The sequence below is a fragment of the Oreochromis aureus genome, linkage group 13, assembly GCF_013358895.1.
Source record: "Oreochromis aureus strain Israel breed Guangdong linkage group 13, ZZ_aureus, whole genome shotgun sequence".
Lineage (NCBI taxonomy): Eukaryota > Metazoa > Chordata > Actinopteri > Cichliformes > Cichlidae > Oreochromis > Oreochromis aureus.
The window spans coordinates 32,657,745-32,801,923 of record NC_052954.1 but is presented as its reverse complement, the minus strand read 5'-3'; the positions used below and the strand labels follow the sequence as shown (position 1 = coordinate 32,801,923).

The window sequence follows — 144,179 nt, the reverse complement described above, 5'->3', positions numbered from 1 at the left end:
GTTTAAGTCTGCGAAGGTCTTTCTAACCAACTAATCATTTTTAATCCACGTTTCCCTGAAATTAACTCACTGGGGACACAATAAAAAACCCTTATAGATCATAAAAGTCTCCACAGTATTGGCCTTTTTAGAAATCATCTTGATAATGGATCTCGAGCACAGCCTTTTCAGATTAGGGTGTGCACACAAACGCACACACTCCATCTGTAAACGGTTACCTCGGGGACTGACAAACTGAAAACTGCATAAGAAGCTGGAGTGAGCTCAGAGCAGTTTGTTAGGATTATGCAAGATAAAGCTACTGGAAAATATCAATAGACCAGATTAGTTGATTAGTTGTCATCCCTGAGGGGAAATTGGGCTGCAGCAGCATCTGTAGGTGGTAAAAGGATAAATCAGAGGCACGGAAATAGGTGAAGGGCAAATGAGGGTTTGTAACATCAAAAGAAATTTTGCACTGAAATGTTAAGTAGATGTATGTGAATAAGCACGCGTGGTCAAACAGTCATATCAATCAAATCAGCAGAGCAGAGCGCAGAGGAAATGAGAGGTATCAGCATTATGAAACGAGGCTCTACGGAGGAGGAAGCTCGGGCACTAAAGAGGTTTCGAGCTTGGCAGATTGAGTTAGAAAACTGTAGCACTGATCTTTTCATAGCACACAGCTGATTCATCCCACAAAGCAACAGGATGCAAACTTTTAATTTATTAAAACAACTCTTAAATCAATCTGTGCTTTCTGACAGCTCCCATTTTCAAGATTTAAATCTTTCAAGTAGGCAATGCTACATTCAGATTATTCAGATTATGCCATAACCCCTCTTTTATACAACTCATTAATCACCCTGCCCATGTCTGATTGGCTCCAAGTAAAACCTGTCAAGCTACAGAAGAGTGCTGGAATTGCACACTTGTTTTCTGCCAAAGATGCAGCACCACGTTTGTCTTTTCTATGATGACGCAGCATTTCAAGGGCATTATGAAAAATGGAGGTTATGTGATTGTTTTGGTTTGTCTGTGTGTTTGTTAGCAGAATTACTCAAAAAGTCATGGGCAGATTTGCATGAACAGTCAGAGTTCATGCTCAGCCCAACTCAGAGTGGTTGGCTTTTAGAGTCAGCTGGTCTGGATGCACAAGTGTTTGAAACTATTCTTTATGATTATGAGTTTTAGACATAAATTTGCAAACATTGTGACTAATTCAGATATCCTTGTGGACACAGGGATGCACTTTTGTTCTAATATTTAACACACATTTTTTATTAACTGCAGATGTTTATTGGTTCTAAATATAAATTAAAAGTTTACTTGCTTTCCCCCGGTCTCAAACTCCAAAGCACCAGGCGATTTAAATAACATATACTGTCTGTTAACAAATCCAATCACAGTGACAAATATTCTGCATTTACCTGTTTCTCACGTCAGCCATGGCAGATGTCAGGTGGATGAGGTCGGACATCATCTCACATGAAGCGCACAACAGGAGGAAGTTTGTCTCAGCTCTGTTCTCTCTGGTGTCACCACACCTCTGCACTGGCAATAACCGTGACACTAAACAAAATGAAAGATGATCACTTCCAGTTGTAGTTAGACTGTCTTTGCAGTTTATTGTGGCTTTCTTTTCTCTCAGTTACAGCTTCACTGCGGCCACAGCTTATCTGCACATTTTATGGATCACTAAAGCAAGATGTCAGCTGCTAACAGCGTTCATTGTTCTGTGGGAGACTCCGTTCCCACAACAAACCTGTTAAGTAGGACAGAGAAACTCATTCCTCAGATAGCTGCCTTCTCTCTTGATCTCTTGCTGCTGCTCCTCTGCTGTCCGATCATTTGAACAATAGCACTTGCTCCTTCGGGAGACTGCACCACGTTCCGATACAATAAGCATAATAAAGATTTTCAACCTACAGCATTTAAAAAAAAATCTTTTATAGATATTCTGATATTAATTTTTATCATGAACACGTTTGGCCAGAAATATGGTGTGGTGATGGAAGCCTCTGGAAATAAAGACTGTTCTCAGGTGCGCCTTCTTCAGGTGCTCTTGAAGTTTAGTGTTGCAGCGTCTTTGTGAAACGTCCCCTCTCTCTGCTCGGCACTGTGGCTGGATGAAAAGTCTTTGCCACCACTCTGTCTCTAATTAAATCTATTCCTGCTGCCATTTTTGTCTGTTCTCTATTGGAAAAGGAATTTGCAGTCTCAGTGGAGCCAACCTGGATAAATGGAGCTCATGTTCAGTTTGTAGCATTGTAATTGTCCCGACTAATTGTCATCGACTGCAGCTCCTTTCCAAACCACGAGCATCTTAAAGCACACCGCTTTTTTCTTCTTTGTTTAAAACTCCTCAGTTAGCTGGAAGGATTGATCAGTCGATATAAAAACTTAACGGATGAGTCATTTAATAAGCGTGCTTCCAGTTTATTGAATCTATCATTTTCTCTTTTGGAAATTTGCTTGTTTGGACTTGGGGAGTTTTAGAGACTAAATGACTGATCAGGTAAAACGTTACTTGGATTTGTAACATTGAAACCAAGAGTAAATAAGGAAAAACAATAACATAATGCTGAGAGGTCAAAGGTCGAGAAAAACTAGTATCATTAAATATTCATGTCAGAACAGGCTACTAATGCCCCCATTGCATATTGAGACTTGGTGCACTCAGATTCATGGGTCAGCAATTATTTTTTAATATATGCATAATATTGGTGTCTTTTCAAATGCTGCTGGTTGTTACGTGGTCCTCCATGTGAATGGACGATAACAGACCAACCTTATGACCGACTGGGAGGTCTAGATGGTCCCTACTGGCTCATATCCATGGAGCTGATTACTGCTAAGTGGGTGGCGCATGTGGGCGCAGACAGGACCTCGACTATTCTGGGCTTCGACCTTCGGGGTGAACAGAGGAAAAGGGCTGACAGGTGGTTTTATGATATTCCAGCTTCCTTTTCAGTAATTTTGAAGTTATTCCAGATTTTTCCACATTTGAAAGGCCTTCACTTCTCTCACCAGCTGTTTACTTGTGGATCTCTCTTTCTTTAGTTTTGGTTTGAGTGAGTGAAATGCAGCCTGAATGAGATGAGACTGGACTGTCAGGGCAGAATATTTCACTGCTCTACTTTCAAAACATCTTGAGTCACTTTAATATAATAACTTTGCTGCGTTTGACTGAATCCAAGTCTCCCAACTGTGGAATCAATTTAAGTTTTAAAGATAATGAGAGACTCGCACTAAGCCATAAATCTAAATAAACAAATAAAGAATAGACTCAAAGTCCATTGGTTGTAGACTTAATTTGGTTTTCCAAATTAAAATGGGGCTTGGTGCCAATATTGAACCCTTTGCAGCAAATCCACCTCAGTTATCAGCACCTTCTTCTTTCATTTTATAGATTAGCTCAAAAATTGATTTTAAAAAATTGCAAACTATAATTCAACCTTTTATTTCTCCTTGACTTGTGAATTGTCATTCTCTCCTGGTAGGACTTGCTTAGTCAGCTTTATGTCATCGGCAGCTTGATCAAAGTGTAGGAGTGGAACTCGGTACAAAAAAGAGGGACCATATCTGTCCTGTACTGGCTTATCTTCCTGGATTACCCAAGACACGTAGAAATACCTGAATGTTTTTCTTTTGCATCAGCACCAGGTTATATCTGTGAACTGCAAATTTCATACCCCAGCTCTAGACCTCTCAGATCTGCTGACCAGTGACTGCTTCACTGTGCCCAGTTTAAATGCCACCAGACAGTTGCAGCCTGCAGCCCTGCTGTGCGTGTTTATCTGAGCATGTTGACCTATTTCCATCTCCATCTCATGATTATGGTGTGTACCTGTGTGTCCTGCTGCCTAAATGTAATATGTGCTCTTCATCATTGAACAGATTGCCGTCCTGCTCTTTATGCAAGTAATAATATAGATTGGTTCCATGCATAGCTTAGACTGTCACAGTCTAATGCTATTGAACCTGCATTTAACACCTATTAATTCCCACCAGCCGCCTGGAGTGTTCAGAGTCAGTAAAAGGAAAAAAAGAACAGGTCAGGGCCCGAGATCAAATGAAAATTGCTGGGATTGAGTGCACTGAATTACATTAACATTTATTTTTTTCAGCTGAGGACTGTTGAGCGTGTTCAGAACCTCAAATTACTCAGTAAGACCTACTTGGAGTTCAGCCGTAGATGACCAAAAGAAGCAGTATTTTTTAGCTGTGTGGTTGGATGGAAACAGTCAACTTTCCTGGGGGGAAACAAGCTGGAGGCAGACGGGGATAAAGCTTGACCTAGTGTAAGGGGAAATCACGCATAAAGATGTTACTTGCCTCATTAGATCATGCAACATCAAGTGGAAAAGGGTGAAACTGTTCACACAGTGAGTCAACACATGTTTTCAACTCACTGAATTTGCTGACGAAATAAAATCTGAGCAGTTTCTTGGGACCCTGCAGTCACAGAGGGGCTCAGGGAGATGGACACTTTGAAATCTTGGTTTTTCATTCTTTTCCAAATCACACCACATAATATAAGTACACTGAAAGGGTTAATGTCAGAGAAATATTAGTCCCATGGCTGAAACAAAACTGTGTTGGCTGTTGGTAGAACAGGATTCCTGGAGGAGCCCTGCTCTCCTGGACGTCATTTTTAGCTGATATTATTTATTCATTTAAAATAAAATGCAGGTGTCAGTCTTCATTTTGTTGCAGCTTTTAAAAATAGTCATTACATAAATTAGAAATGTGCAGAATAGGTCCAAATCTAAGTACTAAAGACTAAGATTTAGAACATGAAGAGCCTCTAAAATAATAACAGAGGCTCTTTGAGGTAATTTCCAAAAATAGCCATTAAGTGGCTGAGCTGAAATAAACTCTGATGCAAGAGCAAATTCTTTTTCTTTTTTTTTTAGATCAACCCAAACCTCAACATGAGGACCAAATGTTTCTTACCTTTATATCAGAAGTTGGAGCCTGGGAGAAAGTGAAGGTGGAGAGACTATGTTCACCAGTATAACCAACCTGTGCACAATAATTATTGGTGCTGCCAAAAAGACTTAATTGTGGGAAGAACATTGTTGTTTCCATCCACAATGATTTATTTGGCAGTACAGCTTTGTTCTGCAGACTGGCACTGATGTCAGCTTTAATATGGTAAATGGTAAATGGCCTGCATTTGTATAGCGCTTTACTCAGTCCCTGAGGACCCCAAATATCAGTTCAGTGCAGATTTTCTGTACAACCCCAAATCACAACAGCAGTTGCCTCAAGGGGCTTTATATTGTTAGGTAAAGACTACAGACTGAGCGGCTGCAGCTAGTCTTTTGTCGAGATAACATAAACTTTGGATGCAGAGATTTAAACATTTCAAAGACCTGCATAGAGGATATTCTTCACGGCCTTAAAAGTTGCACTTGGAGTTTGAACAACACATTTATTCCATCATTTAGGGTAACCTTTTAAGTGAACGTGGGGATTCACATTTGGAAATGATTAGATTGTGCGCTTGTCTTTCTGAAGTATACTGCAATTTCCTTCTGGCTCGGGTAAACGACCAATGCTGTACATTTTACCAAAAGCTAAACTTAAAAGACAAAAATAGCTAAACCAGAGGCCTGAGGATGGCCTTTAGTTCCAAATGTTTCCAAAAATATGTGACGTGTTCTGACCGCTGACATTTCATTCAAAGTTAAAGTTTAGAGTTTCACTAATGGCTGCAAACTTGTATGAGTTTGTGACGTCTGCAGACAGTTTTGTGTTGGTGTTTCTGTCTCCTTTAACATTTCCCCTGGTCATTGACCTTTCACCATTATACGTTTGTCCTGCTTCCTGGAGTATTATGAAAACTTTTTATGGGTGAAAGCAGATGGGGAACAGAGGTCGTATGAAATGAAACAACAGTGACTGCCCTTAAGTATTGTGGTCATAATCACACAAAGGTAGCTGAGGGCTTGCAGCCAGAAATACGCAGGTAGCAAGCTGCGTGCCCAAGAATTTCAGTCTGTAGATGTGCAAAGCTGGTAGAGACATACCCTAAAAGACTGGCAGCTGTAATTGCAGCAAAAGGTGGTTCTACAAAGTATTGACTCAGGGGGCTGAATAATTACGCACACCCCACTTTGCAGTTATTTATTTGTAAAAAATGTTTGGAATCATGTATGATTTTCGTTCCACTTCTCACGTGTACACCACTTTGTATTGGTCTTTCACCTGGAATTCCAATAACATTGATTCATGTTTGTGGCTGTAATGTGACAAAATGTGGAAAAGTTCAAGGGGGCCGAATACTTTTGTGAGCCACTGTATGAGGACTAATTCATAAGTCCTTGAAGAACACTCTTCAAGGACTTATGAATGTCCTTAGGGATGTATGAAGTCCTGTGAAAATGTTATTTTTCACAGCTGTGTTGAGCAGTATCATAATGCTGTCTGGAGAAATACGTGGAGAGTAAAGAGTTTCAGAATGAGTACTACTGTAAACCTTCGCAGCTTAATGTGTTTAACTTTTAATCAGCTTTTTCTTTGTCTGTTGTTTTTGCTGTTCTTGTAATGTCACCTTCAGTGTCAAGCATCTTGGTAAAATATTCACATCTTTCAAAGAGAATCTCTTGTTAGGGTGAAAACTTTGCTCTCTCACATCTGTCATTTCTCCACTTACAAAGTTGCTAATCATTGTTTCAAGTTTAATTATTATTATGAGTAAAATGTGTGTAGCAAATTTACAGCGGCGCTGCTTTCAGACCGCTTCAGTTATATGGCATTAGCTGCCTCTACTGTGCATTTTTTTCTAATTTCCTGTATTCCGTCTCCAGTGAATTAAAAACCGCACCCACACCGAAAGCAGAGCGCTCGACTGTCAGTGTAACATATTTACATACATGACTAGACGTATCCATATCTAAATTACAATCTTGCGATCAAACCGTTGAAACTGGAGGATGGAGAGAGACTTGGAAACATTCCTGATAGCAGTGAATAAGAATAAGTCTCATATACTTGCAGAGACTCATATTTAATACCAAAGATGTCGAGATAACACAAAAAGAGCCTGGAATGGAATTTCAAATGTGTTCCCTCTGTGAGCTTTGCAGGAAAGATTTATTTTCCATCAGAATGGCACAAACGCATGAATGAATCTTCATTTACTTCATTTACTTTCAATCTGAATTCAGATGGACTTTTAAGGCGATATGAGCATTTTGGAGTATTTGACATGTGTAACTTGTTCTACCTCAGATCTGTTCACTTTTTTTCCTGAACTTTTCTCGTTGTCATTTTCACTGCATTAATATGTTTTAATATTTTCTGTCTAGTTGATTAATTTGACCGGAAAGCAGAAAAACTGAAACTATATTCAGTTCGTTTTCCCTCTCATGTACGGTTGTACATTCAGATAGTCCATATTCAGATACAACATTTTCACAGCTCCACCGGATATTAACATCAGCGTTCAGCCTGACAGAGGGTCCTCACTGACCCGGAGGACCTCCGATCCCCGGAGATGTGGAAATATTTACCAACCTCGAGTTGGTGCGTTTAATGCAGGTACATGGGTAAAAGCCACACTCTCACACTTTCCACCGAGCACTGGAGCACTTCTGGTGAATGCTGAATTTAGATACTGGGGAACCTTTTTGGAGAAGAGATCTGACTGAGGGGAGGAGGGAGGGAGAGTCGGATGAAGCCAGGGGGAAAATAGAAAGTGACGGAGGCTCTCTCTCTCTTTATCTTCTGCCCTAAAGTGCTAAGGTAGATTAACCAGTCCAGATGGACTATCTACAGTTCAGATCAGGTTCAGCCTGACAGAGCTTCACGTGGAGACCACGCTGTCCAGTGTTACCTGATTAGCACTGACAGAACGACAGATGGAAGTTTGGAGCAGTCAAACAAAGAAAGTAATCCGAGGTGCCAGCTACACATTCTCAGTACCAGGCGGGTATTGTTGGAATGAGGACAATTATTTAGGACGTGGAATACTTATTCTTTTTTTACACTTGAAGACAACTCAGAAATGTACACCTTTTAAATTATAGAACATGTTTTCAAAAAGGCCAAAAGACAGTTCACACTGTGTGTGTGTGTGTGTGTGTGTGTGTGTGTGTGTGTGTGTGTGTGTGTGTGTGTGTGTGTGTGTGTGTGTGTGTATACATGTTTAGACATCTTTGTAAGGACAAAGAATTGGCATGCTACTATACTTGTGGGGACCAACAGTCACTTGTGGGGACAAATTTCCCGTTCCCACAAGTTTTAAGGCATTTTTGAGGCTCTGTGGTTTTAGTGTCAGGGTTACAGTTAGGTCATGGTTAGGTTTTGGTGGAGGGTTAGGGTAAGCAGCTAGGAAAGCAAGCATGTCTTCATTCAGATATGAAAACGTGTGTGTGTGTGTGTGTGTGTATAAAACACAGGATGTATCATAACAGGAAAACACAAAATTCATGTGCTATGATATGGTAATTCTTTTTGTGGATTCAATTTTAGTGCAATGGTCCTGAAATCAGCTTAATGCTGTTTAAGCAGTGATGGTTAAATGTTGAGGATAAAATCAAGCTTCTGATCCTGATCAGCTGATCTGGGTTTACACTTCTAAACAAGCCCTCCTCGACCCCAGCTCGATCTGACCCAGTCAGTGGTCATCTAAGTTTTCACTGAGACCTGCTCAGTGGGTTTCTTGGGGTCTTGCTGCTAGTTGGGGAACATCTTCAGCTTTCTATGTATGCACATGAAAGTAAGTCATCTTGTGACTGTAATGGTACTTAATGAAGTGCACTTGTTGGACAAAAAGAATGTGTAAAGCACAGTATTGGTTTGACGACAAAAGTCTGAGCTACTTTTTGATCTGTAAAGCTTTACAATCTAAATTTAGATCAAAACAATTTTAAAGTTATGTTTAGAACTGCAGATCAGATTTTTGCAGTTCCACCTAAGAAGTGTTAACCTTGAGCAGCTCTTCCTTTATGATGATAGGGGCCCTTTGGGCTTAAACCTTAATCTTTAGTTCTTAAAGTTGGACCTATTGATCTGATTCAGAGCTCCGTGTTTCTGTAGTCAGATTCTACCAGAGTTCAGGCTGGAATACCAACAGGGCGGCTGCACCTTGGACTAACACCCCCAGGGGCCCAGAGTAGTCTCCTGTTTTCCAAATTTCCATGTAGAAGGTTACAGAGTTTAGATGTGGTTTCAAGGCCGTGATTATTTCATTTTATCTCGTGCTTCCACGGCGCATTTTACTAAATGAAATTTCACTTAATCCAATGAACACAAAGTAATTGCTAATTACTAGCATATACGCGGCGCTTGGAGAGAGAAACGGGGGAATCAGTAGGGACCAGCAGCTTATTTTATTTACCCCCAGGCCTCCTCGAAGGTTAATCCAGTCGTGTGTGACAACACAGTAATGAGTTTTTTCTGTTTTGTTTTGTTTTGTTTCCATAAGAAATCCTTTGTTTTACAGAACACTTCCTTCATGTGTCAGCCCCGTAAAAATGGAGGCTGCAGTGAAAATGAATGAGATGGTCTGGGATGTAAATTCTGGAGGATCAACAGTCTTAAAAGTTGCGATCTATGATTTCACGGTCAAAGTGTGCGTAGGATTACAGCTTTGGTTCAAAAACCCAAATCAAACAGCTGCTGAGAGGGGTTAAAGTTCATTGTTTGGGTTTCATTACATGGGTTTCAGGTTGGATTTGGACTTCTTCAGTGTCAGAATATTACTACCTTATATGACCTCTCGTTGTGCATGTAGAAGATTCGGTTGCTGATTGTGATGTTTGAACTCTTTTAACAACAACAGTCTGACGAGCGCACAGCTAAGATGGATGATTTATCAGAATGAGATTCTGCTGCGTCACGTGTGAACAGATGGCTGCGGTTCATTCAGTTTGTTACCGCTGAACACATTAGCGAGGTCTGTGTGAGAAAGAATACACAAGGTGCTCTGTTAGAGGACAATAACTGGTGAGGAAGGGACTGCAAGATGCAGATTGCTGAGTCTGTTCAGTGCGTCCCACTGAATTAGATTCTAATTGTGGCAGCAGGCAGTGATAATCCCTGTCCCCCTCCTAACCACTGCCACAGGTTCTCGTTGTAGCCCCTCCAACTCTTAGAGTAGAGCAAGGACTATATTCATCGATGGAACTGGACTTATTGAGTCATTATCGAGGAACTGCTAGTGCCCAGTAAGCTGGTATAGAAATGCAAGATGGGAAAGGCTGGAGACAGCAGGTAAGCAGCAACTGTTGTCACTAGTAAAGCAGGTGTCGATGACAGTAGTTCTGTTAGATGGAAGAAATATTTAAAAACTGCTAAAATTATTTACTGCTATTACAGCGTCCTTGTAACGTTACCACAGCACTAGTTGGCCATGTGTGCTGTGTGGGTGTGTCGTGGTGCTTGCTCCCAGACTCAGATGCCCCTTTTTCACCTGTGGAACCAGTGCACAGCTGTTTCCACTTAAAAATTAATTAGCACTGGTGTATAAAAGCTGTGGAGAGGCGCTGGCCAGCCTTACTGGGCCAGCCTTACTGGGCCAGCTACAGAAGTGTGGTGAGCAGCGTTGGGGTCCTTACTCAACAAAACACCAACATATTACTCATCATTCGCTACTTTGCTTAAAAGTAATATAATACATTTACTTAATTATTTGCCGGAGAGAGTAATTTATAGTATTACACTACTCATTACATTATCATTTATTTGTAAAATGACCAAGTGCATTACCTCATAATTACAGTTAACCATGTAAACCTGAGGCTATAGTGCCACACACTAGAGGAAGCTTGTCTCTATTTGCATGAATGTAACGTCTTTGATATGCTGCTCAGTGATTGTTGTGATGGTGAAAGTGGAGCCAACAAGAACCCAGTGAGAATCGATAAGTGATATTGATCATGGAACAGGAATTGCTAAATTCTTGTCAGTTCCCATTCCCAGTGGTGATATGAACATTACTTTTATTTTTATTGCACAAACGAACAAGAGCACAATGCTAACACAACTTCTGCTCTTGGCAAGAACCTGCACAGACAGCATGCTAATGCTAAGCTTACCAAGAACCCAGAGTGATGACATGCTGATGCCCTGAACTTCAACAGATAACGAGACCTTTATCATTATACTGGGTTCTTGGCTAGCGTAGCATTAGCATGCTGTCCGTGCAGGTTCTTACAAAGAGCAGAAGTTGTGTTAGCAACATGTTGCAGTTGTTTCTGTTCTGGGTGCAGTTTCCACTTTACCATCACGCTCTCGTCCTTCTGTGCAATAAAGATAGGAGTCATGTCCACATCGCCACTCCTCCAGCAGAGCACTCAACCATCTCTTCCTACAGCTGATTGTAGCAAGTCAGAAAGAAAAAAGCATGTTTGCTTGATTCCACCCAGCATGCAGATATCTGAAGAACGTTTATAACGCAAGTAAGAACATAATTGCAACTGTAATGTGATTACTGATTTTTGTACACTATTACAATAATGAGTTACTGAAAAAATGTAGTGTGATTACAGTTTAGATTCCTTTGTAATGTGTTACACCCAACACTGGTGGTGAGCAGCCAGTGAATAGTTGTGCCCCAGTGTAGCAAAGGTGTGCGTTTTCTTCAAGCCTTACTTTTCAGAGATTTTGTGTCATTTTCTGGGTCTTTGATTTCTGGCTTGGTTGTTTTCTTCTCCTTCAGTCCGTCTCTGTCTCGTCTCTGTGTCCTGTCATCTTTATCCCCGGGTTTACCTCCAGTCTCCTTAGTCATGTCCCCGAGTCTGTGTGGTGTCTCTGTGCCACGTGTCGGGACATGTGTTTCCCCTCCTGTTCCCACGTTCATCTCTCTGTCTTTTGCCGCTTTGTCTTCCCGGTCTGTTATGTCTTCATGTCTGTTTATCCCCAGTCCCAGTGTCAAGTTCACAAGTCTTATTCTGTGTGTGTGTGTGTGTGTGTGTGTGTGTGTGTGTGTGTGTTGACATACTCCTGTCTTGTGAGAGTGATGTTCAGTTTTGCTTCCCCTGTCTCATTAGTTATGATTTAGTTCAGCTGTGTTCCCATGTGTCTCCATTTCCCTTAATCACTCTCCTGTGTATAAATTGTCTGGGTCTTCCTCTGTTCGTTGTCGCGCTCTCCCTCGTGGTGTGTGTAGTCTCTGCGTTGTTCCTGCCCAGCTTAGGTTAAGTGTGTATGTAAGAAGACTGCTGTCAGTGTCAGGCAGCTCGGTGTTCAGTATTTCTCTCACATCAATGAGCTCAAGAGAATTTTTTTTTTTCTTTATTTGGTGACTCATGTGAAGCTTTATATTTGCTAACATGACATAAAGCATCAGCATCGTTGATATAATTACCTCCCACACAGTCTGCACTTTTTCTCCAATTCAATTTATTGACAGTGTGTGTCCATCTTTACATAGCCATTTTAACTGTTAGTGATTTTCCCCATGCTGGACTCAAATTGTCTTGTTAATGTTGTAATCCAAGCAGAAACTGATAAAAGCGCCTCAAACAGTTTCTCTGATGGTCGTTTGAGAGTTTCTCTAAAACAGACCAAATCTCCACAGACTCATGTTAAAATTTACAGCAGAAAAGTACAGATTCACACTTTTAGTGTGTGTATAGTCGTTTAGATGCGGATGGACAGCCGAGTCTTGTCCCGTGCAGGTGGCTCTTTTATGCTGAGCCATGCGTTTATGAAGTGGCTGTTTGGTTTCTCCAATGTAGAGGTCTGAGCATTCCTCGCTGCACTGTACAGCATACAGTGCTGTTAAGTTTGTGTTTAGGAGTTTTGTCTTTGGGATGAACCAGTTTTTGTCTGAGTGTGTTTCTGACCAGTAATAAAACTCATTGCACTAAAAGCCATTCCAGGAAGATTATTTTTATATTACTTTCCTCTGATTAGCTTACCGTAAACGTATTCAGTTTATGGATGCAGCTTTGACACAGGGCTAACTAGCCTTAGTTGTAAACTTAGCACTTAGCTTTCTAACCAAGCATTTCTGTGGCAAGCTGAAAGTCAGAATATTCAGTGTCATAAAGTGGCTCTCTTTGGCTAAACCAGTTTTCTTGGCTTATGCTGAACACTTACAGTAACCTGGTGGGGGCACGTTATGATCAGAAGCTTCACACTTTCTCCAAGTCTTTCATTTATAGCAGGTTTGTGCAGATTCTCAGGTTTCAACACTACAAACTGTGCATCACATTCTCACTGTAAATTGTGTGTATTTATTTGGTGATGCAGAAACTGTATAAATGTTAAATGTTATACATTTTCACACTTTTACAATGCTGGAATTACAGCTGCTAGAACACAGAACACACACCAAGAATAACTGTTCAATTAATCTGCTATTTCATTTTGTTCTGTGACAAACAAAAGCTGACCTTTAATGTTTAGAGCTTCAGAGGGATCATTATGTCCTTGTCATGTGAGGAGGAAGAGTCATATGAGGCATGAAATGCTGCTTCTATGGAAGTGCATTCAGAGCCCCGATTAGAAAGCTTTAAAGAAAAAGTTGATAACCACCATAGTGATACCTGCTATCTCTGAATGGGGTTCTAGGTTAGTGCAGAGAACCGGCTAACGCAAAGAAAGCCTGACTATGCTCAACTTACTTGGTTATAATTCAATTCAATTTTAATTTTATTTATACAGCACCAAATCACAACAACAGTCGCCTCAAGGTGCTTTATATTGTGAGTTCACTAGCTGGGCCCACGTCCTCATTTTAGGTTTGACAGCATTTTAGTAGGTACAGTAAAGGTGAATGGCTTGGACATGAATTTAGCTGCGGTTTGGGGAAGGCCTTGAAGGGGACTGGCGATGGCTCCCGGGCCTGGCAGATCCCCGTGTACTAAATAGAAGTTAAAGAATTGAAAAGGGGGCACGTAAACAAGAATGAACAGTTTCTAGAACTGGGGGAACCTATATTGATGAGAACTGGAAGGAGGGTGTTTGGACGCATGCTCCCGCTCCTGAAATTCCGATACTTAATCTCCAAGTAGACATACAGAGAAAAACCCAACAATCATATGACCCCCAATGAGCAAGCACTTTGGGGACAGTGGGAAGGAAAAACTCCCTTTTAACAGGAAGAGACTTCTGGCAGAACCAGGCTCAGGGAGGGGCGGCCATTTGCCACGACCAGTTGTGGTGAGACAAGGAAGACGGGACAAAATAATACACCCCTCGAGTAGGGTCACTCCTCGCTCCAAAACCAATTCTGGCTACATCCATCTGTTTACAGTTTATCACCACAATTTGTTAATAAAAATGTGTCAGAGTAAATGAAATGCAGTCAAGGACGATCAAAATAATGTCAAGCCATAAACTGGTAACTTTGTAATTTCATGTTTCAAATATACCCGTTTGCTGTTACCATAGTAACCACAGGCAGCTTAGCAAATGACCCGGTAGGAAAAATAAATAAGTAACCTGTAAACTGACAAATAAAAATGGCTAACCTGTGTAAGGTCAACACTTGTTGAGGAAGGCAGACAATTTTAATGGATTTGAAAGAGGAGTTCACACACACTGAAACATTTCCCGCGGTTGACTGCTCCTGCAGATTTAGAGGACTGATAGTTTATCAATAAACCAATTTAGTGTGGCCTGGTTGTGCGTCAGCTCTCCGGGATTATAAATATGTTAATAATAGTTCTCCATCGCATGTTCAGATGTACTGATACAAATCAAAAGACTCAGGCAGACAGCCACACATATTTTATCAATAAACCATTTTACTCTGGACGGCTTGTCAGTACCCAGTACTCCAGAGGTGGAATAATGATGGTAATGCACTCACGCCGGCGACCCATCGGCCGCAGCCAAAACCCAGATCTGCATGCTGGAAGGGACACAACTATGTGGACCTTCATTCAGGGCTGACTTATACTCAGCTCCTGCCTCCAGTCAGAGTGTGTAAATAATGCACGGCTGTAAATGTTGGAGCTGAAGCGATCGCTCTCTCTGTACAAAAATAACAGATACACAGCAGAGAGGTCGCTCATGAAAACTGCATGCAGGCATGCAAGGAAGTGTCTTCAGGTAAAATGTCTCCTATATTATTGTGACAGAAGTAGCAGTGACACATCTCTGTGTGTGCGTGTGATTGATAGCCCAATTTGTATTGTTTTTCTGAGGGGGTGGGCTATCAAAGGTGTATGACCACTTGAGTGACAGCTGATAACCGTCCACTGAGAGGAAACAAACCAGCAACATTGTTTTTGAAAAATGTCAAAAATAATTGGATTCTTACTGTGATTTTCAAGCACCTCTCCTGTCATCTCATCAGCCACGCAGCAAATTAGAGAACATGAGAGAGAGAGCGCGGTGCGTTCAGTCATAGTATGTTTTCCCACGACTGCTTTCTGATGGTCAGAGAGAGAACGAAGCAATTTGGAGGACACGTCTCCAGTTTTGTTTCTCTCTGTCCAAACTTCAAAAACATGCATTTTGCATCAAAGCCAGTTCAGCTGTTAAAGCTTCTATTAAAGGGGGGCGGTGTGTATGAGGTCAAGTCAAGGTCAAGTTTACTTATAGAACACATTACCAACAGTGCTGCATGAAGTCCTTAGCAATAAAATATAAAAAAAAATAAAATGCACAACAGTGATGCAGTAAAATATAGAAAAATAAATAAAATAAGTCAAAAACAACAACTCACGCTGTTAAAACCAAAATGTTTGGTTATGTGTGTGGTTAAAGCCAGACCATAAAAATGTGTCTTTAGTAACGATTTAAAATGTTCCAGCGTTCGTGCAGATCTAAGAGGAAAACTAGACTATTCCAGAGTCTAGGACCTGCCACAGAGAAGGCTCTGTCGTCACGAGATTTAAGTTTAGACCGTGGAATAGTTAAGGTTAGTTTTGACCTGGACCTCAGCTGGAAGGTATGGCTTTACCTTGGCTAGCTGTCTCAGGTGAAACAGCTGGATTGGACTACTGCGCTCACCGGCCTACACGGCTTAAAGGAGCAAACCAAGTTTTTTTCCATTTGATTCACAATAGGAAGATAAGGGGCCCAGAGCACTGTCAGTGTGTTTATTGAAGAAGTTGCCACAACAGTGAAATGAAAGTACCAAAAAGTTGAATCTGTTCATCTGGACGTAGAGTTTTCAGTGAGAAACGTTTCGTCACTCATCCAAGTGACTTCTTCAGTCTCAGCTGACTGCAGGTTTACCCAAACCTTATAAACAGTACATTTGCATAATGACTGAAACCTTTGATCAAAGACCATGTACACATCCTGGACAGGGAGGAACGCTGGTTTCAGCGCGGAGTCAAGGAGGCCATTTATGTGAAAAGGGAAAGACCATCTCTGAATCGAGGAGGGGGCCTAAGGGTACATCTGTCACCATCTTACAATGCTGTGATTGCAGCCATTCCCCAACTCTCTGTAAGAGAGAGCAGTGGCCTTTGATTAGTCGTTGTTGATCAATAGTCATGACAATTTGCATATTAATGATCAAGGAACTGACCTCACAGCCCATTGTTCCTTCAGTGGGCTGGTTTCAGTCATTATGCAAATGTACTGTTTATAAGACTGGGTAAACCTGCAGTCAGCTGAGACTGAAGAAGTCACCTGGATGAGTGACAAAATGTTTCTCACTGAAAACTCTACGTCCAGAACAGAATCAACTTTTGGGATCTACTTACCTGAATGATTGAGCATGCACCAGGACAGTGAAATGAAAAGTTGTACTGTGAGAAAATAGAAAATAGTATGAATGTGGGTAGTCAGTATTGTGAGAAGAGATCATGCTCAAAGTGATTAAGTGGTAAGGACTAGGGACAAACTGCAAGTAGGACGGACGCCAATAACTATTACGACCACAGTAACAAAGGTACTAATGTGTCTGACAAAATGAAATGTTAGTCTTCACCATGTTTGATCCCCTAAATGGAGAATCTGTGTTTCTCAGGCTGTATCGGGGTCTTACCTTGAAGGTAAAATGTGTACGAAAGCTTTGTCTGGGACACCGTGTGATCCAAGCAGTTAGTGTAAGCAATAACATAGTTTTCACCAGCGCCCTGTCCCCAGCTCATTCAAACAACGGTCACCTCAAGGTGCTTTAAACTGCAGATCATTGAGCACAGAGCACTTTTGACTCGCAGGGATTCCCTGCGCATACAATGAACTCGTTGCTGGAAACTTTGGCCACGTTTACTGTGAACAGCGCTGGAGTGGGACGCTACGACAGGACATGAGCAAAGGCAGAAACGTGTCACGTTAACATACTAAACAATGAATCACCTTCCACTTACTGAACTACTGCTTTCACAGTAACAGGAATTTTGATGAACTCAAGTCTTTGCATGTGGGCTTTAAAATATGAATAATTACTTGAGTGAAATTGGAGATCTTTTTTATTCACTCAGTCATTATTCACTGCGAGATAAACATCACGCCTCTATCTTTATCTTCATCTTTATTGTTTGGCCACATCTCCTTCTTTGTCTTGCTCTCTCTGTCTCCTCTGATTAAATTTCAATTACGTCTCAGCATGACTCAGCGCCTAAACAGAATTATTACCACGTTTCCTTACTTATTAATCATTACTTATTAATCATTACTTATTAATCATTTCACCGTCTTGTTTTAATGCACACTGAGTGCATGTTTTTTCTCCAGTCCTGACTCGACATTGTCATTAAACAAACTGGAAAATTTACAGCCAAAGTTCATTATAACCTACATGATTCACCAATAACTTCCATGATATAAGAACTGATGTGAAATATATTATATTTCACCTCCAGTGTTCATCTGCAGCTCTCCCAAACCTCTGCTATGATGTTTCTCACAGTTTTTACATTTTCTTTTTATTAATCAAATGTATTGATAATGGGGGAAAAAAGTGCAATATTAGAAATATACATTTGTAATAATTTATATTATAAACACCTTTGTTGCAAACATCCACCATCATAAGTATTAAAATACAGAAATGAGGAAAAGCGTAACAACTGGTCCCCTTTAAAACTAAAGGGCTGTTTGTAAGTGTCTGCTTGTATTGGCTAAACATAACCCAGAGGGAATGGACACATCATTTACTGCTTGTTGGTTAGAAGAAAATAGCTCCTACCAAGACGATGTAGTGCAGTCAGAGCGTATTAGGCCACTGACATGATTTCTCTTGTGGCGTTTCTTCACTCCAGTACATTTAAAATGAAACAGTGGCTCTTTTTTAAAGTTGTGGTGCTCTGCGTTTACTGGGCAGCCATCGCATAAATGCTGCAGCAACAACACCCTCTGTCAAATTTCTTCTGTGGACAGAACGTAATTGGGAAATATTGCTTTTTTAAGCAGTATGAAGGAGTCTTAAACACCTGAAGCGTTCCTCAAGCTGCACTCATATTGTTATGCAGTAATTTCTTCTGACTCTGTCCTGCTGCTGCATCACTGGGGGTTAATGTCTCTGTCTGAAGATGAGGGGTATTTGCAGGAGTTGAAATTTGGGGGTAATCTGGTCCAGGTGGAAGATTTGCCTGCTTGTCTCCAGCCTTTAATACATCCACTGTGTGTGTGGTGTGTTTGTAAAACCTGCTCATGATTTGCTTTAAACGGGTTTGTTGCCAGGCGGACCAAGTTTAAGCAGCCTGGGTTTAAAGTTGTGCAAATATTTCTGTCCCCAGCTCATGAACTTCATTAACTGAGGCTTTATCAGTTGACCAGTTTTCCTGTTAAAAGGGAGTTTTTCCTTCCCACTGTCGCCAAAGTGCTTCCTCATAGGGGGTCATATGATTGTTGGGGTTTTCTCTGTATGTATTTTTGTAGGGTCTACCTTACAGTATAAAGCACGTTGAGGTGACTGTTGTTGTGATTTGGCGCCGTGAGAATAGAGAAGATTATCCTAAAAATGAAAATGGAACAACTCCAAGCTGAGATCCTTTTGTAGCTTCAGTGTCTCATTTACCAGTAAGGGAACAAAGGAGTTGGAGACTGATGGGTGATTGGTTCAGAGTCTGCAGTGATTCTTTCCCATCCCTCACTGAGGCCATTTGGGCATCTCTATAGGATGTTTCATTTTGGACGCCTAGGTGAGGTACTTCAGACATTTCTAACAGGAGAACTCGAGGCAGACGCAGGAGATTGTTTCTCGGCAGACTCGAGCTGAAGAAAGCAAACATTTCAGCGTAATCTCGATGTCTTGGCTGAACAACAGTTCCAAAATGGAAGTTGTAACAACATCGAAGATACAAGTCCACAACTGCTGGAAGTACTTTTTCAGTGTGTCCTGAACATCCTGTTGGACTTTAGAAGACTTTGTGTTCAAGAATCATTTTATATTTAAATAAAATTTTATTTGAATGGTTTGAGACCCTTTTGTTTTCTTATAATCACAAACAGCATAAGAATGTCAAGAAAAATGCCTGGCATGAAGGCTTATCGAACTCCTGATTTCTTATTATTCTTATCCACTCCTTATCCTACTGAGCTTACTGACAGGTGCTCACAGCAAAGGGTTTACAGTAATGACAATGATGATGACAATAAACAGGCTCCTGTAATACTGGTCTGTGTATGTCAAGAGTATTTTAACTAACCAAGTTTGTTGTCAGTCAAATATTCTTGCTCATGCTGTCAATTTATATTCTGCAAAAGTGTGAAGCAGCATAAGTTCAGTGTTTATAATATCAAAGCAAATATTGTTTATTGAACAGTTTCGGATGCATAAATTCATATGAATAGACCTGGCCCTGTTTTTGCATGCTGCATCACAAATGTGAAAAATATTCCTTTCTTTCTTTTCTTTCAGTATATATTATAAAAACACTCTGCTGCAGTTTTTGCTGTCATAATTCATCCAGTTTTGTCCAGGTCTTGTACTACAAAGCGAGCTGAACAGACCCGGGGTGTCTTTCAGTTATCTGGATGCACTGACCCCAACACTGACAATCAGTGGGTAAGTGGTCACCCGGAGCTCGGTCCGATCTGTCGGCTGATCCATGAGCATGTTCACATGAAAGGTGTGACGTTGGCAACATCTGACCAATAATATTGTGTTGTAAGGATCACACAGTGATGTGCTTGTTTATTGTACCAGCCGCTGACTGGGAAAGATAGTTGGAAAAATATGAAGGGGTTATAAACATAATAAAGAATTCAAGTAACACAGCAGCTGCAGATGAATCATCGGTGTGAGAGGAAAGAACTGTACAGTTTAGTGTTAAAGGTGCTGTATGAATGTGTGCTCGCTTTAAACAATTTGGTCAGTAAGACTGGAAAAGAGCTACTATATTAATTTTAATGAGTTTTAATCAAGTGTTTCATTAAATGGATGTTCAGATAGTTTTAGATTTTATTTTTATGCTGCTGCCGTGATAGAGTTTAATGGTCTGAGAGTAAGCAAATAATAAATACAAATGTAGTTTATGTGCGACTAATATAAAGTCCCCAAGTGCAAAAAGGTGTTTATAGAACAAACAAACTGTTTCCAGCCAAGATTCCAGGAACAAAGTTGCCTCAAACAATCTGTATTTTTACTGACGCTCATTTGGGAAACACAAAAAACTCCCACTATGGATGCACAAAGGTCGATGGATCTACGAGGAATGGTGGCTTTATTTTTCTGCAGACTTGGTCGGTCAGTAGGCGAAGATTTCACACATGCTGATCTCTAATCTGGATCACGCCTGCTCCGGAGCAGGTTAGGGTCACAGCATGAGTTACCAAGGAGAAGTGATCCACCCTCGTATTACAGAAAACCCCAAAGTTACCTGGATGAGATGATGCTTTGGTAGCACAGATGACCCTGCTGTGTTAACCATGTTTGCTGGGTCTGCTTAGACCGCTCCCCTCATGAAACAGAAGTAGAAAAAGATTCATGAGCCAAAGGATCAGGCAGTAATATGGATGTTTAGGTGGCTGCCCATTGAATATATCTGTGGATGAAGGTAGGAGGTGTGGCTGGTTAGACTGATTGATTAGTCTTTTTTTTTTCTACTCCTGTTATTCCTTTTCTGTGTGCTGGGCCAGAAATAAAGTCTCGTCCTTCTCAATGTTGCCTGAGAACATAGCCAGGCTGTGTTTTACTCCATTTGCTTTGTTAGTGAGCTAACAATATATCCCCTCATGTACCTGCTGGCAAGAAAGTGTTTCCTGAAATTCTTCTTGTAAAGATGTAGGGCTTTTTTTTCCAGTTATTTAGTGAGTTTATTGTGTGAGGGATCGAATTGAGCTGGATACACTCCAGGAGCACAGTCACTCACTGAAAATCCGATAAATAAAGTGACCTTTCTGCTTCCGCTATTTGAAAATGTGGGTTACATTTGAACAGGACCACGTCGGAGCCAGTGCCTTTTCTTATTTTATGTCTTTGGTCTCTGTAGAAACACCTTGAGGGGAAAAAAATCTTCTTTGACGCAGGCTTTTAGTGTATCAAATGTACCTTTAAAAGCCTTAGGTGACACTCTCTTTAAGCCTTTGACATCGTGCCTCTGTATACAAGAAAAAATGCCTCCTACTTCCACTTCCTCTGCACATGTTGTAAATCCCACATCATGTTTCAAACATGCAGAAAATAAATTCTTGACAGGGCAAGACAAGAGGAGCAGAGGACACGGTGGGGTATAAAGATACGAATGAGTCACCATGTTTGGTTTATTTAAAGGTTTTACAATATAACATCCGGCACTGTGCAAATAATTACCCCGCAGGCTCATATTTGGTGCTAGGAGCTGTGGTTGAGGTGAGACGTGACGTCTTTTTTTTAAATTTATTATCCCTTTCAGAAGCACCGGTCATCATGATAACAATCGTTTGTTAACAGGCAAAAAATAGCTGCAAGTTGCCTGAAGCAGAAAACAATGATACACAAAGCCACAGTCAAATTTTAATTATAACTTTATGGATTTAAGGCTCAAAGCCAGAACTAATTTCATATATTTTAATGTTGTATAATAGAAATAACAATAGCCTGTGTGGGCTGCTTATATTTTTCTTCTTAATGGTTTCTTCACCTCCCAGAGTTTATGAATATCCTATCACACAAAATCTGGCATCAACCACAACGAGGGCAAAAAAGCTGAAATCCGTCTCTGTGGGTCTGATTACAGGTGATGCAGCAGGTGCAGTTTGGTAAATACTAATGCTCTGTGTAAAAAGGCAAAGCAGCAGCAGTTCTTGTTGTCATAGTTGTTCCTGTGTTTTATTGTTAAAAACAGAAGTGATTGCAGTGTTTTTTTAAGATCTGTCAATTTTGGGGTTTTAGTCTCAAAAATGGAAACAAACTCATGTCGCCCTAAGTGGTCTCTGTATGGTACGTGGGACGTCTCAAGGACGTCATTTTGGACCCTCAGCATCTGTTAGACGTTGACTATTAATCTCTGTCTCTCTTCCACAGCATGTCTTTATCCTGTCGTCCTTCTCTCACCACAACCAATCACAGCAGATGGCCCCGCCCCTCCCTGAGCCTGGTTCTGCCGGAGGTTTCTTCCTGTTAAAAGGGAGTTTTTCCTTCCCACTGTCGCCAAAGTGCTTGCTCATAGGGGGTCATATGATTGTTGGCTTTTTTTCTCTGTATGTATTACTGTAGAGTCTACCTCACGGTATAAAGCGCCTTGAGGTGGCTGTTTTTGTGATTTGGCGCTGTATAAATAAAATTGAATTGAATTGACTTCCAAGTGCTCCGAGAATGCAAAGCTTTGATTTTCCCAGAGTTACCAGTATGCTCATGTTTTTTTCCCCTCAGTGGCTCGCAGTGACAGATCAGGACACCTGGATGATGCATTGTATTTTCCATCATGCTGTATATGTGTTTGGGTTGGACTGCTGCCTGCAAAGCCGATTGCTCCGTAAGGACATTACATTTTCACTCTGTTCTGTAAACTACAAACTATAATTCTGCAGTGGAAGAATTTTCCTTGAATGGAAAGTAGTCCCTGTGAAATACTCGAAGCAATCTCCTTGTTTTTCCACCTCACAAATCAAAGTGAGCCACGGTGTCATGTTAATGTTAAAAGATGACAGGAAGAAGTGGTCTTCACTGACCTCGTGGTTCGCAGTAATTAATGGATTCACTTCAGGTCTCAGATCTGTGACGGCGTGTCTGAAATCACAGGAGTCCTCTCTGTCAGCGGCTGGAAAATCACTTTCCTTTGGTCCTTTGGACTGAAGCTTCAAGCTGATCTCAGTTTTTGTGTTCATTTTGAATCGAGCCACTTTTTATAACAAAAACAGTAAAGCCAAACCATGTTTTTGCTTGTATACTTAGTGACTGCAGTGCTTTGCGATAAATGCAAATCTGCTGACATGCTGGCGCTGAACAGGAATCAGCATCAAGCTTAAACCTTGAACTGATGACGCCTTCAGACATGATTTTGGTTCCTTCCTTTTGTTATGTTGAGCTTTTGTTGAGAGTTGTATGCTGCTGTGTAGCGCCCTGGAGACCTGCCATTATAAATGGATTGATGTTGCATACTGTGGATCAAAGCATCTGTGTGGAAGTCTTCATCCACATGTCTAACAACATTTCAAAAGCTGTCTCAGAGCCACATATACAACATAGGCTACGTTCACACTGCAGGTCTTAATGCTCAATTCCGATTTTTTGATCAAATCCGATTTTTTTGTCTGCTTGTTCACACTACACATAAAATGCGACATCAAACGCGCTCTAGTGTGAACGCTCAAAGCGGCCCGCATGCGCAAAAGAAGAATTCACACACAACTCGCTCTGTTTAGACCCAGAGCAAACAGTATTGTTTGACTGATTGCCCTTAATATAAAGACTTCGGACTTTATGTTTCCAGATTTTTGCTTTAAGTTATTTACATAATAATGTAGATGACCTAATAATGATCCTTTTTGCTGTTTTAGAGGAGCGGTGCTTCAAAGGATAGCTGCAGATTTCTGTCAGAATCTGCAGAAAATACAGTGAAAATAAAATGTTCACATTTCTCCAACGTTGTCTTCCCAACAGTTTCGCCGGATGGTAGGAAATCGTTCGCGATGTCTTCTCCGGCGCTGATAATTGGCGTCTGTCTTGTGTCAGTGACGTAAAAGACGGATTTAATGCGACTTGACAGTTCACACAGCAGTCGCTTTCTAAAACATCGGATACGTATCGGATTCAGTACCACATACGAAAGTGACCCAGATCGGATTTGAAAATAACGGATTTGTGCCGTTCACACTGTCATACCATGATCGGATATGGGTCGCATAGGGTAAAAAAAATCGGATTTGATGCGCTTTCGCCTGCAGTGTGAACGTAGCCATAGACTCCAGTCCCAAAGTCCATTAAACCTTTATTGTATTCTAGTGGCCAGCAGGGGGCGACTCTTCTGTTGTAAGTTATGTCTGATGCTACAGGAGTCTGTGAGATAGCTTATTTAGGGTTTTGGTCACTAATTCCAAGTCTCATTGAATACACCATTTATTTATAACTTATCTGATCCCCAGCTGTCAGCTTGCCATTTTTCTTTTTTCTTTTTTTTTAAATTTCTTTAATGAGTGAGTGTGAATGCAGAGAAATGCCACATACTGGACTGGTGCTGGCTGTTTGGGAGATTTTAACAAATCATCCAACCCTGTAATACACAAAACTCAACGACTGGCCATCCAAAAACTTCTCTTTGTTGTTTCCCATATTTGGCAGGCCCAGCCATGGCTCCAAACACAAAGGTGACATCATCATCACGCTGATTATTCACCATCAGTGATGTTTTTGCTTATTGTGTCCTTCCTCAAACCAGCCACCCAGTGAGTTATCTATACTGGTACATGCCATAGTATTGTTTGGTTTGTTTGTGCTGATATACTTACTCACACTGAGTCAAAACTGTGTGTTTATATACAACAAACTGACCACATCAAATGCTCATTGTCTTAAAAAAAGAAGTGTGCACTCCCAAAAAGTGTATAAAGAAAAACAAGAATTTTTCAGTTCATTTGAATTCAAATATACCCATAGAAAGTTTTTTTTTTTTTTTTTTTTTTTGTTTAACTATGGAACAATATCAACATTTGTTACAGTTAGCCTATTTCAGTAACATGAACGTAACAAAAAAAAAAGTATATATGCGTGCTGGAAAAAATTTGATTTTTTCTTTTTGTAGGCTGGCTTGAAATCCCATTGATGCAGTTATTTATCAGACATTAAAGTTTTTATGTAGTTCTTACGTATAATAAACATGATTTGTGCCAAATGATGTAATATTGACATTGTAAACATCACAATTTAGAAAAATCAAAAACGAGTATGTGCAACGTACGTTACTGTTGTGAAATAGTAATGGTGACATGAGTGTTACAAATCAATTTAGCTCATTAGTAGGTGGTTGCTAGGCAACATAATGAGTCGTACCATGTGATATAGATGAGAACCTTCAGGGGCCTAAGCTGTGCCTGTGTGTCCGCTTTGATCATGTAGGAGTCTAACTGGAGATTTTCTATTATATGACAAGATTATCAGTTTCAGGTACATTTTGTAATTTTTTTGAAAACGCGTGTAAACAAAAGGAGCTGTCACTGGAGCAATTCAAAAGTCTAGTTTAGAAATGAGTTTTTGCCCCAGGTTACCCAGACACTAGACTTTATGGCTGGTCTTAACTATTGAAGTTAACTATTGAAGGACTTTTTCTTGAATGATTAGCTTTACATTTAAGTTTTATAGAAAAGTGTTGTGTTCTTTTCTCTCTAAAGTTTCTACAACAAAGGTTAGATCTGTAAAATGCCAGCGTGACAAATATAAGACAGTAGTCCAAGTTCCTGTCACTGAATTCCTGTCACTCTGATATAAAATTAAAGTCCATCTAAATCCTGAATTGATGTTTTAATCCCCCAGTTGTCTGAGGATAATTTACCACTGAAAATGACCTAAGCAAATCCCCGTGTCTTTGGACATTTGATCAATAAGTATGGCTCTGAATAATGATCCAGCTTGTTCTGAAGTTATGAAAGACACACACACACATCCATGTTGTTGTGTATCTGCAGAGCAGGAACAGGAAGGCAGAGCTGTTCAGACAGCACAAAAGGGCCCAGCTGTGTGGGAAGTGAGTGCTAAAATTGCATCATGGCACCCTCTCCATCATTCACAGAACACATGACTTCTTCCCCTTTCTCTCAGTTCACTCAAAGAGTTCTCAGGCTGGAAGAACACAGAGATGGAAGTCCTTATTTGAATTCTCACCTTCACTCATCATCTTCTCTCAGTTTTTCTTTGTTCTGGAAGTTCTCTGTTACCCTGCTCTGCCTGGTTCTTTTTTTCATTTTTACTCTCCATTTACCCTGAGCAGCTATCATTTTCTCTCTGTCTTTCTATTGTACTGTCATTATGATTCTTCCTCCTAATGATGTCTTTGGATTGAAGTCTTTCTGATGTACATAAAGCAAAGTGATTCTGTCAGCACTCTGCTGCCAAAACTAATGTGACACTGAAGCATAGAAATGCATATTGCATCCATGTTTAAACCTTAATATGTTCAGTTCATCCATTTGGCAGATCACAAACAAGAAGATCCTCTTTTAACTCAGTAACAGAAGCGCCACAATTGAGACGCATCGGTGAGCACAGAAAAGACAAGTTTATCTGTGTTTTGCAAGTGAAAATTATTTGTGCAACTGCGTGCCGGCACTATTTTGTGTGTGAAATTATTCCTAATAGAGATGAGACAAAAAAACAATTCAATTCACTTTTATTTATACAGCGCCAAATTAGAACAACAGTTGACTCAAGGCGCTTTATACTGTAAGGTAGACCCTACAATAATATATACAGAGAAAAACCCAACAATCATATGACCCCCTATGAGCAAGCACTTTGGTGACAGTGGGAAGGAAAAACTCCCTTTTAACAGGAAGAAACCTCCGGCAGAACCAGGCTCAGGGAGGGGCGGGGCCATTTACCACAATTGGTTGGGGATGATTTTAGTGAACATATTAGTAGGGATGGGAACTGAGTGATTCCAATTCCATTACTGATTCTCAAACCATCACTAGGCAGCATATCAAAGACAGCGTTTTCATGCAGATTAATTGGATCCTGTTCGGTCAAACGTCTGTGCATGTATTTCCTGTCTTTGTTGTGATCACTATGGTGGCACTACGCAAAATAAGTAATGTGTTATACACATTGTTGTACACAGAACACTTCTTAAAAGTAATGCAGTACATCACTAAATTACTTATAGGAGAAAGGAATTTGTTAAACTACTCATTGTATTATTTTTGCATTTCTCTGCCTATGCGGGGCCAGGTCATGGGGGCAGCAGTCTAAGCAGAGAAGCCCAGACCTCCCTCTCCCGGGCCACCTCCTCCAGCTTGTCCGAGGGAACACCAAAGCGTTCTCAGGCCAGCCAAGTGATATGATCTCTCCAGCGTGTCCTGGGTCTGCCCTAGGGCCTCCTCCCTGTGGGACATGCATAGAACAGCTCACCTAGGAGCCCCCCAGGAGGCATCCTTATCTGTTGCCCGAACCACCTCAAATGGCTCCTTTCGTGGAGCAGTAGTGGCTCTACTCTGAACTCCTCCTGGATGGCCAAACTCCTCATCCTATGTCAAAGGGAGAGGCCAGCCATCCTTCCTTGGCTAGCTTATTGCTAACATGGATTAGCATGCTTGCAAAGCGCTGAAGTTGTGGAGGATGTTAGCAGAATAATGCAGTTGTTTCTGTTCTGGACACAGTTTTCACTTTACTGTTGCGCTCTTGTGCTCTTATAAAAATGACAGCAGTGACCATATCCCCGCTGTAGACTGCATCGCTTTTTTGCTCCTCCAGCACACGAACTGAAATCAGATGATTATAGCGCAGCTGCAAGTGAAACCAATAAGCGGGGTCGATAGGCAAGAAGACGAACAATTCCAAGGAATTAAACTACTGGGAACCGGTTCTCTACAAGAACAGATCTTCAATAACCATCTTCACATTTTACTGATACTTTCACTGTCAACATATCTTGGACTTGGACCATAACTGTTAATAATCTGATTCTTAAAAAGCACATTTGCTTTTGATATTTGGTTGGATACAAAGACGATTAATAAAAAGATGTGTTGAATTAATTAGCAAGAAAGGAGATTAATTAACCATTACAGAGGTTAAGGTAATATTACAGCTACTAGGTCTGTGAAGGTTCTCAGTCATCCGGGTCATAATCTAAGGAGCTTGGAAAGAAAAGCGTCTGGACTGCTTTAAGTTTGTTGAAGACGTTTCATCTCTTATCTGAGAATAACTGAAGAAGCTTCTCAGATGAGAGTTGAAAAATCTTCAAGATGCTACTAATTAAAAAACATTAAAATCAACAAGTTTGAAATAAGAGAATGCTTCTGGTGCACTTTTGTACAAATCATATAATATTAAAACTCCAGGTTAAATGGATTGTTGATGTCATTTTTATAAAGATTTCAAATTAAACTTTTGTAAACATTTGAAAACATTTGTCCTCAACATTATCTTCATTAAAGTTTGTCTCTCCACTTTTCCATGGCGTACACTGCCCACTTCATTAATCACACCATGTTAGCAATGGTCTGGACAACCTTTTACCCTCTAGCTGTCTTAATTCTTGCATGAGCAAAACTCTCTGAGATTTAGGCCCATGCTGACCTGATGACATCAAACAGCTGCTGCAGATTTGTTGGTCCCATCCATGATGTGAATCTCCCATTCCATAACCTCCCAAACATCCTCTGTTGAACTGAGATCTGATGACTGACAACTGCATTAGAGTACAGTGAACTCACTGTCATGTTTAAGAAACCAGTTTGAGATGATTTGAGCTTTGTGGCATGGCTCATTAGTCTGCTGGGAGCAGCCATCAGAAGATGGGTACACTGTGTACACAGTGTTTAAACTATGCTCAGTTGGTACTAACAGGCCCAGTGTGCCAGAAAAATATCACCCACACTATTAAACCACCACTCACAGCGTGAATCTTTGATCCTAGGCAGGATAGATTCGTGCTTTCATGCTGTTCATGGTCATACCAAATTGTGACCCTACCGTCTGAATGTTGAAATCGAGACTCATCAGGCCACGCAGTGTTTTTCCAGTCGTCTCTCGTCCAGATTTGGTGAGTCCATGCAAAGTGTAGCCTCAGTTTCCTGTTCTTAGCTGTTGAGTTACTGTTGCCTTCCAGCTGGAATTAGTATGGCCATTCTCCTATGACCTCTGGCATCAACGAGGCATTTTGCCCAGAGAACTGCTGCTTGCTGGATGATTTCTCTTCTTCAGACCATCCTCTGTAAATCCTAGAGATGGGAAAATCCCAGCCTAAAATACTCAGGCCAGCCCATCCAGTCACATAAATCTCCTCTCTTCCATTTTCTCATGCAGTTTGAACTTTAGCAGGCAGTCTTGTCCGTGTCTACATGCTTATATACACAGTTGAGCAGGTGTGCCTAACAAACAGTGGGTGTCTATCTCACAAGAATTGTATTTTACGCCATTGTTAATCAGTAGAAACTGACTGCTTTTTGAAATGACCTTAAATGTTTTGTCTTTCGCATGTCCAGCAGGGGGCGACTCCTCTGTCTGCAAAGTAAAACTGATTAAAGTAACGACAGTGACCATTTCCACAATTCCGCTTGTTAGCAGTTGTTAGCCTGAACTTGTGCAGCAATTTGAAGTGCTGCTTACTGACGGAAACGCCACTTTTCATGCAGTGAAAGACTTGATGATTATTTGAATCTTCCACTGCAGCTGTGATTATTGAGTGTTCTCAACACTGTCTGAAAATATCTCAGGCTCAGACGCTGATTTAGCTGCTTGACATGTTGAACTGCTGCAATGCAAGCATCTTATATTTAGGAATGTTCTATCTAACCTCATGTTGGCAGTGCTGGGAACAGATTTATAGGCTAAATTAATCTGCCATCACTGACAATGAAACCACAAGTGGTAACAAAATATCTGCTAGCATAATACTTTGTTTTAAATATGTGTTTGTGTCAAAGTGAATCAGATTCAGTCTAAATCTTATGAATTATTTTGACTAATCAGTCGAATATTATGGCTATAAATCAGCTGCACACTGTCTCATTTATTGTTGCTATTTTTTTTTTATCATATTACAACATTTTGGTGGATTCAACCTTCATCAGGTACTTGAGATGTCTCTGTATACTCACCATTTATAAACACATAGAAAATATCTCAATCATCCCAACATTCAAAGGACTAATAGGATTAATCTGACAGATGAACACCTGACGTATTTACGTATTTAAGTATACCAGCAGTCAGCCAGTATCAATAGAAGGCTCAGCAGTGTGGCATTATTAAGAATAACAATGCAAAACACAAATTTCATAAACTGTATAACAAAAAAAAATAAAATAAAATAAAATAAAATAAAAAAAATTGAATTGAACTCAACCTTTCAGCACTGATGGAGTCTTTCCAGATGTGCACGCTGACAATTCCACAGAGACTGATGCACCATTATAGATGCAGGCTTTTGAACTTAGTGTCAGATGGTCCTCTCCTCCTTAGCGTGGAGGATGTGTCATCCGTGCTTTAAAAAAAGAATTTCAAATTTCAATTCATGTGATCACAGAGCAGTTTTCCACTTTGCCTCAGTCCATTTTAAACGAGCTTCGGTCCAGAGAAGTGTTTCTGGATCGTGTTCACATATGGCTGCTTCTTTACAATATGGTGAGCTGTGTTCAAAGAGTGATTTCTGGACGTGTTCCCATGCACTGATCTCCATCACAGAATCATGTCTGTATTTAATGCAGTGCCACCTGAGGGCATGCACTGATGATTTTTGGCCTTACTGCTGGCGCACAGAGATTTCTCCAGACCTGTAAATCAGTTTGGGACTTTTGCGTTTTTTGTTTTGTTTTTCTGGACTTTTGATTGATATTCTGCATCTCCATTAATAAAAGGAAACTAACACAGAAATTCTAGACTGTTTGTTTTTTTGTAAGTAAGAAAAATCACAAATTCAGCAGGAGATCAAATAATTATTTTCTCTACTGTAGAGTAAATAAAATTCAAATTTAAGGTTTTTATTCTCTGTTTGTTTTGGAAAGCTTTTATGCTTTTTGCTCTTATTATTTGTCTCCTTAGATACAAACTAATTAGAAACAATTAGCCGGATAATAAAATGTTTCATTCTTTCTGCCAAACATTGAATGACTCTTCTTTAGCTTCTTTCACTCTAAACTTCCGGTCCTCTGGGAGATTTTGCCGTCATGCCTGCGTTGACTTTATACTGTGAACTCTCTGAACAGGGTAGAAACATGAACTCTGATATGATGTTCTTTTCCAGACTTTCTCAGCCAGATATTTTAAATTTTCTTTTGTTTTGATTAAATGTGTGCATTTAGATTTTTAACCTTTGCAGTCCTTTAGAAGGAAAAACTTGATTGATTTAAACTCTATTTTTTTCCCCTTTCAGCTGTAGTCAGAGCACAAACTCCAAAAACAGGCTGGTCAAATCATCCTCACATCCATATTTCTGGTGCATGTTCACAGACTGTCCCTGGATAATATCCAACATGGCATCGAGTGAATTTCACATTTAAATTCAGCTGCGGTTTAGATTGCAACTCCATCTGTTCTTACAGTAACTTTTCTTTCTTATTGATTTCTGTGTTGGAGGTGGAGGTGCTTCAGCCTCTGCATGTTGATTTACAAACCAAAGATGGAGGCTGCTCAGGTTTGACAGAAATGAAGCTCAAGATGCTGACGCTGCTACTAACTCCCCTCCCCGGGAGCTCGCACAACCGAGGAAGAAAGAAGACGGAATCGCGCTCGCTTGGAGTCTAACTTGTCCGTTGCTGCCTGCTGCTTGAACCTCTCATTTTTTGGGAAAGCGCTCTGAGTGAAAGCTTGTGGGTGCAAAGCCATTACAAACACACAATAACACACCCACAGATAATCTGCCCCCTACCACCTCACCGCTGTGAGCTAGTAACACTGTCAGTGTTTGGACAAATGGCCCGAACATCTCTGACGTCAGCAGGAGCAGATCTGGAAAACACACACTTACAGCGTGTGTGTGTGAGCAGCACCTCTCTTTGCTTCCAAATTCATTTCACAGCACCCCCTCCCCCCTCAACATTTAACACTGTATAAATAAGCATGTTGGAGATCTAAAGCTAAACCTGTAAAATCTTAAATCATCACCTCAGTGAGGAGTGTTTGTGCAACGGTTCAGCTTGTGTTCCTGGAACGTGAAGCTGCCAGCGCCTGAACATGAACCCTTTTACCGTGACGCAGTAATACTTACAGTATGCTCAGTGATATACAGAAGTGAGAGTATGACTTAAAAATTCAAATTCAGGTAAAATGGTCAAAGACTTGTGCGTGACGTGGACGCTGGCTCCCTCAGTTTCACAGTCGGATCCACTCGTGATGTCTGGTGTTAAAAAGCTAAGGCCGTGTCTATGGCAACGCTCAGCTTGAGGCTACATAAGAGGACTTTATTATTGTGGCGATGTCAGTTTTTTACCTACCATGTATGCCTCTGATACTCACCACATGAGCAGATCCAAAGAAAATTACAACACCCAATCTGCTCATTCTGCACAGCCACGTTTAAAAAGCTCAATCAAACAAGCTTTCAGGGAGGGAGTCCTCATTTCACCACAGTCACTTTTTGATTACCTGCACGTGACGCGCTTAAGGGAAATCAATACGCTGTCGCTGCTCAAAAATAACCTGGGCTATTCTCTCTCCGGGCAGGCTTAGTATGGAAGAGAGAGGAAAGAAGCCATTTCTGGAACTCCTCTCTCTCTTTCCTTTTGTGTCTCTGTTTTTTACATCACAATTATTTTTGTTTTTGCCCTGCATGTATCCTGGAGGGGGTCCTTGAGCAGAGAGGCACTGATGATTATCCAGCCTCTGGAAAAACATTGTGTCCCCTGAAGATGTCCACTTACTGAGAGTTACCCTGCAAAGCTTTCTCCACTTCAATCACCAGGCAAACATTTCAAAGTGAACCCGAACCTTAAAGTGACATTCTGGGTGAGTGTACTGTATAAATCTCTGCAGTAGTCTGCCCGTAGGCTTTCAAATGTCCTAGCTGACAATTTTTCCCCCCCATTTGAAGCCCTGTTTACTTTTACAGACACCTCTGGGTCAGAATGTTAATGTTGCACACTGGACATGAGACAAATAGCTCCTGATATGACTATAGCATGACATGTTCGGAGAGCGCTGAGCACAGATTTGAGTGAACTTCAACATTTAAAAGAAAAAGGTTCGGTGGAGAGCGTCAAATCCCAAATCGAGTGAATGTATTCTGAAAGAGAGATCACAGACTGCTTATCCCACAAGGATAAAATAGTCACATTTTGCTTGTTTCTTGGCTCACATCACAAAAGAAAAAGGTATTTTTGATGCTGTAATGACGGCGTTTTTCGAAGCGGATCCGGTCAGAGCTGTGTGTTGGACCCTTTTATTGCTTTATAAGACTCTCCCTCCTGTGGGGATGAGCCCGACCAGAAGTAACGCATTAGAGCTGACCTGTTACTTAATATGCATCAAATTCACCCCCAAAAAGAAGCACTCAAAGGACACATCAGATCTTGATGAATGAAATATCTAAGTTTAAAATGCTTTTAAAATCTATGCTGACATTTGTCTGACCAAATTATGTATTAACAAAAAATTATGGAATCAAAAAACATCAAAAGTTCTGGACTCAAAATTTCAGACTTCCTCCAAACCATCAACGTGTCTTTTAGACCCCATTCCTACAAAACTGCTCAAAGAAGTCCTGCCATTAATTAATGCTTCAATCTTAAATATGATCAACCTATCTCTAATAATCGGCTATGTACCACAGGCCTTCAAGGTGGCTGTAGTTAAACCTTTACTCAAAAAGCATCTCTAGACCCAGCTGTCTTAGCTAATTACAGGCCAATCTCCAACCTTCCTTTCATATCAAAAATCCTTGTACATGCTTCCCTTAGGCAGCATCATTAGAAGACATAGCATACATTTACACTGCTATGCAGATGACACGCAGCTCTATCTGTCCATGAAGCCAGGTAACACACACCAATTAGTTAAACTGCAGGAATGTCTTAAAGACATAAAGACCTGGATGGCCGCTAACTTTCTGCTTCTTAATTCAGATAAAACTGAGGTTATTGTACTCGGCCCTGAAAATCTTAGAAATATGGTATCTAAGCAGATTCTTACTCTGGATGGCATTACCTTGGCCTCCAGTAATGCTGTGAGGAACCTTGGAGTCATTTTTGACCAGGACATGTCCTTCAACGCACATATTAAACAAATATGTAAGACTGCTTTCTTCCATTTGTGCAACATCTCTAAAGTTAGAAATATCCTGTCTCAGAGTGACGCTGAAAAACTAGTTCATGCCTTCATTACTTCCAGGCTGGACTACTGTAATTCATTATTATCAGGATGTCCTAAAAACTCACTGAAAAGCCTTCAGCTAATCCAAAATGCTGCAGCAAGAGTCCTGACAGGGACTAGGAAGAGAGAGCAGATTTCTCCTGTTTTGGCTTCCCTTCACTGGCTTCCTGTTAAATCCAGAATTGAATTCAAAATCCTGCTCCTCACATACAAGGTCTTAAATAATCAGGCCCCATCTTATCTTAATGACCTTGTAGTACCATATCACCCTATTAGAGCACTTCGCTCTCACACTGCAGGCCTACTTGTTGTTCCTAGAGTATTTAAAAGTAGAATGGGAGGCAGAGCCTTCAGTTTTCAGGTGGTGCACAAAAAACAAAAACATGTGAATACCATCTATTCTCCCTCACCCCAGATGCTAAAGTGCTAAAGTTCCCCTCCTGTCATGCATTAAGATATTTTAGCCTCTGGCTACTCGTCAGTGCGTCAGGCTGTTTACTCAACATTTCTATTAATATCTTTGCAACAAATGTGGTTCAACTATAGTCAGATTGTGTAGATTCTCCCTCTCCCCTTTAGTCTTCAGAGACAGGAGGCGGAGGGAGAGAGCGCTCCACACTTACACATCCTCTCTCCATCTTTCCCGATTGCCAAGACTTTATTTCTCAAAAGTCACAAAAATCTCAGAAACTGATTTTCCCAAAACTTAAATCGCACAAGAATAATGATGAATTTTCTTTTGTCTCTGTAGTCTTCTAACATGCTGCATCAGTGCTGAATATATTCTGATGGTTCACATTTATACAACTGAACCAATCTGAGTGACAAATTGCATCATGTGGAAAAGCTGAACTAAATAAAAATCAATTTTTAAATACTTAAAAATGATTATAGCTGCAAACAAGAAGCAGTATTACTGTTATATTCAGTGTAAGTTATAAACATGGCGATAATGGCCACTTAAACTGATTACTGACGTTCATATTTGATCCCAAGTCTTCAAATGAGTGTCAAAGTGAACAGAAGAGAAATTATTTGCAGTATTTTCTTCTTAGCTTAGTCGCCCACACACAAACAACTGTGGAGCTCTTTCTCCCACCTCTGCACTCCAAGTGACATTAATGACAAAAATCAGAACTGCTTCTTGTTGCTCGAGTGCCTCGCTGCGGTTCTGTAATGTCTGTAATTGTGTGGGTGATTGATCTATTGCTTAATTTTTTGTACACTGAGTGAGTGATTACTGTTGACATGTTGCTTTCAGAGTGATGGAGTCCTGTGGAGGCACGGCTACTTGACAAAAGCAGAACGTTTTCAAGGCGCGACTGTGGGTTTTGGACTACGGCGCCGCTTTAAAAGGTCATTTAGAACAAGAGTTTACAAAAGATTACAAACAAAATGGAACATACGAAATCTAATAAATGTAGTCATACTTCCAGAACAGATCGAAAACAGACTGCTGTTGAATCAGGTGTCTCAGTTAAGGAGATGAGACTTGAAGTGTGCCCTGACTTTGCTTCTTGTGCTCAAAAATGTGGGGTGAAACCTACAGGCTGAGAGATGCTGTCGAGATGTAGTTGGGATTCTCTGCCTGCCTTCTTTTCTGACTCCAATCGGTACCATATTTACAAAAAATGAAGATGAAAATACCAAATAAGACCATAAATTCACAAAGACATCTTTAATGAAGACATTGAAAATGGAGCTGGAGGATGTTGGCAGGGCAGCTGAAAAGTGTCTGGAAGAGAAAATGCTGTTTGGAGGAAAAAGCCACTGCACACCAACACGAAGTCATCCCCACAGAGGAGAGAAAAGCAAAGAAAAAGTGTATTTGGACTGTAGGAGCTTCTTGTTGGTGTAGAGGTGGTGTAATTTCAAAAACAGACGATAAACCTTAACTGAATCAAATGGATGGACAGTGCAGTCCAGGCTTTGGTTCCTCCGTCACATCTGCTCAAACTTTATTCCTCTATGATCATCAGCAGTAGGAAAATTTTAACATTAAACCCAATCTGACCACAAACGAATGTTTAACATGCAGAGATCACAAACATGCACAATAACTGACCAGAACCTTCTCATAACCCCAATAGTATCAGTACTCTCAGGTCTGCTTATTTATATTGCACTATTTTAGATGCTTTACACTTTAAGTTAAAGACCCCACAATATTTTCAACATAATATCAAAACAGGAAATGTTGTAAAAAAGAAAACTCAGAACATTATGATTGAAACGAACTTTTAATGTAATGTAGAAAAGAAGAAAAGTCGGGTGTCCTTCATCTGGAACACAGTGTAGTGATCTAAAGAGAACTAAAGGTATGCACAAGTCCCGTAAACTTATCCTGGGGAGAAAACACTCAGTCATGACTTTAAGTCTGCAGGAAGGTGTTTGGGTACCACAGCAGCACCAGACGGACTTTTTCCCACACTTGGTCACAATTTGCTCCTCGTCTCAGATAAAGTGCAGAAGCTTTCAAACGTGCACATGAAGTAAATACAAAACCACTTGTAACATTTAAATATGTCTCAACTATAACTGTCCTAGCAAAAGAAGTAAAAGAAAGTAAAACTCGACCTGGACCTCCAGCACATCAGTATAAAAAGATTGCACACAAAGGTTTAAAAAAAAGTCAGAGTGCTTACAGTGATTAGAAAAGAATCATTTGATAGTAAATGTGAACATTTAGACAAAACAACAAACAGCTGAGAGAAGAAGTTGGAATGTCAGTCTTGAGATTTATTTACAATTTGATGATTTTTATTCTTGTTTTTTTGTTTTCAGATGCTGCCACCTCTCACCTGCAGCTGAGCCTCCCTGCTAACTGCTAGCTGGCTAGCCTGTATTTTTCTCCCCATCTCTGATTCTTAGGAATCAAAGAAAATCTAGCAAATGAAGTATTTACTGAGAAAAACTCAAACTTAAGTACTTAGAAAGCTCCCCCGGCACTGCACGTACCCCTCACCCACAACGAAACACGTGGGAAACACTGAAATACTTGAATCGGTCGGGAAAACACTGAAATCACCACCATGTCTGGGTTAAGTAGCAGCAGGCTGTTAGCTTAGCCTGGAAACAGTCACGGGCGCGGGCCACGTCTCTTCGTTACTAAACGAAAAACGCGACTCATTACGGAGAGCGGACGGAGTCGTGTGAGCCGCCTGACGGTATCCTGGGGCTGCTCTCTACTTCATATGGATCTATTTTCTAACGTAGGGTCGAGGTGGCGGCTGGAGACTACCCCAGCTGTCACTGACCATGAGGGCGGGGAAAACCCTGACCAGGTCGGGTTTTGTCACGTGGCCTTGTATCTACGATCCTCAACTTTCAGCAGAAAATCAGAATTTAGAGAGATGTTGGATCGCATGAAACTCTTAGTGTTACACTGGAAGCAGCTTTGTTTGTTATTAAAAAAAGAAAGCAGAAAAGTGTGCGCAGTGATGAATGCAGATGGATTATTTGGCCTTCCTGGATCGAAGGCGCCTCTTGATGATCTGATGGTCGCTCTCTTTCTCCTCCGGCTCTCTGCTGATGATCTGAAACGAGACCAAACATTAGAGGCTCAGGTGAAAGCCTCCTCGTGTTTCACAGACTCGAGCTGTTCCTCTTGGCTTCATCTGTCAAAGAATTTTTCCACACCTGTGCTCGCTCTTCTAAATATTACTGGGCCAAGTCTCATCTGCCCCTCCTCCTCCTGAGTGGAACCAATGGTTGTACCAGAGATTGTTCTCTGTTTTTACACCAAAGACATACTTCTGTGATCACTCTATAAATGTCTCCTGTGGTCTTTCAGGCATTTAGTTGTTGCTGAGCTGGTTTATTTTTTCAGGACGATGTCGGTCCGTCTCCTTGGACCTCATATTGAGAGTTCCAGTGAACAGCTAGAAAATGCCAGTATGACACAGGTCTCACATGACCGTAACTAACTGGACTCCATTGTCCCGTTAGTTACCTGTGACCTCTGAAAATGATGGGATGTGTATAAAAATGAACAATAACCAAACAGTTAATGTAGCACCCTCTGAATTAAAGCTGAAGGTCTGCATTTCCATCACATCTGTGCTCGGATTTCAGAGTGCAAAATTACTTTGGGAGCCAAAAGTATTCGGAATATTCAAACGAATATAAAGCTCACTCCGAGCCAGGAAAAAATCCGGGATCAGCACCTTGTTAAGGAAAATAAACGTTCTTCAGAACTTTGGGTGCATAAAAAGTAAATCTGTGCTGATACGGACATGTTTGCACTAAAGGCTGTGAGACTCACTGGGTGCGAGGGCATGTCCATGGGGGAGGAGATTTCGGGCCTGTAGAGTTTCCTTTTGTTCTTCTTTGCTCTCAGACTGAGGGAGGAAGAGGAGGCTGCTGAATCTGCGTCGGCCCGTCCGCTCACCAGGCTCATCATCTTCTTGGCTGCAGACACAGTTTTAGAGGAAAGCAGAAGCATGCTGAGCAGCATCCTTAACTACATCCCGTTAATCACAATGCTTCGTGTGTGTGTGTATAAATCATTTTACTGGCAGATTTAAAGCCGAAAAACTTTAAATGGGAATTATCAGTGAAGACGACTCGGGAGACAAATTAATCCAAAGCCGACGGCATGTTTATCCAGCTGATACAAACAAGCTAAATACCATCAGGTCCATTATTAAAACTTGTTTGCCTCAGTAAACCAACGCTGGCTCTTAGAGTTACTCTCCAGGTTAAATAGGAAGCTCTTCCCGCAGGGAGAGGGATTCACGATTCGAGGATGAGCGGGGTGAAATAGGAGCCTGAAAGCTAGAGCGAAGTAGTGGAAGAATTAAAATAAGGAAGATAAAAGACGAGTGAAGGTGAGAAGAGAGATGAAGGGTGGGTCAGGTGGCTGCAGATGACAGCAACCTTGCCTTGGAGCCCTGGGGCCACAATTAATTGACCGAGTGAAACTGGGGGTCCCCGAGGATAAAACAGAGAAGACTCTGGTTGATTCCAATATGTTGGCTGTCTTAACTCTCTCCTTTAAGCCATCATTAGTGTCCCAAACTCACTGCCCTTGCCCTTTTACTCTGTCAAACCTGCGCAGTCCTTTTCCAAATAACTCCGGCAGGAGCTCTGAGCTTTGTCCTTGTGTGCCCTGCGCTTCTTTCCCCCCTCCAACACTCACAGTTAAATTTGAAGATTCCTAAAACCCATCTGGACCGATAAGATTGCCTCCTGGACTCTCAGTAAAAATAACTGCAGATGAATGAATAAAATAGAGCAGAGGGGATCTACTGTATCTGTGGGAAAGTTCTGGTGTGTCTGTATCTGTGTGTGTGAGAGAGAGAGAGGGTTGAGATCCGGCAAGGTCTGAAATTAAAAGTGTTCCTTTTTTTCCCATCATATTTTACATTCAGACTATCACTTTATTATTTCTGAAACATTGCATCAGTGAAGGACAGCTCCTGATGGACTGATGCAGGCTTGGCCACTGCAGTCCTCACGTTCATGTTTTTGCATCCTGATGAATTACAAATTAAAATGCAGCATCGCACTTCATAAAAACACCGGCGACCGCCAGTGCTACCCTGCAGTCTCCCAGCAGAAGCATCTTAGACCACTGAAAACACTGCAGGCGGCTGGATGGTGTAGTGGTAACATTACCGCCTTTGGAACTTCAGGTCGGGAGTTTGACTCCCAACCAGGGTCTCTGTTCTGTAAGTGTACCAGGCTAGCCAGTGTTCCAACATTGAAGCTATCACAGATCAATGAGGTACACAAATGTTAAGGCAAGGGGCAGCCAGGACGTCGGGTCGGGTATCATCATATCCCCAAGTACAGCTGAGGGTGAGAGCTAAGCGGGAAACCTGTTTGTATATGAAGGCTGTCCCAAACAGAGCGCTCCTTTAAAAATGCCTCCTCAATTCCACACTCTGACCTTTTCAGTTGTTCCACAGACAAGAGCCGCCACCTCTGGGTTCTTACACGCAGGCAATTAAAAACAGCCAGAAGGCTGCATCAGGAGCAAGTCAGCGTGCCTGGGGGCTGAGTGACTGCAGTGCACCACAGAACACAGAGTGAAGGAGACAAACCAGCAAAATCTGTATGAGACTGTAAAGGGAGGAAGTGGGATCATGTGAATACCAACCCTCTTTAATGCAGTCACTTTACATGCTTCATAGTTTTCTATACGGACTTACTTTGCTGTGATCTTAGCTTTCATCTTTGCAAAATACGCCCTGAACATCTCAGATTTCTGCACTTACTGTAAATATGACTTTTGGTAGCACAGAAAACTCATTAAGCGCACTTTTCGTCAATCGCAGCATCGGTTTCTGCTGCTCCGTCTTATGTTTGAAATAAAGAACATTTTTCAGGATTGTCTTCAACAAAGAAGCAGTTCGAGTTTAACGTCACCAACAATAAAGAGTCGGGTGCTGACCTTTAGTGCCGAGCAGCGTGGGGGAGCTCTGCAGGAAGTCTCCGATCTTCTGCAGCGTTCCTTCCTTTCTGCTGCGGACACTGATCTGGGAGTCGTGACGACCCGCTGGGGAGGAGCTCTGATCAAAGAACAGCGAAGCACAGTTAGCATGTACGAAACAGCTTCTCGTTAGGGCTGCGTCAGAGTTCTGGGTGAGTGCAGATAATGACGTTTACACTGGAGAACTAGCTGACAGTTGAGGTGTTTTCCACAGATTAAGACTGATGTCACGGTGTGTGGATACATGTGGATCTGCGCTCTGCTTTTTAATTTCATTATTTAACAATTCTGTTTAACACTCGCTCCTCTTCATATACCGTCATGTACTCTGTGGCACAAAAATAACTGAGCAACACAATCAGCTGTCTCTGACTAACTCGACCGTCTTGGACTGCAGCCGCACATGAAGCAGCGTTACAGGCTCTACAGCTGCAGCTGACGGTGGCGTGGATCACACAACTGTGGCCCGGCCACCGGACGGGAGAAGGGAAGGGGCGCCGCTAACTGGCTGTCAGTAAGAGACCATTCTCTTACATGAGATAATTCCATTAAAGATGCAAGCACAGCGATGACGGGGCTTTTTGCGTGTGGAGGTGAGCTGCGGTTTGGGCGTGTCCTGCTGTCATGCGGATGTTTGAAGACCTAATCTCTTCTTGGCTGGTGGACATGTGAATTACTACAGGTTAAATTCACCATAGTGCTGATGTGCACTTAATCAAAATTCAAAAGCTTGTTTCTGTCAGCATCGCTGAGAGCTTTCATTGAAACTAAACATGAGATTGATCTGACGATAAACAGGTAAATTCAGTCCCCTATATTTATGAGATTAAGCATGAGATATCATCATATGAACTGGGGCTAGCAGCAGAAACACTGACTGTATAAAGCTTTGTTCAAGTGAAATGATGAATTAGTGATGTTCAGTGTGTGTCTGCACATCACGTCGGTGTGTTTGTCTCTCTGGTTCTCACCTCTTCCCGGTGTGGGGTCAGCTTTGGCGTCAGTTTGGTTCTCGTGTTCCGCCTGTTTTCTGCCGCCACTTCTTCCTAAACACACACACAAACACACACACACACACACACACACACACACACACACACACACACACACACACACACACACACACACACACACACACACACACACACACACACACACACACACACACACACACACACACACACACACACACACACACACACACACACACACACACACACAAGCAACATGAAGGCACGTACAAAGTGTTAAAATACTGAGTGCGCACTGAGTCATCTGTACCAGAGGAGAAGAGGTGCTAAAAATAACCACCAAATGTTTCACAATGACAGGACGCTGTGGACGAGATGGGTTTGGTCATTAATACGATGCAGACGAGAGCGAGATGTTCACACACTTTGTCCAGTGGCCTCGGTAGGAGGTAAATGACACTTTTACCAGCCTGAATATTTTTCGAGAAGCGACAACACGCTCCAATTTAGCCGTATTTACTTTGCAGAGGGACTCAAAAAACTGACAAGCTCAACTACTACCAGTCAAAATATAATGTCTGGGTGTCTCCCAAACACCCAATTAAGCTTCAGTGTTCGCTTTCAAACAAGATTCTGATGTCAGCGATGAGTTTCTGTCAACAGTGTGTGGAAAACCTTTCATTACGGCAAACAAAGAAAAATGAGCGCCTGTTTGCTTCAGTTCTGGATCGATACGGTTTTTGAGGGAAGCCTCTGCTAATGTGTGAATAACAGCTGGGTTTGTTTTCCTCCATCTCTCTCAACTTTACCAGGGATCAATCTATGAATCAAGTATCCTGTTTCATTAAAGGAAGCATCTGAGATTTCAGCGTATTAATGAGAGGATGAAGAGTAGAATGACATGATTGGATGGAGGTGTGAGTAAATGGTGAATGGATGCATTCAATTTGCAACTTCTAAATCTGTGAAGTTGCAGTTTGAAATTCAAAATTCACAAATGTTTCGCCTGAACTACTTTTGCTAAAGTTTCTTTCCACCTGTAAAAGAAACTTTGTACCTTTTGAAAAGCTGGAAACGCTTTCAGGGAATGTCCAAATAGCTGTAATAGCAGGTTACAGCGGTGTGGTGTCTCTTCAGAAAAACATCAGGGTGATTTCAGTTCAAGTCTGAAATTCACTCTTCTGCTCACACAAAGTGCAAAGTGTACACGAGTAACACACAGAGTGTAAACTGATGCAAATTCTCACTAGGTCAAGCAAATAAAGATTCTGGGTTTCACTGATGCCACCAACAATTAGAGGGAAGAAAAAAAATTCACTGACAAAGAAGTCTTGAGAACACGTTCACTAAAAATGAGTAAAGATAAAAAAAAATTTTTTTAAATTCCTGACTTCAAATTAAGTGATTACTTTTATTCTTTCAGGTATGTGAAGTGATTCGACTAACGGCCAAATCTGCACTCTGCCCACTTCTCTGAACTAAAAATCAAACTGAGTGACGATCGTTTCGATGCTGAGGAGATCCAACAAGTGGACGCCATCAGCCTCTGACTTAATGGACTGATTCTTATATAGCGCTTTTCTACTCAAAGCTGCTGAAAACGTCCACAGGTGCACAAGAATACGAATTTGAGATCAGCCAAATGTTCGTGGCTCCAAAGGCTTTTGGAAACAAAACAAAATGTGACTGAATTTTAAACTTTAAAGCTGAACTTGGACAAACCGGACAAATCCTTTGCAGTCAGTGAACTTTAGAAGCCAAGGACATCACCAAACACCGCTCGGCCAGACCTTCACTGCAGCTGCGTGTTTGTGGCTCTTTGTGCCTTTGTGCTATAAAAGCTGAGATCAGGTGACTGACTTGGCCATTGAAGAATTTCTCGTTCCCGTGGCTTTAGAATCTCGCGGGTTCGTAGTGCACACAAGGAAAACAGCCCGCTGCCCCGACCTCAGTAAACACTTTGCTGATGATCAAACTTATGAGTTCAGTTTTTTGAATCATGCTGAACAGAACATTAAATCCATTTTGTAAGCTTTGGTTCTTATGTAGTTCTTTACAAAACTTCCCTCATTCAACGATTCACACCAGCACTTTTTGCTGTGCTTTTTCTATGTAAGTGCTTTTAGTCCAACAGACATTTAAGTTGGGGTTAGTATGTTCCCCGAGGATATTTGGCATGCAGACTGGAGCAGCAAGGGATCGAACCACCAACCGTCTAGTTAGCAGATGACCTGCTCCACCTCTGAGCTACATCACCCCATGTAGGTCATACTCATTAGTGAATGATTGGTGATTGCCAAGTTGTTAGCCAACGAGTGATCTCAGGTTTTCTAACCAGACTTCACAAACCGAAGTGTGATTTTACCCAAGCTGTGTCCATCTACTCAAAACTGAAATTTCCTGTTTTTTTCAGGGCATTTTTGTGAGGCAGCCTCGACTCAACCTGAAATTAATTTTGTCTAATTTTTTCTCGACTCCATGTCAACACAAGCCGTACAAATTGAATGCTGTAGAGTTTAATGAAAAATGTCCGTTTGATTCTCAGACCAAAATGCAGACAGCCAGACGCATATATGCCAACCTTAAACCGGTGTTATACTGAATGTCATCTTTATAAATTGCAAATACTTGGGCATACTTTAAAATTAATAACTTAATAATCAGCATATTTTGTAGCTCATCACAAACAACTCCAGTCTTACCAAATGAGACCAACTGACTGACGTGCAGCACGAAGCTCAGTCAGAGTGCAGGAAGGAACCACTATCTGTACTGGCTGCTTTATTTCAAAGGGCCTTTGTGGCTATAAGCAAAACCAACTACACCCATTACGAGGTTGGGAAGTCAATGAGGGATCATGTCCGTGTAGTATTCATGGTCGGGGTGGCTATAACGGGCTTCCACGCTGTGTTTCATTGGAGCCCACAAAGGAAGAGAAAACAGACAGAAATGTGTGCTGTGTGTTTCTAAAACCGGCGTTCTCAGATAGGATCCGCCTGCATTAGCTTCAGCACAACAAATCCCTGGATATATACTTTTTTTTTAGTGAATCGATTCTGACTCACTCTCGTTTGGGATGAGGCTGACCTGAGAGGGAGGCTCGCTGGCCGAGTGGAGGAGTGGGCGTGGTGGATGAGATAAAAATGCTCCATTTTGAATGCAGAAAGAAGGTCACAACATGTGAAGTCACCAGTGACTCACTGGACTTTTTTTTTTTATTAAATAAATCGAAGGAAGGAAGGAGGAAGGGAACGCAGACCGCCAAGTACGAAAGCAGAGATAAAATATGTGAAGAAAGCAGACGAAGCTGGAGCGAGAGTGTAAGAGAGAGCGAGGAGGAAAGCGTGAAAGAAGAGGAGACTAGCAGAGGAGCAGCGATAAGTGATAGAGAGAACGTGTAATTGGAATGTGTGCAAGAGAGGTAGAGACGCAGAGATGAGACGATAGAGGGAACGTGTGGAGAACGCAAATGTACCAAAGACAATGAATCAAGCGCCAGCACGAAGAGAAGCAGATCAGATGGCGAGACGCAGAGATGTGGTCATTTCTACATGTCGTACACATGAACGTACACCAAAGCGCTACGTGGTGCGTTCAGACCGTGTACTCAGTCACTATAACAACAGGCCACTAAGAGGTTAATGCACCTCAGAAACCTCATTGATGTCGTTGCTGTTACAACTCCATTCATCTCAACAGCACGATGTCTGCTCTGCATGTGACACACAGGGAACCACAACCTTTAAATGACCTTAAAATGGACTTGTGCTGGACTGTATCCACCTACAGAAGAGGAACTGTAGCATTAATCTTCCATATATTCACTGTGAATTAACATGATTCATTCTAAACGTATATTAGGAGCTGGGAAATTTCACAGGCAACCTACATAACAAAGTTAAGCTGAAATTTCCAGTTTATTTCCATTTCTGGACGTCCACTCAAGTCTCAAATATGCTTTATTATTACTGCTGCTTCTTTATGGAGAAGCACAGCAAACACGTCAGACACAGCCTGGTCTGACCAGGAGACGCTCAAATGTCAAAGTTTGCTTCTATTACTGGAAGAAGTAATTAAAGCTCATCAGATTCAGTCATTTTACACAATGCAAGTTCATCTTGTTGAGAGGCTAAAAACTTAATGGACATCTCTTTTAAAAGTAAAGTTGGCACAGCGAAAAATAGTTTGTTAAATATAAAAATAGGGGAAACAACTCAATACATTTGGCTAGTTGTGGTTTTGGAGCATCAGCATTTGACGGACAGTTTAATAGGAACAAAATGGCCAGAAAAAAATAATCTCTCTCTTCTGAAGTCTGTCAGTGTTTGTGGTCTGAGTGATGAAGTGGAAAACCGCCAACAAAACGAAACATTTTGCTCATATTTTGTTGGATAATTACAAACTTTCCTGGAGCAGAAGAGAAAGAAGTGGGAGGCCCTGGTGGAGAACTGAAAGAGGACAGTACATCAGACTCTCGTGTGATAAACAGGGCTTCAACTGGCAGCTTCATTAAATGGGACCCACAAAACACAGTGAATATTTACAGGAAGCTGGCCTCTAGCCAGAAGCGCAATGAAACACCAATATCCCCAACCACGTTATAAACAGGAAAAGACAAATCTGCAGACGTCAGAAAGCGTAAGAGTGAAAAAGCAAAATGTCATGAACAGGATGATAAATATTTGTGAGACGTAGAATAAAAGCTGTGGGAGCACTTAATGACAACCATCACACGCAGTGGAGGAAATGACATGTTTTGGGAGCTTTGGTATCAAAGTGGGAGGTTTGTGCAGGACAAGAGAGATTTAGATTAGCGCTTCACGGCGCCGTGCCATACCCAGTAGACGCTGCTCCACTGGTGCCAGTTTACTCCTACAACAGAACAGTGAGCCAAATCAGAGCACCAAACTCTGCACCAAGGAGAGAGGAAGCCTCTAGGTGGTGCTCTCTCTCACAGGATCTCAAGCCTGTCGATCTGTTTGATAACATTTGAAGTAATAAAGACATTAATATTCCAATTACTTGCGTTTTCATGGAGTCTGAAAGTTTCTGTAAGTTTTGAGCCGTAGTTAAAATAGGAAAGTGCATCAGTGCGTGGATCAGAGTGACTCCTCACCAACGCCAACATTATACAACCAAAAAACTTTCTGGGATAGCACTGATGTTTCCACTACAGAAAGCACCATCATCAATAAATCATTGCTGAACAGAGACATGGCTGGCTGGGAGAGATGAGATGGAGGGGGGATGGGTATGTGGAGGAAAGGGTCAGAGGTTAACAGAACAACAACAACAACAAAAAAAATAAAGGAGAAAAATCGGGGAAGGCAGAAGGAAAAAGGGTTGCGTGCTAAGAGTAAAAGGAGAAGCGGTTTATTTGCTCGTGTGTGATCATGGCGTGCCAGCATACATGCATCAGCTGCCCATGCTCCATTATCTCAGAGAAAAACTGAATTGGTGCAGAAGTCTGGAAGGCTGATGAAATCGGCAGCCGAATCTCTGCTGGGTCACTGCCTGCAGATGTCAAACCCATCAGAGAAGAAGCCACTTCACCATGCAACTGCCTGCCTGGGTGTCAGGGATGAAATATGAGCACTCCATTTAAGAAGTAGCAATTTAATGTAAATGATTCCATCAATTTCTGTAGCATAATTGCTCTGAAGAACAAGATGAATGGCAAGAACAAAACAACCCCGTTTCCAAAAATGGAGTTATTGCAATTTACCTTTTATACTGCGCAAAGAATGGAATACATCTGGTTTTAAATGCATGCTCAGTTCCTCTCCCAGGAGCAACACTATAAAGAAACATTTGGTTTCCTCGGGCAGATTACTGATCAAACATAAAAAATGCAAAATCAAAATGCAAACATATTAAAAAGCATTTAACTGGTGTTTACTGTTTCAAAGGATTTCAGATCCCAACATTTTACACAGCATGAAAACTTTTCTGAAAATATGATTTCACTTTGCCGTTAATGCTGGGATCGGATTCTAAAACAAGACAAGAGTGCAATTATCACCGTAATGATCATTAAATCTGTTTTTATAATAATAAAAACAACATTTAGCTATGAAACACAGGATGCAGATATAAATGCAGCCCGTGTTTCGCCAATGAAATCCTTGAAGCTGTCAGTGCATCAGAAAGAAATAAAGTTTTGATAAAACGAAGCTTCAACTTTAGAAAATTTAAGCAAAATTTATGAGAGACTAACCTCCATTTAATGAAAATAGATAAAAGAAAATACCAGAATGTGGCGATGAAGGACCCGAGAAGGATTCCATCTATAATTAATCACTGAGCATTTCAAACATAACGGCTTTCTTGCAAAATCGATTCATGGCCGTCACCACATCATGAGAGCCGTCTTTTTCCCCATTCAAACAAAGATATTAATAATTAGTGTCACTGGTTCAACAAGGTTTGGGATGTTGACTGATCCTGAAAAATAAATGGGAAAAACAAGAACTGATTCTTTTGGAAATTAACCACAAACATAATCTCTCATAACAGTTGTGTTTTGTCTTTCACTGCACACGTTGTTGTAGAATCGTCTTGGACTCAGTCTGATGCTGGCAGACACCCCCTCGCAGGGATGTAGCCTCATGAATCTGCTCCTATGGAATGCACTCTTCCCCCATCTTTAAATCTACAGGCCTGACCGGTGCACAAGAGGTGGTTGTCATGGTAACGGGAGTGTTGCCTGCAAAAGGGTCATCTCCAAATAAGAGATGCCCAGAAACGTGACCCAAGGCCACCCTAAACTGTTTCGACCAATCACGTCAATATTACGTTTCTGTGACGTGCAATAAAAGTGTTTAGTGTCTGGGTGTGGAAGCCTTTTGTCTCTGAGCCAGAGAGAGGAGGTCCATGGCACTAGGGCTGTGCGATATGACCAAAATCTCATATCCCGACATTTATCGTCCCAACAACGATATGCATCACAAAAATTTTACATTTTCTGTAAATTCTGTGAATCTCGGGTGTTTTCAGCTGGGCGTCGTGTACCTGGAGTCGAATGTTACATAAGTTGAAACTGACGCAATTTTCTTTGTGAGTATTTGTTACACGGCGTGTTCTAAGGTTTGTCTGTCTGTAGTGTGGTTATATGAAATGTAAGAGAAAGAGAGAAGTTCAAGAACTTCTAAGTGACCATCAAAACAATGAAAAAAAAATATTGCCGCAAACAGTTTATTTTGCGACACCATGAAACAAACGATAGCGTGATATGAAACGATCGGCGCTTTCATATTGTCATCTGATTTATATATCGAACAGCCCTACATGACACCATGTAAACTAATTGGAAATTCTAACAGCTTAATAATAAATTATCAAAACTCATAATTGGAGCATATTTGTCTTCTCTCACATAAAAAAAACCTTCAAAACACAACACTGACATATCACCATTAGATTACATATATTTTATAAGCAAACTGCTTATTTACCGATCCAGCAGCATTATTATTTATTACTTTTTGGGGCTACTTGAAGAATATCCAGTGTTCCACCTCCATGAGCTCTAATTTTGGCTTCTACAGTCTCCAAATATGTGTTGCAAAAATAGCAAAATGATCGACTAAATTTTGATTACAGCAGTTCTGAAACAGCCTGTGTGAGCTGGAACCTGGCAGTCAGCTGTGCCTCACAGTTTGTGGAGTTTTCTTTGGATTTTTGGAATTAGGGGGAAAGCATAGCTGATGTTTCTCAGCAGATACTAAGCTGAGTGGATCGTGCCGACTTATATTTTGAAAGTGCAGCAGGACAAGAAGAAGTCAGGGGTCAGTTTAAGCCTGTGGTCATACACGCGACCCGGTGATAATAATTTTACACTTTGACCCTGAGTTATTTGCTCAAGTGTCCTTGAACTGAACTGAACCCTGGCAGGTTCCAGGAGCACAGCTCTGAAGCTCAACATCGACGCTGACCTCCCTGCAGGACGGAGGGAGGTCAGCGTGGGAGGTCACGTGTATTTGTGGAGCGTGCAGTGTTTGCTGAAACCAAACCCAGCACAGACCAACACTTACTGCGATGTTCTTGCACTGAAACACTAAAAACATTAACAGAGAAAATTTATGTTGAAAAACAAACTTTACTCTTTTAACACCCAGAAGAAAAATGAATGATTGTATTTGAACTTCATCTATCCTGCAGCTAAAATGAGAATCAGCAAGCTGTGGAAAGACCCGTCACGACTCTGGCTCAAGACTAAAAGCTACACCTGCTAGTTAGGCCAAATGAGCTCGACGCTGGAGTTGCAAAAGTTGCCGAAGGGGGTGAAAGTATCGTAATGTAGAAATGTGCTCATTTATAAACACAGAGACCTCCGGTTCACTTCAATAATGATCAACACAATCTACCAAGAACAGTGTAAATTAACGGGTCAAAAATAAATAAATTTAGGCAATTTTTTGGCAGTTAAGCCCAAGGAGAGGCAATTTTAGGAGATTTAATACGTCCTGATATGAGGGCGAAGTCAGAAGGAGATCAGGCTTTTACAGCATGACCTCTGTTAGGTCACAGTGTTAGGTCACTGCTTAATACAACTCTAATTACACATTTATAACCATTTGTTTTTCTCTGGTTTCCAGTGGTATATTTTTCTTTGCTTATCACTTACTGTTGGTTTACTGACCGGTTTCCATTTACTGTCATGTGTTTCATCTTAATGTCCCCATATCCCCTCAATAAAGACAATTACAAAGCATTTTTATGATAAGTAGTTCCCGCTAATGTGTTAATGTGGTAAACTTTTATTAGAATTTAATTTCAGCATCTACTGCAGCCGCGCGTCTTTATGTAGCAAAAATGAAGGGGGAAACAATAATCGGACACATATTCAGATTAAAAAGAAAAAAAAAAAAGAAGAAATCCTTTAAGCAGACAGATGAACTCTGTTACAGTAAATTATTGATGAGCAGGTGTGCTACTGTCTACTGCTGTTTAAATGAGGGTAGGTAGGCTAACGGAGACAACCTCCTGGATATGATGCAATACAGTTCAACAGCACATCCTGCAGCCATGAAGTTGCGTCAGTAACTGAACATTATTTTAACTCTAACAGAGCAGTGAATAGGTCCAACCTTTGTGAGTTTAGAAGCATGTACACCAGCGGTGCCTAATGAGACACTTTTTTACATATGAAACATAAAAACTTAATCTGCTTTTCTCCCGGCCGCACAAATCACATCAAATATAAGCAAAGCCTCATCAGAGCCAAGCAGCTGTGCGCCTGTTTGTATCATGTTTCAGAGGTCAAATACAGGAGAGAATCTGTGACACTACAGCATCATGCTGAAGGTGGTGTCTCCAATCATTAGTCACACTTTACTCTGTTGGATGGAAACCAGTAAATCAATGAAACACTCCAACAGGCAGCCCATGTAAACACCCTCATTTGGTGTGATGCTTTACTCCGCTTATTGGGAACGATCACATTATGTGCATGCAGATACAGCCTCAGTCGGTTACACCATGTGTAACGTATTTTACTGATGCACGGCATGTTGGATGAAAGTGTGGTTTCCTGCACTACATTTTAACTATTTTCAATCCAACATCTGTCGGCCTGGAGCCAAAGAAGAAACTAAAACTCCTTCACAGTAAAAAAGGTTTCCTGATTTACGGCTCCTACAGGAGGCGTTTTTATCAGGTTCTGCGTCACCAAAAAACATGCACAGTTTAAATTTCCCCCAGTCTCCCCTTCAACATGTCCTTGGACAGTGCTACACCACCTTCAGCAAAGCTACTTCCAGACCGCTGCCCTGAAGTCCCGGCTCTGTCTGTCTGTCCCACTTGTGTGTCTGGAACGTGATTGGACCTGTTACAATGTCAAAACAGCAATCCTTCATTTTCAATCCTAAATTAGCAGAGATGACAAGGTGATCCAAATCTGGTGAGCAAGGTAGGTGGTGAGCGACCCAGAAACATGTGGAGTGCTCATCCATCACCCATGTTTCACAGTTTTGTACTTTCAAATCACAGCTGGAGTTACAGCAATGAAGCCAATAAACTGATCAGGTTCTATATTCTGTCACGTATCCAGCCTTACATAAATAAATAAATACACCAAGCAGTATTTGAATCTGGTGGAATCATCATCTTGAATGGGTGAGCCACTCAGACCCTATGAGGGTCACAAACATGTGCCCCCTGTGGGCTTCGACATAGCAGGGTCTTCCAGCGAAACTCCTCTAAAGACGCCATAGCTCAGAAATCATCAACAAGCCAACATGACGTGATGTTTGGGTTCATTTCACAGATGCTGATGTTTGCTTTCTGCCCGGGCTTGAGCTCCATAGTGAAAGAGCAGATGTGCGCACACAGCAGCGCTGGAATGCTCCTGAGCTGCACGACCTTGTTAATGAAATCAAAGATGGTGTTTGCAGAGACGGCCGTGTGGCAGACATTTCTGATCACACTTCGCATTTATGGGCTATCCAAGCCAGCAGCCTTCAGGTCACTCAACACACTTAATGCTTAAATATGATTCTGCAAAGTGGATTTTCTAAATAATGTAACGTGTTCATAATGGGAAAATGGTGAGTTAGAACTGTATTAGATCCAAATATACACTAATGAGGCGAATGATGATGAAAAACATGAGAGTGGATGTTTCTGGGCTTATGAGTCTGAAAGGATGAAAACGTGATACTTTATAGAAATAATAAGGTACCTCAGTTTTTGTTCGCCGTTTACTCCTCCTGAAAACACAAGACTTTGAAAAACAGGGGGAAAAGGTGTTAAAATGTTACAATGTAACATGTCGAGTATTCTACAGAGTATTCAACGTTTTGAATATAATTTGGATAAAACACTAAGTACGTTTCCTTTAACTGTGTTCTTGTAGTAAAAACATCAGTATTGCACCTTTACTGTTTATCCAGCTGAGTAATAAAAGCTCATTTAAAAGGATTACTGAATTCTTTCGGGGTTCTGTGGTAACTTCTTGTGCATGTTTGATAACGTTTTTTTAAATTCTGTAAACTGAAAATTACTATGAAAACTGAAAGAATGATATTTAGGTGCAAATGCAATTTAAAAAATAAAATAAATAACAAGAGAAATGCTGGAAACTGAAAAGGTGCGATTCTGATGGCGAGGTCTTATAACACTGGTGTTTTCAGAAAAGGCTCCAATTTCTAAAGCGGATAAACAGCACAAACGTGTCTGACTGGAAACAAAGGTACAAACTTCACACCTCCTCCAGCTCCTCCCCAGGGACACCGAGGTGTTCCCAAGCCAAGAAACCCAGCCTGTCCTGGGTCAGACCCAGGACAGGCTCCTCCAGCTGGACGTGCCGAAAACGCCTCATCTAATAGGCTTCCAGGAGGCATCCCAGTCAGCTGCCAGAAACACCTCACCTCCCTTCTTTTGATGTGGAGAAGCTCCTTGCTCCACAATCTCATCCTTTTGATTAGCACCCACAGCTCATGGCTATAGGTGAGGGTAGGAACGTAGATCCGCTAGTAAACTGACAGCTTTGTTTTCATGCTTGGCTCTCTAAGCTACAGCAGCGAGGTGAAGTGTCTGCATCACCTGCTATGCTCTCTCCTCACTCGTGAACAGACTCAGAGATGCTTGAACTCCTTGAACTCTTCCACAGGCACCGACTCATTCTCAATCTGGAGTGGCCAATCCACCCTTTTCCACCTGTGGCTCGTGGCTTCAGACTTTCATTTGGCCAATTTTCTTCAGCGGCACTTCACACTCGGCTGCAAAACCCTCCCAGCACAATCAGAGGTTTGCTGCTGTAGAAGGACCACAACTAATCCCTTTATATTCCTGGACTTGAACTTGTCATTCTTATTGTTTGTTAACTGACTAAAGTAACGGTGTGTTAACCAATACTAATGAGTGTGGCTCCTGCCTTTAGCCTGATATTTACTGAAAGGATGGCAGTGGTACAGAAAAGAAAGAGTGTCCAGAAAATCTCAGCTGTGGCGGTTTTGGTGAACGTGTTCAAGTCCACAGGTTATCCACCTGCCATGTCTGTCTTCTTAAAATTCACCTGCTAATTTGAGGTTCTTTGCACAGCGAGGAGAGGGTACACGAAATATAAACACTTAACCTGCCCACAAAGATAAAAGTTATCAGAGGAGGATGCAATGACACGGTTTAATGCTTCCTGGCATTTTAAAAAGAAACAAACATTTTTTACACTTCAGTTACTGGTGGGCTATGACGCTATGCAGAGTCTCTTCAAGACCCAGCACCCCAAAGGGTCCCCATCTCCCCGCTGCATTCATGTTTTATGCTCAAAACAAATAGTTTCTCTCATGTATGCCTGGAGATGCACACTCTCACTATTATAAACATTACTCACACAGGCCTGTTTTTCAAGTCAAAGAGGGAGGATGTTAATATTAAAGCGTCTAAACACTGTGTGCAGTATGTGCATGCCGTTGCACCTCAATGTTCAGCACATTCTGTTGGAAAGCCTCGACTATTGAATTTACCCAAGGAGAAAACAACCTGGATGCAGCAGCAGCAGCACGGTTAAAGATTTAAAGGCTTGTGTGGCTCAGGGACCAATAAGGTCGGTGTCTTCTGCAGCCAAGAGACTTTTTTTAAGTTCTGCTCCATTAGAGCTGAAAGGTGTGTCTGTACTGAAAAGTTATTGCAGTTAGGATCAGGTAGTCAAATCAGGAAGTCTTCTATTTGAGTTATTAATATAGTTTGTTAGAGAAAAAATATTACATTAATATTTTTTGGTCAGTGTATTGCAGTGTGGTGGGGGGAGGTTTGGTGACATTTAGATGAAATAGCAATATACCAATGTTATATACACAGAAAAAAATATTTAAGACAATAATATAAAAACCAGTAAGAACAGAAACAGAGACAGCTGATGGCAGGGTGTGTATGTGCTGCGTGAATATGGGTGAAATCTTACAACCCGATCTTGGAACTAAAGTAAATGTATGTAAATGAGACGTGACGTAAAAGAGTCAAACAGAAAATATACTGGAGGATAAATAATGTTTATTAAAAACGCTTCTTTTACTGTACTTAAGTGATTATTGTTTGTTTTGATTAGTGCTGCTATCTGTATGAACAGAAGCAGCTTGTTTTATGTTGATGTGTTATGGATGTTGTAGGACCACACAAAGAAAAGCTGAGCCTGATGATAACGGGGATGCTGATCACACACACACACACACACACACACACACACACACACACACACACACACACACACACACACACACTTTCTTCCTCACCAAAATCTTTGACTCCCACCCCTGCCCCCTCTTTACCTTTAGGGCTTACTCTCAAATTCCTCCTCCAACATGGAGGTACACAACACTGGTCCAACCATGACGAATCACGGACAGGTGCAGTGCAGTTTAATTTAGTGTTAAAATGTTTGACAAAAGGGCAGTGAATAATCTGGACACTGCAGATTGGGGCGTGGCTGCTTAGACCGGCGGGCGTCTCGACACAGGCTGCTGTCTGCTAGGACTCACCGCCACTCATTAGTGTCAGTGAACTACACATCTCCTGCTGTCAGTGACATTTAAGTTCTAAAATAAGTCGCCCATGGGTAACATCACAGTGGCCGCGTCCATCTTTACACCATCTATGGTAAAACCCCCACCTAACAACAGGGTTTTATAATGTGAGCTTTGAGATTACACATTGTTAACAACAGTGATTGTAACATGTTTGTTTGTAACCAAGATGCATACTGCGTATTCAGCCTAAAATACTGCTGCGACTTTTCTCCACATCACCCAGCTCCAACACTGTACGGCATCATTTGCAGGCAGTTGCAAAAATGAACTTCACACTGCTCTTTTTAAACAGGCAATAATTATTAAAAGTCTATTTTGCTCAAATATTTCCTAGAGCCTACCACCGCTAATATTTAATTTCTCTACGAATGACCGTTGCTAGGTTTCATTTTTACTCTCGCCACGCTCACGTCTGCTTTCAGATCAAGAGGGAAGAGAAATAATTGCTAATCTATTAATAATGTGGCACAGATTAGCACTAAATAAAACCTCAAATTCCACCTCTGATGAATCTACTACATTTGTGTTGAACATGAAGGTTTTCCTTCAGGAAACTGAGCTTAATAAAAGAAATAAAATAAAATCTGCAATTCTTAGCTGACACTGTGAGGACTTCATATGTCTGTTTGTTCCCGACTCTCACTTTCTCCGTGACCTCTGTGAGGCTCTATTAAGAGTGATCCCATTAATCAGTGACGGACCTGCTCTCTGCCTGTGCTCTCAGCTGGATCAAGGATAGGCCAAGATCCTGCCGGCACACAGACCCGCAGAGAGACAGATTGAAGGGCCGATACACGACTAGTCAATTACAGAGCGTCTACAAGATCCAGCGAATATCCTCTACTTATTCCTTACCCTAGGAGAACATTGGCTGTGAGTCACTAATACAAAAAACATACAGACCATATTGTGGGTAAAAGAACAAGTACTGCGTTGCTTCAATGCAAGTAGTTTTATGTTAAACGGTAGGAGAAAGGATTTTATAGCTCACATGTGTGAATCCTACCACTAACTAGAGATGGCACGATACCACTTTTTTATGTCCGATACCGATAGCATAAATTTGGATATGTGCAGATAGGAAACAGATATAGTTCATTTTATAATCACAAAACAGTCTTTTTTTTAAATATCTTGCTGCATTTTGTATAAGTTCCTACTCAACAAAACATTAAAGCTATTCTGTTATAGCTGTATGCAAAAAATACACTGCACCCAAAATATTTCATAGTTCAGCAACACTGATCAATCTAATTTACTTAAACCTACTCCATCCTTCCTAATAAGGTTGCCAACTCCCAGCAAAAATAATAGGGGACCCTCCCCCACCCTCCGCCTTATAATGCTTAATTAACGTAATCTACTTTAATTTAATCCACATGTAAAACAAATGCACAGAAATCAATTTTTTTTTACAATAATTATATAGATTCAACATTTTTCTTCAACAGACCTGCAGACTGCACAGATGGTACCATCCCAAAGGAAAAGGTACTTTAGCTTACCAGGGTATATATTAGACTTAGTGACTATATACAATAACGGATTTCTATACATTTTATATCAGATGAAAACTTTGGTTGTAAGATTTAGATAATTATTTATTAAAAACTAGACATGACAATAAGAAAGAAAAGTATGTCTTTGTGCCCCCTTTTCCCTGTTCATGCCCTATCGGCCCCCCTGGCTAAACTTTGCTAGATCCGCCCCTGCACAGTTACCAGCCGTCAGCTACGTAGAAAAGGATCCTGGTGTAGAAAGTAATATTAAATACATTCTAACAACAGCTTATCAAGCTTAAACGTGCTGCTGTTGTTCAGCCGCTGGTTTCCTCTTTCTGGTGCAAAGTGGGCCAAAAACAAAGAAGAGAGATGGACTCGCGACAGAAAAGCCGATCAGCTGATCATTGATCAGTTTCTGACTGAAGTAGCAACAGGAGGGGGAGGGGGAGAGAATGAGAGGCAGTCGCTGCATCTATCAGTTGTTAAGCTTAATGTGAAAATGCTTTACAAACATTCAGAGATGAACTTACACACTTGCTTTACTTCTGGGATAATTTTCTCGGAGATGAAATGCCGGTTTCATAGCGACGCTCCAAATGCTCAACCAGACCGCCGACAGGTCTCGTAGGCCACAGCCGCTCTATCACGTGACGCATACTGCTCCGACGTGGTTATGAGGTTATGAGCTGGGTTATGCTATGTCGCAAGTTTTGTGAAGTGCTTTTGTGACATTTAATGGATCAGGTTACATTTTTTATTTCTCTCCGATACCCGATCCAGTAACTTAGGTCAGTATCGGACCAATACCGATACGTAATATCAGATCGGTCCATCTCTACCACTAACATCAGTTATTTTTGACACAGAGGGTCACAAAAATAAAAAAATAAAAGAAAGAAAGAAAGCCAATGCACACACAGCTCTCACAGTTACCCCGTTAAGTTAAACTGCTAAAAACTAGAGCTGGAGAAGCAGTCGGAGTACACTGTAATCCATTACACACTGGATGCATAGGAAGAGTTAATGTCAGTAACTGCAGGCAGTCACATAAGGTTATAATAATTAAAATAAAATGATGGAGGAAACAAACCTACATGTGGGAGCACAAAGACCCTCACACGGCCTTCATTTCAGAAAATGACTCATCTTTATTCACTCTGCAAAGTTTTAGTAGTACTTCAGTAATACTGAAGCACGAATCAAACGTTGATGGTCTTCAGTGAAGTAGAAAAACCTAAAGTTACTAGTTTGAGAATTCAGATTAAAAGCTGTGGAGTTAATTTGACATGAAAGTAATGACATGATGCTAGAAACAAATTGCTCTGTACTAGTATTTAAATGTACTTTCCTCTGGCTTGTAGCGCTCTTTGTCCAGACCACTGGTGTGAGCTGCCCAGTTTGGGACACATCAGCCTACAGAGAGCCTCCCTCTCCTTGATATCATGAAACTAATAAAACTGATGGCACTCAAAAAAAATAAAATTCAGAAGCAATGTCACTTTCCAGAAATCACCAAAACAAATACATAAAACAAGAATCTGCAAACGTCACTGTTTCAAATTAAAACTGTTATCTTTCTACCAATCTAAACCCGCCAACCACATCACTGCTTCACATAAAGGAAGTGTCCATCCACCTATGATGTGGGGAGAGACAGGAGGACGTAAAAATCCTTCCCTTGGTATTTGCAGTTTTTTCTAGCCAGAGGAAAAAAAGACAATAAAAATGCAAATCTGACTATGGGGTGAAACCTCACAGCTTTAATGGAAAAAGGCTCAAAGAGAAACACCTGAAGGGTTTATGATCTGCAACATTTCCAGTTTGATAACAGACAACAATGTTGCTTTGGTGGCAGAACCATGACCCGATCTCCATACCGTCAAGTTCAGATGCCACAGTGTTTTCAGTCTGCATTAATGTCCAACATAAGATAAGTAAAGATTTTACTGGAGTGCAGGCTAAGGACAACTATGGAGCTGCAAATTAGCACAACAAATCCACTCTGAGCATATTCCTGTTAGCTAGTACATCCTACATGTCAGAGGTAATGCAAGGCTTTATTGTGCAAAGACAATAAAACACGGCGGTGGATGAGCATGGTGACACTACGATGAAGCTAATAAGAGTTGTGCTAATGGAAGCCAACATTACGAGCACAGTGAGGTTAGTAACTGTCACCGCCGTGTCAGATGCTGCGCTTTTTACCCTCCCTCCTTGCTTCTTGTGTTCCTATCCGACAGCCCTACCCACAATCCCTCCTCTTTCATCTTGCCATCCAAACTCCCTCCACCCCTCATCTCTGCTCGCGTGCTACTTTTATCTTCCTCTTCTCTCCTCGTTTCCTCCTACCATCCTCCTGACTGTGCTGTTGTGTTCCTTCTGCTGTCTCTTTTCTGTCATTCCTGTCCTTGTTTCTTTTCACACGCTTCCTTCCTGGCTGGCAGTCTCCTTCCTTACCCTCAACCAATCTCTCAATTATCTGCGCTGCCTCTGCCTCCCTCTGCACTTTCCCTCAAATTTATACTGGCCCAGTTCACTCTGATTTTAAAACTCACCTCCCCGTCGTTTGTTTCCTGTATATCTTCTTCTGTGGAAGAAGGAGGTGTACATGACAGCCACCACATGCAGGATGACAGGATCATTCATGTGGTGACACTCCTATGAACTCTGAGCTCTTGACAAACCTCCCACCTTCTTTTTCTATATGCACAGATGAGGATGTCTGCATTGATGTTTCCTACTTCTATGGTATTTTTCACTAACAGACAATGCTGTAATGAATGCGTGACTGGCACTGACACATTTCATTAGGTTACTACTGTTTGAAGAATTCTGAAACATTTGGGCTTTAATGAGGGATTTTTATTAGACTGTCTCATTGTTCAGAACAAACAAACAAATCTTCACACTAGTGCAGAATTTGTCTCAGCGTCTCATCTTACTGTGAGGTTTTTTTGACTGCCTTTTAAAACCGGTGTTCATGTTCATAAATGTTGATTGAAGCACCCCAGATACCGAGAATAAAATCTGATGTAACGTCACTTCGGTTCAGACGTGCTGTAGAGACCCTCCCCAACACAAAGCCATTCATCTTTTTTTTCATTACTTCCCTGCCTTCTGTTTTTGTTCCAGTTTTCTCTCTTGAACTGAGCCCAGTCAGCAGAACAACAGTCATTAGTGGAATTACTTTGGGGTTCCATTGCACAGCTCTTACCCCGGTATAAATACGCCTGCTGCTGGTACCAAAACAGAAATGGCAACACACCAGCAGAGCTGAGGAAGCCTGAGCCAAAGGGGCTGCAGCAGGAGAGGACTCCTTCTGTCCGTGTGGCCTGACATGTTCCAGCTAATGACCTAACATGTCATCACAAGGTTCATACAGATACTGCAGGTAATGCAAGCTATAATCACATTCTCATTACTTTCTTGACAAGCTGTCAAAATTCAACAAAACCGTAAAAATCAACCACAGGTTTAATTATAGTTTCCTCCCACAACACTGTTAGAAGTGCATCAGCTAACTTTTTCATGTCTGACCTCTTATTAATGTGACTTTAAAAGAGAGCGAGAGCTGCCTCTAACAGACTACAGATCGATTTTGTGTGCTGGACCGAGGTCAGATTTTCAGTCCCAAGGATGTGACCAGGACCAGTGTGTGCACATCCAGGTAAATTACTCATCATTTATATATCATTACTGCTCTTTAATATGTCATTTATGAACACAGATATATTTATCCTGCTGTTACTGTTACACCATGCACAGCTATCACTGCTGAACATGCTTTAAATATGTAGAACTATCACTTCTACTACGACAGTGATAGTAGTGATCGTGATCATAGTCATAATAATACATACTAAGAAGTAGTAATGCTATATAAATGATGATTAAACACTTGCTAATACCTTCCCAGGGGTATGAACCCTTACCAACCTTAATAATGCTTAATAGTGTGACATTATGATAAAATGCTACCCATAAATCAAGTTCAAACACATTATAGTAACCACTAATTCTATTGTAATCCATTTTATCATGATGTCCGTGCGCGTGTTCTTTGTTTACGGTCCGCGTTCCCTCACCCACCCAAACATCTGGTTCTACTCGGGCGCTCTTCCTCTTTAAAAGAGAGTTCTTCCTTCTCACTGTTGCCAATTGCTGGAGTACAGCCTAAGTGTTGAAGGTTTCTGTTTCCATATAATTTGCTTGAGATGACTGATGATATAAATTTGGATTTAACTAATTGGCCTACTGCCTGGAGATGAGGGAGGAGCATGCAACCAAACCAGCAGCATCGGTGTCACAGCAGTCACCTCAAAATAAGTTCTGTTCTCTGTTTTTCATTGAACGGCATTAACAGTGTTGTCCAACTGACGTGGTCGGACAACACAACGGGAGATCTAGTTCTGACAGACCATTACGTGGTCTCAGTACTGAACACTCGAGTACCGCCTTGGCACTAGTACTGCAAATGATGCTCTGCCCTACTCGTGTGGCCTTTTTTAACCCCAATTTTTAAAAGTTTGAATGAAGAACACATGAGTGAGGAACATCTTCAGTTGCTTCATCACAACGTTGAATCATTTAGTTTCTAAATAGCTTTCCTCCTGGTACCAACTCAATATGATCTTCATCTTTTATTCAGCAAGGTGCGCTTTTTGTGGAGTGAAGAGGGCTCGAGTGCCACGACGGATCAGGGAAATGGAGTCTGAAAAGCATTTACATAAAACGTAGTAATTAATTTTTTGGTTAGATTATAAAACTACCACAACAACCTGAGGTGACTGCTGTCATTAAAATGCACATCTTTGTACACTTTATTTTGGAGAAATGTACTTATCCCACAAATGAAAGCTTGTGTACCTTCTACAATCACCATGTTCCCTTACTGTAGAGGTAATGAGTTTTCATCTGTGAAAGCTCAAGCTCATCGTCCTATTGTTGTTTCGATGTTTGACAAATCTCTGTGAACCAAATTTCCTTTAACATTTGGTTTTACTTTTCTCTGTATGGTCAAAGCCCAAAATTGATTCTGCTTGTTTACATTATCATTCATGCCCTTGCTCTCGGTCACAAACGGTGTTTCCTATTGTCGCCTGAATGTGTGAAAACTGCTGTCAAACAGTGCCAACGAGTCCATGAGCAAGGATGTCAAACTGATAGATATGATGAACATGAAAGAGAGCAGTTTTCACAGCAGGAGAGAAACATGTAACAGCAGGGAGGACAGTCAGCTTTTATAGGAGTTGTATGTTGCTGTTGTCACTGCCACATGAAAACCTGCCACTGTGGAAGGCCAGTTTTGGCATCTTTGACCAAAGTAAGGTCGAGATGTTAAAACTACATGAAAACAGTCCACAGTTCTGCATCACAGAAACCGACCCAAACTAGTTTTTTTGGAGTTTCTGTTGCAGGCTGATCAGAGTCACCCATTTTAACAGAAAAGTGCAAAACACACCAGAATTCAACCAATGAATCGCCTCCATAAACAGCTCCTCGTTGCTGCAAAGCGTCAGTGTGATTTGCTGGACTGAACTAAAAACCAAATCCTACTAAAGGGTTTGAGTGATGCTGCTGCTTTAAAAGCTTCTTGTGCATTTACAGGACTTCCTGTACAGAGAACTCTCTTCCTGCAGTAAAGAGAGATCCGAGTGTAAAGGCAAAGATGTCGACCTACTAACACCTACAACCACGAGCTCTGGGTCATCCAAAGAAGACGACCTGTACTAATCCACGGAGTAGGAATTTCCTAATTTCTAATCCTAAAACACAGTTTAGACCTAACTCTTACCCTACCCCAAAGTTTGGCATGCTCTAAATGGGAAACTTTACTGCTGGGCCTTAACGAAGTAACTCTGTCAGTAGTAAACTTAAAAACACTGAGCACGTGCGAGTATGAATTACTGGCATAAGGTACTTTCATGCCTCAGCACTCTGGATTTATCAGCACCTCCCAAACACATTGCCTCTTGTGATTATATGGAAATAAGGACAACACGGTGTTTATAGGAGCAACACGGTGACAGGCCTGGAAAATTACATCTAATGTTATTGAGAAAGCCAAAAGACTTCAGTGTGGCTATATTTGGAAGCATGTATAAAAATCATTTACGATACGATCCTGAGAGAGAAAGGAAACGCTGACTCCGGTCTGACTCACTATCAATTAAAAAAAACCCAAAGAACTATTTGCAGTGTGTTATTTTTCACTTTATTTTTTTAAGATATGTTGATGTAATTTTCTTGAACACAGCCATGTTATGTTTTGAAAATAATTTGTCAGCGTGACAGAAGGAAAGCAGTGAATGATCTGTAACACACAGGTCTGCAACAAGCATTAATCTTTTGGGCCAAAGACGGGGAGAGCGATACGTCGATTGAAGCGAATAAACTGCACTCGACCTCGTCTGCTTGTGAGTGTGGGGTCGTTTAACGTGTTTCTCCTGGTATTTATGATGAATGAGTGTCATATGTGGCTGCTACATGTGTTGGTGTTTATCGTCTGCACTGAATGTGTTACATCTGAAGGAATCACTTGGATAATGTTATTAACGCTAAAAATGAACCTTACTTGATTTTTCACAACATGTTCAAAATATTCTATTTCCATGTTTCACTCTGAATGATTGTTATGTTTTCTTTAGATGCACACACATTGGTTTTGCTTCCTCTCTGCAACAAACTGAGGCTGTACAATATAAAGCATCTTTGGTGCTTAAAGTTTTCCTTTACGGTTTTTCCAAAACACTTTTCCTTGAACTTGATGGAAAATGTGATGAACGACAGCAAAAGCCACCAGAGGTGTGTGCATGTATTCATGTTCTTTTTAGTATTTACATGTGCTTCCTTAGGACTGGTCAAAGCCAACAGAGCGACCTAAGCGCAGGTCCACAGTCCTGCAAAGCTTCCAGTGCAGTTTCACTTTTCTATACATGCCTCCGCCTGTGATCCGTTTCTAAGAAGCACCTTCAGCCCACTCTGGGACTGGTTTCCAAGACAATGTGTTTGCTTTCACAGAGCATCCGCAGCGCTGACCAGTTCACAGGATGAAAACTTATGCGGTCCATTTCCAGATGGCACAGATGGGAATGGATCGACTTTGTTACTTGTGTGAGTCACACATTGCCTACACAGTATACAGACTACACGTTGAGCTCCTGGCAGTTACATGGAGCTCTTTGTGAGACTGTTGTGGGAAATATGTTAAATAAAAATTACTTTTTTTGGTGATTGCAAAATGTTTTCTACTGGACATATTTTATGTGCATCTTTATTGTGTGTGATTATTTGCGATGGTGCTCTGCTGCAGACGTCTGACATTTACGTCAGAGTGATTCTGAAAAACTTCAACATCAGCAAAACACTCAAAGATCCAGCAGAGCATTAAAAACACCAGGAAGCTTTTAAATTAACAACCAGTCAAACCCGACCGAAGCGCAGACTTTTAGCTTTCATTTAAGGGGTGCTGTGCAACTGCGTAGGAACTACAGCCATTTTTTATAGAACTCGTCTGCAGGACTGAGCCAACTGCCTTCCACAAAGCTGTGAACTGAGTCCTTCCTGACAAATACCCTGCATGGCAGTAAAACAAGAAAAACTGAAACAAGCAAATCTGGAAATGAACTTAAATGCAAAACAAAAACTTGAAATGAAATAAAACTACAAACCAATTAGAAAAAACAAAACTTTAATAACTCTGGTGCCGGCTTTACTGTTAGGCTACGAAGTGCAGAAATGCCTGTAAGCATAAATTGACTTTCATGTCACAGCTGTTCGTTTTCTCTTTACTGGAGAGAAAGCAACAAATCTAACACTGTTTACAGCTGCTGCTGCTGCAAAAGGTAACTGTTAGGACAATCGTGCTCAGCCAGCGCCGGCTGGATTAATGGAGCTGAGAGAAGATTTTCTGAACACAACATGGTGGAGAAATAAACAACCCTCACCCCTGATTGTAACTGGAAACTGTAACTGGATCATGGCTCAGGCTTCTGTGTACAGTTGGGTTTTTCCCCCATTTGATTTATTTCTGGGAAACCTAGAGGGACGCGCTGTTACGAGTGTGGGTTCATATAAAGTGTGATGTTTGTGTGTGCACTCTTTGTTGCACTTGTTTGGAAATGTGGCAAATATTAAATGCATTCAAAGTTCAGCCAATCACAAAAATATACCTTCCTAATTTATGATTTTACTTCCTCAATGATCCTGATGACTAAAACTGCTGACGAGCAGCTTTCGTTTTACTGGTTCTTACCTTCTCCATCTCGCCGCTCTTCCTCTTGCGTGCTGAGCGGGTGATTTTGACGGTCACGGCGCCCTCCTCTCCCTGCCGGCGCAGAGCCATGCGGTTGGGCTGCAGCGGGCTGAAGGAGATCTCCAGCTCGGGCCGAGGGAAGCGGCTCATTCTGCCCTCTTCTGTGGAAATCTCAGAGGACTCCAGGACTGACGGACAGCCGCTTGAAACCTGCGGGACCACATGTGGGCTTAAGGTCAGGGGTCACTTCATCATCACTCGAGAGAGAAATGTCACAAGGTCGAGGCTTCTCCGCCTGTTACAATACAGGTGTCGAGGCCAGTTGGCACAACTGCTGAGTGTTATCAAATCAAAAAGTCGAGCCATCAGCTGTAAATCACCTCCCATGAAAGGTGACCATGAACAGGCCAATCAGAAGTGATGTGGGTTAAAATAAGGAGTGACATCACAAGAGGCACAGAGCTGCTGCAGCCACGGCAGCAGTGAGAGCAAAAGCACGTCACAGCTGTATCGTATTAAAAAGCTCTGCTGTAAGTGAGACGACTATCACAGCACCATCATTTAAACACATGTGACATGTAGTTAAGTTTACATGTTGTTAAGATGTCATTCAGCTGTAGCCCCGCAGCGTTAAACAGTCTGAGAGCAAGTGAGGAACAATTAAAACAACAGAAGTCAAATTCAACCTGGTACGAAGGCTTTTTACAACATGTAATAGCGTGCAGGTTAATTGTTTTAAAATGACTCACAGCTAAGGGGAAAAAACAAGGAATAAGACAGCTACATAAGCACATTTCTCAGTGATGCTCATGAAGGAAAGACCTGTTTCTAAAAACTGAACACCTTACCGTCGTCGTCCCACAGAGTCGAGGTTTGATGGATGGTCCAGGAAAGGTGACACTAACAGATTAGTCGGAATATGATGGTTTTTATGCGTGTTGATTTTGGCTTTTAATGATAATCTGCTCAGGTGAACATTTGGTGTGTGGCTTAAGTTACCATGGCGATGCACCCCAGCAGGAAGTCAACCAACTTTGTGACCCTGAAAACTCAGGGTTAACTCTGAAGTCACCTCGCTGAGCCCCAAATCCTGCTTTGTAGCACACGACCTGTACTGAAGCAGGCAGCGACTCAAAACAGTTCCACTTATGAAAAGCACATCACGCCAACCTCTGAAGTGCTCACCTGTACGCCGTGAAAAGACTCGCTGACGAGGAAAAAAACAAAGACCGTACAAAAGATGACACTGAGCATAAAAGTCGAAAGAAATGAAAGAAGCTTGTGTAGAAATTTGTTTTTTCTGAGAGTGAAAGATACGGGAAAAGTTGCTAAGTGCAGTCCTGCAACTTATTGACCTCTAAAGGCAATTTATCACATATCTGCATTCAGGAGGTTCATACAAGCTGTGAATGGCCAGTCAGCTGGAACCTTGAGCACGAACACTTTAAAACCAACTCCACATGTGAATCTTAGATTATAATTTTATATGTACTGTTAGAGTTTACGTAAAATACTTTGGATTTTTTGGTTTATTCATTTTGGACGTAGTAAAATCTCAGGTGTTGTAAAGGCTGTAGACAGGAATCAGAGTGTTTGGACAAACACAGCAGATTAAAGACGCATCAAGCTGTCTTCTCTTTGAAATTGAGTTTGGAGGAAGTTCAGCACAGAACTGGCAGAAACCAATTGGCTTCTAGTGCAACCATCCACAGTCTAAAGTCTGAGAGCTGGTGCTCTGAGTGCCCTGACAATGAGGACTCAAACAGAAGGCTCTTTTTTATTTCTTCTGTTTACTGGAGGCTGAAGAGAGGGGAAACAGTGACGCCTGCTGGGGATCCGCCGCAGGTTCGAGGGAGCATATCTACAAACTGAGTCGAGCGTATGTATGGGACAACACCGTCAGGGGTCTGTTAGATCCAAAACTCGTGCACCAAAGCAACCAGAGCCATAAAGAAAATTATGAATTCACACAAAGAGCAAAGATGCCACAGATGGTACGGCCACCACAGGAAGAACTGTTCACCAAGACGAGGACTGGTGCCATGAACACAAAAAACTGTGATTTAAGATAACTTCAAAGTTTAAACTTAATCGATTCAGAAATCTGTCACCCAAAAGCACGGTTCAACAAAAAGGCAAAGAGGGGGAAGTCTGAGCTGCAGGCAGAACTCACAGCTGGCGCGTCTTTGAATGAAGCCAACATCGTGTTTGGATTATTAGCGCAGAGCTGCTGGACCACACTGGAAGAATGCTCTGATGACTCCAGAGGGAATAAAGTCGGCACATCAGCTGACTAATGCAGCTGTAACTGAGCACACAGAAACTCACCACTGTGGTCACAGCCATTCAAAAGAGCCGTGGCTCAAGCACACATGCCAACTCGAGTGTACGTTATCGGTTCACAAAGAAAAATCTCCTCTCACCACTCCCCAGCTCTAGCATCACAAAGGCTCTGTCACGTATCTCACACACTGGTTTGTGACTCTAATAAGGACTGTGTGTGTGAGGGGATATCTACAGACCACAGGAGGAGGTTCAGTACAGGGCTGTTGTTTCTGCACTCGTGTCATCTCAGCAGCTTACCTGGCTGCTGACGGACGCTCTGGCATCCTTCCTTCCAGACTTCCTGACAATGGTTTCACTCCTGGGTTTCTCCATGAGAGCAGCAGAGCTCTCTTTGTTTTCAGTCCGCTGCTGCCAGAATGAGAAAACATCTCATGTTATTTATAACCTCTTTTTATTGTTTTGGTCCCAAAGCTACAAATTGCAGAAAGAAAAAAAAGAAGTCACAAACAAGTTGGACACTGCATATTTTTGTACAGGTACAGTTTTGGTATCTTACTTCTATATTTTCACATTCCAACACATGCACACACATCATTTAAATTATTTTATTTATATATAGGGTCAGGGTTTAGATCTTAGTTTGTTTCCTTCAGTGCTGTCATTCACACTCATCTTCGTGGTTTCTCACACACAGCTGGTGTTTAACACTAAAAGGAAACATTCACTCATCCTGGAACACTAACATCAGGGGATTTTCTCCCACACGTCCCAGGAATGGGTGGACCAAAGAGAAGTATACAGTTTCATTAGTTTTATTTGTTTTACTGAACGATTTGTCACCAATTTTAGTGTTTTGGTTTTTTTTCCATTTGCTGCTCCGATGATACAATTTTCACTTTTATGAGATGGTGTGTATGAGGGGAAATAAAATAAGAGTACAGTAATCCCTCGCTATAATGCGGTTCACTTTTTTACGTCTCATTGTGTTCTGCGTCCTGATTGGCTGTAGATCAATGTCAATCAGCCTCGTGCCGTGTCTCCTGTACAGTACAGAATGTGTTCAGCTTGTCAATTTATTTAATTTACATAAATCTTCAATCTCTAGCACTGTGAAGTGCTGTACTGTATGTTTGTAGGTTTTCTCCCCAACAACCACAACAATGTCTTTGGTTTCATTCTATAATACTGGACTTATTTTTCTATGAGGGTTTGAACGTTGTGAGAGTTTAAACAAGAGAAAAAAGTGTAAAAATGTTCACGCCTGTCTGAGAAAAGTGTATAAAGTGTGTAGTGAGGAGTTTTACAGCCTTAAAACATCTATAATAATTGTAAAAAATAAAGCTGGCAGATTTCACCTATCACGGTTATTTTTAGAACGTAACTGACCACTGTACTTCAATTTGCTATGTATCGTTGTACTTTCTTGATGGAATTGTTTTATATTATATCAGGTAAACTGTTCGAGGGTTAAAGATGAGAAATGATTTTCCCCAGTTTGCCCAGTTTGTCGATGTTCTCTGCTCATCTTTCTGGCTCTGTTTGTAGATGGAGACCAGATGTGTCTAATCCGGGCGTCCTCTGCCTTTTTCATTATATTTACACTTCTTACATTTAAGCTGAAGCATTAAGCAAACCAACGAAAGCAAATCTGCACGCCTGAAGCTCTTTTCTCGACCTGTTATCCTCTGACCTGCTCGCTGAGAAATGAAAACGAACATCTGTTTGAACATAAGAGAAAAAAATGTTCCTGCTGCCCGCCATCTTCACCTTCAAACATAAAACAACTACAGAGCTATGAACTCATTTACATCTGCTCTCTTTTTCCATGTCCATGTTCCATGTTGTTTAAAGACTCCTCAGTTTTGACAGATGCTACATAAAAACATTGAGCTTTAAGCTAAAGGCGCTCCTAACATACTTTTAAACTATAAGAAGGCAGAAAGATGTCGAAGCATCCTTGAACATTTTTAAGCGTCTCTGTTCCTTCTCAGACACAGGATGCGTTCTGCTCCCTGCCTGATAAAGTCAGATTTGGATCGTCTCAGGCTTTACAGAGGTCACGTCCAAGGGCTGTTTCCTGATAGACTTTTACAGGACCTGCAGTGATTTGGAAACCACACGGGTTTCCCCCTGGTGGTCATTAAGGGCATAAAAGGTTTTACCAGAACAACTTTCATGTAAAAGTTAGCAGAACGTTCGTCCAGCATTGAGCCGACAGGTTCAGATGCTGTCGGCTTACCATGAAAAGAGTGCACGTCTGAACGGGGGTATAAATCAAAGATAAGCACCACTGCCGTCCTTTGTGGAGGATTAAACCACAAATCTTTAAAAGCCACCTTTCAAATGCGACCATGGGTGGATATCTGATTTTGAAAAGTTCTTGTTTGACTCGAATAAGGCTTAAAACACTGACCTGTGTCACTGTGTCCTCCTGATTGACTGTGGAGGCCTCGAGCTGCTCCCTCAGCCTCAGGATCTCTGCCTCCTTTTCAGACAGAGCAGCCTGCAGCGTCGCTGCGCTGGGACCACCGTCGCTGCCCTGAAACAGGAAGTTCATGGACACTGAGCATGTTTTCTGCATCTCACCTTCAATTGCATGCTTTTGAGAGACCCTTTAAACATGCCAGAGATGGCTGACGATATAGATTTTCAACACATATCAATTCATTTTCCTTTGTATCGATACACTGATTCGGTTCTCTCTCACTCTCACACACACACACGCCTCCTTGCTGCCGACCCATTCACCCTCCATCAGAATTGGTTTCTGGCTTGAACGTCTTTGCCTGAATTACCTCAACACTACAACTACTAGCCCAGCCTTGAGTAGTTTACACTATCTGAGCAGAAGTCGAAGGTGAGCAGGTATGTTTGAGCTGCAGGCCGGCGGCAGACGGGTGGGTGGAAATAGAAGCTGGGACTAATTTGCATATTCATAGATGGAGGCGACCGAAGCAAGCAAAAGGTGTCGAATTGGATCTGAGCCACTCTAAGGCGTGAAGGGATTACTTTATGGAAAACAGCATGTAACGCTGATGAACAGAGATGAGCTTTTCATTTTTTAAATCAATGCCAGAAGAAGAACTTCGAAAGGTGAAAGCAGAAAGTTCAATACTTTCTAAGGAAGTCGCACTGAACACAATAAGTCTCACTACATAAAGCTTAAGAGAAGTGCACCTCCTATTCACGGGGGGGGGGGGGCAGAGAGAGAGACAGACAGGCAGAGAGAGAGACAGAGAGAGAGAGGGAGGGGGGGGGGATCTGCTGCACTTTTCGGTCAGCCCTGTTTGCTGCAGATGTAGAATCCATTCCCCTCACCACAAAATAAAAGGAACACTCTGAAAAGGTTGAACTCTTGAGAAACCAACAAAATTGCTTCCACTACATCAGAACTGAGGTCTCTGACTTTGAATCATCCTGGAAAATATACAGTGGCTTCAATTTAAAGTTCTGTATGACTAGAAAGATGAGTCGATGATAAACGGCTCAAAAAAATAAAAAATATAATTTAAACTCATTCTATGTGCATCTGCTCAGATATAAAACCTTTGTGTTTTTCTTGTTACGAATGGCTGTGAAGTGTTTTCGCTTTGGTTTCATTTTATTTGTTATTGTTGTGGAAAATAATCAGATCAACAGGCACAGTTTAGTATTTCCTGGCGAGTTTGCAACGATTCAAACAGAAACAAGCTGATAAGAAGAATAACTGTTTTCAGGAGGCTAAAATAAATGGATATAAAACCCACTTTTTATATTTATGGCTCTATTAAAACCTGGAAGCGTTTACGCCACTTTGACTTCCATCAAAGTGGGAAAATGGAGAAATACGTTTGGACAAACTGCAGAGGAACCGGCAACATAACTGAGCTGACAGTCAAATGCAGGCCAGTGCAGCGGATCCCCGTCGTTCATTATCACTGCTGTGTGGAGACGTTTTTAAACGGCCGAGGCAACAGGCAGGGCCTTGTATTGGTTTAAACTATTTTCATTCTATCACCAAATTGAAGCCAACACTTCAGTATTAGGTTATTGAGGTTTCTGCACTTTATCAAAACATGCAGCTTTCTCATTTACATAAACAAGGAGACAGCAAAGGAAACTCTTATTTTATTTAATTTATTAAAGACATATTTGAAGCAGACGGTACCGCACAATATAATTGAGTTCTGTGTAAAAATATGACTGTAAAATTTTATTACATTCCCCTTCAAAATCTCCTACAAGTTTCTAGTTTAGAGACCAGCGGCAGTACTCCACATTGAAGCGTGTACAGGAGGTAAGCTGCAAACTTCCTGAAGCGTTTTTACCTTCACTGCACAAAAGTCATGGCACACAGCAGGAGCATGAACACTACGCTGGAAGAACAACTTTTTATTAAACATGATCAACCTCTCTGTCCTCCTCCACCTGTCACACCTGAGGTCATAAAACAGCAGTGGCTGTTCAACAACTTAAGGCAGAACAACTCGAGCTGCAGTTGTATCAAACATCATATCTGAAAAGGTCCTGACACGAGGGTGTCACATTTTACATGCTTCGACTCATCTCTCCTTTGTTCCTCACCTCCTGCACTCACGTCGCTGGTGGGAGGGGCTAAAGGGCGGCCACGCAGGAAGTGACCAGCAGTGATATCATAGAAAGCCAATGACACTCAGCGATTTTAGCCGAATTCAAACTGAATTAAACTATAAATAAGACCATAGGATACTGCTGACTGACACATGACGGGGGTAGGAGGGTTATGTATTAGACGGTTACCTAGACAACGCTAGTGTGGACTGTCCATTAGTGACTAACCATCAGCTGGTAGCAGCTCCGTCTGGATGAGTTTCTCTTTTTGTTTTGATCCATTTTCTTGCAATAAATTTGAAAACCGGCAGCAGAAATATGACGCATACTTACACTTCTACAGAAATGCACAGCAGGTCACGGCGTACGTTACAGCGCAGGGTTTCAACCCATAAAGTCATCCTTAGAGAAGCATGGAGAGGACCAGAGGGTGCGCTATCTGAGGGCTCGACGCTGTTTTATTTGAAATAGTATCCACTCATAATACAAATCCAGTGATTCCCAGTAGTGACTTCGTATATCTGTGCGCAATCAGCACTGCAGCGTCAATATTTCAATGCTGTAGCTGTTTTTTTCCCCACATTCACACTTACTGACTTTCCTTTATGTCACTTAGTGGCTTTTTCGATACAGAGACGCCTGCAGCAAACCGGCTGCAGATCTCCACCAATTTTTTAAAAATCAATACGGTCTGGAATCAGTTTCACTTTGTGCATAATTATAACCCCCCCCCCCCAAACTGACTCTCTTATGCTTTAGGTGGACTGTCTGGTCACAGTGAGTGATGATACTATGATAACGCCACAAAAGCTAAAACGGATACAGTTCCACATACACAAAGGTGTATGTGAGGTTTAAAAAAAAAAGGGAGGCAGAAAAGGTGGAAACAGATCAGTGAATAAAAGGTAAGCTATGAGACATTATCCAATCCGCTTCAATAAATCCTGTTTAAAGAATTAAATAAAGAAATAAAACAGCTGTGCAAGTTCAAACGTCCACCTCTGATTAAACTGTGATCCATCACATCACAGCAGGTTTTAAACTGATGGGCTGTAAATAGACTGAGGTGAAACACAGCAGGGCTGTTTGTTTTTTTTAATATAATGAAGTCTTATTTTATTATATGCTGAATATACTTTATACTGAAGGCCATTACCTGACGGTGTTTGAGACACACATTGCAAATATCACCCCGTATCTTGCACATGAAACAGACAATCATGCCTTAAACCACCACGTTTAACCTTTCCCATCTTTCTTTGGTAACAGGAGCCCAGGTTCAGACTCTGGCTCCTGGGCCTGCGATCCCCGTTGTGTTATACTGACCTCTTGTGGCGGCTGTGTGTTATTTTGCTGCAGCTGCTGGATGAGCTTGTCTTTCTCTGCTTGGCTGGAAAGAAGCCTTTTTAGCTGCACCTCCAAAGCTGCGACCAGAGTGTCTCTCTCCTGCCTCCACTTCTCCATGGTTTTCTCCTTTTCAGCCAGCTGGGATTCCTGAAGGAAAAGCAGAAACAGCATCATATATGCCCGACCAACATTCTCTTCAATTAAAGCTGCGCTCCATAAACATCAGTAAAAATCATCCTCCCCTGTAAGCATCACAGCAACTTTGTAAAGCACACGTCTGAAAGCAAAAGCCACATTTTTAACTTGGTAACCATAATACATATGTCTGTGTTGAATTTATTCTAAGGTGGGTCTTTAGATGACGTCACTCTTATTATCAAACTCGGTTCAGCCTTGATCGGTCGATGCTGGGTTTGAGACAGTTTTTGGCATCATCCTCGTCTTACCAGCTCGCTCTGCAGCCGAGTGCAGCGCTCTCTGTCTTCTGCAAACTTCCTCATTTCTTGGTTCCTCTTGTCCTCGGCCTCTTTAGCTTGGCCGATCAGAGAGACTTTTTCCTCCAGCCATTTCCTGCGGTCCGCCTGGTGCTTCTCTGCAGAAAGCTACAGAAAAAAATAAAGAAAATTTTTTGATTGTTTTTATTAACAGAACAGGTGGTAACCTTAAAACAAGCTACAAGCTGATCTGAAAACAGAATTCCTTCCTGTATTCATACATTGAATCAACTATGTTAATACAAACCTGACTCAAAGGTAAATCGCTGCTAACAGGAGTTCTTCCAAACTCAACCATGAACCCTTGTGCGTAGTTGGCAGACTGAATTACACCTGCTGTCTAAAGAAAATCCATATTTAATAAGATCTGTCCATTTTATTCCACTTTTCCAATTCAGGGTCACGAGGGAATGAAGCACATCACAGCTGACATGGGACGAGAGGCGGCGTACACCCTGGGCTGTCGCAGTGCTAACACAGAGAGACAGACACATCTATGGGCCATTTAGAATCACCCGAGCTAACCTAACCCCACTGACTGCATGTGTGGATAAATCTAACGCTCCATCTGAAACAGCTCATAACATCAGGACAGTAAAACGCTCTCATGGGTCTCCTACAGCGGTTCCCTCAGTCCAGAAGAGAACCACTATGACCCCGGCTATTATTAAGGTTTATTCTTCCCCAGAGCGAGTCACTTCACCCACATGGCAGGTTGGAGTTTTATATGTCACACATTTTGTTTTCTTTTAACAGTTGATTTAAAAATATTTTTTTCACAACAATGCACTTGGTTAGAGTCAGAACACAAAGCATTAGGTTGAAGTTGGGTGTTAAACTTAGACAAAGATCATCGTTTAGGTTAAAAACAACAGTTGCTGCTTTTTTTTTTTTTTAAAGCTTGGTTTATTTGGTTGCCAAGGTGACGCGTCCCCACTCAAGTACCTTGAGAAAATCCTTGCTGCAGACACAAAACACACGAGTTGCAATGTTGTGTCGACTGCCACAAAACCGTAACTAATGTCCATGAAGACAAGCTGATTGTTTTTTGAGCCTATTTCACGCTTTGCTGTGAGACCAGGCTCGACCATCACAGATGAAAATCTGGTGCAGTCAGACCTCAGCATAGCAAAATGATCCCCCATCATCCTCCTGATGATGACACACACAGCTGTTTAACACGGGTATCGGACCAGCCAAAGACATGTGAACTGTAATCAGGACTGAAAAAACTGAACACATGCTCATAAAAAATATAACATACATATATGACATGCAGGTAACCTCCTGGGCTCAAATTCCACTTGCAGACACACCGTTTAACCGTGAACATTTATGTTCTGTGACATCAACACAACTGCTGAAAATGAATCTGCTCCCATACCTTCATGCTGTCCTGAGCTTCAGCTGCTTCCTGTTTGGCCCGTTTGAAGTCATCTGATTGGCTGTTGCTGAGCTGCTGGTGTGTGTTGTTTCCACTTCCCTGCTGCTGCATCATCTCTTTCAATTTTTCCACCTCTGAAAAGGTTCAAAGCACAGAACAAGACGGACAGAGAACATCTCTTTATACTGTATAATTCAAACTATGAAAACTAGAAGTAGGGCATGTCAAAGGTCAAAGTTGATCAGCTGTTGCTTTGAACTATAAAAGACTAAAGACTGAACCTGAGCCAGTGTCCATAAGAGAGCCTTTGACTTTCTCTAAACTACTAAAACCTGCCTTCTTTTCACCTCCTGTTTCTTACCACTGGAGAGCTCCTGGATGAGGTTAAGTTTCTCCTCCAGGACCTGCTCCATCTGCTCCTGAGTATCCTCCTGCTCCGACAGAGCCAAACGCATGCCCTCCATCACCCGCTCCTTGGCCTCGAGCTCTACGAACGACCAAAAACACACGCAGCAAAAGTTCAGGTTCACATCCACCATGATGAACGTGTTAATGCAGACTGTGTAAGTAACCTCTGCTGGTTACTAACATAAAAACCAGTTAAAGGCTACTGGGAAAGCTTGAGTGAACATTTTTCCTGTTCGCTCAATATGAACTCTTCAACTATCGCTAAACTGTTGAAGTTAAGAGCAGGACACAGGTACATGGGAAGAGCACCAACTTCTTTTACTGAAGGACTTTTCACAGGTAAAGACAGTTAACTCAGAAAGGTCAAAAACTAAATGTGTTAGAGGAGAGTTCAGTCCAGGGCAGGAAGGGGTTACTGCCACAGGAGGAGAAGTCTTGTTCACCGTTCCATCATTCGCAGTGATGGCCTTAGAGAAAACGCGAGGAACTCTGTCATTCAGCAGGAGCTCAGAGTAGAGCTGCAGCTCCTCCACCCCCGAAGGAACCGGCGGCTTCTTGGCCACCTCCTAAGTGAGGAGGATCAGGACATGTTCCGCTAGGAGGAAGCCCCAGAGCAGAATCAGGAGAAGTCAGAGAAATTACATATCTCAGGTGTTTTGGGAACACTGTGGTGGAGGAGGAGAAGCTTAGAGCTGCCTTTGTGATACAGGTAAGTGGGACAGTTTTAACGTTAAGGTAAATGTGTTTGGGGATCTTGAGGTTAAAAAACCCCCAACAACAACATAAGTGAATAAAGCAGAAACTCTGACCTTTACAGGCCTGCTGGTAGAGCTGGAGCGTCTGGTCAGACTTTGCATGAGATGACTGCTCCTACAGAGGCAGGCAGAAGGCATCAAAAACATGAGACGCTCCCCACAAAGAGAACGTCCCCACGACTGTCTCACATTTAAAAGTTATCATCACATGTACATTACACATATTATTATCATCAACATCATGATGATCTTGCTCCCACACAGTGAGTAGTGTCTGGTGAATGAACGGATGACCTCACCACTTTGAGCTGCTGGATGGTTCGGTCTCTGCCGGCGAGGTCAGACTGAAGCTGCTTCTTTGCTATCTCAGCGTCGGACAGTTTGTGCTTCAGAGCCTTCTCCTCTTCTCTCATGGCTGAAATCTACACAGGACAAAAAGGATCTGAAGCTGACTTTACTTAGTCACAGTAATATATCTCACTAGACTACAGAGCAGTCATCACCATTTTTACAAACACAAATCGGCATTAAAGGTTTCTGAAAGTAAAACGCTTGACTTTTTTCCCAGCATGCAGCACTGTGGAGCAGGTTAAGTGTGAATCAGAGCCCTGCAGCTCAGGGCTGTGCCAGCCTAACTGGAGCATGAACGGGGGTCCGGCTCGCTCCTGAAATAGCACCGTGAGGATAAATGTGTACAGGCACAAATGCGTTGCATGTCTGAAATGTTTGTGAGGACACGGCTAAAAACATTTAAGACACATCGAAACATAATTTAAGCCCATTAAGGCCAAGTTTGTTCTTTTAAAGACCTGCTGTCACATATGTAGATCACCGGATCTACTTTATTTAAGAATTAGGAGCCAGCCTGACCTCTCACTGGTGTACGCTAAAGCAATCTTTGCACTGGAGTTCTAATATTCACGCAAAACTAAACTGAAACTAAACATTTTAAAGTAAATAAAAATGAATTGAAACATTTAAACTCACACTGGAAACCAACTGAAACTAAACTCAACTTCAAAATCAAAATCAAATAAACCCAATTAGGAAATATAAAACTGTAATAACTCTGCTGGAAGCAGCTGATGTGCTGAAACGCAGCAGTAAACTGTATCAGCAGTGAGGTATGCGAGTGACACATTCAATAATGCGTGCACCTCCTTCTGGACCTGCTGGATCTGCTTCTTGTAGTCAGCCAGCTTCTCTCGGAGGTCTGAAGAGTCCTCCTCCTTCCTCTGAAGGTCCACGCTGAGGCTCTTCACCTTCTCCGAGTCCTGCTTGGCGTCTTCCTTTAGCCTGAGAAGGAAAAAGGCAAAATAACCAAATGCTGGCAGTCCTTTGAAAAAGACGAGTGTGAGACATGATGTTCAGACTCTTTGATGGCTGGATTTTTACAACGTCCACCAGACTCAAAGGTACAAACAAACAAAAACAGCCTAATAAGTGCCAAAATGATGAACAACACAGTCAGTGCCTCCCACTCTGTTACTTTTCTCCTTGAGAGGATATAAACAGCAGTTTGGGAGAGCGACAGAGAGAGAATTCAGTCTGTTATACAGCGATACATTTCTCATTAGTTAGTATTCCCTTTAAAGTTTATATAAGAACAACATTTTAATTGTAATTTTTCATTGTTAATTAGCAACTCAATCACTTTTAACATAATTAACGCTTCTTTAAATTCCAATTATGTTCCAGGGAACCGTCTCTAAAAAAAAAAAAAAAAGTATATTTAATTTTATGATAAGATCCCAGATTATTAGAGAGGGACAGAAATCGAACACCTCTATCAATGCATAAATCTATAAAGGTGGTTTATAACAATTAATTTCATCCTATTAAGTCAAAGTTTTAAGTAGAGATAAATTCTTAAGTGTTTGCCCGATACAGTCATGAAATCAACTAAGATGTAGGCAAATAAAAACATTTAATAGTTTGTTCAGGGGAAGAGGAACCACGCTGTGCTGTGACCTTCAGTACAAGCCTGGCTTCATCTTTCCTGATTTCTTGTTGTTACTTTAGAAGTTATAATTAGACTAACACAGAAAGAATTCTCATTTAACATCAATAACATTCAGAGCTCTGTGCTGGCTCTGAGAGCAGCTGCACACTAATGCAGTCATTACAAAGGCAGGCTCAGCTCTGGGCTGATGAGTTTCTCATAATAGCAACTCTTGTAGATAAAACTCATCAGAATGACTGAAAGCATGTGTTTCACAGAGATTTGGAAGTGCAGATAAGTGAGGCAGGCAGAGGCGGGATTTTAGAGAGCCGGGCTGAGAGCGGGGACGACGCGTCTGTAATCCTGAGCTAAATATAACATGAAAAGGTTTTGATCTGTTTCACTGGCCTTAACAAGTGTCAGCACATGATGATGTAACAGCTACAGGCCCAACTTTCCAACCTGCCTCAGATCTAAACACAGAGGCGAGTTACCTGCTGATCTCCTCGTCTCTCTTCTTCAGTTCGGCTTCCTTCTGAGCGATGGCCTCGTGCGCCACCGCCAGCAGCTCCCGTCTCCTTTCGACCTCCTTGCGCCGGGCCTCCTGAACAGCTTGGCACTCGTCCTCCTCACGCTGCTCCTGAGCCTCCTGCAAACTCTTCTTCAGGGATGTTACCTGTGCATCCTTTTCCAGCAGCTCTTTCTGCAGCTCTGCCAGCTTCTCCTCCATCTGACTGTCCTTTTCTGCCAGCATCCTCTCGGTCTCTGAGGACGATGACTGAGCTTCGGTTTTGCAGGACTCCTTTGTTTTCTCTATATTGGAAACTTTTTCCCTGAGTGACGCAGCCTCAGCCTGGAGGTCAGAGTTCAGCTTCGTGAGATCTTTAGCCTCTGAGTGAATCCTGGCGTCTTCCAGGTCAGTCCTGAGGCACTCTGCAGCTCGCTCCTGCTCGCTGAGCTTCTGTCTGAGGTCATCTACGAGCTTGCTGGAATCGGATTTTTGTTCACTCAGTCTGCGTTTCAACTCTTCCAGCTGCTGTAGCGATGATGCTTCTTGTTCTCGCAGCCTCTCTTTGAGCTGCTCGACCTGCCTTTCCGAGGCCGCCGTCTGCTGCTTGAGTTTTCCTCTCAGCTCCTCCGCTTCCTCTCTGGAAGCCCGTTTTTGGCACTCGAGCTGAGTTTGGAGATCATCCAGTGGTGCCTGTGACATCTCTCCTTGCTGCTTAAGTTTATTTTGCAGTTCTTCAACTTCCTGTTTTGAAGCTGCCTCCTTCTGATTGGACAGCTCCAGCTGCTGGTCCAGGATCAGCTGTTTGTGTGCCAGCTGTTGTTTGACCTCAGCCAGCACGTGCTCCAGATCCAGCACTTCTCTGTGCTTGGCCTCAGTTTTCTGTCTTTCCTCAGCCAGGCTCTTCTGAAACTGAGACACTTCCTCTTGCAGTTTCTCATTCGCACCATGTGACACTGCAGAGGTGTGCAGTTCCTGCTTTAGCCTTCCAGCTTCCTGTGTCAGAGTTTGGATCTGGGAACACTTCTCCTGAATCACCTTGGCTTGTTCATCCACTTGTGCTTGAGCGGCTTGTAGTTGGACAAAGGCTTTTTCAGCTCTCTCTGCGTTGCTGGTCACCTGTGGCAGTTTCATGGTAAGCACAGGGAATTTTAATCAAACACGAGACAAAACTCCACATGATATAAACGACATGTAGCTGAAAACTCACACACACACACACACACACACACACACACACACACACACACACACACACACACACACACACACACACACACACACACACACACACACACACACACACACACACACACACACACACACACACACACACACACACACACACACACACACACACACACACACACAGAGGATTTGGGCAGTTTTTGGCCTCCAGAGTTTAAACAAACAAAAGCATCAAACTTTCGGCTGCCCTCTTATTCCCACCACAGCTGGAAGATCCCACAACTTTAACTTGGCAGATATTTGTGTTGGATCTTCTTCCTGACGCCACACTTTTATACAGAAGTTTGATATATAGAAAAAAATGAAAATCCCTACATCTCGACTGATGTGTGAGAGCGCTGTAAACTGTTTCCAGGGCCGTCACTGTCTTTGGGGTGACCGATTTAACATTCTTGGTCACATTTCTGGGTAAAAATCATACCTGGTGTTCTGTGGTTTCCAGTTTCACGGTCAGCTCTCCCAGTTCTTTTCGGAGTGTGTCCGCCTCCTCGTGCCTCCTCTGCTCTGCCAGCCTGCTTATCTCCTTCCTCTCCTCCTCCTCCCTGCTACTCTTCTCTTCATGAAGAGCAGCGAGTGCTGCGATGGCCTCCTCCTTGGCTCTCCTCTCAGCTTCCAGGGCTGCCACTGCTTTCTCTTTGCCTTTCCTCTCTTCTTCAAGGGACTCCAGCATCTTCTCGTTACTTTGCTTTAGATCTCCAAGTGCTGCAATGGCCTCGTCCCTTTTTTTCCTCTCCTCCTTTAAAGATGCTAGTGCCTCCTCTTTTCCCAAAGTCTGGCCCTCCAACACAGCAAAGGCCTCTTCTCTGGCTCGGAGCTCCTTCTGGAGAGCTGTCAAAGCCCCCTGAGTGATTGAAATGATGGAATTACTCCCAGTTTAACATATAAACAGGCGTGAAATGAAATGTGAAAAGAGATATTCATGCAGACAAAAGTAAACAGGTGTACTTTATAGTGTCTGTACTGCAACCAAGACAAACCAGGCTGCCCGGCTGGATAATAAATACTGATGAGCAGTTACTTTGAACTGTACATGGACGGTTACAGCTGTGAAGACAAGGAACAGATGAGACCACACAGCACCTCCTCCTGTTCATGTGCTCCTCACCTGCAGCTGCTCTTTCTCACGTGAGCTCTTCTCTTGGGCCAGCTCTGCTGTCCTCTGCAGGTCTGCCACTTGTTTCTCCAGCCGGGAAAGTTCTGATGACATTTCTTGGAGCTCGAAGAGGAGTGTCCTCTTCTCCTCGTCCTCATCTCCTCTGGCTTCACCGGCTAAATAAGAGAGAAAAGGAACAAAAGCACGGCACCAGTAATACTTCTTCATTTTGGCCTTCAAAATGTTGGCACTCTAAACTACTTTTAAATATGCGAACACAAATTTATCAGAGAACATTTTTATGTTACAGCTGAACAGACCTACAAACACATTCTTCATCCAACAGAAAATATTCCTGCAGGCCATGTGCTCACGTTGTTGGGTGTTTATCTGCAAACCATCTGCTTAATTAGACGAATAAACTAATAGATTTGTGTTCGCCGTCTTGTTTTTACCATTGCGCTTGTGAGCCAGCGGTTCCGGGGCTTCCTGCTGCCCTTCATTCAGTTCTAGCTCAGCACCTGCCCGAGGCCCTGCTCGGCCTGGATCTACACTTCTCTGTGCGGCATCAGTGGATTTCTTTCCTCCCACCAGTTCAGAGGAGCAGGAGTTCAGAAATTTGTCCTGCAGGAAGAAAGAAACAGTTTAGTGGGCGCATTCTGGAAATCCTATTTAATGTAGAGGTAATAACCCCACACTCTATCCTATACATGCACATGTATACATATACCTCTAACAACATATAGCATCCCTTATGCATTTTATGCCTACAGTAACAGAGTGAGGTCCACAGGTTTTTGGAGAATTCTCCCTGTTGGAGTTTAAATCAAACACTTCAGGCGACTGCACAGAAATTTCCAACGATTTAGAACATTTAAAGAAACTCGAGGTCGGACCTCTAAGCACAACATTTATCAAAACATGAAAGACAGCTGTTCCCTGCAGCTGGAAACCACAAACTTGTTTTCAACACTCGAGGAAAAAACAAACAAACCAAACACACAAGAACTATCGAGTTGTGTAAGATTTTCACTCAAAATTTACAACAGACCACCGCTGAGGCTACTTCAGTTCTTATATTTGCCTTATGCTCATAAATGTTGCTGTTCATCATCTTTTATTCTAAATATGATCATCACAAATGTCATCGAAACATGATAAATTTGGGGTTTGAGCGACCCCATCAGGGTGTGCATGTTTCTCATTAAAATACTGAGCTGTACATGCGGTGATGAAAACAGACTGAACAAACAACGAGCCGGGCACATGGCACCGTGTGGCATTATTTGAGGTATTCAGCTGACATCTATCCACCTACTGTACAATCGCTAATCATAGTCGAGTGACTCATTTACTGTCGTGTAAGGATGACGGCCTCCTGTTTGCATTAAGGGGGACGGAGCGCCGTGATGTATCTGTTATTGTTGTTTCACATAAGGACGATGTGACGTCGGAGAGGATTACCCACCTGTAGTCTGCGATTTCTTTTTATCTCATTTATGTTTAAATCAAAGGTGAAATCAGCAGGCACAGATCAAACTGGTAAAGACAACAATAACTGAAGGACTTTGAAGAACGTAAATGAAAGTTTGTGTTACCACGGCTTCTGCATCTCGACTGGGTCCAGCAGCCATTTTGTTGATGAGGTTCTTGAAAATCTCCAGCCTCCTTTCAGCTCGCTCCTCCAGGATTTCTCTCTCCCTGGCCAGACGCTCACTGAGCCGAACACAAACACGTTCGCGTGACTTTGAGTTCAAATGTCAAAATAAAATCCCCCCTGGATCATTGTTAGGACAGCTCTAAAAGGGTCTCACTTGTAATCGTTCTGCATCTCGGAGAAAAGCTCGGAGAACTCTTTGCTGATGTCCTCTCGGACTCGGGACTCCATGAGCAGACTTTCGGCTCTGGCCTTCTTCAGCTGCACCTGCAGGTGTTTTAACAGCACCACCTGCCTCTGAGGGACAAAACAGTAAAACATAACATGAGCTTTTGTACTTTTTTACTTCTTTAGACAAAACCTTTTCACACAGCTTGATAATCCTCTGTGGAGACACACTGATGATTTCTTATTGCATTTGACTGAAGAGCATAATTATATTCAGTCGTCCACGGCAGACATGCACATGAGGTTTAATAGGATTAAACAGTCTATTCTCCCTTTAGAGAAGCTTTACATGACTCACTGTTCAAAAACCCTTATTTCTCCCATATTGGGCTTCCGTTCATTCACCCTTTGGTGTGATTGGCTGCCCCTCTCAGACAGAAGAAGGCTACAGCTGAGATCAGAGCCAGAGCTTTCTGCCTTTAGACCTCTGCAACAAACCATTTAAAGGAGTCTGATGAGGTTTAGGTACAGACTGTCCAAGTTTCACAGTTAAATTAAAAATGAGAACTTTGTCAAATTGCGAAGCAACATTTGTGCAGAGCGTTCATATAAAAAAGGGTTCTGTGTCCTTCTGTCTGATAGACAAATTAATTTGAGGCTGCAGAGTCACGTTTGAGAGCAAGTACAGGCAAAGCTACTGAAGTCAGCACATATTTCACATACAGTATGTATCCCAAACTGCCGTGAAACAGTCGCACCCATGCACTCACACTGACTCACACTTCCACATGTTTCAACACACATAAAGCATCCTATGAATGTTCAAACATTCTGTTACCCACATGTTTCTCACTATTTCACACAGCATCACGCACAGACACACACAGACACACACCTGTGTCACCACAGACTCTGATATTATCTTTCCGTTTGAGAAAAACACCTGTGGCTCAGTCATACGCACACTGCAGACCACATGAGGAACACAGCCTATAAATCTGCACTACACTGTAACTCTGTTTAAACACAGAGCGCGCCACTGCTTTTCTTTCCTCTGATGGTAAAACTCAAGTTTAAGAAGATTGTTTTGTGTCTCAGTCATCCATACTGACAGAAACAAGTCGGTATCTTCTACCAGGAAACTCCAGGACCTTTTCTTATCTGTTATGTCTGCTATGCTATGGGTGTCATGTCTTCATTCAACTGTTCAGTACCTGCTCACATGTTTCATCCAAATCACTGTGCCCCTGAGAAAAAAAAGACTGGTGCCCATCCCTGCTGTGGACTCAGGTAGGGGGCGTGAACACAAACTGTATCCAATGCATTCACACCCATATGGTGTGGGTGTTCTTAATCCACACCGTTTCATTTGATGTCGGCCCACTCTTTGCCGCTATGAGAGTTCCAGCTCTTCTGGGAAGCCTTTCCACAAGGTTTAGGAGTGTTTATGGGAAGTTTTGAGCATTCTTCCAGGAGCACATTTGTGAGCTCAGACACTGATGTTGGACGAGAAGGCCTGGCTCGCAGTCTGCCATCTAACTCATCCCAAAGGTGGTCTGTTGGGTTGGGGTCAGGACTCTGCTCAGGTCAGTCAAGTTCTTCCACACCAAACTCACTCATCCATGTCTTTATGGATCTGGCTTTGAGCACCAATGCGCAGTCATTCTGGAAGAGGAAGGAGCCATCCCCAAACTGTTCCCACAAAGCTGGGGGCATGAAAATGTCCAGAATGTCTGTGTACGCTGAAGCATTAAGAGTTCTTTCCACCCCCACGCTGTAATCCCCTCTCCACCAAACTTTCTACTTGGCACAATGTAGTCAAACAAGTACTGTTTCCTGGCAACCACCAACACAGACTTGTCCATTGGACTGTTAGATGGAGAGTGGTGATTTGTCCAGTGGCGGCGTGCTTCACAGCACTGCATTGCACCCTGGTGATGCAAGGCTTGGATGCAGCTGCTCAGATATGGAAACATTTCCTCTCTACGCACAGTTGCTGAGCTAATCTGAAGGCCCCGTAAAGTTTGGAGGGCTGTAGTCGCTGACTGCAGAAAAGGTGGCAACATCTGAGCACTAGATGAGCACTTCCACAGCATGTCTTTATCCTGTCTTCCTTCTCTCTCCCCAACAATCGTGGCAGATGGCCCCGCCCCTCCCTGAGCCTGGTTCTGCCGGAGGTTTCTTCCTGTTAAAAGGGAGTTTTTCCTTCCCACTGTTGCCAAAGTGCTTGCTCATAGGGGGTCATATGATTGTTGGGTTTTTCTCTGCATGTGTTAGTGTAGGGTCTACCTTACAGTATAAAGCACCTTGAGGTGACTGTTGCTGTGATTTGGTGCTGTATAAATAAAATTGAATTGAATTAAATGATGTACCTCAGCAACTGCTGACCCTGCTCTGTGTCGCTTCCACTTTGTTATAACACCACTAAAATCTGACTCTACCGTCTCACAGTGATTCGAACTATGCAGAGCCCAGTGGTCTACTTTAGCCCCAGGGCTCGACATTTGACCCCCCGGGTTTTTCCACAGTGAGGGAAGGTGATACTCTCTGCCACCAGTTTGGCTCCACCCCCACAGCACAGCTACACCTCTTGACGGCAGCGAATGCTTCCAGATGATTGATGAAATAAAAATGTGCTAACCTGATGCGTCTTCTTACAGATGAGAATATTATCTTCATCGTTATCACCGTCTTCTTCGGCTTCGGTCTGATCCGTGGTGTCCATCATCATGCTCTCCTCTTCCTCACACTCATCATCCTCATCCTCCTGGATAAAAACATTTAATGGAGATTTATGTGACAATTAAAGATGTAAACGACATGAAATACTTTGTAAACCATGGTGCGAAAGTGATCTCTTCGTCCTACCTGTACGTCCTCCAGACTGCTTTCAAAGCCCATCAGGGAGCTCGTCCTGCTGCTCCGGAGAGCTTTCCTCTCTGTGCTGTTCATGATGAAGGAAACCTCACCGGCAGACCTCTGTGGCATGAAGGGAAGGGGTTTGGAGGACAGAACTACAACCTGAAAACACACAAGAAGAAAAAGGCAAATATGATGTTTAATACGTATGTGAATATTTGGGAATTCTACCAACAATGCCATAATCTGACATGGCAGGTTAGATATGAATGTAATATGAATAGGTTACAGTGACACAGAGGAATACAATGACTGCATGGTTCTCTTGCTGCACAGATTATCTAAGTCCACATGGAAGATTTTAAACCGTTCAGCCTGTGGACTGTACTTTTCCACTTCTGGGTGGGTGGGGGTGTGTGTGTTGGCACAGTTCCCAAACAGAGGGATGACTTGCAGACTTAATGCAGCCCGGAGCGCACGAACAAACACAATGAAACATGTATGAACCTTCTGCGCCACAGCAGAGAACTTGAGGACGTTGAGCGTCTCGTCGTACATGGAGGCGCACTGGTTGATGTTGACGATCATGCAGGCTTTACCCCGACCACAGAAGAAGCTCTGCAGGTAGTGGGTCAGCTTGCTTTCTCTGAAGGGAACATGCTGCAGCAGCCTGAAGGAGGGAACCGGCAAACAGTACAGAACAGCTTCATTGTGAAACAGTAATCCATTTTTATAACACATTCATCAGCATTAGCACTTGTGTTTGTGTCCACCACCAATGCATTGTTCACACTCCTTTAAGTAGTGGCCTCCAGCATTCTCCAGAGAAGCTACAGTAAGCATTAAACCAGACTGCAAAAAGAGTTTAAAATCAGGCTAAAACAAGATGAGTTGTAGATATCCATCCATCTTTTACGTACAGTGTTCATTCACCACTCTGCATTCAAACATTAGTTTGTCTCTCTCTCTCTCCCTCTGCTCCTCCCTTCACCCTCAGCAGCAGGCTGCTCCTCTCTGAGCAAAGTTCTGAACGAGCTTTCTTCCTGTTCAGAGGGAGTTTTTCCCTTTCCACTGTTACCAAGTGCTCCCTCACATGATTGTCGGGGTTTTCTCCTCTAATATTGTAGGGATATTTAGCCCATGATATAAAGCGTGGCGATTGGTTGATATTGAGTTTTATTTATATCATAAATCACCTAAGACAGAGAGGGAAAGAAGGATGGATAAAACCCTCACTTGGCCTGCTGATTGTGTCTCAGAGCATTGATGCATTTTCCCAGAATGAGCAGCGACGTGTTGATGTTTCCTGCTTCTTTCAGACGCTCTCCTTTGTTGTGAGTCTTCGCACAACGCTCAGAGCCAGCCAGGTCACACAGACACAACCTGGAGACACAAACAGCACAGAGCAGGTGAAGCTTAATTTATACTTCTGTGCTGAATCTAGATAAAGCCAATAAGGTAGTCTATGCAAGCAGCCACAGCAGCATTTACAGTGGGCTTGTGTTGCTTTGGAATTTCTGCTGGGTTTCTGTCTTCCAGTTGATTCTTTCTGTGCCAGCCTTTTGCAAAAACAGTGACATATGTAGTAACCATAAATGCACTGGAGGAAATGACAGTACTGACACGCAGTTACATTTTTAGGAAAGTGCATATCAGCTTACAGCTTACCCTTCCCAGAAGGGTTTGTTGTTACAACATACATATGATATAGATTTGACGAAGAAGCTTAAATCCCACCTCACACAGTTATTTTTAACTATCTGAGAACACGTCAAACACTCGTTTATGTGCACTAGTTTTACTCACTCGCTGACAGTTTGGACCCTCGGTGTCCCGACATCCTCAATCCTCAAAATTCGAATGGAGAAAATACTGTGGCTGCACGAAGAAGAATCACAGCACACATTTCAATGAAAAAAGAAAAAAGCAGAACAATTTCTCAGTAACAGATCCGCCCTCTCATGCAGTTCATGGGGTGACGGCCCAGAGCAGGCGTTGCCTCATATTAAATACATAATTGTAGTGAGGTCTGTAAAATCTCTTCTCTTTCTCACTAGTATTTATTGCCTGATACTGACCCTGACTTTGTCATGTTTAATGATGTCAGAACCTGATCAATCTCGTGCTGTTTAAAAGTCTGAAGAAAAACAAACGTGGAGTTCAGTGTGCAGAGTCTTAAACTGCGGAAATTCACTGCTGCAAACACGTATGACACCGAGCAACGTTCATTGCATGTTGCATGCAGGAAAATACTGTACAAATACAAGTTCACTGGACATAACTGATGATTCCTTAATACTCATTTTAACTTTGCATTCAGTTCTGTCACTTTTGAAAAACCTTGTTGGTCAAAGGGCTGAAGGTGATGTCAGACAGACAGAGAGACTGAAGTGTTAGTGCTGCCTCCTTAAATGACTCAACTATTCACCACTGACGAAACCTTTAGGCTACATCCACACGTGCACGGGTATTTTTGAAAACGAGATTTTCCATTTTCCTTTAAAAAAACAAAACAAAACAAAACAAAAAAAACCTGTCCACACGTGCAGTTTTGAAAACAATATCTCCGTCCACATGTAAACGCTAAAAACGAAATGCTGGCCAATCAGAAGCCTAGAAGCCTGGGAGGGAAACAGTAAACAGGGTTGTGTTCTCTCACAAAACCTTTTTCCTGAACAGGCAGATAACTTTGTGTTACTTTTCAAGTGCCTTCATCATTTCAAACGTTAATAACTAAAGACAGTATTTTGGTTGGTGTAGACTCACATCTTAGAAATAAATAAAATGCATACAGCTTACATAAATTTAATTAAAAAAATTAATTTATTCAAAACCGATGTGGAGATTTGGGTTGTGAGTGTGTCTGTGTTGAATGTAGAAGCCACGTCCAAAGTTCACTCTGACGCCTCTGCTTTTCTCAATGGAGGGACAGTAACTGTGTGTGTGTGTAAAACTGCAGATGGTCAGATTAACAGCATCAGTATTTTGTCTCTATCCACCATTGTAGAAATTTATGTCATTTAAACAATAATGTGGCGTAAAGCGTGACGTCAAAAACGACGCACACTTTGACGTTGCGTGAGTAAATCTCTGTTTTTCTCGTCCACACCTAAACCCAAAGTGTGAGTACTGGGCTGCCAGGACTTCCTCCATAATACAACACATTCATTCACATTCTTAGAGCGCCTACTCCAAAGAGTCTCAGTGCGGTTGGTCCACACCTGAGTTCATTTCACACGTCCACACGTATTTCTGAAAACGCCGCTTTTTCCATGCGTTTGGGCCTTTCGTCCACATATAAACGCCGTTTTAAATCACTGAAAACTGAGACTTTTTAAAACATAGTTTTTGCGTTTACATGTGGACGAGGAAAACAGATTTATTCACCCAACGTCAAAGCTGTGTGCCATGTTATTGTTTACATGAGATGAATTTCTACAATGACAGAGACAAAATACTGCTGCTGCTGTTTTCACACACAGTTACTGTCCCTGTATTTAGACAGACTGCTTCTGTGCGCCGTCTTTGTTTACGCTTTCCCTCCCAGACTTCTGATTGGCCAACATTTCTACACGGTTAGGATTATTTGGTCACCTGTTGCTTTGGCGTGTTCTTGACAGTCTTTGACTTCGTTTACATGCAGATGGAGATATATTTCCAAAACTGCACGTGTGATGGGATTTGTTAACATCCACTGTTTATAAAAACACCCGTGTACGTGTGGACGCAGTCTGGGCCTAAATGCTGCAGCTTGTCGTCCTCACCTCCTGCTGGACAGGTGATTAAGTCGAGTGGAGGAGAAGCTCTGGTTCTTCTTTCCCAGCTTCATCACCATGTACGCCTCTTCGGCACTGTTAACCTGAACCCAGCGCAGATCTAGATGGAAATACACAAACACAGCGTACGAGTCACTGAGAAGGCTCTCGTACAGTCTTATAAGAAACTTACGATAAAGCTGACATTTACTTCTGCTTTTACTTATAATTTTAGATTTGACCTTTGACAAACGCGTTTCCCTTGACATCCTGCGAGAGGCGCAGTGCTGTTCTCCTCAGGGCCCCACCAGGCGCCACTTCCAGGAGGTCGTGAATGTTCTCGTTGTAAATTTCACAGAAAGAAACCCAAACAGAGAACCTGGTGTTAGCTTCCACCTCCAGTGAGATTTCACCCTCTGCATTGGTCCACAGCATGGAGGTGCCTGCAGCAGACACACACACACACACACACACACACACACACACACACACACACACACACACACACACGCACGCACGCACGCACACACACACACACACACACACACACACACACACACACACACACACACACACACACACACACACACACACACACACACACACACACACACACACACACACACACAGTATCATCCCCACTGCTGTGGAAAATCTGCACTGTGCTTTTGTAAAATACATTCCTGTCTTGGAGCTTAATCTGTAATGTTAACATTAACAGCACAGACATGTTCAGTGTTGCATGCACTACATTAAAATGTAAAACTTGCCTTCACTGACAGTCCTGTTGGTCGAGTTCAACAGACTGATGTTGGTCTTTGCACTCTAAAGTAAAAATAATAAAATATTATAAATACATTAAAAAAACATGTGTGGCTGATAAGCAAGAGCAGACAAAAAGCTTTAGAGAAGAGTTCACCACATGATTGAGATTCAGCAAAGACTCATCACAAGCTTTAAAATGGTTTACACGATGCAACAGTGAAATAAAACTACTCCTGCATTTCTGAAAACCAGAAACCAGTGTGAGTTCAGAGCAAATATTTAAGCTTGCAGAGCTGTGCAATGCTTTCTTTGAGCCATATATTAACACCCTGTTAGAGCCCTGCTGATATTTGAGTCTAGTTGCAATCCTATGTTCTTGTGCACCTGTTTGTTTTCCCTCTCTGCTCACGAGGATCTTTGAGTGTCTGTCTGCAGGGCTCATTGGTGTGCATGATGAATGGTTCTGCTAGCACCTGGCTCTTCCTCACATCCTACTGTTTAAAACGTTCCTCCGGCGACTGACAGAAACAGCGTCTCAGTCCTGTCCTCAGCCTCCCAAATGTTTGAAATTGGACCTTCTCTCTGTTTCTTATGCAAAGATGTGACTTTTGTTAGGTCTAGTTTGGTTTGTACTGCACGTTTCTTTGTCATCGGAGGGGTGGGGGAGATTAGGTGCAATGAGGCACAGCTGATACATTTCTATATTTGACTGCAAATATGTTTTTTGAAAATATTGCCAACAAGCTCCCAAAAAACAAAAACAAACAAACAAAGGTAAAACACAGCTTCAATTCTTTAAAACACAACAGAACAACGTTCAAAACCTTCCAGAACAGACGATCACTGATTGGCCGCACAGGGTGGGTGTCGGGTGTTCCCACAGCAGAGTATTTCTCCATGCATCATGTCACCCTCTAATCAGTTTCACCCCCCAAAAAATGGCCTTGCAACATTCTTACTTCTTCACTGTCAGGAAATGCCTCCGACAACACGTTTATGACTGCAGTTACACACACACACACACACACACACACACACACACACACACACACATTGACAAAGCAGAACTTTGTGCCATGCTCAAACATGCCGCATGTGAAGGACTCAAAATGTGGTTTTAGTGTCAGGGTTAGTTAGGTTGTGGTTAGGTTTAGGCATTCATTTTTGATGGTTAAGGTTAGGGAAAGTATTATGTTACTTAGGTGTCCCCACAAAGATATGAAAACACAGTGTGTGTGTGTGTCTGCTTACACACACACATTACCTCTTTTAGCTGTCTGAGGAGGCTTCGTTTGAACAATGCTTCCTCCGTCTGCTGCTCCACAGTGAGCCTTGTGAACTCTCGGCAGCGATGCGGCTTGATGCTCATTCCAGGGAAAACCTTTTCATCGATGCTGCTGAAGATGACATCGAGAGACCTGGGCAGGATGCCGGCGTCAGAATCCGGACCTTGAGTGACAAAAGCATGATGATGAACTGTGACACATCGACAGGCAGTCGTGTTTTATTAGCTTTCAAAGTCAGTCAGTTATTACCATACAATAAAAGTAATAAAAGTATGAAGTGTTAAATCGTGAAGTGAGAATCACATCAAGGGAAGGGATGAGAATCAACAACTGGTTCCCAGTAGTTCAATTCCTTGGAACTGGCGATCTGCTTGCACTATGATTGGCTGATTTCGTGGAGTAGTATAATGAATGACTTTTGCCTGGGAGTAATTAAGTAACTTGCTGCATCACTTTAGCAAAAAGTATCCTGTGCAATCCTTTTTTAAGTAACAACTCCAACACTGATCACAACAAAGAGCAGGAATGCCTCCAACATGCACAAACAGGTGACCGCACAGCATCAATGTCTTTGAAATCCTGCTGAGAGACGGTGCCGACTTTTAACATGGTGAAAACAAAAATCGATAATGAATCAGAAATCAGCGAAATTCTTATCGATTCTCATCCCTAATCAAGGGAATGAAGTACAATTAATTTCTTACTGTAAAATCCATCATCATCATCATCATCATCATCAACCAGCCAGCCCACACAAGTTTGTTAGCCTTTACAATAAAAACTCAAAACACTGATTCTGATCTCACTTCTACAGCCTGCTTCACAAGCCTGAGTATGAAAGCCATACAGGCTGTTTAATGAGATCAAACACCTTCCAAAGGAAAAGCAAAAAAATTCTTTTTTAAAAGGAAAACTCAGTGACTCTGTCGAATAGTCCTGGTAGTCGTATATAAAAGTGAAGCCAAAGTTTGAATTGCGACTTGCTAGGTATTATTTCTTTATTTCTTTTTTTTTTTTTTTTTTTTTAAACATCTTTTCATGTTGGAGTATAGAGTTCATCAAAACAGGTTCAAGACAGCAGCTGGATGAGATCCAGTGTTGAAGACAGTGGACTCACAATCATGTGAGTGTTTGTTGCTGTTACACAGATCCACCACAAGATGGCGTCAGTCAGATGGTTTCATACAAAGCAGCAAAGCAACTTTTCTTGACATAAAAAGTGATGCACTTCAGGACATGAGGGACTGCCACATACCGAGGAATGTAAAGGTCTTCCCAGCATTTGTGACTCCATAAGTGAAAACCAGAGAGTTTCTGCCTTCGAGAACATCTTTCACCAAATCCTTCACCGTGCCTGCAAACAGCTCTCTCTGTGTTGTCTCAGGGCCATACACCTGTCCAAGGAAGGGAAAAAGGCACATCTGTACTGAGGGTAAACTTATCGTCTCACATTTAAATATAAGGAATTCTCCAACATTCTGGCCTCAGACTGAGCAAAAAAGGCAAGGAATGGATCATTTACAAGAACTTCAGAATCTTTCTGTGGATGTCGATGATAAAAACACTTTGTGACACCAGGAAACACCAACCTGAGAGAACTGGAAGCGCTGTCCAGTCTGTGGAAAACCTTTGTCGGTGCTCAGTCTTGCTGAGAGGGACGAACTGGGAGGCTTGAGCAGAACTGTGTCAGGGAGCTCGATGCTAACACAGTCCTGTTAGTGAATGAATAAATAACAGGAGGAACAAAGACAGAGGTTATTCTGGTTCAGTTTACATTCACTTAACATGATCTGCAGAAGCATCAGCAGAACCTCATCATTTTGACACTGTAGCAGAAGTTCTCCACCACATAACAAAGCCTGTTCTGTTTATTCGATGGCCTTTGAATTCAGTTTCTGCACTTTGAACACAAATTCAGTTCCAATCAATATCCATCCATCCATCCATCCATCCATCCATCCTCATCCGCTTTATCCGAGATCGGGTCGCGGGGGCAGCAGCCTAAGCAGAGAAGCCCAGACCTCCTCTCCCCAGCCACCTCCTCCAGCTCATCCGGGGAACACCAATGCGTTCCCAGGCCAGCCGAGAGATATAATCTCTCCAGCGCGTCCTGGGTCTGCCCTGGGCCTCCTCCCGGTGGGACATGCCCGAACACCTCACCCAGGAGGCGCCCAGGGGCATCCTTGTCAGATGCCCGAACCACCTCAACTGGCTCCTTTCGATGTGGAGGAGCAGCGGCTCTACTCTGAGCCCCTCCCGGATGGCCGAACTTCTCACCCTATCTCTAAGGGAGAGGCCAGCCACCCTTCGGAGGAAGCTCATTTCTGCCGCTTGTATCCGCGATCTCGTTCTTTTCGGTCACTACCCACAGCTCGTGGCCATAGGTGAGGGTCGGGACGAGATCGACCGGTCAATTGAGAGCTTCGCTTACACACTCAGCTCCCTCTTCACCACGACGGACCGGTGCAGCGTCCGCATCACGGCAGCCGCAGCACCAATCCGCCTGTCGATCTCCGGCCCTTCTCCCATCACTCGCGAACAAGACCCCGAGATACTTAAACTCCTCCACTTGGGGCAAGAACTCATCCCGACCCGGAGTGGGCACTCCACCCTTTTTCCGGCTGAGAACCATGGCCTCAGATTTGGAGGTGCTGATCCTCATTCCCGCTGCTTCACACTCGGCTGCGAACCGCTCCAGTGCGAGCTGGAGGCCCTCACCCGATGAAGCCAACAGAACCACATCATCCGCAAAAGCAGAGATGAGATTCTGAGGCCACCAAGTGAAAGCCCTCCGCCACTTGGCTGCGCCTAGAAATCCTGTCCATAAAAATTATGAACAGAATCGGTGATAAAGGGCAGCCCTGGCGGAGCCCATCACCCACCGGAAACGAGTCCGACTTATTGCCGGCAATGCGAACCAAACTCTTACAACGGTTGTATAGGGATCGAATGGCCCGTAGCAATGGACCAGACACCCTATACTCCCCCGCAACACCTCCCACAGGACACCCGAGGGACACGGTCGAATGCCTTCTCCAAGTCCACAAAACACATGTAGACTGGTTGGGCAAACTCCCATGCACCCTCGAGTATCCTTGAGAGGATAAAGAGCTGGTCCAGTGTTCCGCGACCAGGACAAAAACCGCATTGTTCCTCCTGTATCCGAGGTTCGACTAACGGACGAACTCTCCTTTCCAGCACCCTGGCATAGACTTTCCCAGGAGGCTGAGGAGTGTGATCCCCTGTAGTTGGAACACACCCTCCGGTCCCCTTCTTAAAGATGGGGACCACCACCCGGTCTGCCAGTCCAGGGGTACTGCCCCTGATCTCCACGCAACATTGCAGAGGCGTGTCAACCAGGACAGCCCTACAACGTCCAGAGCCTTCAGGAACTCGGGCGGACCTCATCAACACCAGGGGCTCTGCCACCGAGGAGTTGTTTAACTGCCTCAGTGACCTCGACCCCAGAAATTGGCGGGTCATTCCCTCATCCCCAGACTCTGCTTCCTCCTCAGAAGACGTGTCAGTGGGATTAAGGAGGTCCTCAGTATTCCTTCCACCGCCTGACAATTTTCTCAGTCGGCGTCAGCAGCGCACCGCCAGCACTATACACAGTGCAGGTAGAGCACCGCTTTCCCCTCCTGAGACGCCTGACGATTTGCCAGAATCTCTTCGAGGCAGTCCGAAAGTCTTTTTCCATGGCCTCTCCGAACTCCTCCCACACCCGAGTTTTTGCTCGGGTCCAGCATATTAATTACTCTCATGTCTATGACTTCATTCTTTTTTTACCTGAGACTCTCCACTGTTTGTCTCTGCTGAGGTGAAAGGTCGGACTCGGAGGTAGACCTGAAGGTGCTCTTTCTCCTCGGTGCAGTAATCCTGCAGGAAACATTGGATTTCAGTGAAAATCACAAAGTGAAAGATGAGATTTTTGGTGTTACGTTCAGTTTCCACAACAGGCTATGGATGGATATGTAGGTGTTTATACATAAGGTTCCATTAACACTTCATTATTGGTTCATAATCAGTTTCATCTGTGGGAAATCGGGGGCCTGCACATGTTTTTAACATCAGCAAAACAGTTTCATTACCTCCGAGTCTGAACCTGAGGCCTGCCACCAACACCAAGGCTGAAAGGTTAACCCTGACTCTTTTCCACATGATGAGCAGGAACACAAAAGCATAAAATATCCTCCAAGACATGAGCCATTTTTATAGCAGTCTATAAACATGTTCATTTGTGCTGTAAACTTTTCAACATGGGAGCCTACAGGGACTGGACCACTTCTGGAGCCTCTAGTGGCTCTTAGAGGAACTGCAGTTTTTGGCTTAATTCTTCACATCTGAAGTTTGCTGCTTGCCAAATCCCAAAATGTATAACCAAGTACCTAAATATCTTAATAGTCAAATATATGCATCTTACCCAACTCAACACACTGAAGAAACAGAGTAAATGAAAGCTTGAATTTGACTTGGGTGCAAAAAAGCTCCACTGTTTCCAGTTTAATGTTTTAATGTTACCTAGGAGTCCGTGCCAGACTAAAACACATTCATAGTGCTGGTGTGCAGAGTAAAGGGTCATAGACACTAATCCCATTTCCACACATGCACTGCAGTCCCAAACCTTCCCAGACACTGGTCAGAGGCACCAACACAAATGTCGCAGCAGAGCTGGACTGCACATTAAAATGTTTTTTAAATGCACCAGCTCTCTTGTACAAAGCCAATAGGAAAACATAGCGTTCCATGCATCAGCTCCACAATATATTATATTACAAACGTCATGCATTTATGTTCCCTGGTGCAATGAGACAAGCCCGGATGTCTGAGAACCACGCGTCAGCCTCAGATGATGATTTTGTACCTAAAAAGGAGCTACTTCAAACACGGTGAAGAAGCTGGTGATGTGAGACCCAGATGCAAACAAATGACACTAGTTACACTTCATATGACAGGAAAAGTAAACGCGCATGGAAATTACAAATGGGGTTACATATTGGAGAAGCAGAGCTTTGAGCTCGACCGAGCTACAACATCCCAGGTAGAAAACACTTTTCACATTTATTCTGTGAATATTGTGCAGCTCCAGACAAGTCACAAGGTTACCGTGGTTACTTATTTTTGCTGCATCACTGGATGTGATGCTGTCTCACTACTGCTGCTGGGAACTTGCTTTCAATAAACTGACAGTTCAAATTTGGGAGTGTGTAAGGATAGGACGTTTACATCATTTACAGTTAAGCCCATAATTATTCATACCCCTGCCAAATTTTGACTTAAAGTTACTTTTGTTCAACTAGCAAGTTATTTTTTGAGCAGAAATGACACAGGTGTCTCCCCAAAGATAATAAGACAATGTACAAGAGGCATCATTGTGGAAAAAAATATTTCTCAGGTTTTATTTATATTTTAGCAAAAAGTATCATGTCCAGAATTATTCATACCCTTCTCAATAATCAATAGAAAAGCCTTTATTGGCTATTACAGCAATCAAACGCTTCCTATAATTGCAGACCAGCTTTTTGCATGTCTCCACAGGCATTTTTGCCCATTCATCTTTAGCAATGAGCTCCAAATCTTTCAGGTTGGAGGGTCTTCTTGCCATCACCCTGATCTTTAGCTCCCTCCACAGATTCTCAATTGATTCAAGTCAGGACTCTGGCTAGGCCACTGCAAAACGTTAATGTTGTTGTCTGCTAACCATTTCTTCACCACGTTTGCTGTATGTTTTGGGTCATTGTCGTGCTAAAATGTCCACTGGTTCCCAAGACCAAGTTTTTCTGCAGACTGCCTGATGTTGTTGTTGAGAATCTTCATGTATTGCTCTTTTTCATGGTGCTGTTTACTGTGATTAGGTTCCCTGGTCCATTGGCTAAAAACACCCCCAAAGCATTAGGTTCCCACCACCATGTTTGACATTGGGGATGGTGTTCTTTGGGTTGAAGGCTTCTCCATTTTTATGCCAAATGAAGGCAACATCATTGTGACCAAATAATTCAATTTTTGTTTCATCTGACCATAACACTGAAGACCAGAAGTCTTATTCTTTGTCCAGATGACCATTTGCAAAGGCCAAATGAGCTTTTGCATGCCTTAGAAGTGCCTGGAGAAGTGGCGTTTTCCTTGGTCTGCATCCGTGGAACCCAACAGTGTCCGTTGGACTGTCTGCCTTGAGACATTGCCACCAGCAGAGCCCAGATTCACCAGAATGGCCTTGGTGGTGATCCTTGGATTCTTTTTCACCTCTCTCACTATTCTCCTGGCCAGCACAGGTTTCATTTTTGGCTTCCGACAACGTCCTCTGAGATTTTCCACAGTGCGGAACATCTTGTATTTTGTAATAATACTTTGCACTGTGGCCACTGGAACTTGAAAACATTTGGATATGGCCTTGTAGCCCATTCCTCACTTGTGAGCAGCCACAATGCACAGCTGCAGGTCCTCACTGAGTTCCTTTGTCTTAGCCATGACTGTCCACAGACCACCTGCAGAGAGCTGCTGTTTTTCAACTGTTGAGTTGATTAAAACAGCTATTTCCAATTAATCAGGGTAATTAGGATGCTTTAGAACAGCTTTGACTATTTGGAATGGTATGGAACTTTGGATTTTCCCAGAGACTGTGACAGTTTGTAAAGGGTATGAATAATTCTGGACATGATACTTTTTGCTCAAATGTAAATAAAAGCTGAGAAATATTTTTTTCCACAATGATGCCTCTTGTACATCATCTTATTATCTTTTGTGAGACGCCTGTGTCATTTCCAGTCAAAAAATAACTTTCTAGTTGAATAAAAGTAACTTTAAGTCAAAATTTGCCAGGGGTATGAATAATTATGGGCTTAACTGTACGTTTCCTACTGTCTGCAAACAACAACAAATCACTGTTCAGTAAACTTTCTTGAAACATCCTGACATAATTTTGTTGCATATTAACACCACATTCTGCCTCCAGGTCTGCCGGCCTCCCCACCAACAGTCACTGAACAATCGTCTGTGGAACAGTGGACTATGTTATTTATAAAGTTTCAATCCAATTTAATTTAATTTGTTTATTAATATATTTTACTTTTACCATGTGATTCATTTAGTATTGTAATTTCCACTTTTTTTGTAACCTTAATTGAATATTTTTTGTCTTTTATTGGTTCCATCTGCCACCCAGTGGGTTTTTTCCTCCCTTTCACACTAACAGCGTGAAGCCATAATTGTCTATTGCAGACACATAGCCAGCCGCCCAGACAGACATATTAAATATTGCACACATTGTAATGCTGGTGATTTTCCACTGGCTATGGCTAAAAGCCATTAGGAGGGGTGCCAAAAAATCCCTATCTGCAGGAAAAACCTTGACTAAACCAACAACAATAAGCAGTGCTATCAGCAGCAGCTATCAGGCCAACTGAATTTAAAGTTAAACATGAAGTCAGCCCAGAGAAACAAACCACAGCAGTGGTTAATAACTCCTGTATGTCAAGAACCTGAAGTCTTGGATCTGATTTAGAATCCATCCGATTATTTAACGATATTCAGCATTATTTCTTCCTCTTTCTGCACTTGCTGCTCTGTGGCCTACAGAAAAACACATCACTTCTGTTTCTATTATTCGTTTCATTTAAGAAGGGCCAGTGAACAATGTTTAATATGTACATGTGGGTACATCATGTAAAAGTGACAGGTTTTTTGCCCTTATAGTTCCTGGAAGGTACAGCCTTTATAAAAAATAAATAAATAAATAAATGAATAAACAGAAACAGGAAAAATAGACTTAAAACAACATAAAAGAACAAGAAAGCACACAAAATTTGCATAGCTAAACTAGGGAACAATGACAGCCTCAGACTGCACGCACAGCATGCACACATGAAGATAAGTAAACCACTGGGTAAATGCTGCAGTGTTATGATAAGTGCTGGCTTATATGGGGTCATGTGATTGCTGGGGATTCTCCCTTTACTCTTTACCTTAACCACATTAAGCATTTTGAGGCGACTTGCTGTGAATTTGTGCGACATATATAAGACTGAACTGAAATTAGGAAGCAGCAGACAGGCAGAGCTGTGACAGTCCAAACAAGATAATTTACACATAAATAATAATAACAAGGCTGAAATGTGTTATTAATGTTTTCAAATACTGTGTCCAGTTATATCAGTCTGTTCACATGTAATGCAAGTTGTTTGGCTGTCAGATAAAAACCATTTAGCTCAAATACGCTGCCAATCAAATGGTGCATTTAATGTCTTTAAATGCAACACTGGAACAACATTTCTTGCTTTCTAAGAAACAGTGATTAGTCATTTTTATAAATATTTCAGACACTTTCCTGGTATCTCTACAGATACCTCTGAAAGAAGAGAGAGTGGATGTCTCCCATCAGTCTGCAGCAAAGTTTAAAAGGAAATCAGCCCAATTTAAAGATGGCTCAACTAAACTAAACTAGTTCGTCTGCATTCTGACAGCTTTGGTTTTAACCTCCTCAGATCCACCAGATGCTTGTTGATCAGGTGGTTTGATAAAAGACTCTTGATGGCTTTTTCATTGCAATCACAGTAAAAAGCGCTGCTCTTGTCAACTTTAGAAAACTTTTTTCTCTCACTCCACCCGGCTTCAGCTACTCAACATCTCCGTCACTCCCTGTGAGTCTCTAAGAACCAAGACTGTGGCTTCAACATAAACTACAGCAGTAACTTTCACTGCTGTTGTGAAATGAAAAACGGAGACAGCTGGGACTAAGTCTGCAAATACTTTTTTTTTTTTTTAAGTGCTAGAGTCATCTATTTATAGCTGAAAAACTAATTGATGTATTTGCCCTGTTGAGTCCTTCACCACCAGCAGTGTCCTCCTGCTGAGTTTTCCACACCACTTTCTTTCAGTTGCCTCATACGCTTCGTTTACTGTGACAACAATCCACCACTTTGCTTCACAGGCGAACTTTAGCTGGCCATTCAAATCCCCTGACATACTTTTTTTGGTTATTAGTCCCGTTTAACGCTGCTTCTGAATAACAGTCTTCCCTGTGTTAACAAATAACACATGAATGACTGATGAACTGTTCTGTTTTAGTCTAAATTTGGACACCAAGATTAAATTATTATTATTTTGACAGCAAATATATATCAGTTCCTTTATTACTACTAATAACAAGTCAGTATCAGTCCAGGAAAAGTTACATCAATGAAATCCTCGTTTTATTTGTAAAAGATTTAATAAATGATCTATTTATATCATTTTTTATGTATAAGGTTCTGACTGCATGGAGACATTTGGGGTGCAGTTACTGAAGAATTGTGGATAGAAATGTTTAGAAAATGGCCCAAAATAGGCTGAATCCGTACACATTTCTGTTTAATAGAGTGTGTGCTTGGACCGATTCTTAGGCACGAAACCCCCAGATGTACAGCCAAGTGTGTGCATGCTGCTGTAAACACTTCATAATGTTTTAAACATAGTAGGTATCCCGTATCACGTTATTTGACCCTTATGGTCAACACAAGCGTTTATGTCAGCACTGTATAAAAGACCTGGTTTACCTGTGAGTCTGGTAAGGTGCCAACTTCTGATAAGTGCGCCCCTTTCAAAACGTCAGCTTCTACCTGTTCCTGCTTGTCAGCCTTGTCCAGGCATGATTCCATCATCCTGCAACAACAACAACAACAACAACAACAAAATGAGAAAGCAACTGTAGATTTAAAAATGAACTGTCAAAAAAACCCCACGATGTTAAATGATCACACATACACAAACTCGCTGTACAAAAACATGAAATTTATCAATGTAGTATGGTTATCAAGTTGGTGCAAATCCCGCCCTTCAAAAAGCAGGCGTTTCGGAGGGTCGCTGTGAATTCGGCAAACAAATAAATAAACAAAAGAAGTCAGTCAGCTTCGTTAGCCAACAACTGATTAGCTCATTGCTACGATTTAACTGCTAAGCTAGCCAGCTAACAACAATGGTTAGCACTGCAGGGGAAAAAACCGTAACAATAGATTTCTGAGCGTTTTTACCAAGTCACAGCCAAACGTCATCACTGTGTCATCGATGTCTATTCCAGACACTCGTGCACTTTTCATTGGTGTATCACAAAATTCTGATTAGTGCCACTTTACACTTGAGAAGGAGCCGCACCTGTCAGTTAATAATCACAACACATTTTAACAAATGTCCGGCATCCTTTCCGAAACAGGAGTCGGACAGTAACCGTTAAACTGGGATACTACTCGACAAACATACTCACGTTGCTGTTATATCTGGAACATCGGGTGCTAAAACAGAAGAATATTCTTTTGTATGCTAACCAACGTAGAGCTAAACAAAATAACAGGACGGCGCTCTGAGTTTGAAACGGACCAATCGGCTTCGACAAGAAACTGCACATGCGTGCTTTGTGTTGCGTTCATATGTAAGGCGTACAGGCGGATATTAGAACTCGTAAATAAACCAGCGGAGATCTCTATAAAGCGTCTGTTATCAGGCTGTTATCAACCAGTTATGATATGAGTGGTTAGAATACAAAGTAAAAGATTAAATTGTTAAATTAGCTCATCTAAAAAAAAACATTTAATTTATTTTAGAGTCATTAAAACCAAAATACATCAAAATCTCGCTAGTTCAGGTTTTAATGACGTGATGAAGAGTTAGTTTTTAGTTGATGGTAAAATGAGAGGACAAAAAGTGAATTTGACTCTTTCCTTGGGCTTAGTGAAATGTGGGATTCACGATGTTCATAATCTGTAAACAAAAACTCTATGTCACAAAAGGGACCTAGTTTTGATGTTATTTGTCCCACCAAAAATCAGAAAGGTTTTTATAAAAAAGGTTAAAGGTTTTCTCATTACACAAATAAAGTAAAGTTTCCACAGACACATAAAAAGAAGGTTGACTTTAACATGCTCAAGATGTGAGTCTAGGCTATACCGAGTCCCTGAAGCGGCCGGCCGTTTCACTGGAGGGCTTCAACATGTCTTTATAAGTAATTTATTTTTTTCAGTTTTAACTCCGGAAAGCTCTCCTCCAGTCAGATGCTTAATCAGTCAGACAGACATCAGCCACAGTGGAGGGAGGATAGTAGTCCACACCAGTTTATCCATTATGTCTCTGAATATCCCAGGAGTGATAGTGATGGTGCTTTTCTACGGGCTGGTGCTCGGTACCGGCATCTGGGCTTCATTAAAATCCAAAAGAGACCAGAAGAAATGTGAGACCACTGGCATGGAGATGGCCCTGCTGGGAAACAGACGCATAAGCTGGGTGGTGGGGATCTTCACAATGACAGGTGAGGAGAACACCTGAGAACCTGCAGGTGTTACATTCAGTGTCTGCAACAGGGAATAAATTAATAAACAAATAAATAAATAGTTTGGGTTAAAAAAAAAATCAATATGGATAAAAGCATTGTACAGAATCTGGCAAAATGTAATTCAGTCTTCACAATAAGTGTCATGCCCCAGTTGTCGAGTGGGTTAAAACTGGGAGGTACCTTTGCTGGACCTGCAGTCTCACCGTGCATGCTGTGGCTACCTGCTCCTCTTCCATCTCCTCTCCCCGGCTGCATCTGCGGCTCCATCTGCCGTTGCTCCAGGATAGTTTAACATTTGTAGTATTTTTCCATTTTACTTTACATGATTATTTGTTTACACTTGTTGAGAGCTAAGGTTTTGGCACCATGGCTCCCGTGTTTTGGCTCCCGTGTATGGGATTCCACTGCAGTGGAATCCCATACACGGGAGCTGGAAATTCCCCCAAAAATCTACCAGCCAGATTTAAGGCAGCGCTTTGGCACAGATTTGCTGCCGATTACACTGGACAGTGATTCAAGTTAATGTCATGCCTGAGCCTTTGAGCTCCAAGGCTTAAGTCTGTTAGTCATGTGCAGTGTTGGGACTAACGCGTTATTAAGTAACGCGTTACAGTAACTACGTTATTATTGTGGTAACGAGCACGGTAACTAGTTATTATGCCAAAACCAGGAACGCGTTACTCGTTACTGGGATTTAGATAGGCTCGTTACTCGTTACTTCGTGTGGTGGATATCGCGGAGCTTCCACAGATTCAATAACATTAGCAAGTGGTGGAAGCCAGCAGGTGGATGAAGGAAAGGGGAGGCAAGAGGAGAGACCTGAAGCGGCCGCCGGTCCGCGTGTCAGGTGAACTGAACTTCAGGTAAGAAGTTATGACCTGCAGTCTATCTGAGTCAGATATAAACCAAGTTTAGGTGGAGTTTATTTTCGGTATGCTGACATTTTCGTACTGCGTGCTAGCTAGCATGACGGAGTTTCTATACAGCTGGGTGGGTGCTATGTTACTGATGTTGAACTTTATTTTGTTCATACGGTTAATTATTAGAGTTGCCAACCGTCCCCTAAAAAACAGAATCGTCTGGTATTCAGAGCAAATATTACGCGTTTCGTACTGAGGTGAAAAGGAACACAGTTTGTCCCGGACTTCAGCTACAATGAAAAAGACACAAAGCTGAAGCTGCACAGCTGCCTCTTCTTCTCTCATTCTCTCTCCTGTTTCTACTTCAATCACGAAACTGATCAATGATCAGCTGATCGGCTTTTCTCTCTTGTTTGTTTATCGCCCACTTTGCGCCAGAAAGAGGAAACCAGCGGATGTCGCGTTAAACAACAGCAGCACGTTTAAGCTTGATCAGCTGTTGTTAGAATTTATTTAATATTAATTTCTAGTATCAGCTGATGTTTGCTGGAGCCACAGCTGTAAAAGCTGCTGGTCATGATATCGGTTTGGTTATCTGGTGAGAGGGAAACATGCAGATGAAACCAGGAGATGTCCTTACTGAATCATCAGAGCTGAACAGGTGATGGAGAAACAGGTTTACCTTTTAGGTGACATGGATGAGTTGAAGGAAGTTATGAACTGTTTCTGAGAGACAAATAACACCAGGATCCTTTTCTAAGTAGCTGACAGCTGGTAACTGTGCAGGGGCGGGTCTAGCAAAGTGTTGCCAGGGGCCAGGTAGGGCATTAACAGGGAAAGGGGGCACAAGGAAATACTTTTCTTTATTATTCTCATTTAAAATGTCTCGCTTAAAAAAAAAATAATTATCTGAGTCTTACAACAAACAATTGATAGATTGATACATATATACCATCAGAACAGTGTACATCACTGTCACAACAGTGTTTATTTTCATTCAAAGGCTTTATGATTTTTCCTATAATGGTGGGCGGTCTCTAGTCAAAATGCCGGGGACGATTTTTTGTCCCAGTCCAGCTCTGTATGCAGCTCATCTGCAGTCTGGTGTTACCTACATCTTCCTATTCAGAAGGCAGAATTTCCAAGTTCTGAGTACTGTGAGATTATTCGGTTATCATATGTTACCTTATATATGTAATCAAAGTAGTTGAATTATGATACTGCTGTAGATCATATTATACCCCTTAATATAGAGTGTGTGATCAGTATGTAGTTTTAGTTTGCATTATACTTCTGACTTAAAAGAGTGTGAAAACCATTAGATCTTTTGGATTGACCTGTACTACTCGACACTGTTGAACGTGTTACATGGTTTCTTGACATTTCATACTGCTGAATCATGAAGAGAATGTTGGGTGCAGAAGGCCTTGTTGTTCTGATAGCAGAAGAGACAGACCACATTCAATACCCCCACCTTTACAGAGAGCAGAAAGACAGGGAGCCGAGGTCATAACTTAGGCGCCGTGTGAGAGAAAGAATGTGAATGTTTAGGCTTTTACGACTAGGTGGGGGCCACTAGAGGCTATAAGAAGCTGAGTAACCCGTCACCATTTTGAGACTTGCTGTGACCCTCTGCAGGCAGGTCTCCCCATCATGATGGTTCTTATGCTCTTAAGTGTTGAATTGTATGGAAATAAAGTATTGTTGATTGAGCATTTATACACCGAGTATTGTCCTTCCTTCAGCCCAAAGATTAAAAGAATTGGGAGATTTTAACAGTACAATCAAAAGCACCACGACTGCAGTTTTTGTGTTGGATGTAAAAAGCAGGCTAGAATCATGGCGGCGGTCAACGACGGTCCAGGCGTGGGATTTTCTCATGGAAATGTGCACATTATTTTTCCTTTCTATTGGTAGGTGGCACAGTGCACTTGTGGCATGTAAGCAAGATAGAAGACTGGCAGTCTGGCTGGGTATCCAGTTACAGAAGCAACACATTAACAAGAGAATTCTGAGTAAAACCAAAGTTACTTTCCCTAGTAACTAGTTACTTTGAAAGTAACGAGTAACTTGAAGTAACTGAGTTACTTTTTTAGAGAAGTAACTAGTAATGTAACTAAGTTACTAATTTAAAGTAACTTACCCAACACTGGTCATGTGAGAATTGCTGCACTTCATAATGTGGGAGGAACATTCCACAACAGAGGCATGCTACAATCAGAGGTATCTAAATCTAGAAACAGAGTAATTCCCATGGCATCCGGTGCAACAGGGATACAGTGCTGGAGAAGCTCCTTTCAGAGATTAAAGACAGTCATGAAAGATTTTAGAAGAGAACACTGTCGAGCTTCAACTTGGATGAATGCAAAGACCGCCACTATGGGCAGAAATCTGTGCCATCAGAAACTGAATTTGAATAAGTTAAATTTGAATTTGAATTACTCGGATTGAATCTGAATTGTAACTTGAATGAAAGCTTTTGAAAATTGAATTTGAATTAGTCTAATTTGAAATTGAATTTATGGTTTGAAAATGAATTGATTTGCTTTGAAACTGCATTTTATCCTTTAAAAATTCAGCTCTCGAATAATTTCAGATTCACTTCTCACCATTCAGTTTCAGTTCTACAATTCAATTTCAGTTCCAAAATTCAGTTTTTTGGGACTTACATCCGGTTCCGGTTCAAGCGCAGATTAATAGAACTACAGACTGATAGCGTTACTGACGGGAATCTACAGCGTCTTGAGCTGAATTAAGACTTCAGAAGTCATTCGTCATGTCGAATGACCAGCGGATAAACTCTCAGGTTGGTAATAAATGTATTACATGTATAAGAACAAGCGTCATGTTAACAATTGATAGCCGTACAGTAACCTTTATGCTTATTGTAGCTGCTAGCTAAAAACGCTAATTTAGCGTAGTTTGCCCTGAATTCAGCTTTGACAAACAAATATGATCGACTGTTTCTAGTAGAATTCCAAAGTTGTCATCTTGTACCCTGTCAGAGCCCTGTATGCTTGCAGAGACCCCTACAGTAGGGAAACATGCAAAACGGTGTCCAAACCTTTGTATTTTAGCTTTATTTATGTCTTACACAGCATCCCAACTCTTTAGCTAACTTAATAACTTTAGCTAAAGTGAATAGTTAGTCTAATTCATTAGTGCAGCATTACTGGATCACCTCTGTTTGAAGTGATATAATATGATATACAACTATCACTGAAACAGCAAACTTTGTAAATAAACAAACAACACTTCTCATTCTCTAAACGTTTGGCCACAGCTGTAGATTACACTATCAGTGCTTGTTCACTCTTGACAATAATTACATTTCTAAATTCTCTTTGTGCATTTACAGGTAAACAATATCTAATATTTTATCTAAATGACTGCTTTGTCTTTGAAAAGGTGAAGAGCCTGAGGCCGGTGACAGTCCAGTTCTACTCTAAGTACATCCTTACGGTGGCTCACAGGACAAGGCGACATTCCTGTCCTGCCAGAAGAGAAGAGAAACTTCAGTCTTCATGAAGTTCAACCACACCTGTCATATGGAATATGACGGGGTCTCAAACTCCAGTCCTCGAGGGCCGGTGTCATGCAACTTTTCCATGCCCTCGAGGACTGGAGTTTGAGACCCCTGCTGTATGGTGTTCATGCAGTTTTCACCCCAGTTACAGCATGTCTGACTGCCTGTTCAGCATATGCAAAAATATATGATGAGTTTAAGCATGTGATGACTAAGGCCTTCCATTATGGTGTTTGTCATCACATGTCACAGACATCTGGATGATCATTTGGAATAAACAAAAAAAAACAAAAACTTGTTACTTCATCTTTTATCTTTATTATTATTATTATTGTTCTTATTTTACATTTTTCATTGTTAGGCATTGGGTTTATTTGTAGTAGTCCTTTCCAGCTTCTCTCCTCTTCCATATTACTGTGTCAGCTTGTCAGCATCTATTTGGGTTTGGGAGTGGAACAGGAAGTAAGGAACAGAAAGTGCCATTTAAACCAGGAGAGGTTCTTATATTTCAGAAGAAGGGATTAATTCAAAAGAAATGACCTCAATGCCATATTTTATTTAGGAACCCTAGAGAGCACTTTGCAAAATAACACATTCTTATAATTTCACCCTCAGATGAACCAAGCTACGACTGTCAGGGAAGGTGATGTAGGTACAGAGCATGTGAGAGTGGTTATGTCTCTTGTCTAGATGAAGGCACAGGAGGGATCAATGGCAAGGCGTAGAGATTCAGTATCTTCAGTCTTCAGTGGACACTCCATTTCTGGCACAAAACACCTGTAAAAGATGGTCGATTTAGGAGGTGACCCGACAGCTTCAGCCTGTGAAACATAGCAATGGAGCAGCATGTTTTTAAAAAAAACAACTAATAAGCATGCACTCAGTACCCTAAGAATTATTATGGTAGTTAAACACAGTGATAGTTGTATATCATATTATATCACTTCAAACAGAGGTGATCTAGTAATGCTGCACTAATGAATTAGACTAACTATTCACTTTAGCTAAAGTTATTAAGTTAGCTAAAGAGTTGGGATGCTGTGTAAGACATAAATAAAGCTCAAATACAAAGGTTTGGACACTGTTTTGCATGTTTCCCTGCTGTAGGGGTCTCTGCAAGCATACAGGGCTCTGACAGGGTACAAGATGACAACTTTGGAATTCTACTAGAAACAGTCGATCATATTTGTTTGTCAAAGCTGAATTCAGGGCAAACTACGCTAAATTAGCGTTTTTAGCTAGCAGCTACAATAAGCATAAAAGTTACTGTACGGCTATCATTTGTTAACATGACGCTTGTTCTTATACATGTAATACATTTATTACCAACCTGAGAGTTTATCCGCTGGTCATTCGACATGACGAATGACTTCTGAAGTCTTAATTCAGCTCAAGGCGCTATAGATTCCCATCAGTAACGCTATCAGTCTGTAGTTCTATTAATCTGCGCTTGAACCGAAACGGATGTAAGTCCCAAAAACTGAATTTTGGAACTGAAATTGAATTGTAGAACTGAAACTGAATGGTGAGAAGTGAATCTGAAATTATTCGAGAGCTGAATTTTTAAAAGATAAAATGCAGTTTCAAAGCAAATCAATTCATTTTCAAACCATAAATTCAATTTCAAATTAGACTAATTCAAATTCAGTTTTCAAAAGCTTTCATTCAAGTTACAATTCAGATTCAATCCAAGTAATTCAAATTCAAATTTAACTTATTCAAATTCAGTTTCTGATGGCACAGATTTCTGCCCATACGCCACTCTGTTATGGGAGTAGGGTTGAGTTTTGTTTTCCTAGTTCACACCTCCTGTACACCTCCTAGTACGTTACAAAGCAAACATGTCTAACTAACTCATTGTTTAACTTCAAATTTTATTGCTCTTCTAGAGGAAAGGTCTAGTTAATGCATGCCAGTGTACCTTTGACTTCCCCACAAAACACGTCATTGTTTCACAGACTCATGACACCGGTTTGTTCCACTTCCACTTGAAGTAGCAGCCTGATTGGGGGCTATAAGGTTGTAATGTGTTGTTATGACTCATGTCTTACACTGCTCTGATATTATGCAGCTATGAGAACATCAAAGTTGATTTATGAACCAGTCTTTCTCTTTTTGTCTGTTCAATGACTTGCTGTGTGTTATTCCATCTTGCAGCAACGTGGGTGGGAGGAGGCTTCATTGTTGGAATAACTGAGATGATGTATACACCCTCTATGGGACTGACCTGGACCATCATGATGTTAACAGCCTACAGCACATCTTACATGTTTGGTAAGAGTTATAATTGCTTCTAACAGCGCACTGTCTGCATGTGCAAATATATATAAATTGATCTGAACTGAGTGTAAATAATTTAAATTTTAAGTTTAAGCTGTAAAGAAATAATTTTGTGAATCCAGAGTAGAATATACACACTTACCCATCAGAGATAAGCTCATAAATCTGCACATTTAACTATAATCTATGTGTTCCTTTATCACGTCTCCATTAAAGTGAAACATTTTGCAAATGAAGTCACTGGTTACTGATTTTTCTTAAGAAATTTGATGACTGCTGAATGTAAATATTCCATTGGCATTTTATAGAGGTAACATAAACTATCAAAGACTTCACCGATACTCAAGATAAACTCAATAAACAGCTTATAAATGAACATTTATACACACACCTACAATAACAAAACAAATACTGTCATTTCTATAAAAGTCTATTTTAGAGCTCGTTCTTTTGTAAAGCTGTTTTAACTAACTAGTTTTACTTTTGACCTCTTCTTTCAGCAGTCATGGAGTTCCATAAGTATCAGAAATTTAGATATTCTTCTTCTTTAAGTTAAGGGGGTTTCTGTCTCCATTGTACCCTGTTCCAGCATCCTCCTCTGTCACACCAGCCCTTTGCATGTCCCCCTTCACTACATCCATGAACCTACTCTGTGCTCTTTTCCTCATGCCTGGCAGCTCCATATTCAACATCCTTTGCCCAACATATCCATTATCGCTCCACTGCACATGACCAAACCATCTCAGCCTCGCCTCTCTAATGTGGAGTCATGTGGAGTCAATCCACTATCATTACTATAATGACATTGTTTTTTGACATATTTATTCTTACTGTGGTATTTACAGTTACTTTATTGCTGATATAAAGTAATTGTCACATATGAAACTTTTTTTTTTTTTACCAGATAATCAACATGTCTGGCCCTAATCTCACCTCCTTTTAGGTACTCAGTTATAGGACAGACAACTGCTAGATCTGGCTTAACACATGTTGCAGCAGATGTTAATGTGGGACACATGTGGCTTAAAATGAAAACACATCTCACATGTGACTCATATAAGGTGGACCTGTGACTGAGTTGAGGCATACAAAGTCACCTTAATGCCACAATGTGAATCTGGGTCAAATGTGGCCCATAGGAAACTGCAGGTGCAGATGCAGACTTTTATGTTCATGGTTCTTGTTATTTATTTCTCACAGCCGTTTCTTTACTTTGACTGCAGTTTTTCTCAAAATGGGTGAACCACAAAAACCAGCAAGTACATTAAAAATGTGAGAAAACAGCCCAAGAAGTGTGCTGTCTGTTGACCTTAACAGTGTGTATTTACAGTACATTAGGTTTGATGACACCCTGACTTCAACCACAGTCACAGACTACAGAGAGCAGCTATGTCTACTTACACGTTTTTGATCAAATAAATACAAAATGCAGAATCCCCCCATCATCTCCTTTATGAGCAACAGTAAATACACAGAGAAACATTTGTGGCTCCAATGTGGGTCACTGTAGTGACAGCAATTACTTTTTATTTAGAAGATTTAGAGAATATTTTATTTTCAACAGAGCAAAATTGGAAAATTAACTAGTGCATCTCAGATACTGTTGCAGATACAGAAGTATTGTTATTTTTTGTGGGCTATACAAATATGGGCAAATATCACTTCAATATTCAGATTTTTTTTTAAAAGAATATGGTTTGTTGTTGAAATACTCTGGGGCTGTAAAAAACAAACAAAAACATCTTATATTTCTCAAAGAAAGAGTTGAGAAGGTAATTTATCCATTTAAATCAGCTGTGATGGATCAAGGACACATCTAAAACCTGCAGGGACACCGGCCCTCATGGACTGGGATTGGGGACCCCTGCTGTTGACCATCATATTCTGCTAGATAGGCAGAGAAACTGGATGGGTATATCAGGGTCTGCTTTGGACTGGTTTGCATCTTAGTTGCGTGACTGATCCTTTTCTGTGGCTACTTCTAAATATGGTGTGCCTATGGTGTGCCACAAGGTTCCATTTTGGGGCCTTTATTGTTTCTGTTGTATATGCTCCCTCTTCAGCACTTATTGAGCATTTTTAAGGAAATTTCTTATCACTGCTATGCAGATGATATTCAGTTATACCTCTCCTTTAAGCCTCAAGATGATGCTGAGATGAGATGAGATAGCCTTTATTTGTCAGTTGCAGGTCTTTTGCCCACAACCGAGATGACAGACCTTGCCGACCGTACATACAATACACAAACATCACATTGGGGAGACAGATGTTTCCAAGCATAGGTGCATATACTCCATTAGAGGTTGGATGGTTGATAACCGTCTTCAGCTTAATGAGAAGAAAACTGAAGTCCTTGTTTGAGCTCCTAAACAATTTGTACCAAGGATTATGGAAATTTTAGGTCCACTTGCTACATTTGCCAAACCTATCAAGAACCTTGGTGTAACTTTTGACTCAGCTCTGACTTTGGACGCTCATGTTAAATTTCTGGTCCGCTCCTGTTTTTATCACTTGAGAAACATTGCTAATCTGAGTATATACTCCAGTTGTATCTTTGTTCATTTGTTTATGTAAAGGCTCTTTTGGAGCATCTGCAAGTTGTTCAGAACACTGCTGCAAAGCTTCTGACCAAGTCCTCTAAGTACTCCCATGTCACACCCCTGCTGATTCAGCTGCACTGGCTCCCTATTAAATTCAGAGTCCACTTTAAGATTTATGACTCTAACATTCTGGGCTCTGCATGGACAAGCACCAACATATATCAGAGATCTTTTACATCCGTACATCCCCAGCAGGTCCCTGAGGTAATGTGTTCAGGTCTTGCTGGTTGTAATGAGCTATGCCATTTGTTGATTATGTTTATTGCTTTGTTTAATGATAAACAACATAATCTGTCATGAAACGCTGTGTGCAGGCAGGAGAGGGACCCAAACGGAAACTCACCAGAACCGGGACTTAACTCAAAATATAGCTTTATTAACAGAACAGGGAAAAGGGCGATACACACAACAGTATGAAGCTAAACTGACAGGGTCACACAGCTAAATACACAGAAGGATAACGAGGGACGTGGGAGCACACAGGGAACACAGCTGATAATAATAATTATAACAAGACAGGGCAGGAGCAACACACTGTGACGTACACTGACAGGAGACTATCAAAGTAAAACTGGAAGTACACAGAAACGCGGACAAGAGGGAGGGAGAGAACACGGGGAGAGCACATAACGAGCTGGGGAAAACATGGAATAAAACACAAGGAGGAGAAATGAGGCATGGGAACTCACAGATACATGGAGGGGGACACATGGGGTAAATACACGAGGGGAAATCAAATAAACTAACTGAACAACCTAGGAACCATGGAGTAAATAATGAACAAAATACAAAAACACAAGAAAACTAAGAACACTGGGTCAAATAGACCCAGGACCATGACATAATATGTCAGTTGTCCACTGAAAGTTAGGAATTTTTCCTGGAAAACTGACTGTTTGACCCCAACCCTTGTTTGTCAGGCACCAAAGTTATTCCTAAATTTCTTTTGTCTCTCTGTGAGGCAGATAAACAGAAATCTTTGAAGTTAAGTTGTTAGAAATATGAGAATGAACATGAAAATTAACAGTGGCTGACAATTTGACTGAATATACTCTTTATTGTGTGTGTGTGTGTGTGTGTGTGTGTGTGTGTGTGTGTGTGTGTGTGTGTGTGTGTGTGTGTGTGTGTCCTTGAGTGGTCTGGGGTGTGCTTATATATACGCCACGATCTCCTTCTTCAGAGTCACTCTGCAAACAGACAATTATTAAAACTCTAGATTGCTAATTTGTCAATGAGCTGAGCTGGAAGTCGTATTGAAGTAAGAAAAGCTGGTGTTTTCATTTTTTTACTTTACTTTTCACTTTTTGAATAATTGAATAATTATGTAACTCCCCTCTTATCAAATTAAGTCAGAGTTTTGAGATACAGAAAGCAGTTAAAGTCGATCTTTTTTTCTTTTGTGCTTGCATGTGGGCTTCTGCAGATATAAAAACATGATCGTGATGCCTTTATTTATGCATTCATTTTATTTTTCTCATGATCAGGTTACTGACAGACCCTGTTGAGTTGCTTTGAATTGCTGTTGAATGCCTTTAGACTTTGTTCCCATTATTTTTTGTTCTCAGTTTAGGAACCTTTGCTTCTTCTCCCATGTTTTTAAGCCTAACTCTACATAAGATTTAATTCCACTGCCTGCTATTCAACATAACTGGCACACAAAGTCAGTTAGAGATGGAGCTTGTTGCTCATGTGGTGACCGTGATCAGCATCTATGGCTGCCTTCCTTTGACCGTACTGGTCATCTGTTGGGTGGTCTGCTGTTTGGTATGTAAACTGTTTGTATCACTTTTAGTTTTTTTGTGTCTCACTCCTGCTGCACCGACTCACTTGCAAACATCTTCTTGTATTTATAACTTCTTGAATTATTCTTGTATTTCATTTGAAAATTTATTAGGCAGAGAGACTTCAGTGTAAAATCACAAATAATTCTGTCCCAATCCATCTGATGTGGATGGGACTTAATTATTCTCTGACACACCTGATTGATAGCATGGAGAAAGACGAGAACTGTTTCAAAACTATCTGATGTGACAGAGTCCTCTCAGCTCATATACGTAATCTGTAACCTCTTTCCTGTTTAGCCATGTTAGCACGAAACTTGTGAGTTCAGGAAAACTGAGATAAAAACTGAAGTCATAACCAAAAATATTTGCTAAAAAATTAATTCAGTAACAGGAGAGAGAGGAAAATCAAACATTTATGCAACATGGCATGTTTAATATTGCATTAATGTGGCTTTCATAACTGCTTCCAGCAGGGACGAAACGAGCGCATTCCTGTCATCTATTACACAAACCTCCTCATCTCCAATGTAATCATCTTCAGCACCTCGATATCTTTGTCATCAAGAAACGACGATGGATATACGACCTTCACTGTTGATCCCTATATTTTCTTTATTGGTCACATAGCTAATCCTAACTTAAAGATGTGCATTGCTATTGAAAGGTACCTGTCTGTCTGTGTGTGTGTGTCCTTGGATGCATCTGAATGTGACATACTCATGAATCCTCATATACAGAAATATGCTTCTGTGATAATCAGTGTCTGTCTTGGTTTGCAGATATTATCTCATTGCCCGTCCACAGATGGAATGTATCAGACAAGCCAAAGGTGCTGTGGGTGTCTCTGCTCTGGTCTGGACTGTTTGTATTATCACTGTAACTTTTGGGAACTATATATTGATGGCTATTGTTGTCTTCTTCCCTGGCCTCATATTCATCTACGTCTTAGCTGGGATGTTCTGCATTTTGCCTGCTGCCACCTCTGTGCCCACTGATGAGAAACAAAGAGTTACAGGAACTTTAGTTGTGCTGCTGCTTAACTATTTCCTGATGATTTTTCCCATGAACATTTGGGACGTTTTAGCATTTCACAGTTTTGACAAACTTGAATATCCAGATGTGATTTTGACTTCATATTGGCTCAGTCCCTTTGTGGACTTGATTCTGCTTGTTTTCATGCGGAAAGGGTGCATTGACAAGATATTGTCATGTCTGTGCTGCTGCATTAAGGACAACAGTGCAATAGATGTCAGCGGCTCATCAACAGCGACAACAGCAGTGTGACTGATGGTACCACAGACAGGTGGGTTGATGTAGGTGTAGTTAAATGGTGAGAGAAAAAAGGGAGAGATTGACACCCCCCCCCCCCAATTTTAATGAGTTTTTTAATATCTTTTCATTATTAACTGACTCATCAGTGTTTATTCTATTCTACTGATGCAGTATTGTGTGATAACAATTACATTTTATTATTTTATAGGCTGATTCTGTTTGGTTTTCACTTTAGAAATCCAAAATCCTCCAAGTACTCGCATGTGACACCATTGTTATCTCAGTTACACTGGCTTCCTGTTAAATTTAGAGTTGATTTTAAGATCCTGGTCTTGACCTACAGAGCTGTGCATGGACTGGCACCTGCCTACATCTTTGATCTGCTACATCCTTATGTCCCTAGCAGGTCTTTGAGGTCATCTGATCAGGGCTTGCTTGCTATAAAAAATACTAAGAGGAGGACTAAGGGTGACAGAGCCTTTGCCAATGTGGCCCCGAGACTGTGGAACTCTCCCCAAGCATTAAGAACTGTGGACTCAGTAGCTGTTTTTAAAAACAACTCAAAACGTACCTTTTTAAAATTGCTTTTGGTTAATTATTTGCCTGTTTTATTTTTCTTTTTAAATCTTTTTATGACTTTTAATCTTATGTGCAGCACTTTGTGATTCTGTCTTGAAAGGTGCTATATAAATAAAAATTTATTTATTTATTTATTTTATTTAGAATTTGTATCCTCAGGTTTTATTATAATTATGTATATATTCATGGTTCAATAACAAATCAAACAACTTTTCCACTTTTACGTGAGCTGTTTTAGGTTATGGTCGTTGAGGTTAATGCCCTCAATGAAGGACACCGTCAGCTCTGAGTTCAACAAATGAATGAATAAATAAATAAATGTAACCAAAGACCCATTCCATCCTGGACTGCATTTATTCCTGACCTCTGCCAGGTGCACAAAGGGCCAAAGATTTGAAGGGTTTCTTTCACTTTTATCAAATGTTCTAAGTGCTGTAATTAAAACTATGCTTAATAATTAAGTGGTGTAGGTTAATGCATGCCCATACAGTACACATCACTTTTAGACTGCTCTTCTTATGAAAGCTTTTTTGGGGTTTTGTTTTTTTTTCATTTTTAGCCTTGATATCTGTTTTAAACTAGTTTTTTTCATGTTCATGTATTACTGTTGTCTTATGTTGATTTTAATTATAATTTCAAACAGTTGCCTTGAGGTGACTGATGTTGTGATTTGGCTTCTCTGTCCTGGAAACTCTTAAACTCTGCAGACTACCCCAACCCAGGTTTCCACGCCCTGACTTTAGTATCAGATTTTTCGAATACATGTGGTACTTACTGACACACAAAACCAACTTCCTGTCCTCACCTCGCTATGCTGCAGAGGAGTTGATGAAAAAGCAGGTCTCTGTATCACTGTGCTTCTGTACAAATGAAAGGTGTTCTTATATACTGCCAAATCCAATATATTTAACAACGTGTATGTTCAGTTACTTATTTATTAGATAATTTAGCTAATGCACTCAATCCTGCCTCTGAGGAGGCTAGAAAGTTGTTTTTATGTGTTAGCTCTGTGACAGACTGCACCTCTCACCCCAGAGCAGCTGCGATAAGCTCCAAAAGAGTGGATACTTCTTTTACAGCATTTCTCAGAGGTACAAAGACAGCCGGCCCCAGTCGTCTACTACATCAACCTCCTGTTCTCCAATCTAATCCAGTTCAGCATCATAATCTTTTGGGCATTTATATACCATGAACATTCCCATTATACATGTATTTCTGTTTATATTTTCTACTTTGCTGTGGTCGTTCATCTTAATTTGAAGATGCGCATTGCAACTGAAAGGTATCAGTTTTTTTGTGTGCCCACTGAATCACATTATATTTTTAAAAATCTCGACATAGAGAAATATACTTCAGTGATAAATATGGTGTCTGTCTGTCTTGGTGTTTCTACATCACCTGCCCACAGCTGAACTGGATCCAACAAATGAAGTGTTCTGTGCTGGTCTGCATACTTTGAAGTGTCACTGTAGCTCTCACATCAGTCTCAGTCTTAGCCATTGATGTTTTAGTCCTCGCCCTCTGTCTCCTGTTCATTCTCAGCTTAGCTTGGACCCTCAGAGCTCTGCCTGCTGCCACCTCAGCAGTGATGGGATTCCAGCTCTTTTAAGGGAACAGGCTCTTTCGGCTCCCAAACGGTTCTTCAGGTTGTTTTGTTGCTTTAATTAATTTACAGGGAGTGCAGAATTATTAGGCAAGTTGTATTTTTGAGGAATAATTTTATTATTGAACAACAACCATGTTCTCAATGAACCCAAAAAACTCATTAATATCAAAGCTGAATGTTTTTGGAAGTAGTTTTTAGTTTGTTTTAGTTTTAGCTATTTTAGGGGATATCTGTGTGTGCAGGTGACTATTACTGTGCATAATTATTAGGCAACTTAACAAAAACAAATATATACCCATTTCAATTATTTATTTTTACCAGTGAAACCAATCTAACATCTCCACATTCACAAATATACATTTCTGACATTCAAAACAAAACAAAAACAAATCAGCGACCAATATAGCCACCTTTCTTTGCAAGGACACTCAAAAGCCTGCCATCCATGGATTCTGTCAGTGTTTTGATCTGTTCACCATCAACATTGCGTGCAGCAGCAACCACAGCCTCCCAGACACTGTTCAGAGAGGTGTACTGTTTTTCCTCCTTGTAAATCTCACATTTGATGATGGACCACAGGTTCTCAATGGGGTTCAGATCAGGTGAACAAGGAGGCCATGTCATTAGTTTTTCTTCTTTTATACCCTTTCTTGCCAGCCACGCTGTGGAGTACTTGGACGCTGCGTGTGATGGAGCATTGTCCTGCATGAAAATCATGTTTTTCTTGAAGGATGCAGACTTCTTCCTGTACCACTGCTTGAAGAAGGTGTCTTCCAGAAACTGGCAGTAGGACTGGGAGTTGAGCTTGACTCCATCCTCAACCCGAAAAAGGCCCCACAAGCTCATCTTTGATGATACCAGCCCAAACCAGTACTCCACCTCCACCTTGCTGGCGTCCGAGTTGGACTGGAGCTCTCTGCCCCTTACCAATCCAGCCACGGGCCCATCCATCTGGCCCATCAAGACTCACTCTCATTTCATCAGTCCATAAAACCTTAGAAAATCAGTCTTGAGATATTTCTTGGCCCAGTCTTGACATTTCAGCTTGTGTGTCTTGTTCAGTGGTGGTCGTCTTTCAGCCTTTCTTACCTTGGCCATGTCTCTGAGTATTGCACACCTTGTGCTTTTGGGCACTCCAGTGATGTTGCAGCTCTGAAATATGGCCAAACTGGTGGCAAGTGGCATCTTGGCAGCTGCACGCTTGACTTTTCTCAGTTCATGGGCAGTTATTTTGCGCCTTGGGTTTTTCCACACGCTTCTTGCGACCCTGTTGACTATTTTGAATGAAACGCTTGATTGTTCGATGATCACGCTTCAGAAGCTTTGCAATGTTAAGACTGCTGCATCCCTCTGCAAGATATCTCACTATTTTTGACTTTTCTGAGCCTGTCAAGTCCTTCTTTTGACCCATTTTGCCAAAGGAAAGGAAGTTGCCTAATAATTATGCACACCTGATATAGGGTGTTGATGTCATTAGACCACACCCTTCTCATTACAGAGATGCACATCACCTAATATGCTTAATTGGTAGTAGGCTTTCGAGCCGATACAGCTTGGAGTAAGACAACATGCATGAAGAGGATGATGTGGACAAAATACTCATTTGCCTAATAATTCTGCACTCCCTGTATTATTAACAACAATATAAAATTATGCACAAAAGGAATTACTAATATAAAAAAGTGGTTTTATTTATATATGGTTATATATAAATATATACGGTAACCATGCAGAGAACAGTAGCACATACAACCTCCAAAAAGCATGTACAAACCCTAAAACACATTTCTAGCGTTAACTGAACTTCCAAATCAGAGCTACCCAGATCAGTTAAATTACACAATTGAAAGCATATGTGTATTGATTGTGTATTTATACACAAGCACTTATATATATTCAAACAATTAAAAAAATTAATTTACCTGTTACTACTACACACCAAATCCAGTCGTTGGTACTTCTTGGCTTGAGAAGCCACTAGGTAACAAAAGCTCAACACTGCCCCCTAGCATCCTGGAGCACTTCTGTTGTGTTTTGAAGTTTGTACGTGCTTTGTCTCTAGGGGCCACCGTAAATATACTTTTATTTGTTCACTCCACATAAAATGTAATAAATAAATCATATAATACAAAAACCAACTATTCACATTTCAATTTTTAACTATTTAAATAGTTAGGCTTTAGTTTAGGCTTTTTCCATTTAAACAAATTTAAAATGAAACAACACAAAACACTGCAAACCACAACACAATTAAATATAAATTAAAATATGAAAAAGCAGATGCACATTCTCTGTCATATGGGCCTGCATGAATAAACTTTCTGAATCCTTTATCATCCGCAACTGAAAATAGTTGTGGATGATTACTATACCTTTCTAATGTGATGTTGTTGTCCCTGGCTCTCTTTCTCCCTCCCTCCCGCTCTGTTCCTGTGCTACTGAGTGTAACTACCGCCCCTCCCCCCTCTGCCCAGCGGAAAGCCCAGAGGAAAAAAAGAATTGTAGGTCCTAGACCCTCTTAACTACGTATTGATGATCTTTACCCACATCCTTTGTCAGATTTTAGTATTTCAAAATGACTTTGAAATCCCAGATGGTGTTGTAGCCTTTTTTCTGTCCAATCCTTTTGTGGACTTGGTTCTGTTTGTTTTCATGTGGAAAGGGCCCATTGACAAGCTGCTGGCTGTTCTGTGCTGCTGCTGTAGGGACAACACTGCAGGAGATGAGACTGCCAAATCAGCATTGTCTGTGATCATAGAGCAGACAGATGGCTTGATGTAGGCACAGGGAAACAGAGAGAGAAAACACTGGGGGAGATAGTAAGTTATAAAGTGAGATAAACAAATACCACAATGTAAATCTGACAGTAGAATCATTTCTAGGGTTTTAGAAGTGCTGATCTCAGCTGAAGCATCTCTGACTCTCAAAATAAAACTTACAATTTTTACTTTTTTTTCTTTCACGAATTTCTCCTCAAATTTCTGTCCTCTCCCCTCTTTGAAGGTCGTACATTTATTTTTCTGGACTTTTGTGTTGTCTCAAATCTGCTGCATTTCTTTTGATTTATTGGGAAAGGTTCATTAGAACTGCAACACATGATTATGCATTTATGGTAATATTGCAGTATGTAACTGTCTGGACTGTAGCTCAGGTTCTAACTGTACTCAGGACAGTTGTTGCTGTCTTTGTTTGTGTAGCTGTGGTAGTGCTGGCCACCTTCAGCTGCACCACAGGTCTTAATAATTCAACAAATAATACAGCACCATATACACACCACATGCAACACAATGTCACTGTTTCCTTTAAAAGGGACTCAAAGGAGACTTTTAATAAGCCTTTACATTTGATTTCTTTAACCTGTTTCTCACATACATTTTAGTATTTGCTCTCCTTCCATTCATTGCTGTGTTTGCTGCTCCCCATTGTTCCAGTTTCATGTGGAGTTAACATGTTGAGTTATCAGTAACTTTCTAAATCGGTATTTTTGTTCTACCTAGCCTAGCAGACATTTGAGGGTAAAACAGTTCTGTTCTAGACTTTTGTGTGGATATCTCCATCCTCAGACACACACTGAAAGGTTGTGCCACATTATGATAGTTTTAGAAAAAGAAGCTGGTTTCACAGAAACCAGCTTCCAGTTATTGGAGACCCCTTCTGTGGACTGGTACTTGCTGGATCTGAAGAGAAAATTGAAAGGAAGAGTGGATCTTGTTTCAGCATTTCATTTTCACAGCTTGAATGAATACTCTGAGTGTATTCATGTGTTCATAGATGGTGCTAAAATTCCAGATAATGAAATTACAGGGTTTGGAATAGCGGTCCCGTCAAAAAATATTGAAATAAACTAGGGATGCAACGATACCAATTTTTTCAAACCGATCCGATACCGATACTTGGATCTGAGTACTTGCCGATACCGAGTACAAAAACCGATACTTCTACCACACACAAGTTAAACTTAACCGGTAGTAAAGAAACGACCCCACACAACTCTTTAACACAAACGAAACGTTTACTGAACGTAAGGGCAGAGACAAATACTGTACAACACATCCCTTTTTTAAACTCAAATGATATTCCAATTCCTTAACCAAATGAAATACACTGTATAAATGACATAATTCCCTTTCAAATTATATTAAACAACCCAACTTATGTTATCACCTTTTGGTAAGTGACTCACTAATATACACTCCAAAACACGTTATATAAATCCACTAAACATACAATATTCACACATGGGCCCCACACACTCACATTCACACTTGTTGCAGGCCTGTTTGCTGCTCACGCCGGACGATGGAGAAAATCCTCTTCTCCCCAGTAAGAGCACAAAAGTCTGACTTACAGTTCCGTTGCTCGGTAGGTCGCCGTTCACCAGTCCCACACTAAATCCACTCCCTGCGGACCCGATGCTGTCTCTGCTACAGCGCATTAGCCAGTCACTGTCCAGCTCTCCGACAGTCCATAGCAGCTGCCTCCGTGGCGCAGCCAAGCAGTCCGGCTAGCCTTTAGCCTCGGCGGTCATGGCTGGAAACACAGTTTTCCACGGATGGTGGTGCGACCGTTGAAACAAAAAGTCACTTCACCCACACTCTGTTGCGAACCTCTCACACGGTTAGCTTTCTAGTCACACACTCTTTTGTGCAAGTTAACCTCAGTAAAACTAGCCGAGTCTCTCACTTTGGTTCAGCTAACCTCGTGCATCTCTCCATGCCGTTCTCTTCTGTGAACTGTGAACACCTTATGTGGCGTTCAAGTCCATGGGAATTATGATTATCTACTCCCAAATTCCCATCCGGGCTACATAAGGATCGGTTCATGGTATCGGTTAACTTTTACGAGTACGAGTACGCACACATTTTACAGTATCGGCCCCGATACCCGATACCAGTATCGGGATCGGTGCATCCCTAAAATAAACAGATGCACTTCGATTGGACTGGCGGTGTACACAGTTGAGATGGCAGCAATTTTGGTAGCGTTGAAATGGATAGAGTATTCAAAAATCAGACAAGTGGTAGTATGTTCTGACTCTGCATCTGTTAGTTCAAGTCTATAATCATTTTGTTCAAAGACAAGGCAGGGTATGCTATATGATATTCTGCAGACTATAAGTACAATAAGGTGTTGTGGTGGCAATATTCACTTTCTTTGGGTGCCAGCTCATGGAGGAATCAGTGGAAATGAAAAGGTGGATAGGTTGGCTAAAGGAGCATTGACTAAAAATAGGACTGAGATGGAAATTAAAAGCAGCAAATCTGAAGCAAAAGGTATTGTTTGGAGGCAGGTTGTTAAGGAGTGGCAGAAGCGGTGGGAGTCTGGGAGTAAGGGCAGGCAATTGTATTATCTTAAGAAGGAGGTGACAGAGTTTAGGGTGCATAGGGGTAATAGGAGGGAAGAGGTGGTCATTACCAGACTTAGACTGGGACATTGTGCATTAAATAAAACGCTACAGATGATAGGAGAACATGAGACGGGGCTTTGTGGAGTGTGCAAGGAGGAGGAGGAGACAGCAGAGCATGTGATACTGCGGTGCAAGGGTTATGATGTGGAGAGGAAAGTTCTGCAGAATAGATTGAAGGAGCTGGGAATTGGGGACTTTACTCTGAAGAGTGTGTTGGAGGGTAATAGGGCACAGGTGAGGGAACTGGTGGGGCTTCTGAAGGATATAGGGGTTTATGAAAGAGTGTAGGGCTTTTGTTTTTTTTATTTTCCTATGATACAGATTGTAGGCTCATTGTCTGACCTGTACTCCAGAACAGTAGGAGGTGGTAATGCTCCTTTAAGTTGGTTGCCAACCGCCGTTAAACAGAAGGAAGAAGAAGATTCAGACGAGAGAGGAGAGGTGAGCTCTGTTACCAGATCCATGTACTGTTGAGTTTTGTTAATTTAGTTACTTTGGGGGGAAATTTTGTTAAGTTACACATTAAATTAAGTTCACTGTAAATAAATTGCTCACCTCTGGAAACCTGAAATGTCTGCGTAGTCTGCTTCCTGTTAGGGTTCAATGTTGAGAGAAGAATCCATAAAAAACCACAGATCCAGGCGTGTGCAATTAGACAGTATTTTAATAAACACATGTGTGAGTTCAACAACCCAATCAGTGTTGAACTGTCTTTATCATATTCAGACAACTGTTTTATGGGGTTAAGAATTGTACAGCCCCCTTTTCTGTTACTAGGCAGAAATACGTCACACCAAAACCACAATGACTTTTAACATAGAACATCATCTTCGTGTCGACGGCTGATGCTTCCTGTTAGCCCGCCTTCGCTGTCGCTTATCTCCCTGGAACATCAGGTGCACTTCCTGTAGAAAATGTCACTCATACAGGCACAACTTTGCAGTCTAAAACTCATTTAGTAGGTAAGAGTTTATATCTGTGTGTGTGTGCACGTGCAGGGGCGCGTGCATGCTGTGTACTGCGACGTGTCATGACCTCTCACTATTTGTCTGTCTGTACGTGCAGAGTTTGCATCTGCTTTCTGAACCTTAGTTGACCTCAACTTAAGCAACTTGAACTTTCCCTATCAGTGATCCCTCTAACTAAGTGTGCGTGTGGTTACGTGTATGTCCGAACCAAGACTATATATGTGTACTCTACTGAATTAATGTTTTGATCAAAAGCCTCTACTAAAAGCTTAAATTAAAGATAAATGCATAATAAACTCTTTGGCTCTTTGGCTTGCACTCGCTCTGCTTTCGGTTTCACTTCTGCAAAAGCACGCCGTTTCCTGTCAGCCTGCAACTCAGTTTTCTCACCCACTGAAGACTATATGTAAGAATATAAAAACATTCAAAAACCTTTAAATTATAGATTCAACTGATTATAACTGAACCTGTAATAAAGACTAATATAATACCAATATATTTTGAACATCTGAGTGCATCTGAATGCAACATCCCTATTAACATGAAATGTTAATGATGATTAAAAAATAGCAGCAAATAATAGCAGGAAAATATTTCTATTCCTCTCATTCCCTACCACCTTCCTTGACATTCGAGTCTGACTACTTCACAAACCAGACATCATCATCACTATTCCAACAATCCTCTCTACACAGACAAGCATAAACACACTCGACTACTAAATCAAATTTAACATGCATTTGTAATGACGCTAGTTCAGTTTACAGTAGGGTTCATTAGGGAGTAAACTGCCATTAAACAAAACAGAAGAATTAGAAAACAGCTGCACATGCGTGGTACTGATTGGGTTTCCAGACCCATCCTTCAAATCCGGGGAAATGAAGGACGCAATTTGAGGGCCGCTCTGTGGGGGGATTCATATTAAACACTATGCATTAAGAATGAAATGTGATTTAAGTTTATGTGTGTGCGAGGAAATACTTTTGGCAATAAACTGTAAATCTGTATCCACCGTTAGTGATGAGTTGACTTGTTGCCTATACACAGCTAATGATCTTTTTAAAACAGCTGCGATGTTTTCACTATTTTGTCTCTTGAATGTATGTTTTTATTGGTCTCCTCTGTTCACCAGAGTAAACGTGGCACTTTCCCAACTTTTGCTGCCATCAGTAACCATTCTAGAATTACAATCAGACAGCTAAGATTATCCACCTGGAAGTGAAATATCAGGCAGTACTAATGATTTTAGTGCTTTACACCAACACAAATGTACAAAATTCCTCTTCTTTGTTTTTTCAAAAGTAGCACAGAAAAACAAACAAGTTTAACAAAGCCAAACTAGTTCAAAACAAGTCAAACGCTAGATTAGCAAAATGAACATACCTAACAACACTAAGACTGGCATAAACAGCTAACAAAAGCAAAACAAAATGTCAGTGTTCTAGTTAATGTAAGAGTGTTTATTTGGTATCATTCCACTTGCCTAAAATTCCTTGGAGTCAACATCACTGAGGATCTGTCCTGGACCCTTCACACAGACACTGCTATCAGGAAAGCTCACCAGTGACTCTGTTTTCTGAGGTGGCTGAGGAAGTTTGACATAAATGCAGACAATACCTCAAATTTCTACAGGTGTGTGATCGAGAGTTTGCTGATGTAATGGAATTTCTTTCACTTATGTACTAATCACATTATTTTATTGTGTAATGAATTGGTGCCACTGGATTTTAACATGTCTGACACCCATACTGTAAGACAAATGGTGGGGGTCTATTTAGGAAGTTGGGGGAAGCAGACAACTCCACAGGAGGGAGAGTCTTTTGTCTCTTCGAGGACTCTGGGAAGGGAGTGTGAACCTTAAGGTGTGAAACAGCTGTGTACTGCCTTTTGTTCCTGGAGAAGGTATTTAACTGAGAGCCACACTACTCTCAGTGAGACTCTGCTGACCCTGCCCCGTGGTCATGCAGGCTCTCCATCAAGCTTGGTTTTCTGTTCTTTGTGTGTTTTGATTAAAGAATGTTAGCTACCGCTCACCGCTCATCTGCAGGCTTTATTTAAGTGGAAAACTTCCACAACACTGACGAGCTGCATTACAGTCTGGTACGAAAGCTGCTCTGCCAGCAGGTGAAAATCACTACAGAGGGTGGTGAAGGCAGCAGAGCACATCACGGGCATGAGGCTTCCTGCCATTCAGGACATTTATCTCCAGCTGTGCCTCCGTAAAGCACACAGCATCACCAAGGACCACAGCCACCCAGCACGCCAGCTGTTCTCCTTGTTACCATCTGGTAGACGTTACAGGAGTCTGTCTGCTGACTACAAGAATCAAAAACAGCTTTTATCATCAAGCCATTCAGCACCTCAACTACAACACCTGAACACACACACCACACTTCACAGGATGCACACAGAAGCTGTCCTACAGTTTCTCAAGTGGATTCTACACTCTGCACTCTTCACTTCATTTTTATAAGTATTTAAATAAAAATCAAAAACCCTCACTCAGTGCAATACTGTACTAACTGCCACTTTAAATCTTGTACTGCTCAGTTTGTACTGCTGCTCACTCCTGCAACTTTATCTCATGTGCAATACGTTGCCCCCCCTCAATACATGTGGTCACACTTCTATCTTAAGATTTCTTAAGATTTCTTTATTTATACATGTGTGTATATATTTATATATATTTCGTCTGTTAATATTTTACTGTACTATAAATACTAGACATTTCATTGCAATGTTGACCCAGTGCTAACTTTCATATGACAAATAAAACTGAAACTGAAACTTGCCTCAAATGTCAGTGTGATGGGGAAACAGCGCCCCCCGGTCTTGGTTTGGCCAGTTTGGTGATCCTGGCCGCAGTAATCGCTTCCAGTCGCTGCTGAAGATACGCAGGTGAGTTATATTGTTCACACACAATGTGTATAAAACCTGTTTTATCACCTGACGAGTGCTTAGTGGGCACGTGGCTGACACCAGTTTGATTTAAAACTGTCTGGTAAAGCGGAATAGTAACAAGATGCCCTGCTGTAGTGTGCTGTGTGGAGAGCCATCTGTTATGTTATGTTCCCATTCAGGAAATAAACTGATCAACCAGAGCAGTGGCGGGTTTTGATATGGGCGACATGTGCCGTTGCCCAGGGCGGCATCGTTGGCAGATCATTCATGGGATTGCATGGGCACCGATCGGTTTTCCATCGCCCATTTGGGTGGAGTAAGGGCGTCCTTCTTTTGCGAGATGTGGCTGCTGCTTACCGCATAGGGAGGAGAGGGGCGGGGTGGCGGGGGATTCTCTGGCTAGAGCAGCATCTAATAACTAGCTCGCAAAATACAACAAAATAAAAACAAACAAACACAAAAGCACCAGACATCATGATATACACAGCGGTTGAAAAATTTAGGTGCGCCTAAATTTTTTTCTTTGGCGCACACACACAAAAGTTAGGCGCACCAGTGCAACCGTGGCAAAAAGTCTACAGCCCTGACAGTACTGTATCTCTCTCTCTATATATGTGTTTCTCTGGTTAAATTCAGTATGGTTATGACAACAGTGTTTACAATAAAATATGTTAATGTATGATCCTTAATATGTTATATGTGTCTGTATGTGTGTTGGGGGGGGGGCAGGGGGGTTGGACCGCCCCTGGGTACTCGTGTTCTCGCTAGTCTTTCCTTCTTCCCGAGAATGCAGCTCGTTCCTTCTACAATTGGAATGGGGGTGTACTTGATGACATCTCCGCTCCAGAGTTTTTTATTAGTAAAAATACAACACAAGGCAAAGTCGAGGAGTTTATTTGGGCCGGCCTGTTACAGCAGAGTGAAGCAGAAACCTGTTGCACTAACATACATGATGCAGATCTTTTTGCCAGCTGTTCAAAGTTTGTACAGATAATACTCACTGGTGTTTCAGCCACAAGTGTTTTGTGCTTGGTTCCATCAGGTTTGTCACAGCTGTTTCTTCCCTTTGACTACAGTTTATTTAAACATAGTAATATAACAAATCCAGCACAAATATAAAGCTAGTGCTCTGAAACAGAAATATAAAAAACTCAAACAATTACAAAAGCATGAGCTAAAGTTAGATATTATACTTAAAAGCAAAAATTAAAGCAGCAAACTTCCATCAGCTGCTGCAGATCTCCATTTAGCAATCACAGGTAGCAGAGTGTGTCAGACACACTGTGGCTGTGCTGAGTGTGGACGAGTGTGTTCATCTGAAAGAGGTGTGTGTGTGTGTTTGGGAAGTGCTAGATGTTAAGTCGCTGTTGCGGTTAAGCCACAGCGATGCAGACGGCGCTCTCTGACGCCCTTGCAGTTTTATATGGCGATAAGATAAGGAAAGGCTGCACTTCATAAAGGACTCTTTTATGAAGAGTCTCTTTCTCTCTTTTTCTTTTAGCAGACTTTGTTTTTTCTCTAATATCTTTAGCTATAATTTCATATCAAAATAACAACAATGTTGATCTGCTCACTATTTTAACACCTCCTGTTGCACACAGGCAGGTCCTTTGGCCAAGAGAAGAGAGTGGGTTGATCTTTCTATAGCAGCTCCATCATACAGAAAGTCAGCTACAGATGGAGAGATTCGATGTAATCCATGTAATTTTCCTGATAAACATCTATGTCTGCCTTCCTTTGACCATGGCAGTGAGCTGTTGGGTGTGTTTTGTGGTACGTAAATGAAGACTTTTAATACTTTCTATGTCTCATTCCTGCTGAACTAATTTACTTTTACAAACAGTCTAGTTTTATAAGATCTTTTCACTTTGGTCACTTTAAAAGTTCATTTTATGAGTTAATAGTTCATTAAGTTTAGTTCTGAATTCGTCCGTCCATTTTTTTCTGCTTCTGAAGTGGAAGCTTATCCCAGCTGTCACAGTGTGAGAGGTGGAGTGAAACCTGCACTGGTCACCAATCTCTCATTCTTTTTAATTCCGTCAGACCATTTTGCAGTTTTTACACATATTTCAGTTTTTCACAGGATACACCACAGACAGGATAAATAAACTCATTTGCTGTAACAATTCAAAAAGGCATGTTTATTACTGCATCAATGTGACTTGCTGCATTCATATTTTCTGCAGGTACGAAAGGAGCAGGCCCCCATCACCTACTACACAAACCTGTTATTCTCCAATCTCGTCCAGTGCAGCATGATGATCCCTTTCATTGTCCAAGGAAACAGTGAACTACATGGCGTTTTTCAGTATTCTCCTCTAATTTTTTGCTGTGCTGTGATTGCTAGTGTTAACTTCAAGATGTGCATTGCTACTGAAAGGTACCTGTCTGTTTTTCTCTGTGTGTATTGCATTAAATCAAATTCTCAAGCGTCCCTCTAAAGATAAATGTCCTCCTGTAATGATCAGAATGTCTGTTTGTGTTGCAGGTGTTTGGTCATCACCCGTCCACAGTGGAACTGCATCAGACAAACTAAAGGTTCTGTGGTGCTCTCTGTTCTGGTCTGGACCCTGTCTGTTATCACTGTACCTCTTGCTATGATTATACCCCCTGTGCTTATTTTTTTTGCCCTCTTTCCTTCTTTCCTGTTCATCCTCACTTTGGTTTGGACCCTCAAAGCTCTGCCTGCTGCCACCTCAGTGCCCACTGAAGAAAAACGAAGAATTGTTGGAACCTTAGTTCTCTTGTTAATTAATTATCATCTGACGTTCTTTCCCCTGATCTTTATTACTTTCGATTTGGTTTTACCAGGAACGACAGGTTTTGGTTTCCAAGATATTATTGTTGATATTGTCCTATATTTATTTCTGCTCAGTCCCTCGATGGATTTGATTTTGTTTTTTCTCATGCTGAAAGGCCCCATCAACAACCTGCTTGTATCTCTGTGCTGTTGCTGTATGGACAACACTGTAGGAGAGGTAGCTGCAGATACAACGCTGGAGCTACAAAACTGCAGCTACAGCACCGCAGCAGACGTAGCTGCACGGGGTGGCTGTAGCTCAGGTCAGCCACTAACCAGAACGTTGGTGGTTTGATCCCAGTCTGCTCCAGGCTGCATGCCAAACGTGTGTGCCTTACGTTGAGTTTTATTTTGTTAATGCTGCATAGTTTTCACAGTGGCTTTGGAGAGAAGTCTTCAAATAAACCAGGCACAGAAAACCACTTGCGTCTGCCTCTGCTTCGAGGGAATTATAGTTACTATATAATCCCAAAAGTATTTGTAGCCCAGCTAGAACAAAAGAGCAGTGGAAAGTAATTTTTCGGCGTATGATGTAAACAATTTAGCTCTTTCTTTCTTTTTTTGTTTAAAGGAAGATGTAGACAAATAAGATTATCTGTTGTCGTATTACTTTGCCAATCAGCAATGAGCACCCAGCTACCCTTGATGCTGACCTTGATCACATGACTTTCTGTAGTTGCCATTTCGTTCCTGTTCATACAAAGCGATGTGCCCAAGAAACTAATGTTACCAAAGTCGAATTGCTAAGAGTTGCAAGCGATTCCACTGCAGTTTTTTCTTTTTGGGTCATTCAGAATTTCATCATGTCATCGGTGAGTAAGAAAAGTGGGGAAAACCTAATTTGATAAGGAGAAAAGGGCAGGGATGGAAAGTCTGCTCGCAGCTAAGCTAACAGCTAAGCTAACAGCTAGACCTCAGCTTGCAGAATTTAATGTGTTTGTGTGTGTTAATCATTTATGGTTGTGGTGTGATCTGCTCCTCGTTCCTTGCTTCCCTGTGGGTTGTTGTGTCAGTTTTGTTGCCCCACCAGGTCTGGAGAGTCCCTGCCTTGGAACCAGCCACACCTGTGATAATCACTCACCTGTTGCTGATCTGCCTAATCAAGGGGCTCTACTTAAGAGCGCAGTGGAGCAGCAGTCGGCGTGGGATCGTTAAACTAGAAATACAGGTGATTATGGAGACGTGTGGAGGGAGCAGTACACAGTTGAACACAGGCACCGAGGAGGACGAAGCACAACCACGCATCACGGAGAGGAATCACGGCACGGGGAATTGGGAAAGCACACACTGTGGACTGTTGGCACTGTTTTTTTGTGTAAATAAACACACTTTCTCCATTCTAAAAGTCCAGCATTTGGGTTCTCCTTCAGCCAACCTTGACATGTTTATACCTTGGGCTCCTGCCGATCCTAGATTTTCGGATACTGGCTAGTGGGAATTTGGTCATTCTTGATAATAAATCGTAAGTTACATATTCGTCTGTCTTTACACACATATTGCATAACTCACTGTTACGTTGCACTTTTCTATTGCACTGTTGTGTCTGGTGTTGCACTGTCTTTGTTTTGTTTTTTTGCAATTTTTGCAACTTTATGTAGTCGTGGGTTGCTTGTCTGTTATGTCATATGTAGCACCATGGTCTTGGAGGAACGTTGTCTCATTTCACTGTGTACTGTGTGAGTACAAGAAAATAATTATTATAATATGATGTGTTAAATTTGTTTAGATCAGATGAATAGGAAAGGATTTGTCTGTGTGTTTCAGTTTGGTTTAGCTGTAGGCCTGAGAGTGCGTGTAATTGTTTAGAGAGAAAGGAATTTATGGTCTGGTGTCATAAAAGGAGACAGGAAGCTACAGTTGGGGGGTTGCTGATGTTGATGCTTGTACCTTTAATAAAAACTCATAATTGCCATAACTTGGAAGTAGGTTTGCAGGAGACTCTCCACATGCTGATCTGTAAATATAAAACAACAAGAGGCCAACGACCCAGTGGATGCAGAGTGGGGGTCTCAATATTTGTAGTTTGTTAACTCTGTTTTATATGTGGTCTAAAGGAATTTGGTTTAGCTTGGGTGAGGAGATTACTTTTATGACCGGCAGGAAGTCACGTACACAGACACACACACAGTGCTTTAACTGTTACGCACCCACACCCACATGCACACTCACTCACGTGCACACACATACACACAGGTACGCGCATACAGTCACTCACGTGCACTCACATAGACACGTGGGTACGCGCACACACAGGCGCTCACGTGCTCGTGCATACACACACAGACACAGAGTTTGCAGCACACCATGGGGGTTTTATGATGGGGTCACTTCTACGAAATTGCGTTTCACAGACAAAGGACAAAGATGAATAAAGATGAATAAAGGTTTTGTGAAATAACTACTGAGTTCCGGTGCCGTCTCTGGATGCCTTGAGGAATAAAAGAACCGGGGTGAAACTGATTTCGCAACAACTGTACCACTACACATGGTTGAAATGTCAATAAAGCCACTCGACTTGAAATGATTGACATCCCATTCTTAATTCACACTGTCTGACCCCCTTTGCTGGTATAAGAGCTTCAACTATTCTGAGAAGGCTTTCCACAAGGTTTAGGAGTGCAGGCTAGTCAAGATCTTCCACATCAATCTTGCTTATCCATGTCTTTATGGACCTGGCTTTGTACACTGTTGCGCAGTCATGTTGGAACAGGAAGGGGTCATCCCCAAACTGTTCCAAACTGTTCCTAGCTCCAGGATGCTAGGGGGCAGTGTTGAGCTTTTGTTACCTAGTGGCTACACAAACCAGGAAGTACCAACGACCGGATTTGGTGTGTGGTAGTAACAGGTAAATGAAATTTTTTTAAATTATTTGAATATATATGAATGCTTGTGTATAAATACACAAACAATACACATATGCTTTCAATTGTGTAATTTAAGTGATCTAGGTAGCTCTGTTTTGGAAGTTCAGTTAACGCTCGAAATGTGTTTTGGAGTTTGTGCGTGCTTTGTCTCAAGGGGCCACCGTATATATTTATATGTAAACATATAAATAAATCCACGTTTTTTTTTACATTAGTAATTTCTTTTGTGCATAATTTTATGTTGTTGGTGATAATAAATTAATTAAAGCAACAAAACAACCTGAAGAGCCGAGCCGAAAGAGCCAGTTCTCCAAAAAGAGCTGGAAATCCCATCACTAGTGCTAACTCATATAGTTTAATTGTTGGGGGTCTCCTTTCTGATAATGGAATAGCTAATTATAGAATAACCCTTCTATTCTATTCTATTTAAACTGTTTGAAAACAATATACTCTACCAGTGAAAAGTTTGGACACAAGTTTGGATACCAAAACAGCCAATCAGAATTTTTGTATCCAAGTCTGTGATTGGTTGGTTTTGTGGCACAAATATAATGCTGTACAGAAAGAGTTGAATGCGCAGGGGCAGAGATGTTGAGAGCGTGAGCAATACATTGCGAGCAGGTCCGCAGAGACCTGAGCAAGAGCAAATGCAAAAACGAGCGAGAGGGGCTGTTAGGCTACATTCACACTGCAGGTCTTAATGCTCAATTCCGATTTTTTGATCAAATCCGATTTTTTTGTCTGCTTGTTCACACTACAAATAAAATGTGACAGCAAACACGCTCTAGTGTGAACCCTCAAAGCGGCCCGCATGCACAAAAGAAGATGTCACACACAACGGGCTCTGTTTAGACCCAGACCAAACAGTATTGTTTGACTGATGGCCCTTAATATAAAGACTTCGGACTTCACGTTTCCCAATTTTTTGCTTTACGTTATTTTGTTATTTATATAATAACGTAAATAACCTAATAATTATCCTTATTGCTGTTTTTAGAGAGGAGCGGTGCTTCAAAGGATAGCTGCAGATTTCTGTCAGAATCTGCAGATTATACAGTACAAATAAAATGTTCACGTTTCTCCAACGTTGTCTTCCCAACAGTTTCACTGGATGGCCAGGAAGCGTTCGCGATGTCTTCTCGAGCGCTTCTCCGGCGCTGATAATTGGCGTCTGTCTTGTGTCAGTGACGTAAAAGACGGATTTAATGCGACATGACCGTTCACACAGCAGTCGCTTTCTAAAACATTGGATATGTATCGGATTCAGTACCACATACGAAAGTGACCCAGATCGGATTTGAAAATATCGGATTTGCGCCGTTCACACTGTCATACCATGATCGGATATGGGTCGCATAGGGTCAAAAAAATCGGATTTGATGCGCTTTCGCCTGCAGTGTGAACGTAGCCATATTGTGTGTGTATGTGGATAAGCGCAAACACTGAAATACATTTTTTGCACGCAGCAATGAATTTTATTCGCTTAAATTTAGCTTTTCTTTGCTCAAAATAAATTTCTCCTCAAAATGCTACACTTGTACTTGCATTTTTTTTAACGTGCGCTCAAAATGTTTTTACGTGCGCTTAGAATAGTTGCACAAAAATAACGCCATAGTTCTTCAGTAAACTGGACTACCTGACAGAAGGACCCGAGGCTCCGCTGCACTTTTTCGGTAAGCTAAACGTGTTCGTAAGCTAATCCGTAACTACCATCCTTAGCTAGCTAGGTCCTGTGACCTAGCTAGCTAAGATGAGCACTCGACTGTGCTCAATCCGTGCAGGTGAATGGATTTACCCTGACTAAAGAAATCAAAAGAAACGCCCCGGGCTGCTCAGTCACTAATTACCATTACTGTACTTTAATTATGAGTATTATACTGCAAAAGCAACAGGCTTCAGCTCCTGTTCAGAGCTGATTATTAAGTATGGACAAACAGGAGCAGGTTTTAAGTCTCTTGCCACATCTGTAAAGACAGCAACACCAAATTAAAAAAAAAAACCCCAACAACTTGTACTTCAGTAACTCCTCATTAATCAGTAACTATGGATTAAACTGTAGAAATGAAAAAATGTAAGAGAAGAACTTCAGATCCTGGGTGTGTGAGGACAGAAGGATCAGCTTTATTTCAGATTTGAGAAATTAACTTTATATTAGAGTTTGTGATGATTTTGTTCTCTTTGTGATTACAGACCTCAGCACCACCCAGTGACAGCAGACAGATCATCCAATATGCTGCAAAATTAACTGATGAAAACTGTACAAAGGTTAAAGTACTACATGTGCTGTCAGTGAAAGCTGCAGCTGTTTTATTGATAAAGTTAAAGACAAAAAAACAAAAGGATTAATCACTCCTGTAACTGTGTCACTAGATATCAGCATTAACAGGACCTCAGTTTGGTGTTTCACAGAGCTGCTGATCTCAGACCTGCACAGCTTCTGTTTTAAACACTTGATGTACTCAGCTGCATGAAGAGCACGTTTGATTTTGTCTGACACAATTAAATAAAACCCGATGGAGGTCAAAGGTCGTCACTTGTATGTTGAACTTCAAACTTGTGATCTGGAATTCTTTCAGGTTTTTGCAGATAGTGTTATTTACCATAAAGTAATTCAGAGTTATTCATACCAGAGTAACCAGAGAGGATCATATATTTTTAAATATATAGCTTTCTACAGGACCTGAATATAATATATATATTCAGTCCTGTAGATATAATATAATGGACTCTATTATTAAATGAAAAGAAAAAAATTACACTAAACCACTGAAACCTTCTGCTGCTGTTTTTAAAGTTTCCATGATACCAGGCTATAGACTGCTCTGAAGATTTAAACAGTTTTAGATCCATTACACTCAGTCTTATGTTAGAATCTCAAAGAACAGCATTACATTTTTGATATTAACCATGCATGTAGAGACCATCCCTTCAGCTTTTCTGTGTTGCACAGTGGGTGGAACTAAAGATATCAAATTTGGACTCATCAGACGAACGCACAGATTTCCACTGGTCTAATGTCAATTCCTTGTGTTTCTTGTCCCAAACAATCCCTTCTGGTTTCTCAGCAGCTATTTGACCATAAAGGTCTGATTCGCACAGTCTCCTCTGGACTGGAGCCAGAATTGAAAACTTGGAGGGGAAAGGGAATCAGAGGGCACGGGAATTTTGGAAAACATGACAAGGGACTGAGGAAAAATGATGTGTCATATGTAACAAGAAATGGAGCCAAGAAGCAGACCACCCAGACACACATCAGTCACAGTGAAAAGGTTTATTTAAAGTAAGAAAACAACACACAATTTTAAGCATGGGAACGAGCAGACAGAAATTCTCAGGCAATCTAGGGAGAGACGACAGTGAGAGCATGCTGCTTATAAACTGAAACCCCACCCTCCCATCTGCCAGAGTTAAAGGGAGAAAAGAGGGGGGTCAAATTAGGCAGGGTGACAAAAAATTAGACATTTATAGACGTATACATGCACACAATTGTACAGGCAGCTATTGTCCATCTTTCCATTTGTCAATAAAAGTCAGAAATGGTTGCCAGGTAGTGTAGAAGCTGGACATAGATCCTTTGAGGGAGCAGCTCACCTTTTCCACTTTAAGATACTGCATAACTTCTGTGATTCATTGTGACCATGAAGGAGGCGAGGAGCCTCCAATGTAACAGCACAAGGCCATGTCCACTTATTAGTGGCCGTTTTGGCCTTCCGTCAACACTGAGATGGCGTTATCAGTCAAGGAAAACAGAGCGTTTTGAAAACGCTCTCCAAAGCAGATACATCTGAAACGCCGTTTTTGCATTGCCCGAGCCTTTTCGAAAACGATGACGCATGTTGGTCATGTGATGCACTCATGTGACCAATTAAACTAAGATAGCGGATGGCAGTTTTGTTTGCTCTCGATTTTGACAGCCCTATTAAAGATTAATATCAATCTGTACATGCTTCAGATAGCTTTACTTCAAATTCTTTAATTCTCACTCGCTTTTGCAACTTTGTACTTTTGTGTTAATCGCAGCAACAACGCCACCTCATTGTCAGTCCATTTAAAAAAGCTTTTCCTCAACATTTGGCCGCAATGTTCCTAAGAGCCGGAAAGTAAATACGCAGCACACAGAAATGAGGCAGGTTGAATCGTCTTGCATTTCACGCATGCGCAGTACTGGAACGTAAGCGTTTTCGGCCAATTCAATGTAGACGCACAACTCTTTGAAAACGACTGAAAACGATAGTGTGGACACAGAGCGTCTTCAGACGTGTACGCCATTTTCAGATTTATCCGGGCTAGTGTGGACGTAGCCCAAGTCTACTAGCTAACAGAGTACAAAAGGCCAAAAAGGTTTGTTCAGATGCCTCCCCTGTGGGACAGCACAGTCTTAGAAGGGATGTGTTAAAATTGAAAAACATTTACATTTTGGCAAAATTTAGCATCAAAGTTATACAAATTTGTACCTTGGGTTTAAATAAAGGTTATTAGTATCAAAGCTTGTCATTATATGTAAAGGCTGAAAATCTGAAATTTCAGCCAATGTAATCAGTTCATATTTGTTTGAGCTTTCCACTGCTAGTCAGTGTTGACTCTCAGAATCCTCACAAACATGAAGACACACTCATTAAGTGACTGTGGCAAGATATGAATGACTTCACCAAAAAAGGCTCTTCTCTAAAGTCTCTTCTTAGTGCCAAAACAGAACCAGTTCTATAAGTCTGGCCGTACACATCAATACTGTTGGACACAAAAATAGTACTAGTCAGATAAAGTTCTTGTTTAAGGGTTAACCTCAAGTTGTCCAACAAGACATCTGCTTTTTCAATGATCCACACTAACTAGATAGGCATTGAACACATCCATTTTCTTAGCTAGATTATCACTGTGCTTATAGTGATACATGTGTTGAACCTGATGTTTAAAAGCCAATGTTTTTGACACATTTTTGAAGTTACAAGCTGAAGGTGCTAGTCTTTTAAATGGATTGTGCTTGGCTTCAAATTGCATGCACCAAAGAGGTGCATGACACCTCTTTTAGTCAGAGGTCCAAACAAAACCATCATCCTTGGATAATGTATCATAAAATGATGTTTCGGAATAAGATTTGTGGCATACAGCTGTTTCAAAAGAGTATCGTGCTCTATTATCAGTTCTTATAACAACTGGTGCAAAGATGATACTGCATATCTGCCTCTGCAAAATCAATAAATGTCAATGTTGACTTTTTCAGTCTACACAATCTCACAACAAAAAAGGCAAGGCCAGTAAAAGGCACCACATTTGAGATGCTGTCTGTTTTAACGCACTCTCGCTGGTTCTCAAGTTCATTATAACACTTGCCATGTTTTAATGTCTCCATATCCATATTGAAAACTGGAAATTCTCTCATTTAGCTGTTCCAAAGTCATCAGCTTCTCCTCATAAATGAAATGACGATGCATTAATTTAACCTGTAAAGGGGCTACACCATCAAGTATATCATGCATGATATCAGCACTTAGGTTTTCTGTTACATGAAAATATTGAAGGTTATTCAGACAGGAGTCCTCCTTTACGCCAGTTTTGCTGGGTTTGTTTAGGCTAACAAATGACCCTGGGAAGCAATCCGTATGTGAGGATATAACATTTTCTAGTTGTAAATATAAAAAAAAAATGATTTGGGTGTGGAAAACCTGTTTACCAGCTGCTTGAAAGAGGCAAATTTGTTGCTTATATAAACTTGTCTAAAGAGCTGAAGAAATGTTTGGTCAGAAATATAGGGAGGTTTTGGAATAGGTAAAGGAGCCTTGGCAACAGGTTCATTTGAATTATGCTAATTCTCCCACAGAGGGAAAGAGATAATAGGTTTCAGCAATGGATGTCCTTTTTCAGACTCTCCAACATTGGCAGGTAGTTTGCTTTATAAAGATCTTTGTAACAGCTGAAGATGGCCTGGCCTGTATTTGTACAGCGCTTTTCTAGTCCCTAAGGACCCCAAAGCGCTTTACACAACCAGTCATCCACCCATTCACACACACATTCACTCACTGGTGAAGGCAAGCTACATTGTAGCCACAGCCACCAGATTTCGAGGTATTTAAACTTATTCTTTATTTGGAATGGTATTAGATTAGATGGGATATTTTTGAAGTTGCATTGATTGGGATGAATTCATTTTTCTGAGGATTTATTTTGCAGCCAGACCTTTGCAGAGTGCTTAGGTCTTTATGACTGACTTCAAGGGTGAAGTCAGTCATAAAAAGCAATAGATCGTGATACTGGTCTCTTGCTGTATGGCTGATGCTAAGGGCTCTATAGCGATGACAAACAAAAGTGGAGATGGGGGAAACCTTGTATAGTGCCCCTACGGAGTTTAAAATAAGAAGAAATTATATTATTAGTACATATAGCTGCCATTGGTTCGTTAGTAACTCAGTTACTAACTCAGTTACTTTTTTGAAGAAGTAACTATTAACTATAATTAATTACTTTTTCAAAGTAACCTGCCCAACATTGACTTGTCTCTCTCATTATTGCTCTTGGGGACTTTAACAAAGCCAATCTGAGCCAGGAACTTCCCAAATATAGAGGAGGACATTGGACCACTTTTACAGCACAATTAGTGGCGCCTATCGCGCAGTTCCCTGCGCTGCACTTGAACTTTCTGACCACGTCATGATCAGTGTTGGGCAAGTTACTTTGATAAAGTAATTAATTATAGTTACTAGTTAGTTCTTCAAAAAAGTAACTGAGTTAGTAACTGAGTTACAAGATTGTAAAAGTAATTAATTACTTGAAAAGTAACTATTGCGTTACTTTAAAAAAGAAATGTTATCCATGGGGTCCAGGGTATAACTAGCCATTTTTAACTACTTTTGATTTAAGCTCTACATTTCACCTTTAAAAACTATTTACTTGTTTGGTATCATTCTTTTCAGCACAAGCTTGCGTGTCTGAATTTACAGGACCATACGAACCAGAACCTCTCGCCATAAGAACAGTTTCTTCCCCTTTGCTGTTGGACTCATGAAAAATAACCATAAGACTGTTTCCACCACAAACACATCACCCTATACTGTGTTCTCTGCATCTGTTCCATTTTTGCACTGATCATCACCTGCATACATGTATATATATATATCTGCTTGGCACTTTTAATATTTATTTTTATGTTTATTTAATAGTTTTTCCTACAGTATGTTTTGCAATAAGTACCACAGCAATTTCCTAATGTTGTAAACCTGCATTTGGCAATAAGAGCCCTTCTGAGCCCTTCTTTTTAAGATCCTTTTGCACTTTCTTCAGTTCATCCTTGTCTCTAGACCTGAAAGCCCTCTTTTTCTCATTTAGTACAGCCTTCACTTCTGGGGTCACCCACAGTTTATTGTTTGAGAAACACTGTACCTTCTTGGTAGGCACAGTGTTCTCAACACACAAGTTGATGCAGTCCGTGATGCAGTGGGTGAGGGCATTAATGTCCTCAAAGAGCAAAAACAGAACAAAAACACAAAACATTGGGTCACTGACCTGGGACCGTTACAAAACCAACTTCCTGTCTGTCATTTACCACCTCACACTGAAACACCTGCACTACATGGATAATTCAAAGAGCAAAAGAAATGAATCTAGGTCTGTGTATATTCATGAATTCATGCTGAAGTTGAATGAACTGTGTTTAAATGTATACATTCATGCCCACCTGTTGGCAGCTATGCAGGGTATTTTAATTATTTTTTAAAAAAAACTTAATGGTAAGTTAGTTGTTTGAGTAAGTCCTCATATTCATGTCTCGTTTCCCATTTTGTTGGGAGAAAGGGAGCCTGCTCAGCGGTGTTGTTTATTTGACACATTAAGTGGAATTATTATATTTAAAATTAGAATTCAGTAGAACTTCAAACTAGGCACTGCGTAACAGATTAACTGAGTGTACTCTCCAAAGTGTGTGTGTGTGTGTTGGGGGGGCAATGGGGTGGAGCATATAATACACCCCAGGCAATTTCCTTGTTTTGATTCACTCTAAAAATTAAGGCAGTGAATTGAATCTTTATAGTCTCATTTTACCAACTAGCTGAGCTGAAGGTGGCCCTGAAGCAAGTAAGTAGATGCAAACCTTATATTCTGTTTTTATAATGTTACCACAAAGAGGTTTTTTATATAGTGGTAACTCCAATATATAATTGTCTATATTCAATTACCAGTGGAATAGGTTTACCTAGCCTAGCTAGTAGATTCAGTCCTGCCTCCAAGAACATTAGAACATAACTGAGACACAAAAGTTTATACTTTTTAGCACCTAATGGATAAAATGTTCATGTTACATTGTTAAGTATTAAAGTCACATTACAGAAAAAAATTACTTGGATAATATATGATATTTTTGTGAAAGTACTACTGAAGTATATTTGGACAGTGAATTTAAATAGGTGTAAAATTGAGGTCTGACGTCGCATGAGCCAGTATATTTTAATTTGAGTAAACAAGTTTTGAAGGACCATTATATTTTTGTCACTTATTTTTGTTTTTATCAGTTAAGCATATCGACTTTGCATCTTTTCCAATGTTTCTGTCCAGAATTTAATGGCTACAAAAGAACAATTTTAACCTTCCAACTTTTCACAGCATGCTATTCCATTCAACAGGTTATTTTCTGAAGAAAAGAACAGATATTTCTTTTACAGCAACTCCACCACACACAAAGTTAGATAAAGATGGAGAGCTCCTATGTGGTGAAGGGGATGGACATTACTGTCTGCCCTCTTCTGACTATATTGCTCATCCTTTGGCTTTGTTTTGTGGTATGTAAGAAATTATTGGGATTGCTTTCTTTCTGTGCCTCACTCTATGTTTCATTGCGTTAATGTGACTATAATTAATTTTTCCTACAGGTACAAAGGGAGCAGGTTCTGGTCACCTACTACACAAATCTCTTACTCTCCAATCTAATCCAGTTCGGTGTAATGATCTTTTGGAAGTCAATAATGTTCCATGAATATTACACTACTGGTATTATTTTTGATAGTATTTACCTCTTTGGTGTGATGGCTAATCTTGAGTTCAAGATGTGCATTGCTGCTGAAAGGTATCTGTCTGTGTCTTTGTGTATTTACATGTCTCTGAACATTATTTTATACTCTAAAGAGTCCTTAAACAGAGAAATGTTCCCTGTGATATGAATGCATGTCTGTCTGTTTTGTGTTTCAGGTGTTTCCTCATCACCTGCCCACAGCTGAACTGCATCAGACAAACTAAAGGTTCTTTGCTGGTCTCTGTTCTGGTCTGGATCCTTTGTGTTATCACTGCATCTCTTTGCATAGTTTTGAACCAGCATTTTCTCATCACTATTTTGGTCTTCAACCTCTCACCTTTGTTCATCCTCAGTTTTGCTTGGACCCTCAGAGCTCTTCCTTCTGCCACCTCAGTGCCCACAGACGAAAAACGAAGAGTTTTAGGAACTTTAGTTGTGTTGCTGCTTAACCACTTTCTCATGATCTTTCCCATGGCTGTTTGTTATACTTTAATATTTAAATATTGCATTGACTTTCCGTATAGTGTTATCAGCTTATTTCTGCTCAGTCCTTTTATGGACTTGGTTCTGTTTGTTTTCATTCGTAAAGGGCCCATTGATAGATTGCTGGCATGTCTGTGTTGCTGCGGTATGGACAACACTGTAGGAGATCTCAGTGTGACACCAACAGTGACAACGCCAGTGTGATAATCTGACAGAGAGAAAGGAGAGAAAGGAGAGAGAAACGTGCAGGAAACATTGGGAGAGATTAGAAATGATGAAGAAACAAACAAAAACACTCCTTTAATAATCCATGAAATGAAATTCAGGTCTAGGTTTTCAGTGGTTGTTCTCTCAGTGGAAGCTCTGCTTTTGTTAATAGTGTTTCATACTACGTATCCACATTGTTTTTATCTGCAATACTCTATTTTTTATATACAATATGCATTATGTTATGTTTCTTTTTAAATTTGGCTCTTTTTTCTATTAAACAATTTCTCTCCTCAAAGGTCACATATTTATTTTCTTGACAGCTTTCGTTTACCTTCATGATATTTGCAGGATTTGATTGTGGATGCAAATATGATTATATCACAAAAACTTTGTAATTTTATATTTTATATCCATTATTAACTTCACATGGAGGGTAAGAAAAGTCAGTTTTTCATTTAGCCTTTTGTTTGCTGGGTTCTTTTTAAATCATTTCCAGTCCTGTCCTCTTGACCTTAGAGGCCAGTGTTGTATCAAGCTCTGTTTTAGCCTTGCAGCTATACAAACAAAGTGTATTAGGCCAGTGTTAAGCTGATGGGTATTTAACTTATCAGTTGTTAGGGCTGAGTTTTCTGATGGCTGGGATGATTTCTCTGGAAAAGTGAGACAAAGCTGAGCAGCAGAAGAAACCACATGGTGCCTTTCAGAAAACACGACATTAGAAGACTACCAACAAAAAGGAGTCTTTACTACTATGTGCATTTTAAAAATTTAAGGTTTTCCTACTTAATATTCAGTTTTTGTTGTTTCTGTTGAAAGCTTCAGTCTGTTTCAAAGAGAGTATGTGCTCTCACAGTTTGCTCAGGCATATGGGGGTTATATGATTGTTGTTGTTTTCTCTGTTTTCTTTGCATTGTTGTAGGGTCTTTACCTTAATCAGAAAAGCTGCCTTGAGCCAACTGCTCTGATTTGGTGCTATATAAATTAAATAAAATTTGCAAGCAGGATAAACCTACCCAATAGTATGAATTTTGATTTTATAATTAATACTCATGTGTAGTGCTGGGCGATATGACGATATATCGTGTGGACGATAGAAAAGTGTCTATCGTGCCATTTGTCCTCTATCGTTTCTATCGTTTCTAACCCTAATTTTATAAATTATTACATAAAATATATCATTAACCCTTTACAACCAGTCGGAGCAGGCACGCTCCGTTTTGCCTAACTATTTTTAAATTCCTGTAGAACTGGAACCACGTAAGGTAGCGCAATAATTTCTTTTGCATATGAAACCATAGGAGTTGCACTTACATCTTATGCCATCAGCTTGCCCTAGGTCACGGTTTCCTTCCACATATAGCTTTGCAAAAATTGCATAAAAAGCACTTCCAGCAACAAAAACATAATATTCCAGAAACACGCTTTGCCGATCCGATCAGCTGTTCATAACACTTCCTACGTTGGAATATAAGTCAGCGCGAACTATCGCATGTCCGCCATTACCTGTCCGAAACCGGAAGTGACGTCATTTCACGGAAAATATAGTTTGTTTAGCTTCAAAGCCTATGTTGGTGTTTTTAAAAGTCATGTTTGACTTTATGCTTTTCTGTATCGTTTCTGGGATGCTTAGAAGTCAAATTACACTGTTGGAAATAGTTTATTTTGATGCACATGCTGTGTTTTTGCAAATTTGCATTATAATATTTATTTTTATTTTTCCTGTAGTATATAAAAATTTGTGTATCTCAAAAATAAAACTATGAAGATACTCAAAATAAATTTCTCGTGGTTGGAAACTATTTTGTGCAACTTTTTTGTATTTACAGTTTTGAGGGATAAGCCTCTTAAATTTCTCTAACTAGAAATATATGTAAAAAAAAAGAAAAAAAAGAAAAGATTTTCAATTTTTTTGTAGTTTATTGCACTTATTTTTTGCAATTTATGTAGTTACTATGGACTTAATGCATACATATTATTAAACTTTGGGCTATAACGGTCGTATTGATGTATAGCAACTTGAAATGCTCCCACAAATGGCACTACAGCATGTAAAATATAAAGATAAGCTCTGGCGGACTTGGTTCTATGGTAGGTCTTACAGGGTTAAATAGCCTGTGGCAAATATATTAGTGTTGTCTTCTCACTATACATACTCTTAACTTTATGCAAGAGAAAATAAAGTATAAAAAAATGATATTTTTCGCAAAGAAACTCCGTTTTGTGGTTTTGCGACATGGTGCTGCTTTACGTGCACCCGGATTTGCGACATGCTTTACGGTAACTCAAAACAAAGACTGCACCCTC

General features: G+C 41.3%; 3 protein-coding genes across 7 annotated transcripts; 2 read left to right on the top strand and 1 right to left on the bottom strand.

Annotated features, from left to right (window-relative positions):
• Positions 1 to 36,461: 36,461 nt before the first annotated feature.
• On the bottom strand, positions 36,462 to 101,811 carry kif20ba (kinesin family member 20Ba). 4 transcript variants are annotated; one of them, XM_031738721.2, is made up of 34 exons: positions 101,679 to 101,811; positions 100,975 to 101,080; positions 95,234 to 95,323; positions 93,034 to 93,156; positions 92,700 to 92,838; positions 91,423 to 91,607; positions 90,164 to 90,218; positions 89,636 to 89,836; positions 89,403 to 89,514; positions 87,445 to 87,516; positions 86,875 to 87,021; positions 86,146 to 86,308; positions 85,648 to 85,800; positions 85,421 to 85,546; positions 82,769 to 82,908; positions 82,553 to 82,670; positions 81,410 to 81,578; positions 80,967 to 81,130; positions 80,283 to 80,702; positions 78,600 to 79,732; positions 77,321 to 77,459; positions 76,463 to 76,585; positions 76,218 to 76,278; positions 75,362 to 75,487; positions 75,001 to 75,134; positions 73,569 to 73,724; positions 73,102 to 73,269; positions 69,620 to 69,745; positions 67,504 to 67,614; positions 64,921 to 65,130; positions 41,642 to 41,716; positions 40,632 to 40,749; positions 38,499 to 38,644; positions 36,462 to 37,770 (listed from the first exon to the last, which is right to left on the bottom strand). In XM_031738721.2, exons 2-34 carry the CDS (start codon positions 101,077 to 101,079, stop codon positions 37,690 to 37,692), a joined length of 5,589 nt encoding a protein of 1,862 aa, XP_031594581.1. In that variant the 5' UTR covers position 101,080; positions 101,679 to 101,811; the 3' UTR covers positions 36,462 to 37,689. The 4 variants fall into 4 exon arrangements, with proteins under 4 accessions (XP_031594581.1, XP_039477899.1, XP_039477900.1 ...); XM_039621965.1 differs by having other exon boundaries at positions 67,504 to 67,611; XM_039621966.1 differs by having other exon boundaries at positions 77,333 to 77,459.
• An 11,860-nt stretch (positions 101,812 to 113,671) lies between these two features.
• On the top strand, positions 113,672 to 115,075 carry LOC120443375. The gene is made up of 3 exons (XM_039621981.1): positions 113,672 to 113,770; positions 114,261 to 114,454; positions 114,570 to 115,075. Exons 1-3 carry the CDS (start codon positions 113,678 to 113,680, stop codon positions 115,072 to 115,074), a joined length of 792 nt encoding a protein of 263 aa, XP_039477915.1. The 5' UTR covers positions 113,672 to 113,677; the 3' UTR covers position 115,075.
• A 7,936-nt stretch (positions 115,076 to 123,011) lies between these two features.
• On the top strand, positions 123,012 to 130,365 carry LOC120443372. Of its 2 annotated transcripts, none has more exons than XM_039621974.1 (4): positions 123,012 to 123,095; positions 128,125 to 128,296; positions 128,710 to 128,903; positions 129,012 to 130,365. In XM_039621974.1, exons 2-4 carry the CDS (start codon positions 128,201 to 128,203, stop codon positions 129,616 to 129,618), a joined length of 897 nt encoding a protein of 298 aa, XP_039477908.1. In that variant the 5' UTR covers positions 123,012 to 123,095; positions 128,125 to 128,200; the 3' UTR covers positions 129,619 to 130,365. The 2 variants fall into 2 exon arrangements, with proteins under 2 accessions (XP_039477908.1, XP_039477907.1); XM_039621973.1 differs by lacking the exon at positions 123,012 to 123,095 and adding an exon at positions 126,478 to 126,520.
• The last annotated feature ends 13,814 nt before the right edge of the window (positions 130,366 to 144,179 follow it).

What these genes read in the sequence shown, in the direction of transcription:
- kif20ba (XM_031738721.2), bottom strand. Translation starts at nt 101,079, where the DNA reads ATGATGGAATCATGCCTGGACAAGGCTGACAAGCAGGAACAGGTAGAA. An exon ending in TCCTCAGACAGCTAAAAGAG is followed by an intron (nt 90,219 to 91,422) that starts GTAATGTGTGTG and finishes TTTTTACTTTAG; the next exon opens with AGTGCAAAGACCAACATCAG. An exon ending in CAACAGGACTGTCAGTGAAG is followed by an intron (nt 89,837 to 90,163) that starts GCAAGTTTTACA and finishes TGTCTGCTGCAG; the next exon opens with GCACCTCCATGCTGTGGACC.
- LOC120443375 (XM_039621981.1), top strand. Translation starts at nt 113,678, where the DNA reads ATGGAGCTTGTTGCTCATGTGGTGACCGTGATCAGCATCTATGGCTGC. An exon ending in GTTGGGTGGTCTGCTGTTTG is followed by an intron (nt 113,771 to 114,260) that starts GTATGTAAACTG and finishes AACTGCTTCCAG; the next exon opens with CAGGGACGAAACGAGCGCAT. An exon ending in ATGTGCATTGCTATTGAAAG is followed by an intron (nt 114,455 to 114,569) that starts GTACCTGTCTGT and finishes CTTGGTTTGCAG; the next exon opens with ATATTATCTCATTGCCCGTC.
- LOC120443372 (XM_039621974.1), top strand. Translation starts at nt 128,201, where the DNA reads ATGGAGAGATTCGATGTAATCCATGTAATTTTCCTGATAAACATCTAT. An exon ending in GCTGTTGGGTGTGTTTTGTG is followed by an intron (nt 128,297 to 128,709) that starts GTACGTAAATGA and finishes TATTTTCTGCAG; the next exon opens with GTACGAAAGGAGCAGGCCCC. An exon ending in ATGTGCATTGCTACTGAAAG is followed by an intron (nt 128,904 to 129,011) that starts GTACCTGTCTGT and finishes TTTGTGTTGCAG; the next exon opens with GTGTTTGGTCATCACCCGTC.